The 144179-nt window shown below is 48.7% G+C and overlaps 2 long non-coding RNA genes across 5 annotated transcripts; both read left to right on the top strand.

Moving 5' to 3' along the window:
* The first annotated feature begins 12548 nt into the window (after window positions 1–12548).
* LOC308516382 lies at window positions 12549–35156 on the top strand. Of its 2 annotated transcripts, none has more exons than XR_013995739.1 (7): window positions 12549–12906; window positions 17210–17292; window positions 18198–18790; window positions 18894–18964; window positions 20388–20492; window positions 34557–34641; window positions 34724–35156. It is a non-coding gene; the product is annotated as an uncharacterized lncRNA (long non-coding RNA). The 2 variants fall into 2 exon arrangements; XR_013995740.1 differs by having other exon boundaries at window positions 12596–12906; window positions 18198–18238; window positions 34724–35155.
* Window positions 35157–75899: 40743 nt separating this feature from the next.
* On the top strand, window positions 75900–99176 carry LOC308517109. Of its 3 annotated transcripts, none has more exons than XR_013995800.1 (7): window positions 75923–76232; window positions 80531–80613; window positions 81522–82113; window positions 82217–82287; window positions 83723–83827; window positions 98001–98085; window positions 98168–99176. It is a non-coding gene; the product is annotated as an uncharacterized lncRNA (long non-coding RNA). The 3 variants fall into 3 exon arrangements; XR_013995802.1 differs by having other exon boundaries at window positions 81522–81562; window positions 98168–98599; XR_013995801.1 differs by lacking the exon at window positions 82217–82287 and having other exon boundaries at window positions 75900–76232; window positions 81522–81562; window positions 98168–99007.
* The last annotated feature ends 45003 nt before the right edge of the window (window positions 99177–144179 follow it).

The following is a 144179-nucleotide window of genomic DNA, read 5'->3' as shown; positions in this document are numbered from 1 at the left end:
ATGGGCCTCTGGGTGTCAGGCACATGCTGTGTGTGGGACGCCAAGGCTGGTCCCTCACAGGCCCCCTCACGGGAGGAGTCCGCGGGGCCTATTCCGGTCCCAGGGCCCAGCACACACGGGGAGCCAGTCCGCTCTTTCCCCTCATCTCTGCTCCCGCCCAGGAGCCCTCCCAGAACCACTGGGCTGAGTCTCCCCCGAGCGCCTTCACAGTTTGGAAACACGCATGCACCCGACGTGTCCCTTGCTCTCGGTGGCAGTTTCCCAACGCTGGCCCCACACATGGTTCTAACAACTGGGAGTGGGCGGTAGCTCCTGCTTTTCCATCTCATGTTCACTTCCCCACACCGACCAGATCCCAAGGTTCTTGGTGGAAGGGAAGCCGTGGACCTGCCGCCAGTGGACACGGATCTGGTGGAAGCCTGGCAGCAGGGAGGGTTTGCTCACAGACTCCGGAGTCACCTGGACACCGTCTCTCTGCCCATCCCCGGCCCTGGGCCAGGTGCCCTCTGTCCTTGCACATTCACTCCTCACAAGAGCCCTGAGGGGGAGGCAGGGACAGTCCCTTCTCACACAGGAAGAGGCTCTGCACTCACCGACTCTACGACCACCGACTCTTCTCACTCCAACTCTTCACACCGACTCTTCAAACACTGACAGTTCACACCGACTCCGCACCACCAACTCCGCACCACCAACTCCGCACCCACCGACTCCACGCCCAACGACTCTGCACCCACCAACTCCACACCCAACATTCCACTGCTTCCATGGCACCCCATCCAAACAGCTCTAGGCCCCGCATTCTAAACGGCTCTGCCATAGGCTCATGCCCCATGCTAACTGCTTTGGAATACACAAAAATTAGCACACTCTCCCCATGAAGATTAAGATCAGGCTGGCACATAAAATGTAAAGACACATAAAGGTCATATTTATAGATCCTATACCATTATAAATGGAAATTTACCACTTCATTCTGATATGTCTGTTTATGTTTCAAAAAATTATTTTTTCCCATCAGCCACATTATAGAAATTTGATCTGTTCCTTTCAGGGAACAACACATTCATTTTATTTTGTGAAGTCTTACCTACAGAGCCCAGCTCAGGAATTCTCCCCATCGACTGTCAATAGTTCATACATTAGAACCCCTGATGTTCACCAGTCAATTGCCTAAACACAATTTGACAGACCACTCATTAATGTGTAATTTATAAGAAACATGAACAAAATAAAGCTGTAATTTGAAAATAATTTATATATGTTTTTAAAATACATCCTTATTGTGTTCCAAGGGAAAAGGAGAGGGAGGAAGAGGAAAAACATCAAAGATGAGAGAGAAGCATTGATCAACTGCCTCCTGCATGCCCATAATGGGGATCAAGCCCCAACCCAGGCATGTGCCCTGACTAGGTATTGAACGTGACCTCCTGGTTCATAGTGTTACACTCAGTCACTGAGCCATGCCGGCCGGACTGGAGAATATCTTAACAAAAGGACTTTGTACATAGCTTTCTGGGCAAGGAGTACTAAATTAGCACATGCAAGAAAGACATTTAGAGAACAAATATACAGTTACCCTCAGAACAGAATTTAAACACTTAGGCTGTCAATCAATTATTTCTAAACTAGTAATGGTTTTGCTTGGGTTAATTAAAAAACTCGTTCTTAATTTAAGATAAATTTAAATTGTTTAAAGTAGATGAAATGTTTGGATTTAGATGGGGGGGGGGGAGTACTGATTAGCATTTAGATTAATTATCCAGCTCCAATGACTGTTATAAAATTACTGAAAGTGAAACTGGACAAGCAATGGGTCCGGGCTGGTGGTCACTCCTTGAGCCAATGAAGCAGGGACAGGGTTGAGATCATTTATTCCATGAATGCAGCAGAAGGGGAGACAAGCAGGTCATCCACAAATGTCTGCTCTACCTCCTGTCCCCACCTCCCATAAGCCAGCTGCTTATCTTGGGTAGAAGGATAAAGATCCCACGGGAAAGTAGAAATTTCAGGCCCGGGAAAGTAGGAAGGTATAGTGGTTACAGGTTACAGGCAACTCGGGCTGGGGGTTGGCAGAGGCCGGGTGGCTCCGGGACCAGATTTCAGGCAACGAGGTTGCTGATCTAGGCCTTTCTCAGAAAGGAGGGTGGCCTGCATTCCCTTGTTAGCTCCCATGTCCCAGGGCGGACAACTCTCCACCACAATAGAACGTGCTTTCCCTCATTAGAACAGAACAATCATGGTTAACAGAGCACCATTCATATTCCTTGTAATCATAGCGAGTCCCCAGCAGTCTATTCCTGCCCCGAACAAGGGAACAAAAATGACAAAAAATCCCACCTAAAGTGGTTACTTTTTCACAACTATCTCAAACAATTCCTCATAGAGAATCTATTCCATAAATCTAACCACCTTCATTTGTGGGAAGCATGATGAGATTTCAATTAATGTCCAACGAAATGTGATCTAACCCGGAAACAAATTTATGGATGCAGTGACCTGAAGTGAGAACACAGCAAATAACATATACTTTAAGGAATCTTGAGATAATGAAAATTATTTCTTTATCATTATGCAAATCAAGATTTCAAGAACAGTTGAATTGATGAGCTTATGCCAATGAGATATAAACTGGATGATAACATTTGAAACTCTCTGCTCCCAATTTTTAGGGCCAACATTTTAGAGAAACGATGCAAAATTTATGAACCTAGCGCTATTTTAAGGAAAATACATAAGAATGACACAGAAAACAGGTTGAGGCCGACTGCAACCACAAAGAGTGAGCACAAGCCTGGCACAGTGATGAGCACATTGCACACATTGCATCTCATTCAATCAACTCAAAGTCATCAAGGTGTTCCATGAACTCCCATGGACTGAGATGTATTTTGGACCACGGATATGCACAAAGGTTAGGAGTAACATAAAGTTTTCTTTCCTAAAAATTGGTTCCACGACATGGCCGGTGTGGATCAGTTTGTTGGAGCATCATTCTCTACACGGAAAGGCTGTGGGTTCAAATCCCGGTCAGGGCACATACCTAGGTTGGGCGTTCAGTCTCCAGTGGGAGTGTGTATGAGAGGCAACCAATTGATGCTTTTCTCTCACATCAATGATTCTCTCTCTCAAATCAGTAAGCACATCCTTGGCATAGGGTTGAAAGAAAAAATGGGTTCCATTAGGCAGTAGAAAGTTGTGGACGAAAGGGGCCACACGCTGACCTGACAAGCTCAGGGAAGGCCTGCGTGGCAGCCTAGCAGACTCAGAGACCTAAAATAACCACAAAGGATGGTCTGAAATTAAACTTTGACTAAAAGCAGTGATGGTGGGCAGTTATGTCCTAGGCCGGTATCTTCACTGACAAGATCAACTTTGATCCTTACTGAGCCCATTTGCCTTTTTGCCTCTAAGATAACATTCCTTTGAAGTGTCTGGGTAACTTGTAACTTCCCTTTTTCTGGAACCCCTGGGGCACAACCAAATGTTCTGGGCTCCAGGGCAGATGCTACAAATTCCTTCATTATCATGTTGATTGATCCTGCACCCACCTAAGTATCTGTCCATCATTTTACTTTTTATCCTATCACAGAGGTTCCCCCCCCCCACCCCGCTTTGCTTAATCCCACCTCCTTAAATCTGTCACCAATGAATTTCATGTATAAATACAGATGTAACCCTGCCATTCTCCAGAGCACTATCTCAATTCATTGAGGTTCTGCTTCCCAACATATGTCGACAGTTTGGCTCAAATAAACTCACAAAAATTCTTTACAGGTTTCAATGGTTTTTTATGTTAACAAAGTCATTCTCAAATTTTCAGTTATAAATTCTTAGCATCCTCCCCAATAGTTTCAAAGAATACATTGAAGCTAACTAAACCAGCACTACCATTCCTTTCTTTATACAAGCAGTGTTACTGGCACCCAAGCCTGGTCGGCCTGGTTCAGTGGTTGAGTGTCAACCTATGAACCAGAACCAGGCAGTTATGGTTGGCTTCCAGGTTGGGGCCCATGTCCCAGTTGTGGCCTCCATCCCCAATTCGGGGTGTCCAGGAGACAGCCAATCAATGATTCTCATCATTGGTCTTTCTCTTTCGCGCTCCGTCTCCAGTTTTCTGTGAAGTCAATAAAAGTATATATAAAATAAGAATTCTCCTCAAAAAAATGAATAAATAAGTAAGGGTAGAGGACGCCCTGAGTTGAGATGGCAGTGGGTCTCTGCTGTGGCCCACGTAAAAATACCTGGGGAGGTTACATAGACAAGCCCCTCTCCTGCTGGGCTAACGCCTCCGGTCCTGGTGGGCCCTCTTCCACAGTGATCAGAAGGTCTCTGGTGATTCTGCTGCACAGCCAAGTCCAGCACCACCGGCTAAGTGGGGGCGATGCTGATCTCACTGGGACTCACTGCACACAGGCCCCTCACAGGGTCTCACCGCAGAAACACAGCTGCCATTGGATCCCTCGCAACTCTTGCTGACCAGGCCGGGCACCCGACTCGCGGCTCCAACTACCTCCCACCCATCCTCGGTGGGTCCACGTCCACAGGGAACTCGCTTCCACTCTTAACAATTTCCTCAGTTTCTCCACAGGATCAGGCTCACAGCCCGGAATCCTCTGCATGTCACTGTCCTTCAGAACCAACATCATTTCCAGCACACAGCGAACCTTAAAAACATGAAGAAAAGAAAGAGAGAGCCATCCATTTCAAATGGTCATCACTTCAACTTGGGAAGAAACAAACCAACTCTGCACGTGGCCACCACTGCTGATAAACCCGATGGTCACAGGCAGACCATCCCCACACCAGCCTCTGCAGCCTTTTAACATGACCCGGCACCGGACCCCCACCAGACCTCCACCGGGGCCTGGACCACTACCCACAGAGCTCCCGTTCCCTCTCCTGCTCATGGATTCTCCCCCCCTTCCCTGCACTCCTCCCTCCTGGCCCTGTGCTCTGAGCCACCCCTCCTCTCCAGGACATTGGCCATTCCTTCCCCACTCCTGGCCTGTACACTCTTTAACTTTTCAACTGGAAAGAATGTCACACTGAGAGAAAAGTTGCAAGAACAATTCAGAGACCTCCCAGATACCCCTGTCTGAGATTTCTCCAAGTACTCACTTTTCAGTGATAGAATTCACACAGCATCACTGCGTATGTTAAGGGCTGTGCGTCCTCAGAGGGCTCAGACTACAGCACATCCCAGTGAGCATTTCGGGTTTTAGGATGGTCCTGTCCTCCCTTTTGAGCCCGTGTCTCCTGCATGTAGTGCTGTCCACTAAAGGCCCAGCTGAGAACATGGGCTGACCCTGCCTTCCCTCCCACCCATTCCCCGCCTGGTCAGTTCCAACTCCCACACCCATATCCACTACCACAGAGCTAATCCTCCCACCACTGTCTCTGACCCCTGAAGGGGGTCTTCCTGCCTGACCACCTCCGTCTTCTACGTTGTAGCCACCGTGACCGTTCGCACGAACCCTTCCCAGGGCATCTTCCCACTCAGAACCCTCCAGGTGCCTCCAGGATCAAAGCCCAAGTCCTTGCAACGGCCTCTGCCCTGCTCCCCTGTGGGCCCCACACGCACCCTCTCCCTGCTCCTCACACATCCCGAGGGGCTCCCCGCCCTCCCCTATCTCTGATCTGCACAAAAGGAAAAGAGGCAGGAGCTCTGCTCAGCCCTGTGTTCTACAAGGGGAAACTGAGGCTTGGAAGACTCAGGTCACATTGCTGTCCAGGGCGGAGCCAGAAGTCCAGGTCGGCTGACACCTGAGCCCCAAGCCACACGGCCTTCCTCAGTGAACATTTGTTGAACAAATGAGTGTGAATTAAATCGATTCTTAAACTCACAAAACACCCGCGTTTTAGTAAAGGAATAAGGTTTGCTCACACACTCACGATAAAAACATCTTCATCCCTGGAGCAGACGATAACAGATGGCTGGGGCATGACACACAGCATTTACCCACTTATTTCACCTGCTGCTCAGCATCTGAGCACTTAGGAGGCAGGTCGAGGGACCCATCGTCCCTGATCTGGTCCTGGAAGGTGCTGCCTGCCCCGCTGGCTTTGCCCTGGTCTCTCTGATCATTGCCAGGGACACAGCATCGTGTTTTCTCAGTGAAAATCCCCATTTCTCACCCTGAACAGGATCAGTTCCTTATCTTTCTCTGTGAAAGTTCTAGTCAGTTTTTCCAAAATGTGGAAGATGCGGAGAGACTGTAGCAGGTGGAAATCATACAAAAGGGCAAGGATGGCAAGCCGGCTGCCACCCTCTGTGCCCTGCTTCCCTTTCTATAGACGTCATCGAACTTCCTCAGCACAGCCTCCAGAGAGGGAGCTCCGACCTGCAGGAGTGAAACAGACCCAGCGTCATAGCACACACCTGACCATCATGGCAGCGCGCCCCTCTCAGGGACCCTTCTTTTCAGCCAGCTGAGGCGTTTATGCTGAAAGAGTCAGTCCTTTTAAAACCAGCGCATCAACACACACCTGGTAGGATACTCACGCCCACGGGGCATACCCTTTAAGACCCGGTCTGAGTGTGCAGGATTGGCACAGGGCCACACGGACTGCTGGCTGCAGCCCAGAGCACCTGCCAGAGCACTGGGCCCTGCCTGTGAGCCACCCTCTGGCCTTCTCAGTCCAGGGGGGCCGCCTCGGCCAGCTGCTGTCTAACTCCTTGGAAACAGAGCACTGCACATCTGTCTGCAGCGCTGCACATCCCACAGCCCTCATTCTGAAGCACAGCTGAGCCAGGGGAGGGGGCGGGAGCAGCACCAGGTGGGGGCGTGGAGCCCTGTGGAAGGGGCAGCCTGGAAGGGAGACTTGCAGGACGCAGTCCCGCGAGACCTGGGAAGGAAGACTGGAGACCCAGCCGCTGTGACCAGCCACGCAGCCACTAGATGGAAAAGATGAATCTCTGAGGACCAGGAGCTGGAAGAGGAAACCTGGGGTAGGGAAGAGCAGATTTGGGGGGCAGCTTCAATTGTGGGTGCAGGTGAGCTCGGCCCGCCAGGTTGGGGTGTCATGAATACCTGTCACTGCTGAAGGCAAACACTAACTGCTAGAAGCCTCCAGGAGAGGCGCAGATGAGCAGGAGGGAACCATGACTTCACAGAGGCCAGCGCCCATAGACAGGGGCTATTCCAAACTTAATAAATAATAAATGTAACCTGTAAACTCCCTATTGGAGCCTTTTCACTAATCAACCTGGAGAGCAAACCATGACCACGACATTATGTTCAAATAGAACTTAAAAAAGAGAAATTAGTTAAGCTGGCATGACTCAGGGGTGGAGCGTCGACCTAGGAAGCAGGATGTCACAGTTCAATTCCTGGTCAGGGCACATGCCCAGTTCAATCGCCAATGTGGGGCGTGTAGGAGGCAGGTGGTCAATGATTCTCTCTCATCATTTATGTTTCTATCTCACCCTCTCCCTTCTTCTCCTAAATCAACAGAAATAGATTTTCTAAAAGAGAAATTAGAATTCTACAGATATAAAAATTATGTATAAAACTGAACGTTTGAATGGTTGAATGTTTTCAACACACTAATGGAATTACTTAACTACATCAAATTTTCTCAAACTTTGAATTTATTTGAAGTCTTTAAAATAAAGTACAGCAATACCTTGACGCATACAGCTCCTAGGGCAATGGAAACTAAGGAGAAAAGAAACAAATGGGACTACATCAAAAGAAAAAGCATCAACCAAAAGAACAAGAAAGCCCACAGCATGGGGGAACACATTCGCCAATGTTATGTCCAATAAGGGTTTATTCTCCAAAAATTACAGAGAACTCCTACAGCTTAACAAAACCAAGGTAAATAATCCAATCAAAAAATGGGCAAAGGACCTAAATAGATATTTTTCGAAAGAGGACACACAGAAGGCCAAGAGACATATGAAAACATAGTCAAAGTCACTAATCATCCAACACATGGCTTCACAGGGGAGTTTTACCGAACATTCAAAGAAGAACTAGCACCTACTAGTATACTCCTCAGACTGTTTCAGAAAATCCACCAATAATGAACTCACACAGATAATAGTATGATCTTTTCCCTTTGTTTCTTTGTGTGTTTTTTTCTTTTTATATAGGTATGTATATGTATGCACAGTATAAAGTTGCCAAATTTGGAATTATATATTCAAATGTGTATGCACATATATTTATAAAAATATATGTACATATACTTATTGCTTCCTCTTGTTCTTAAAATTATACCATAAACCTTCCCACACATTCTAAGAGAGTACTATTTTAATGGCTTTGTAATATTCCAGCATAGGTTTAAATCACAATTCAGATAACCAAAATTCTATCACTGGACGTTTAAGTTTTTCCCACTTGCTCAGTGTTATGAATAATAAAAAGAATCAGCACTTTCTAAAACTTTTCCTGTTTTTTAAATTAAAGAAAACTAATGTTAAAATCACTAGAAAATCTTTTGAGAATAGAAATGTTTTTTTTTTTCACTTTTCAGTAGAATAGCCAGTAGCCGCATATGGCTATTGAGCTCTCCATAGGTGGTTAGTGCCACTTAGGAGTGTGATTTCTCCTTTTACTTCATTTTAAATTAGCCTCATGTGGGTAATGACTACCTTATTGGTCAAAGCAGAACTTGAGAGCGCCGAATCCTAAGCACTAGACCTCCAGGGACTGTGGTACATATAATGAACAACATAAACTGATGAACAAAAACAGATCCAGAGACAGAGAAACATCTATCAGACCATCAAACCCCAATGGGAAGGTAGGGGAGGGTGGGGGTAAGAGGGAGAGATCAACCAAAGGACTTATTTGCATGCATATAGGCCAGACAACAGGGGGGTAAGGGCATGAGTGGGGAGGGTGGGGAGGGTAATGTGGGGATAAGGACACATAGGCAATAGCTTAATGAATAAAGAAATTTGAGAAAAACAAACAAACAAACAAACCAACAAAGCAGAACTTGACACTTGGGAGCTCAGTGCACTGCTTTGAGAATTTGCTTGTATGCAGGAATACCCCCATCTTGTGGTCTTTTAGAATATTGCTTCTGAAATATTGGGAACTAAGGTGTATTAGCAAGTATGAGCAAGTATTTTTTCTTATAACTTCAGAATGTTCATAAAGCATCAGTGTCATCTGGTAGATTATATAAATTATCTGGAAGTTTAAAAACTGGCGTGGCTAAAAGACAGCACACAGGGCAAATGAATTGCAGGGGACAGTAAATATTTAGAAAAACACTAAGAATAGAGTCACTCTTTTGATTGGGACACAGGGAGGACTTTAAACAGAGGAACCTTGTTATCTTCCAAGTCCAACAATATTACTATTTGCAGATAAGGCTTCGTATGGTTATTCCTAGAATTAGTACAGTTGGGAAATGATCACATTCAGGCATCAAGGATATCTTTTTCCAAGAATGGCGAAATGTGAAGAGATCCTAGAAGTTGGTTCATCCTTGAAATAGCCTTGAAACATATTTTATTGGAGATTTATCCCTAAAGCACACCCCTTTGGGGAATGTTAACCAAATATCCAGGATGTTACTTTAGTCTTTAGGGCTCATTCTAAGCTTAGCAGAAGAAATGGGGAAAGGGCAATGAAATGAGGTCCAATGTGCTTTGTGAAACAAGGCAGAATGGCCAAACCTCAAATTTCCTGAAACAAATAAGGTAAATTATCAAGCACTGGAAAGCTAATCCCATAGCTAGTTACTGGAATTTATTTAGCCATATGTAAGTAATGAGCAGCAACTATCTTGTCATCTGTAATTATTGGGAACAATAAAGTTTTTATAAGGAAGCTCTGTTCTTGTTTGGTTTCAATGTCTCACATTGGCCTTGGAACATTTCCCTGTTGCATTAGAAGAACTAACACATCTATTGTGTTTCAATAAAAGCTATTAGCTGTTATTTATTTTTCTTTTAGGGTAAGTTAGTCATAAATGACTATTGTGGGCTCGCTGGGGCTGTGGTCTCTTCTCCACATCCCGCACGGAGGGGGAGACTTGAACCGGTTTGAGCAAGTTAGGAGGCTCTTTCGGGTTTAAAGAATAATGAAAGACAGACATAAAGTAAATTAAAAGCTTGGGCTGGGTGTGGTGTCTGCCCTCTGATTCCAGGGACAGACAGAGAGAGTCTGCCCTCTGGAGGGACAGACACAGAGAGAGCCAGCTCTGAAAGCTGATTATTATATACTCAAATTACAGGAGGTTACATCACATCTGGGTGGGCCTGAGACATCATGAGATCCATCCCCTTAACACTGGGTGGAGAGTCAGACTGAGTGACATCCAATCTTTTGACTGGTACTGCCCTCAGGTCATGGCTCTGACCTTGCCCTGAGTCCCAGCTGATGTCAATTAATCCAAGTGTATTCTAAGGGTCCTTAACTAATTAGTGATTCTCTGAGAAGTCATCAGAACCCAATGGTTAACATCAATTTTATTTATTTTTTTGGTGGTATGTGCAGATTTGATCTGCATTTACACCATTCACATTGTTCTTGTCAACAAACAAATAAATACTTTCATAGCCATGTTGCCTTCCTTTTTCATGATAAGTTATATTTATGGTACAGAAAACATTTAATAGATGTAGAATAAACAGTGTACAATAAACAGTGATCATATCTTGCCCTCTTTTTTTATATTTTCATTTTTTAAGAAATAAGGAAACACTAGAGATGGGTAGCTCAGTTGGTTGGAGCATCGTCCCATACACCAAAAAGTTTCAGGTTCGATTCCCAGTCAGGGCACATACCTAGGTTGCTGGTTCAATCCCCAGTCATGGTACATACAGAAGGCAGCATTCAATGATTCTCTCTCACATAGATGTTTCTCTCTCTCCCTCTGACCCTTTTTCTCTTTCTCTCACTCTTAAATCAATAAAATTATCATCAGGTGAGGATTAAAAGGAAAAGAAAAAACATAATAAAATAATAAAGAAATAATACAATACAGTAATAGTCTATATCATTTTCAGTCCAATTTCTCTCGTAATATTTACATTATAAATTTTCTAATCATTTTTCTAATTTAGGTCTTTAATCATTTGTTACATATACTAGAGGCCCGATACATGAAATTCATGCACGAGTAGGCCTTCCTTCCCCAAGCTGCCAGCACCAGCTTCCCTCTGGGACCCGGGACCAGGATTCCCCCCTAACCCCCCACCCCACCCCCACCCGACCACCATCAGGAGCCCTGGACCCGGGCATCCCTTGCAGCCCTGGCTTTGTCTGGAAGGTCTTCTGGAAGGATGTTTGCTCTAATTAGCTCTTATTATCATAAATATATATCAATCAACCATATGTAGTATTAGTTCATCTTTCTGGATTAATATACAGGTATATTTTATGTAACATTCTGGAACTTTTGTTTAAATTATCATACATTTTAAAATCTATCTACTTTGAGACAAATAGTTCTTTATTGATTTTTAGCTGCCCTGTAATATTTATTCATATGAGTATTTCAGAACTATGTAGGTATTCCTTTTCTAGTGAATATTTACCATATTTTGTTGATTTTATTTATTATTATTTTTAAAATATATATATATATTTTTACTTCAGAGAGGAAGGCAGATAGACAGAGAGAAACATCAATAATGAGAGAGAATCATTAATTGACTGCCTCCTGCACACCTCACACTGGGGATTGAGCCTGCAACCCAGGCATATGACTAGGTTTCAGAGCAGACCGTGACATCCTAGTTCATTGGTTGATGCTCAACCCCTGAGCAACACTAGCTAGGCATGTGTTGTTGATTTTAAAATGTGCAGTAGGCCACATTTAAAATCATTTGAAATCCAAATACTGTGCAAATAATAATGCACATGGCCTTCATCTACTCTGTGTAGGACAAGGGTCCGCAAACTTCCTGTGTCAAGGGTTTGGTAGTAAATGGTTTGGGCTCTGTAGACAATACCATCTTGGTCATAGCTACTCAACTCTGCCATTGTAACATGCAAGTAGCCAAAGACGATGTGTAAATGAATGTACATGTTTGCCTTCCAGTGAAACAGTAATTATGGACACCAAACAGTAATTATGGACACCAAAATGTTAATTTCATATTATGTTTATGTATCAAAAATATTCTTTTCATTGTTTTCTAACTTTTAAAACGTGAATAAAAATGATTCTTATCTCATGGGACATATATAAACAGGCAATAGTCCAGATTTCACCCACTGAGTATAACATCCTGACACCTGGTATGCAGATAATATAATGACATACCCTCCTTTATAACATCTATAAAAATTATTTCCTTCTTTAATATAAAACATTTAATAAAATAAGTCAAAAATTAAAAGCTCAGATATTCTACATGATGATGAGCAAACCAGTGACCTAATGAAAAATTCTGGCCCTCGACAGTGACTTGGTCAGAATGCAGAAGTGTCCTGTGTTGAAGTTACTCTGCAGGGACAGACTGTCAGTAGGCAATGCTGGGTGGAGGAACTAACCCAGACTCCTGAGCACAGGAGGATGGCAGGAAGGAGCCCAGGGTGGCCTCCTGGTACTGCTCAGAGGCGCCACCAGGTGGGGTAGCAGCAGCAAACGCGCCTGGCAGATGTGGCCAAAGGCTCTCACGTGGGTGAGGGGAACAAGCCTGGGGACCGCGAGTCACAGGACCCGCTGGGCTTCCTGGCTCGCGCTGCGGCCTCATCCGGGTCCGCCAGGGTCCCGCGGGCGGAGGAGCCGTTGGAGGCCGAGCCCAGCTGGTGTGGAGCCGCCCCCGCTGCCAGACCAAGCGCATCTGCCTGGAGTCCAGGCCACCATCCTGCAGGCGCTCCTCTGCCGCATGTGGGCAAGATCCACTTGCTCATCTGAGGGAGGAGCTGGAGCGGAAGCTGGTGAGGGGCAGCAATGGGCCAGACCACCTTCCTCAATGTCACCAAGGTGAGTGCCCTCCTGCTCACCTGCCCAGCGACTTCGCCTAAAAGCCTAGTCGACCCCCCCCTCCCACCCTCCACCCCCCACCCCCCACCCCCTCACCCCCGCCTCCACGCAACTGTGTGCGGGTTACAGCCGATCTGGCACCTCCCAGGTGCTGGGACTTGGAGTGTCCCATGTGGTAGTGGCTGTTGTGGGTGGGAAGGGCTCATTCCAAGGGTGAACTTGGGTTTGTCAGGTATTTAAAACGCTTGGAGGATTGGGGTTTCCCTGGGCCTTGCTCTGTGGGGGCAGCCAAGGAGTCACTTTCCCGAAGGGTGGGACTTGGAGAGCCCCAGGGTCCTGGGAGAAAGCAGGAGAGTGGAGAGGCTCCATCAGGTCGCCACCTGGGACCAAGAGCCCCAGTGAGAGACCAAGAGCCCCCGTGTGGGCTCCTTCCCTGAGCTGGGCTGGTCCCCTGTCATTCTGGGGCAGGTTGCATGTGCTCCCTGGACCTGGAGGAGGGGTGGCTGCTGAGCTGATGGGACGCACCTGGGGACACAGTTCCAGCCAGACCCCAGCAGGGCCCCCTGTCTACTAAGCCAGGCAGTGAGGGGTCCTGCTTCTCCAGGGCTTGTGACTCAAGCCAGGGGAAAAGACAGATCTGTAGTCTCCAGAAAATTAAGTACCTGGTCAAATATGGTGTGTGTGTGTGTGTGTTTGTGTGTGTATGTGTGTGTGTATGTGTGTGTGTGGTGGTGGGGGTGGGGGGTTGTGAGCGGGAGAGGGTGGAGAGGCGAGCTGAGGGAAGGGAATGGGAAGGGGCAGAGCTTATTCCAGGCCTGGGGATATGTGTCTTGGAGGGAAGTCAACACGTGAGCCCATTAACAACTTGGTGTTTATTCAGCAGTGGCTTCAGTGCAAGGATGATAATTACATTGTGGTTGGCTGGTTGGCTGGTTGGTTAGTTGGTTGGTGGGGAGGTAGGTTGGTTTGGTCTCAGAAGAAATAAGAGGTAGAGACAATGGTCAGTCTTTCCTTAAAGCCCAGCAGTGGCCTGACTGGGTCTTGGCTGGTAGGGCCTGTCCTTCTCAGGCTGAGTTTGGAAGTGTTCTGAGAGAGATGGCAGCTCTTCTCCCACCTGTGAGCTGAGGCTGGCATCCTTGCTGCCTAGCAGCTGGCTGTCCAAGGGGCTTAGTGGCAGGAATGATTCACACACAGCTCCCTTCCTCACTGGACAGAATAGGTGACATGTGGCTCTCAGTCCGTGCACTAAGCTAATGTCAGGATGGGGCAGACCCTACACGGAAGTATTTCAGCTTCACAAACCATTTGAGTGAGTTAAAGAACAACTCTTATGTTTTTTTAACGTTTAAGGCAGAAGATACAGCCACCTTTTAATTTGATGTTTACAAGAGTTGATTTTTACACCCCAAAAAGTGGCTTCAGCTGAAGTTTTCCATACCTGGGAAGTTACTTGTTGAATTTTAATAAAAGTGACATATAGTACTCAACACATCTGTATTTTCTGAGCCTATTCACACCAATACAAAGAATATGCAATTATGTTTTAAGAAAATAATGCTAAATTTACTAGTTTGGGTTATAGGACAGTTACTAAGAAATGTTTCATAGTATCTACCAAAATGTTATAGGGTAAGTTTTATAGAGATTGTATATTTTTGAAATGAGTAGTAGTATAAAACTGTGTTTACATTTTTGTGAAGTTTTGTACCACAAAGTTTAAACCAAGGAAAAGTTTATAATTGCTGAATTATTTAGGAAGATTGTAGAAATCTGAACCTACAATTATTTTTTGAAGCGTTTGTAGAAAACTTATTTAAGAGGTCTAATTTTACCCTCATCCTATAGATGTAGCTAGGAGACCCAAAAAGGGTAAATGAAATCCCCAAGACCACAAGCTATTACTAGCAGAGATCAAATGAGAACCCAGGGCAAGTGCTCATTCTATTTTTCCTGTCAGCCTCTGTAGACCCAGTTGAGGTTAGCACCATAGAGCTGTGACTTAGGAGATCTGAATCCTTTAAAAATCTTTTCTGTATACATATGTTTCTCTTAGGAGTCTTGATAGTATTATTTAATTACTAGAGTCCTGGTGCATGAATTCATGCACATTGAAAGGAGATTAATTAGAAGAAATAATGTAAGATCACTATTTGCCCTTTCTCAATAATAGAAGTGTATACCAAATTCACAATCAACAATGACAGCTGGAAACACATGCAACTGGTGCCAGTGAGATATATATATATATATATATATATATATATATATATATATATATCAAAACTTTCTGATTTAGCTAAACTTTTTCCAGCCTAGTGAAGTGCCCCAATTTTTTTTTCAGGATATTGACAGCAAAACAGCAGTAAATACCAATATGAAAGCAGATTATTATTATGGATCATGCAGGGATAACAAAGGGAGAAATATTTAACTATAGCACTGTTTGACTCTATTCTGTGCAGTGAGAAAACCTGAAGTCATGTTCAGGTTCTACCATTTCTTGCTTCTTTTCAGTTGGGTCAATTTTTAAAACATTCCAAATCTCCATTTTCTGGCTAATGAAATGAAAACAGGATTCTACCGAGTCTCCTCTCTACCTATTCTAGGACTTTAGTGAGGATCAAATGAGATGAGGCACATGAAAAACACTTCAAAGATATTTGGTGAAAGTGTAAAATGTTTGCACCTGGCTATAAAGCAAGTGGGTGAAGAGACTCCAAGGAGGCTAGTCGCTAGGGAGAGGAAGCCTGTTATTACTATGTGACATCATTACCTGGTGCCCACAGCCACCATTTCTGTGTTGGGCTGGCCTGTGGGCTTTGTGCCATGGGTTTGTGGCGGGGCCTGTGTCCCCCTTGGGAAAAGCGGAGTGTTGCTTGTGGACTCTCGAGCGCAGGGTCCTTCCTCTGTAAATGGCCAGTTCAGGTCACGGCAGCTCCAGTATTGAACGTCTGCCCCTGGTGGTCAGTGCTCTTCATAGTGAGTGGTCAGGTGGTCTAATCCTTAGCACATTCGCCTTTTATATATATAGATTTTGCAATAAGAATGGCAAAAACCGTTTTAAAAAATATTACTGTGGCTCATGTCTGAAATTTATCAAATCTGAAACTTTACTGTAGCTATCAGCCTTCCAATGAGGAATTCTTCAAATACAGCCTGAGCTGTGGACCCTGAGGCATCCTGCCTATGAGCCACTCTTCAGGGTTGCTGACCCGCACCATCCCCTGCCGCGCCTCCACCCCCTGCCCATTATTTTTTCCAAGCAGACCCAGCATCTCCAAAGCCCAGTGTTCTCATTCGGGAGCTGTTGGAGTGCAAGAATGCATTTTAAAGGATATTTCACAACCCAAAGCACTTTTTAAGCTTCTCAAAGATAAGTGGATGGTCACTGAACATGGATGCAAAATGCATTTTACACCAAAAAAAGTTACTTAAATGTTTTTTAGAAGATTTTTTCTCATTATCAAAATAATATAGGATTATTATTACAAACTTCAAAAGAATAGTATAAAGTAAAAGAAATCACTTCTTTCCACTATACAAGGTTAACTACTGTCAACATTTCAAAGTATTTCCTTTTGTCTTCCGTACATTTATATATCCAGATACCTTTTTGAGGTGATACTATTAACTCATTTATATTAATATATGTTGTATTGGCTTCAGACAGGAAAGGAGAGGGAGAGAGAGGTAGTAACATGAATGATGAGAACGAATCATTCATCAGTTGCATCCTACATGCCCCCTACTAAGGATGGAGCCCAAAACCAGGGCATGTACTCTGGCAGGGACTCCATGTATGACCTCCTGGTTCATAGATCAAGGCTCAACCACTGAGCACGCCTCCAGGGCAAGATGATACTATTTGTTATGTGTATATCCTGATTTGTTTTCTCTTAGTTATGGGGTATTCATTCCACTGCATCTATAACCACTTTTTTCCCATTGATTAAGGCACTGTTTATTTTTCCCAGCTTTATTGAGAAATAATCAATATACACCACTGTATACGTTTAAGGCAGAGAGAACGATGGTTTGATTTACCTACATTGTGAAATGATTACCACATTGGGTTCAGCTAACGTCTATTGAAGATGTGACAAACCAAAATTGAAATCTCTAATGTAATTTGAGTTATTTTTTTCTTTCAAGTCAAACCTACAATTGTTACTATTGCAAAAAAGAGCTTGTACTTGGAACTAAAGTGCAGGGTGTGGTGGGTCTGCAGGCTGGGGCTCTACTGCCCTGACCTCTTGCATTTGACCCCTGTGCCTGTTCACATGCAGAACCTTTCTCCTTCCAGACTTCACATGAGACTGGTGATGGATGTGCTGGCCCTGCTGGACGGGGCTCCACAGTCTGTCTTCCCACCATGGAGTGGCAGAGGTGAGAGCCCCCTGTGTAAGGCTGTGGAGCATATGAAGTTCAGAATCACTTGTGTCTCAGCAGCTCAGGGGGTGAACTCAGCGTCAGCATTCGCAGAGCCTATGCTGCCTCCAGGGTGTGCTCTGTGCGGGTCCAGCTCACCCACAGCTCCTCTCTCCCTGGATTTCAGCTGCCTTACTGGTCCTTCTGCTAGATGCTCTGGTTCTCTCTCTCAGAACCTTACACTCCTCTCCACCCATGAGCTGTGTGGAAGCTTCATATAACAGGATGGTTTTCAGGGAAAACTGGCAAGAGAAAAAGAAGAAAAATAATCAGGAGTCGCCCCAATACTTTGGAGTCCAGGGCCCCATTTTCTCAGGTCCTCACCAGAGATGGCTTTTTCCTCAGCATTTGAGGGATTTATACCCAGGCCATGGCGTTAGAGCCCGGCCAGAAGAGAAGGGGGAAGGTTCCAAGGGTCCACTCTGGCTCCCACAGTACCCTGATCCAGTCCTCTCTGAGTCATTCCCGTCCTGCTCACAGAGCAGTGCTAAGACTCACTGTCTTCAAGACAAATCAGCTCACCACCGTGCTGGTCACAGGTCAAGTTCTCAATTCTCTCCCCACTCAGCCCACTGCTGCTCTCTCTGGAGTCCGCAGATAGTATTCTCTCTGAGACCACGGTTGTCATCATTGGGTGGACAGCTGGCCATTGGTCTGCTCCATCTCGGTGGCTCCAGAATGATGTGTTTTCTTCTTTGGAGAAGAAAAAAAAAGAGCAAGAGTATGGGTCTGGACAGCAAGTAGCCTTTCTGTAGAAATGCATGGACAGTGAGTTTTTTTTAACTCTTAGTACTTTGAAGGGCTAGGTGCATTGGCATGCGGTACTTTTATTTTATTATTCTTTCTGGATGTTCTCCCTGAAGGTGACTGAGTTGGCTGGCTGCACAGGTGAAGGAACAAGAGGGTGAGTGAGCTGTCCTATGTGCCAAGTAGCAAGGAGTTTGTGCTGTTCTGCATTTCTGAGCCCCTCACACCATGTGAGTCAGGTCTGGCCTGATGCGAGGACAGCCATGAGTGGCTGCTCCCAGGCCATCCTGACAACACTCCGCTGTCCCACCTCTACACCATGGGGCTGTGCTCATTGTCAGCTGAATCCACAAGCCAGGGCAGCCCTGGAGCCCTCAGTCACTGTGTGGAGAGCTTTGGTGGCTCCCTGGCCCACATCATGAACCAAAAAGAGCAAGATTTTATGGGGTACAGACACTGAAAAGGCCTTCATGACAGCCCTACATTATTACCCTAATGATATAGGTTTGGATGGACAATTACAAACTCCCTACTTGACCACAGAGTAAAGTATGAAACCTTAATGAGTGACATGCCGTCTCTCATCTACGTTTCACCCCTTAAAATAGGGATGTGTTGATTTCATCCACCAGCATTACTTCTTCCACCTTGCATTCAAATTGACAGGAAAATTGGAGCCATCTATGGAAGGAGAGAGCATATGAAGACGGTATTATTTTTACCTTAATTTTGAGCACAACTCTGTTGAGTACAAAGAAAAAAATTATTTTTCTTTCCTGACCTTTAACAGAGCATAGGTATCTTTCCTACAGTTGAGATCTGCAGATGATTAAAAGGCACGTGCTTCCAACGACAATGCTGCCTTCCTTCATCCTTGTCCTTGGTAAGTGTCACCCCTGGGGTGACCCTGGTCCCAACCAAGCCACCGAGAAGTGAATCTGCTCTGTGGAGGAGACCCTGGCCCAGCATTCCTGGAATGGCACAAAAGGCCCAGACTTGTCACTTGGTGGATGTGGTTTAATGAAGCAGAGGGTCACTGTGGGAGGATTGTGCTGCCGGTGTTGTGTTTGGTGAGATTGTTAAAAGGTTTGAAGCTCCTTTAAGAAACCAGGTGGTACAGTGAAGGAGCTGTTCCCCCAAGTGATCGCATTAGAGGTGGCTGAGACACAGCAGCTGTATTAAAAGCTGTGGAAGCTTCATGATGGGATGAGAACTTAGCTGTGTAGGTCACTGGTCTGGATGGTGGCCCTCAATCCCACTGACCACCAGTTCCTGTGGCCAATTCCTTATACTCAGCCCTGACCCCAACGGGAACTGCTGGACCAGATTCTCTGGGGCAAGACAACCAAATCTGGTTGTCGCCCCTTTTATTTTTTAACCTTTTAAAATTATAATTGTAGATTCCCATTATTTATAAGAGATAATGCAGAGGTAGCCCATGTAATCTGACCCGGTTTCCCTCAATAATATCTTATAAAAATCTCACAGCCAGGATATTGACAGTGACCCACCTACCCATGTAGGGCCCATAGAAAACAGCTCTACCCGATTCTCCCACACCCAGGACAGTGCCTTCTATTTTTTTTTTTTTTTGGTATATTATTATCACAGTAATATATACAAAATGAAATTTACCATTTAAACTATTTAATCCAGTGGTCTTAAGTGGTCCTTAACACAACTTAACATTCATATTGTTGTGCTGCCCTCACCACCATCAGCTCTATCACTGTTCTCCTCTTCTCCAACTGAAGCTCTGTCCCCACTAAACAACAACTCTGCATCCATTCCCCCATTACTGGTACCCTCCATCTTACCTCTATGACTCTGAGGCCTCTAGGGACTTCATGTGAGTGGAATCACACACTATTTGTCCTTTTGTGACTGGCTTATTTCATTGAGCATCATGTCTTCAGGGTCCATCCAGGTTGTAGCATGTGCCACAATGGCCTCTTTTTCTAAATTGAATATATTGGGGTGAGATTGGAAATGAAATCAGGTAGCTTTCAGGTATACAGTTCTGTAATACATCATCTGTATGTTGAATTATGTGTCTCACCGCCCTCCCCCCGACCCAAGTCAGGTCTCCTTCAATCACAATTTATCCTTTCTAAACCCTCTTCTACACACACCCCTCTCTCTCTGATAATCACCAAACTGTTGTCTGTGTCTATAGGTCTTTTCTTTGCTTAATCCCTTCACTTTTCCCCTAGTCCCCCAACCTCCTCCCCTCTGACAGTATTCAGTCAGTTTTCTGTATCTATGAGCCTTTTTCTATTTTGATTGTAGTTTATTTTGTTCATTAGATTCCACATGTAAGTGAAACCATAAGGAACCTGTATTTCTCTGACTGGCTTACTTCACTTCACTTAGCATAATACTCACCGGCTCCATCCATGCTGTTGCAAAAGGTAAGATTTTCTTCATTTTCTATTGTGTGTGTGTAGGTGAGTAGTATTCCATTGTGTTAATGTACCATAGCGTTTTCTCCATTTATCTGCTGCTGGGCACTTGGGCTGCTATGAAATCTTCGCGATTGTCAATAATGCTGCCGTGAACATAGCATGGCATATATCCTTTCCGATCAGTGTTTCAGGTTTCTGCAGAGATATTCTCAGAAATGGAAATGTTAGGTTATAAAGCAGTTCCATTTTTAATTTTTGAGGGAACTTCATACTGCTTTCCACAGTGGTTGCACCAATCTGCATTCCCACCAAGAATACACGAGAGTTCTCTTTTCTCCACATATTCACCAGCACTTGATGTTTATTGATTTATTGATGATAGCCATTCTGACAGAGGTGAGGTGATACCTCGCTATGATTTTAATTTCCATTTCTGTAATGATTAGTGATGCTCAGCATCTTTTTATTTGTGTAATAATCATCTGCAGATCCTCGCTGGAGAAGTGTCTGTTTAGGTTCTTTGCTCATTTTTAAATTGGATTGTTTAATTTTCTTATGATGTTGAGTTTCTTAAGTTCTTCATAAATTTTGGATATTAAACCCTTATCAGATGTATCAGTGGCAAATATGTTCTCCCATTCAGTGGGTTGTCTTTTCATTTTGTTGATGGTTTCCTTTGCTGTGCAACAACTTTTTAGATTGATGTAGTCCCATTTGTTGAGTTTTTCTTTTGTTTCTGTTGCCCAAATAGATATATCAGAATAAAAAATATTTCCATGAAAACTTATTGCCTTTATTTTCTTCTAGAATTTTTACGGTTTCAAATCTCACTTTCAAGTCTTAATCCATTCTGCATTTTTTCTTCAATATGGTGTAAGAAGGTAGTCTGCATTCATTTATTTTTCTACTTATGTGTCCAATTTTCCCAATAGCATTTATTGAGTGGACTATCTTTACCACATTGTATAGTCTTGTGTCCTTTGTCAAATATTAATTGACCATAAATGTATGGGTTTATTTCTGGACTTTTTATTCTGTTCCAATGATCTTTATGTGTGTTTTATGCCAGTACCATACTATATTTATTACTATGGCCTCATAGTATAGTTTGTTATCAGGTAGCATGATTCCTCCCAGTTTATTCTTCTTTCTCAAGATTACTCTGGCTATTGGTTTGGTTTTATTTTGTTGTTTTTTTTTTGTGTGTGTGTGTGTGTGTGTGTGTGTGTGTGTGTGTGTTGGGTTTTTTTGTTGTTGTTTTGTGTTTTTTTTTTTGTATTTCCGTATAAATTTTTGTGATATTTGTTGTAGCTCTCTGAAATACGTCACTGGACATTTGAATGTTGTTAATTCTTCCTATCTTTGAACACCATATATGCTTTTATTTATTTGTATCTTCTTCAACTTCTTCCTGTCTTCCGTTCCTTTCTTTCACTTTCTTCTTTCTTTTTCTTTCTTTTTTTCTTTCTTTCTTCTTCATAATCTTTATTATGTTCAGGTGAATTCCCTCTATTCACATTTCGCTGAGAGTTGTTACAATGAATAGGTGTTGTGTTTTGATGCTCTTTCTGCATCTATTGTTATAACCATGTGATTTTCATTTATTTTGTTTACGATGTATCATGTTTTTTATGTGTAGATACTGTACAAAGCTTGCATCCCTGGAATAAATCCCACTTCATTATGGTGTGTAATCTTTTTAATGTATTACTGGATCCAGTTTGCCAATATTTTGTTGAGGATTTTAGCATCTATATTCATCAGGGCTATTGGCCTATAATTTTTTTCTTTGTAAAGTCTTATTCTGGTTTGGGATTAGGAGAATGCTGAACTCATAAAATGAGCTTGGGAGTCTTCCCTTGTCTTGAGTGTTTTGGATGAGTTTGAGGAGAACAGGTGCTAGTTCTTCTCTGAGTGTTTGATGAAATGCACTGTGAAACCATCCAGTCCAGCACCTGCATTTGTTTTTTGCTGCTTTGTTTATTTCTGCTCTGATCTTTATTATTTTCTTTATTCTTCTCACTTAATGGTGTCTTTGTTTTTCTTTTGCACTAGTTCCTCTAAGTGTCAAGTTAGATGATGTATTTCAGATTTTTCTTGTTTCTTGAGGTAGACCTGTGATGTTAGGAATTTCCTCTTAGGACTGCTTATGCTGTGCTCCATAGAGTGAGGATTGTTGTGCTCTCATTTCCATGTGTTTCAAGGTATTATTTCATTATTTCCTTGATCTCATTGTTATCTATTCATTGTTCAGTAACATGTTAATTAGCCTCCAAGACTTTCTGTGTTTTACAGGTTTTTCTTTTTCTTTTTCTGTTTTCTTTTTAATCCTATAATTACTAATTTTTATTGTGGTAAAATAAATATAAGATTTAGAGTTTTAACCACATTTAAGTATACATCAAGTATATTGACATGCAATTCTCACCACCATGTATCCCCAAATTTTTATTTATTTATTTATTTATTTTTGCTTGTCATTGTTTTTATTTCTCTGTTAATAAATTTATTGGGGCAGGGTGGTTTTAGGTGTGTACAATTCAGTAATAGATCACTTGTATATCAGTTTTTTCTCATTGACTTCTAGTTTTATACAGTTATGACCAGAAAAGATTCTTGATATGATTTCAATCTTCTTAAATTTACAGAGACTGTTTTTGTGCCCTAACATGTGGTCTATCCAGATAATGTTGAATGTCCACTTAAAAAGAAAGTATATTCTACTGCTTCAGGGTGAAATGCTCTGAAGATACCAATTAAATCCATTTGATCTATTGTGTTATTTCAGGCCACTCATCTTTTTTTTTTATTTAAAGACTAGGTATGAGGCCGCCCTGCGCAAGGGTGAGAAGGTGCCCAAGTCTCCCCCCCACCTCTCCCTCCCCCCCCCCAGCCCCGACCCCTCTCCCTCCCCCCCCAGCCTCCGCCCCTCTCCCTCAGCCCCCACCCACAGGGGCCCCAACCCAGGAGGTGGTCAGGGCCCAAGTCTCCCCCCCACCTCTCCCTCCCCCCCCAGCCCCCACCCGTCTCCCTCCCCCCCCAGCCCCCGCCCGTCTCCCTCCACCCCCACCCGCAGGGGCCCCAGCCCAGGGGAGTCAGGGGAGCCTAGGGGAGCCAGGAGAGCATGTCCCACGCTAGGGGGAAGGGAACACTTCACTGATTTCAGTGTCACCCTTGCGCAGGGGCCAGCCTAATCTCATCTGTATCATTCCAGCTTTAGTGTATGTGCTCCTGCTGCTGCTGCAGAGTCCAGCACCAGGCCACTCTTTGCTTCTTGATTTTCTGTGCGGAAGATCCAGCCATTGATTCCAATGGGATGTTAAAATCCCCTACTACGTCTGTATTATTGTTGAAGTCTCCATTTATGTACATCAGGATTTGATTTACACATTTACTTGCTCTTATGTTGAGGAAATACATGTTTGCAAGGGTTATATCCTCTTGTTGGATTGCTCTCTTTATCATTCTGTGGTGTCCATTCTTATTGCTCAATATAGCCTTTGTTTTAAAGTCTGTTTTGTCAGCTATATAGGTTTACCTCCCGGGCTTATTTTTCATTTGTATTTGCATGAAATGCCTTTTGCCATCCCCTTGCTTTTTGTCTGTATATCTTTCATTCTGAGATAGGTCTCTTGTTGACTGCATATATATGGTTCTTGATTTCTTATCAATTCAGCTACCATGTCTTTTAATTGCAGCAGTCAAGCCACTTACATTTAAAGTGATTATTCGTAGATATGTTTTATTCTTTTAACTCTGTTTCCCTTTTATTCCTTCTTGATAGTTCTTATACTAATGGTTTGGTGGTAACACACTTATTTTACTGTTTCGTGTCTAGGAAGCTCTTTATTTCTCCATCAATTTTAAATGAGAGCCTTGCTTGGTAAAGTAGTCTTGGTTTAAGGTCCTAGCTTGTCATTATTTTGAATAGTTTGTGCCAATCCCTACTGGCCTGGTATGTTTCTGTAGAGAAATAAGCTGACAATCTTACGGGAGCTCCTTTGTAGGTAACTGACCGTCTTTCTTTTGTTGCTTTTAAGATGTCCTGTCTTTAATCTTTGTCATTTTAATGATGATGTGTCCTGGTGTCAAGCCTTTTTGAGTTCATCTTGTTTGGGACTCTGTGCTTCCTTGACTTGTGTGTCTCTTCCTTCACCAGGTTAGGGAACTGTTCGGTCATTATTTCTTTTAATATGGTGTAGTCCCTTAATCTTTCTTTTCTCCTTGTACTCCTATAATGTGGACGTTGTTAATGTTTCATGTTGTCCCAAAAGTCCCCTAAACAGTCCTCATTTTTAAATGTTCTTTTTTCTTTTTGCTGTTTTGTCTTCTGTGACCTTGTCTTCCAAATCACTAATTTGATTCTCTCCTTAATCAAATTATTTATTTTCTCTAGTGTATTCTTCATTTCAAAGATTTTACTCTTTATTTCTGACTGGATCTTTTATATGGCTTAAATATACATTTTCATGCCTACTATCAGTTTTCAAGTTCCTACTGATTTCATCCATTCTTCACCTAACTTCAATTAACATCCGTACAACCATTTTATGTATATATATATGCAGCATCTGGAATATTGCTTGCCTCACTTTGTTTAGCATTTTTTCTGGATGTGTCCCCTGTTCTTAAATTTGGGGCATGTTTCCTAGCATTTTGGCTGCCTCTGTGTGTTTGTTTCTTTGTATTAAAATCCAGGTCTTGGTAGTGTGGCTTCGTGTAGTAGGAGTCCTGTGGAACCCAGTGGCAATTTCTTCTTGATCATCTGAGTTGAGTGCTCCAGGGATGTCCCGTGTGTGTTATGTGAACCTTCCTGTGGCAGTTGATTCTTGATGGCTGTTGGCCCATGCATGTACTAAGTCGATGCTCAGGCTAGTTGGCTGCGACCACAGTGTACCCTGCCTATAGTATAGTGTATAAGCTGCTGACAGGTGTTGACCACGTGGAGTGCAATTCATCTCAGCAGGGTCTGGTGCCTGCCTAGATCTCTCTTTGGATCTGCCACTTCTGAGGCTAATTGTATCCTTCTCTGATGTGCTCTGAAGCTGGCCACTGGGCTTGTAGGTCCCGTGGCTTCCTGGGAGCAACTCTGGTGCTGAACAATGTCAGATGCTTGATGTGACTGGCCCAGGGCAATCTATTTGCATCTACAAAGCAATTCACAATTTGTGACAGGCTCTCCTGAGGCCCAGTAAGCACAGGAAGGCCCAAGCAGGGCACCAAAGCTGGTTTTTACTAGCACTGATCCCGGGGACAGGTCAGCAAAAGTCCCAGAGCACACCATGTTCTGCCTCCCTGTCTGCCTCCATCTGCCGAGTGCCTGTTATTCTCCGCTAATGAAAGAGTCTCTGGAAGCACTCAAGTTGCATGAGGTGGGTTCTCAGGGAGTCCCCAGGTAGAGAGGTGAGTGGTGTTCACCAGATGGATGCAGGTTCAAGCTCAGTGTCAGTGTTGGGTCTGAGGCCACTCAGCAAATGTCCCAGGGGATATCAGGTCCAGCTGCCACCCGCTGGGTCCTCACACATCTTTGAGCAGTGTACAGAAGACAAAGACCTGGCATTGTTTGTAGGAGGAGAATGAAAAAGTCAAAAGAGGCTGCTTCCCAGGATTGAAGATGTCTGGAATCTGTAGTCTGAGATCAGCCGTGTGAGCTTAAGGGCTTTGCAGAGGGTCTGTGGATTCTCAAAGGCCAGAGAGCTGCTTTCTGTTGTAGATGATCCATGGGTCCCCTGGGATGCCACAGGGGAGCAAGAGCATGGTGGGATCATGCAGGTGTAATGCAGTCATCATGTAGTGAAAAGTTGAGTCCCCTTATGGGTGGCTGATTTCAGCAGATTCATCCCTCCATTTCTGTCCTAAGGGAACTGGAGCTCTCTCCAGACTTCTGACCCCATGCATGCTCACTGGCCTCCTGGGCAGCACCGTCCCTGCCTTCTTTCCTCAAGGCTGGGTGAGCCAGGCTGGCTGGAGTGTAGGGAAGGGAGGATAGAGGTCCATTTGGTGGGTTGAAATGCTGTGAGAACCTTTAAGGCTTAAATTTATTTTTTCCGTGTTGGCTCCCACACAACAAGCAAGCAGCCAAAGTGATGCTTAGCTCACTCTCAAGGAAGCACAGTTCTGCCCTGCACCAGTGCCACCCATCACCAGAGCCATGAAGGGAGCTCCTGGAGGAAGAAAACAGGGCATTCCTCTCCCAGGAGTGTAACACCCTCACAGGCATGATGCTGTCTGGAGAGCTGACCACTGTTGGAGCGCTTAAGGCTTTTAGGCACAGAGTGTAATTATCTGACTTACATTTTTTAAAGATCACTCTGATTCGCATTTTCATTTTTATTCAAAATTGTTTTACTACTTTAATTTATTTTCAATTAGGGATGACATTCAATATTAGTTTCAAGTGTACAAAATAGTGGTTAGACATTTATATAACATATAAAGTCATCTCCTGATAAGTCTAGCATGGGATATCTTTGAAAAGGGTATTAATCGTATTCATGAGGGCTCCACCCTCATAACCTAATCAACCTCAAAAGACCCACCTTTCATTTACTTTTAATCAACCGTATTTGGGTGACATTCATTAATGAAATTGCATAGGTCAGGTGTGCAATTCTATATTGCATCATCAGTAGATTGCATTGTGTGTTCACTGCCTTCAAGTCAAGTCTCCTTCCATCACCATTTATCCCCCCTATTCCCTCTTCTCCCTCCCCCACCTGTCACCCACCAACCCTACCCCCTACTCCCCACAGGCCACCACCACCTGCCACCCGACAACCACACCCAGCCCCCACCGGACTCACCACACCCCCAACCCACAGCCCCCTCCTGCGACCCCATACCACCCACCTGCCAGCTCCCATCCCCCACCACTACCGCTCACCCCCACCTCACACTCTTACCCACACCCCTACCCACACCCCACAACCCACACCTCACACCCCACACCACCCCCCTGATTCTTGACCCCCCATTCCCCAGTCCACACCCCCTAGCCCCCACTCCCCTCCCCCCACCCCCACCTCCCATCCCCCACCCCCCAACTCCCCATCCCCAACCCCCCACTCCCATCCCCCACTTCCCACCCCTAACCTCCCACCCCCACCCCCCTTCCCCTGTTTGTGATTTGACATTTGAAATGATATTTGAGATGTGTCTTGAGAGCACAGGTAGGATTTAGACAGATGAAGAAGGTGAGAATGTACTTCAGGTACAGAGAGTGGACACTCAGCCTAAAGGCAGGAGAGATGAACACTGGAGAGGCCAGAGCATATGCCCCTCAGATGCCTGTGAGTGAGGGGTCAGGGCAGGGAAACAGAAGACCCTGGCATGGAAGGAAAAGGCAGAGGGATAAGGTGACCAACCACAGAGTGGTCAGAGCAGGGGAGACAGCAGCCCCTCCATGGGAAGGCAGGGCAGTGGGGGCAGGGGACCAGGGGAGGGACCAATGGACAGGGAGGACAGGGAATGCTGTGAAGGGGCAGGGCTGGGGAACAAGGGCCCCACCATGGGGGAACAGGGGACTCTCCATGGAGGGGTGTGTTTCCCCTGTTACCTGTCTCTACTCCCCTGTCCTCCCTTCCCTGGCCCCTCCATGGATGGTGCCCTAACCTCACTATCCTGCTCAGACTATGTGGGGTCCTTTGTCCTCCCTGCCCTGCTACCTCCCGGGAGGATGTCCTCTCTCCCCTGCCCTGCCATCTATTTAAGGACCTGTGCTGAAATCCTTGCTGTCTCAAAGTAGGGTTCTCTATCCCCCCAGCCTCTCCCCTCCATGGAGAGTTGCCTGTTCCCTCTCCTGCATGACCTGTCCCTCTATGTAGGATTCTGTCTCCTCCCTGCCCTTCTCCCTCAAACTGGGGTTCCCTTTCCCCACTGCTTGCCCCCTCAAAGTGAGGTTCTCTGTCACCCTGCCCTGCCCCTTCCATGAAGGAAACCTTATCCTCCCTGCCCATCCTCCTCAAAGTGAGGTTCTCTACACCCCTGCCATGCCCCATCCATGGAGGGTTCCCTGCCTCACCTGTCCTGAAGCCTCCATGGAGGTTTCCCTGTCCCCACTGCCCTGCCCTCTCCCTGGAGTGTCCCCTCTCCTCCCTGCCCAGTCAACTCCATGGAGGATCCCCACTTTCCCTGCCCTCCCCCCTCCATGGAGATTCCCCTCTACTCTCTGACTGGCCAATCATACAGGGTCCCGTGTTCCCAGTCCCCACTGCCCTGCCCTATCAATGGAGAGTTCCCTGTTCCCTATACCCCCTTCACTTCCCCCTCCACATAGAGTTCCCATTCCCACTATCCTTCCCTTCCATGGAGGGTCCTCTCCTTCCTGCCCTGTTACCTCCATGGTAGGTCTCCTCTCCTCTTTACTTGAAACCTCCATGCATTGTCCCCTCTACTCTTTATTCTCTCCCTCCATGGAGGTTCCCTTCTCCTCCCTGTCGTCTCCCCTCCATGGAGGGTCCCTTCTCCTCCCTGCCCAGCCCACTCCATGGAGGGTCACCTCTCCTCTCTGTCTTCTTCCCTCAATGGAGTGTCCCCTCTCCTCCCTGCCCTACCCCTCCATGGAGGGTCCCCTGCCCCACCTGTCCTGTAGCCTCAATGGAGGGTTCCCTGCCCACTGCCCTGTCTCCTCCACGGAGGGTCCCCACTTCCTCTGCCCTCCTTCCTTCATGCAGTGTCCCCTCTCCTCCCTGCCCAGCCCATTGTTTGGGGTTCCCTGTTTCCCTTCCCCACTGCCCTGCCCCCTCCATGGAGGGTCCCCTCTCCTCCTCTCCCTTCCCACTCCATGGAGGTTCCCTTGTCCTTCCCGCAGAGCCACTAAAATTGAGGGTCCCCTCTTCTCCCTTCCCTGTCCCCTACACTCCCCCCTCCATGGAGGATACCTTCTCCTTCTTGACCCATCGCCTCCATGGAGGTTCCCATCTCTTCCCTGCCCTTCCTCTCCCTGGAAGTATCCTTCTCCTCCCTGATCTGTCCCGTTTATTGAGGGTCCCCTCTCCTCCCTGTCTAGCCCATCCCTGTAGGGTTCTCTGTCCCCATCCCTGCCCTCTCCTCCCTGGCCTGTACCCTCCACGGAGGGATCCTTCTCCTCCCTGAACTGTGGCCTCCGTGGAGGGTCCTGACTCCTCCTTACCTGTCCCCTCCATGGAGGGTTCCAATAACCCTACACTCCCCCCTCCATGGAGGGTACCTTCTCCTCCGTGACCCGTCTCCTCCATGGATGTTCCCATCTCCTCCCTGCCTTGTCCACTCCAGGAAGGGTCCCATCTCCTCCCTGCCCTTCCCATGCATGGAGGGTCCCCTCTGCTCCCTACCCTGCCCCCTCCTTGGAGGGTCCCATCTCCTCCCTGCCCTTTCCTCCCATGAAGGATCCCACCTCCTCCCTGCCCTTCCCCTCCATGGGGGGTCCCATCTGCTCCCTACACTGCTCCCTCCATGGAGGGTCCCCTCTCCTCCCTGCCCTTCCCCTCCACTCAGGGTCCCCTCTGCTCCCTACCCTGCCCCCTCCATGGAGGGAACAATCTCCTCTCTGTCCTGCCCCTCCATGGAGGGTCCACTCTCCTCCCTGCCCTTCCCCTCCATGGAGGGTCCCCTCTGCTCCCTACCCTACCCCCTCCATGGAGGGTACAATCTCCTCCCTGTCCTGCCCCTCCATGGAGGGTCCCATCTGCTCCCTTCCCTGCCCCCTCCATAAAGGTTCCTCCCTCCTCCCTGCCCTTCCGCTCCATGGAGGGTCCCCTTTCCTCCCTGCCCTTCCCCTCCATAAAGGGTCCCATCTACTCCATAACTGTCCCTTCCATGGAGGGTTCCCTGTAACCACTGCCCTGCACCCTCCATGGAGGGTCCCCTTTTGTCCCTGCCTTGTACCCTCCATGGAGAGTCCCTTCTCCTCCCGGCCCACCCCTCCATGGAGGGTCCCACTCCTCCCTGGCTGTCCCCCCCATGGAGGGTCCCCTCTCCTCCCTGCCTTCTCCCCTCCATGGAGGGTCCCCTCTCCTCCCTTCCCTTCCTCTCCATGGAGGGTCCCATCTGCTCCCTACCCTGCCCCCTCCATGGAGGGTCCCATCTCTTCCCTGCCGTTCCCCTCCATGGAGGGTCCCCTCTCCTCCCTGCCCTTCTCCTCCATGGAGGGTGCCATCTCCTCCATAACTGTCCCTTCCATGGAGGGTTCCCTGTCACCATTGCCCTGCACCCTCCATGGAGGGTCCCCTTTTGTCCTTGCCCTGTACCCTCCATGGAGAGTCCCTTCTCCTCCAGGCCCACCCCTCCATGGAGGGTCCCTTTCCTCCCTGCATGTTCCCTCAAAGGAGGGTGCCCTGTCCCCACTACCCTGCACCCTTCATGGAGGGTCACCTTTTTTCCCTGCCCTCTACCCTCCATGGAGAGTCCCTTCTCCTCCCGGCCCACCCCTCCATGGAGGGTCCCACTCCTCCCTGCCTGTCCCCTCCATGGAGGGTCCCCTCTCCTCCCTGCCTTCTCCCCTCCATGGAGTGTCTGCTCTCCTCCCTGCCTTCTCCCCTCCATGGAGTGTCTGCTCTCCTCCCTGCCTTCTCCCCTCCATGGAGGGTCCCCTCTCCTCCCTGCCGGTCCCCTCAATGGAGGGTCCCTTTCCTCCCTGCATGTTCCCTCAAAGGAGGGTGCCCTGTCCCCACTGCCCTGCACCCTTCATGGAGGGTGCCCTTTTTTCCCTGACCTGTACCCTCCATGGAGAGTCCCCTCTCCTCCCTGCCCGCTCTCCTCCATGGAGGGTCCCCTCTCCTCCCTCCCCTCTCCCCTCCATGGAGGGTCCCCTGTCCTCCCTGCCCTGCCCCCTCCATGGAGGTTTACTGCCTCCCCTACCCTGTCCTCTCCATGGAAGGACCCCTTCCCCCTGCCCTGCCCCCTCCATGCAGGGTCTTCTGCTTCCCTGCCCTGTCCCATCACTCACAGGCTCTGAGAGGCATGTGCTCTGGTCCCCAGTGTTCATCTGTCCTGCCTCCAGGCCGTGTCCACTTTCTGTACCTGAAGCACATCTCACCGTCTTCATCTGCCCAAATCCTCCCGGGCTCTCAGGACACATGTCAAATATCATTTCAAATGTCAAATCACCGAGTGATCTTTAAAAAATATAAATCAGATCCCCCTATTCTCGTGCCTAAAAGCCTTCCTGCTGTGACAGCATTTTCAACCCACACTAGGGCCCTCTATGTCCCCCCCTCTGCCCCCCGCTCTCTGCTGTTCCCATCCAGCCTGGCTGTCCTTGCCCTGGGGCACTGCCTCTCCTTTTGGGGTGGCTTCCCAGGTCTCCATGGGGCCAGCTCTGTCTCAACAGCCATGTCTCAGTTTAAATATGTTGGGGAGCCCTTTCCTGAGCCTGCTGGGGAGTCACTCTGCTCGGGAGCCCCCATCTAGCCCTATGGTATATCACCTGGCAGTAGGTCACAATACTAACAGAGGTCAGAATGGTAAGACAGGTCATAGAGGTAACCTAGCCACCATGCCAGGTCAGCCATGTGGGCCAACCTCTCAAGTTTTCTGGTGGTGGTGTTGTTAAAAATCAGTGAATAAACAATTATTGACACCAACACACCCCAGGTCCTCTACAGAAAGCACAGGAGGTGTGTCTCCCCCCGAGGTCCTGGCCCTCAGTAACCAGGTGTTCTTCAAAGTGAAAACTGGCTGGGAAGGAGGGGCAGGAAGCCAGGGAGGGACCCCATTTGAGTTGCTGGCTTTGAGGCTGGAGGAAGGGATCAAAGGCCAAGATTTTTGGGAGCCCCAGGAAGCTGGGAGTGGCTTTGGCAGGGAACAGAAGGGAACTGTGCCATAAGGAATGGAATCTGCCACGTCCCCATGAGCAGGCCCCCCGAGGCCTCCTGGGAGGAGGGCAACCCGATGAACCACCTCAGGTTTTGACCCACAGCACCTGGGACCCCGCACTTTGTCCTGTGAACCTCTGCGTTTAAAGTCATAGGTCAGGGCACCAATAGAAATCCTTTGTGTCCCTGTGGCTCCCTAGTCATATAAGCTAAGTCTGTTTTCTTCATGGCTCTTGCTGTCTTCTGAAATAAAGTGTGGCCTTGGTTCTTGTTCACCTGTCTGTCTCTCAGGCCCTCTCAGCACCTGAAAGGTGACCTGTGAAGGCCCCGCCCCGAGATCCAGGTAGACATCACACACTTGCTGAATGAATTCCTGAGCAAAGAGCTCTTTTTTGATTTCCTTTATTTTATATTTGTAATAAACCTGATTCATTAACATGTACATACATATGATATCTTAATCCTCTTTAGGACATCCCACATAGATTCATGAATTTTCAAAATATCTTAATTTTTTGGTCAAAACCCGTGTCTCAATTTCTTGTTCAGAAATGCAGTAGCTGCTTTATGACCTGCCTTGGGGAGGAGAGGGCTCTGACTGCAGACCAGGTTCACGCCAGGATGTGGCTCCTGTGCCTGGTCCTTCGCAGGCCAGCCCTTTGGCCTCTGGTGACCAGTTTACCCATGATGCACCTTTACACCTCATCTTCTGCTCACCAGCCTGGTGTTGCTTCCTGAGTTGGGCACAAGGTGCAATATACAGATCCTGTCACATAGAACCCACACCTAAAACCTGTATGTTCTTGTTGACCAATGTCACACTAGTGGATTTAATAGATAAAAATATTCTTTACAAAATCACATATTAGTTATTTTGCAGATTGAAACTGGTTCAGGGAGGTGAAGTGACTGGTCTGAGGTTCCCCAATATTCCCACTGCTCATGATTCTGAATGCCCAGCACTTTCTTCTCTTTCTCCCATTAGAGTTCAAAGGCCCTGCCTTTTAGAAATCCAAAGAAGCTGAAAAAACAGTAGGAAGCTTCAAACCTCCTTTAGAAAGCAAACTTTAAGTCGGCAGAGGGGAACATCTTCTCTGTCAGTGTTTCTTTGCTTCTTTCTTCATTCATTTGCCAAATGTATGTTTTACAGACATTTCTAGAACTGACCTTTTCAGTACTGGATCTCCCTCTCAGAAGGTGCCTAGGCCTGTGCTAGGACCAAAGAGTCCCCAGTGCTGAGTGGGAATTCAGCAATGACTTTTGAAGGTTTCTGTTTAAGAAATACATGCAAATTCTGATTTTACTTTAATCACTAGATACAGTGGGGCCTTGACTTACGAGTTTAATTCATTCTGAGACCAAGCTCGTTAAGGAGCTCGTTAAGGCGCTCCTTAACTCAAATTACTCTGTCAACTCAATGCAAAAAATCAGCCAAGAGACAGCTGGAATCTCAAAAAACTCGTTAGTCGGGACACTTGTAAGTCAAGGCCCCAGTGTACTAGGAAGGGCTCTCTCCTCACAAGAGCCTTTATGCTATTTTCACAAGACACTTGCTCAGTGTCTGGTGAAAGGAAGCTCAGCTTATTTCACAGAAACACAACAGCTAAAACCACAGCACTATTTTTATAATAAGAAATTTCCTTTGCACATTGTAGTGAGGAAGAAACACCTTTAAGAAGAAATGTCAGATATAGTTACAGTTTTGCATGAATAAAGATAAGTACGGCTCAAAGTTGCAAATATATTCAGTATGTTTAATGTGCAGAAGAAATATAGCTTATTTACTTGTTTCTAAATGGATTTGCTCTTGAGTCCCCCACCAAAGGATCGAGAGGAGAGGAGCAAAAGAAAATATTTCGCCCAGTTTAATATCTGAGTTCAGCCTCATGAAGGGAATCCTGTCTTTAAATGAACCCAGTGCCTTTCCCATTGGTGTATATGGGGTGGGAGGCGGAGCTATTTTGTTCTTATGGCAACAGGGGCGGAGTCTTTGTACCTCCTATTGTCTCTCAGGGAGTAGCTAGCCTGGGTCCCTGCCTGGGGTCCTACTCCAGGCTTCCCTCTGGAGTTCTACTCACCCAGAGAGTGAGGACATGCAGCATCCCTCCTGGGGGCTCCCAGTCTGCCCCGATAATCCCAGGGGAGCAGTCCTCAGCCCTCCAATTCGAACCCCAGTGTCTGTGTGTCCCCCTCTCCCCTCTGAGAGTCCTGGCTGCAGAGGAGGGGACAGGAGGCATCTGCAGTTCCCTGTCCTCAATCTCCTCATTTGTTCCCACAGTTACCAGAGCTCAGAAGGCTTTGCTTCTCCTTCCTATTCATACAGACCTTCCCTGATGGAAAATTTGAGAACATTGGAAATCAGGGTAGGTAAATGCTTTTCAAGAGTACGTAAGTGTTTACAAAGTATTTGAGAAAATTAATTTTGAAATTCCACATTTCTTTTAGGTGCTCTTTTCAAATTTGGTCTGCCTGAGGAGTCATCTGTGATTATTTTTTTTCCATCTCACCTTTCACAGTCTCTTCTCTCATTTTAGTAAAGAAAACCATGCCTTCCCCACCTCCTCCCAGAAATCTTACCATTGCCCCTGGGTGGGACACACTCCAGCCCTCTGAACTATGAGTGCATGCCAAGTAATCGCACTGCATGAAGCAAACCCTATCTGAGAAGGAATTCTTAGGGTGATCTGAAGGCCACAGGAAAAACAAAAGCAGAGACTTCAGAGGTAGTTGGAGCCTCGGTCACCTCCAGCTACACAAATGTTAAACACAGCCTGACACCTGGCCAGACAGTGTAAAATCTCACAGTGCTCAAAATGGTTGATAAAAGGGAAAAATGGATTATTTTTTTGTTAAATAAACATCTGCATAATAAGAACTAAAAAAACCTAGTTTTCTTCCATAATTCAGGCACTTTACATGTATTGTTCTAATCCCACAATGGTCCCCATGTGCCTCCCATTTTAGAAAGCAGAGAACTGAAGTCAGAGGACTGAAGACAGGAGGCCAGAATTGGTGGGGCTCCAAATCCAGCCAAGTCAGCTCCCCCAGAACAAGCTGCCTCCTGTGTCCAAGGTTTCCTCATCCTCCCTGATGGAGAGTCTGAGCTTCCGTCCATAACACACATGCTGGTGTCTTCATGAATTTCAACCAATTTCCAAAAGAACCAGTGGGAAAAGAATTTTTACGGTTAAGGACTAGCAATAGGGACACAGAAGAGACCCTCATTCAGAACCATTGGAGCATAGAAAATGTTTACAGATCTGCTTCCGAATAAATGAATGAATGTCACCCTGGGCTCAATGTTTAGACAGGTGCAGCTACAGAGAGAATCCAGAGACCACTCAGCTGCTCTGTAGACATGGGAGAATGCTATGAATGACACTTGCCTTGACAACTGCCTTGGTGACAAGAATTATGCAGACGGCTTGAGCGGATATAAAAAACATTTTATACATCGAAAAAATCTTTAGTTGTGTTTTTTTTTTTTAAATATATTTTATTGAGTTTTTACAGACAGGAAAGGAGAGAGATAGAGAGCTAGAAACATCGATGAGAGAGAAACATTGACCAGCTGCCTTCTGCACACTCCCCACTGGGGATGTGCCCGCAACCAAGGTACATGCCCTTGACCAGAATCGAACCTGGGACCCTTCAGTCCGCAGGCCAACGCTCTATCCACTGAGCCAAACCGTTTTCGGCTAGTTGTGTTTTTTTTAAGTGAATTACTGAATCTTCTGAAACTTATTTTGGCTTTTGCAAAAGTTCCAAAAATTCCACATTCTTTTTATAGTTTCTTTTTTTATTCATTTTTCCCCTGATATTGGAAAAAGATAAAAAATAAAGCTATGTTCAAAGAACATAAAATCCGCCATAATTTCACATCCCACAGTTAACAGATAGTTAACAGATAATAGTATGATCTTTTTCCTTTGTTTCTTTTACATATATATATATATCTCTTATAAAATTGCAAAATTTGGAATTATATATTCTAATGTGTATATACATATATATATGAAAATATAAGTACACATACTTTTTGCTTCCTCTTGTTCTTAAAATTATGCCATAAACCTTCCTGCACATTCTAAGAAAAGACTATTTTAATGGCTTTGTAATATTCCAGCATATGTTTAAATCACAATTCAGAGAACCAAAATTCTATCGCTGGAAATTTAAGTTTTTTCCACTTGTTCAGCATTATGAATAATAGGAAGAATCAGCACTTTCTAAAACTTTCTCCATTTTTTAAATGAAAGGAAATTAATTTTAAAATCACTAGAAAATCTGTGAGAATAGAAATGTTTTTATTTTGCACTGCTCAGCAGTGTAGCCAGCAGCCACATAGGGCTATTGAGCTCTCAATAGGTGGTTAGTGCCACTTAGGAGTGTGATTTCTCCTTTACTTCATTTTAAATTAGCCTCATGTGGGTAATGACTACCTTATTGGTCAAAGCAGAACTTGAGAGCGCCGAATCCTAAGCACTAGACCACCAGAGACTGTGGTACATATAATGAACAACATAAACTGATGAAAAAAACAGATCCAGAGACAGAGAAACATCTATCAGACCATCAAACCCCAATGGGAAGGTAGGGGAGGGTGGGGGTAAGAGGGAGAGATCAACCAAAGGACTTATTTGCATGCATATAGGCCTAACCAATGGACACAGACAACAGGGAGGTGAGGGCATGAGTGGGAAGGATGGGTAGGGTAATGTGGGGATAAGAACACATTTGTAATAACTTAATCAATAAATAAATCTTAGAAAAACAAACAAACAAACAAACAGAAACCAACAAAGCAGAACTTGACACTTGGGAGCTCAATGCACTGCTTTGAGAATTTGCTTGTATGCAGGAATACCCCCATCTTGTGGTCTTTTAGAATATTGCTTCTGAAATATTGGGAACTTAGGTGTATTAGCAAGTATGAGCAAGTATTTTTTCTTATAACTTCAGAATGTTCATAAACCATAAGAGTCATCTGGTAGATTATGTAAAGTATCTGGAAGTTTAAAGACTGGCGTGACTAAAAGACAGTGAGTACACAGGGCAAATGAATTGCAGAGGACAGTAAATATTTAGAAAAACACTAAGAATAGAGTCACTCTTTTGATTGGGACACAGGGAGGATTTTAAACAGAGGGACCTTGTTATCTTCCAAGTCCAACAATATTACTATTTGCAGATAAGGCTTCATATGGTTATTCCTAGAATTAGTATAATTGGGAAATGATCACATTTAGGCATCAAGGATATCTTTTTCCAAGAATGGCGAAATGTGAAGAGTTCCTGGAAGTTGGTTCATCCTTGAAATAGCCTTGAAACAGATTTCATTGGAGATTTATCACTAAAGCACACCCCTTTGGGGCATGTTACCAAATATCCAGGATGCTACTTTAATATCCAGGTTTCAGAGCAGACTGTGACTTCCTAGTTCATTGGTTGATGCTCAATCACTGAGCAAGACTAGCTAGGCATATTTTGTTGATTTTAAAATGTGCAATATGCGACATTTAAAATCATTTGAAATCCAAATACAGTGCTAATAATAACGCACACGGCCTTCATCTACTCTGTGTAGGACAAGGGTCCGCAAACTTCCTGTGTCAAGGGTTTGGTAGTAAATGGTTTGGGCTCTGTAGACAATACCATGCTGGTCATAACTACTCAACTCTGCCATTGTAACTTGCAAGTAGCCAAAGACGATGTGTAAATGATTGTACATGACTGCTCCCAGTGAAACGGTAATTATGGACACCAAACAGTAATTATGGACACCAAAATGTTAATTTCATATTATGTTTATGTATCAAAAATATTCTTTTCATTGTTTTCTAACATTTAAAAAGTGAATAAAAATGATTCTTATCTCATGGGACATATATAAACAGGCAATAGTCCAGATTTCACCCGCTGACTATAACTTCCTGACACCTGGTACACAGACAATATAATGACATACCCTCCTTTATAACATCTACAAAAAAATTATTTCCTTCTTTAATATAAAACATTTAATAAAATAAGTCAAAAATTAAAAGCTCAGATATTGTACATGATGATGAGCAAACCAGTGACCTAATGGAAAATTCTGGCTCTCGACACTGACTTGGTCAGAATGCAGAAGTGTCCTGTGTTGAAGTTATTCTGCAGGGACAGACTGTCAGTAAGCAATGCTGGGTGGAGGAACTAACCCAGACTCCTGAGCACAGGAGGATGGCAGCAAGGAGCCCAGGGTGGCCTCCTGGTACTGCCCAGAGGCGCCACCAGGTGGCGCTGCAGCGGCAAACCATCCTGGCATGCCAGCCTGGCAGATGTGGCCACAGGTGCCCACATCGGTGAGGAGGACAAGCCTGGGGACCGCGAGTCACAGGAACCGCTGGGCTTCCTGGCTCCTGCTACTGCCTCGTCCAGGTCCTCCAGGGTCCCGCGGGCGGAGGAGCCGTTGGAGGCCGAGCCCAGCTGGTGTGGATGCCGCCCCCGCTGCCAGACCAAGTGCATCTGCCTGGAATCCAGGCCACCATCCTGCAGGCGCTCCTCTCCCACATGTGGGCAAGATCCACTTGCTCATCTGAGGGAGGAGCTGGAGCGGAAGCTGGTGAGGGGCAGCAATGGGCCAGACCACCTTCCTCAATGTCACCAAGGTGAGAGCCCTCCTGCGCCCTGCCCAGCGACTCCCACCTAAAAGCCTAGTCGACCCCCCGTACCCACTTCACGCAACTGTGTGCGGGTTCCAACCTATCTGGCAGCTCCCAGGTGCTGGGACTTGGAGTGTCCCACGTGGTGGTGGCTGTTGTGGGTGGGAAGGGCTCATTCCAAGGGTGAACTTGGGTTTGTCAGGTATTTAAAACGCTTGGAGGATTGGGGCTTCCCTGGGCCTTGCTCTGTGGGGGCAGCCAAGGAGTCACTTTCCCGAAGGGTGGGACTCGGAGAGCCCCAGGGTCCTGGGAGAAAGCAGGAGAGTGGAGAGGCTCCATCAGGTCGCCACCTGGGACCAAGAGCCCCAGTGAGAGACCAAGAGCCCCCTTGTGGGCTCCTTCCCTGAGCTGGGCTGGTCCCCTGTCATTCTGGGGCAGGTTGCATGTGCTCCCTGGACCTGGAGGAGTGGTGGCTGCTGAGCTGATGGGAGGCAGCTGGGGACAGAGTTCCAGCCAGACCCCAGCAGGGCCCCTTATCTATTAAGCCAGGCAGTGAGGGGTCCTGCTTCTCCAGGGCTTGTGTCTCAAGCCAGGGGACAAGACGGACCTGTAGTCCCCAGAAAATTAACTACCTGGTCAAATAGGGTTTGTGTGTGTGTGTGTGTGTGTGGTGGTGGGGGGGGGGGGGTTGCGGGGGGCGGTGAGAAGCAGAGGAGCCAGCGTCTCCTTTGGGGAAGCCAGTGAGAAGCGCCTCCAGTCCAGTGGTTGGCACTGGGGACCCAGGCTGTGAAGGAGCTGGGGCAGATGGCGTGGCTGGCTGTTTCTCTGACTGCCCCTCCCCCCCCCCCCCACCGAGTCCTCAGAACCCCTGCCTTCAGGTGACTCCTGTTTGCTGGCCTGTGGCCTGTGGGTCCCAAGCAGCTGGGCTGAGGCCACGATGGCTGCTGTGTTCATGGACGTGCACCAGAAGGCAGCTGTGCGGGAGGGGGTAGGGGGGGCGGTATTCGGTGGCCTGGCTCTGCCCAGAGACAGGCTCTGGGGAGGCAGGGCTGCCTCAGGGCACACTAGGTGGGCCTCGGGCTCAGCATGTCTCTAGTTGGGCTTAGCATACCACCCCGCCTTCAGCAGCTTCCCCCGCAGGGGCTGACAGAGCTGGAGGGCATCCTCCTTTTGCTCCTGGCGGGTGTAGCTGGTGTGGAGGCTGAGGGAGGGAGGTTCACAAAGGTAGGTCAGCGGGGTGGATGCCAGAGGTGCCAGGGGGCTGAGAAGTTGTGGGAGGCAGGCAGACCAGTTGGCCAGGCCCTGCCAAGACCCAGGGACAGGGGTGTCAGGGGGACCTGGGATGAGAACAGTCAGCTAAGAGGGGTGGGCACATTCCAGATCCATTCCAGACCCAGGTTCAGGGGAGCGATCACCTGTGGGAAGTGGAGAGAGAGGAGGGGTTCAGCTGGCATCCCAGGTTTTGGCTTCTGTGATTGACAGTTGGTAGCCTTGGATAAGCAGGGAGCCCAGAGGAGTCAGGGACAGTGGAGAAGCCTGCAGCCCGGGCAGGGGGTCTAAGGCAGCGACCTCAGGCCTGAAGCTCAGGAGCGGTCAGTGCTGGGGAGCAGGTGGCTCAGCCCTGCAGAGGGGCAGGGAGGGGGCTGCCTCCACGGTGGAACCCGGGAGCGAGCACACAGGGAGCTCCAATGAGTGTTTGTGGGAAGGATGAGGGGGGACGCAGGGACCGGCCAGTGTGAGCCCTGAAGAGCTGTCCCAGAGGGGAGAGAATCAGGGGACAGAGGCTGAGAGCTCCCAGGGGTGACCCTTCAGGTTCAGACCCTGCAACAGCCAATGGCGGAGGGGAGGCGGCCTGCAGGGGTCCACATGCTCTGTCTGGCTCCCAGCTTTGGGGAGGGCAGCTCGCAGAGGGGGCGGCTCCCCCAGGGGCAGGGCCTTGGAAAGAAGAGGAAAGGAGGCCACAGGAAGCACCTTACAGAAGAGGCTGGTGAGGGAGGAGGGACACGCAGGCGGCAGCTGGACGGGCCGCCATGAGGTCAGGTCAGGGGGGATCTTCACCTGCCGCCCTCCTCCCTCCTCGGCCTCTTCCTAGTTGAGTGGCCTTGGAAAACCTAAGGATCATTTTAAGCTGAGCTCCTGCTGTGATAGAAATCCCAAATCAAAATGGGATTCCACTTAGAGGGACTTAAAACACACCAAGGCCTGGGAAGAGCGGCTGCCTGGGAAACAGGAAACCTGGCTTCCCCTTCTCTGGCCTCCTGGCCGAGGGAGGTCTGCATTCCAGGGGCCCAGGACCCGGGGGCAGACGCGGGGAGCCCGGAGCCCGGGCATCACTGCCAGTGACGAGCGGTGAGGAAATCCAGGACTCAATTCTACTCCAACTCATTTTATTACAAACCCATCCTTGTGTTCCAGAATCAATGGCTAATCAGTACAGGTCACAGCACTCGGAGACAGAACACATTTGCACACCCAGTTCTTTGTCAGCACATTAAAGCCAAAGGAAAACCTCTTTATAGAGCCCCGGTCCCCAGGCCAAGCCCATCCCAGGAGAGCACCTTAGGAAACCGGAAACCATGTGTCAGGAAACCGGCCATATACACACTAGAGGTGTGACTCCCAAAGAGAAAGATTGATGCCAACTGATGTCAATATAGGCTGTCCCTCAAAAAGGTAAAGAGAGGTAGGGCTGCTGATGGAAAATGAGTCCTGATTGGATATAAATATGGGCTGTCCCCCAAAAAGGTAAAGAGAGGTAGGGCTGCTGATGGACAATGTGTCCCCATTGGATGTAAATATGGGCTGTCCCCCCAAAAGGTAAAGAGAGGTAGGGCTGCTGATGGACAATGAGTCCCCATTGGATGGAAATATGGGCTGTCCCCCAAAAAGATAAAGAGAGGTAGGGCTGCAGATGGAAAATGAGTCCCCATTGGATGTAAATATGGGCTGTCCCCAAAAAAGGTAAAGAGAGGTAGGGCTGCCGATGGAAAATGAGTCCCCATTGGATGTAAATATGGGCTGTCCCCCAAAAAGGTAAAGAGAGCTCGGGCTGCTGATGGACAATGAGTCCCCATTGGATGGAAATATGGGCTGTCCCCCAAAAAGGTAAAGAGAGGTCGGTTTGCTGATGGACAATGAGTCCCCATTGGATGTAAATATAGGCTATCCCCCAAAAAGGTAAAGAGACGTAGGGCTGCCGATGGAAAATGAGTCCCCATTGGATGTAAATATGGGCTGTCCCCCAAAAAGGTAAAGAGAGGTCGGGTTGCTGATGGACAATGAGTCCCCATTGGATGTAAATATGGGCTGTCCCCCAAAACAGGTACAAAGAGGTCAGACAACTGATGGAAAAGTCTCTCCATTGAATGTACATGTAGTATCCCCCCAAAATGTAGACACATTAACAGCTGATAACGCACTTAATTTTCACTTCTTTTCAGTTTGAACAGATTTGAACAAATCAGTGAAGACGGTAAGATCTGAACGAAGACCATGTCTCCACAGGACTTTTTATGGGGACACAGAAAAGATAAAGTTGAGGGGACCCAACACCCAGCAGTCGAGGAATCGAGGGCAGCTGTTGAGAGAGATGCGAACAAACACCGAGCCGAAGGAACGATTCTTGATGTGTGCGGCTCCGTGGCTGCGTCAGTTCTGGTCCAGGCGCTGCTGCTGCTGAAGCAATGGAACCGCAAACACCGAGAATCGCTGCGTTCGGTGTTTCTGCGCATCCTCTGTCCACAGCGCCCTGGATGCCTGGACTGGGGCCCGTTCGGGACCAGACACTTCATCCTGGATGTGTCCCCATCACAAAGTCCAGAGGATACATCTTCTTGGTTCCAAGCTGAGTCTGGCTTCACCCATGACGTCAAATCCGCTCACCCTGAAAGGAGGGCAAACTGAGTTCTCAGCTGTTAAAGTGCGTGTACATTTGGTGGCCAGCCAGCCTGTGGTACATCCATTTGGGGGACACCTCAAAACACATATATTTCATGATGCCTGCACGGGTATGGAATGTAGTAAATTGGGTTTCTATCCCGGGGAGTGACTCAGAAACAAAGACTCAAAGTGTCATCCTCGATGGTGGACACCGGGGGCTACAGCCGCGTTACCGACCAGGCTCCACCCGCCTCTGGCACACGCTCCCCTCTGCACACTGTGGCCTCTGCTGGGAGGGGGCGGGCAGGGCTTCTCTGCACCAGGCGGGGCAGAGCCCATGATGGTAGAAAAGTGAACCCGGGGGCAGGTCCGGGGCCCAGGAGCCAGCTGGAGAGAGGCACAGCCTGAGGCCACCTGCCTGGACGGCCCCGGGCTCAGGAGAGTGGGGCCCAGGCCTGGCTCGGCAACGCCCTGGGGTAACAGTGAGCCCGACTCCAAGGTCCAACCAGGGCTGCGAGGTCTTGGTCGTCTGGCCGGTCTGGGCTTCCCCGTTCCAAAGTCTCTCCCGGCCCCTCAGGCCGATGGGAGAGGGGGCCCTGGTGGTCAGAAGGGGCGTCAGGAGTTTGAAGGCTCAGGGGCTGCGGGTCCAAAAGACGAGTCGCCCACGGCCACGCTCATCATCTGAGCTCCACCTGCTGGTCCCACGCAGCTGTGGCGACGCCCGCCTGCTCTCTAAGTTGTTCCCATGACTGATGTTCTCAGGGGCCCGTTGGCGTGGGAGCCACGTCGGGTGACTTGCGTGGGCTCTTGGCAGGGAGCCCCTCTCTGTGGTCCTGCCCTGGACCCGTCGGGCTCTGAGAAGCTGACACTGCCAGGACAGGGGCCACGGTGGCCACTTGCCCTGAACATCCGGGGCTGAGGCCGAGTCCTGGCAGCCGGGGCTGCAGTCACTGCGCGGTGCTGGGGCTGGAGCTGCTGCGGCCGCCACCTCCCGTGGCCATGGCGGGGCCGTGGCGGAGGCTGCAGGGGAGCCAGCCTCTCCTCCTTTGGGGGTTCCAGTGAGAAGCGCCTCCTGTCCAGTGGTTGGCACTGGGGACCCTGGAGGTGAAGGAGCTGCGGCAGAGGGTGTGGCTGGCTGTTTCTGCCCCTCGAGTCCTCAGAACCCCCGCCTTCAGGTGACTCCTGTTTGCCGGCCTGTGGCCTGCGGGTCCCAAGCAGCTGGGCTGAGGCTAGGCTGACGGCCCTCTTTAGGGACAGGCAACAGCAGGCAGCTGTGTGGGAGGTGGGAGGGCAAGGGAGGAATGGGGTGGCCTGGCTCTGCCCAGAGAAAGGCTCTGGGGAGGCAGGGCTGGCTCAGGGCGCACTGGGTGGGCCTCGGGCTCAGCAGGTCTCAAGTTGGGCTTCACATACCACCCCGCCTTCAGCAGCTTCCCCCACAGGGGCTGACAGTCCTCCTGCGGGCACAGAGCTGGAGGGCATCCTCCCTTTGCTCCTGGCAGGTGCGCCTGCCTGGCCCCCGGTGGTCAGGAGATAAAGGTGTTTCTGAGCAGGTACCTTGGCAGGTCATCGGGCACCTGGGAGTGTCCTACAGAGAAGAGAGGAAGGATGGAGAGGACGGAGTGAGGGCAGGAGGGTTCTCGGAGAGCCCTCCCCTCCCAGGGCCGCCCCTCAAAGGCCACATGGCCAGGACCAAAGTTTCCGCTCCTGCTCGGCCTGTTCACAGCCTAGCATCCCCCCAGCTCCCTCAGCGCCCTTGGTCAGGACGCCAGGCCTGGGTGCTGGGTCAGCAGAGGCATCTGAGTGGTCAAGGCTGCCTCCCTGGAGGGCCCCTCCCTTCAGTATCGGGTCCCCAGGGCCTGGGGCAGAGAAGGACAGTGAGACATGGGGCTGCAGCACCCCATGCCAAGGGGGGGCGACCACACCGAGGCCTAGCAGCAGAGGCAGCGGGGCCCACGGAGCCCAGGGACAGAGGTGGGGCTGGGCCTCACGGGCTGTGGTCTGAGTGGGAGGCCCTGGCCGCAGGCCTGAGCGCAGGCCTCCACTCTACCCATCGCTCACAGGGCGGGCTCTGAGCAGCTGGGAGAACTTGGGGGACCAACTGACGAGGCTGCACCAAATGTTGGCACAAGGCCAACACATAACTCCTGGGCACACCTGCTGTGAGACACTGTGTCCTCAGATCCCTGATGTCAAAGCACCCTGACCCGAGTCTGCCTAGGACCACTCCACACCTGTGGTCCGGGCCCTCACGGTCCAGGAGGGCACCCTTAGGATTTGAGAACCAAGTCGGTTGCCACCCTAACAACCGTCCGTTTAAGAAGTCCTCCTCTCCGCATGGTGACTTTGACTGCACCATGAGTTTACCTGGTATTTTGTGCTTTCTGCAATCTCTGAATTTTCTACCATGAACGTACACTCTTGTCAAAGCTAAACAGAATCCTAATTTAAAAAAGCATGAGGGCAAAACCCCTAAAAGACCTGCAACTACCTCATCGTGGGACAGGCGATGGGCTCTCCAATCCCAGTGGCACAGGCGTGCGGTGGAGCTCCGGGAGCACGAGGACAGGCTGTTTGCACAGCATCGGGCTCCAGGCAGCCCCGGGGCTGTGGGCCCGGAGCCACACCCACTGTGGGGATTGCGGGCCCCTCCTCACTCTCCCAGGACCTGCCCCCCTGCCCCTCAGCCACTCAATGTCACACCCACCATGAAGTCTGAAGCACCCAAATCTTACCGCTTGACATCAGGCCTCCACTGCGTGGCGTCACCTGGAGGAGCAGAGCGGCGGACACAGCCAAGCCAGAGAGACCTCGGGTTTCCAACTGCGCCCACGGGAGACAGGCCGAGGGAAGACCAGGCCGTGGCAGCCCAGGAGTTACAGCCGGTGCAAGAGTCCAAGTAGGGGACACATCAAGCGACTAAGTCAGGGCGATGGTGACTCCTGCTTTGGCGTGGCCTTGTTGTCATGGCAACTGAGGTTTCCATTAGGTTCAGGATTTTTCTTTTTCCAAGCGAACTGGTTTTCTTGGGCTTTTGTTGTTGTTGTTGTTGTTTTGTTCTTTTGAAAGAAATTTAAAAAATTTTCAGAAATAAAGGGTATCCGAAGCTCTATCCTCTGAGCCAAACCGGCCAGGGCTGATAAAGGACTTTTTGAAAGCTCTTTTGTACCTTGCTGGTTTTGATGGAAATGAGATGACTGTTTCCTCCCTTTTTCCTTTGTAAGCTTTCCCCCCATCAACCATGGTTAGTCCAGGTTTCCTCTATTTCAGTCTCATTCCTATCTGATGAAATTGAAGAGACTAGCATGATTTAAAAATTGAGTTTCAGTTATGTTTGTAAATGTACAAACATAATCTTTCAATAGTCAACAAGCTGTGAACAAGATGTGATCAGTCAGCTGGGGAATAATGGCTGTTTCTGTTTCTGTATGATAATAAGCTCCGACTGAGGTCTGAATCCTACGTGGTAAGCAGTGTATATGAGAGTGTTGCCAGGGGAGTCGGATAGGAGATATCCTTGCCCAGCTTGTGTTAAGTGCATTTCTTCTGGCAGCCATTTGTTCCAGAATAGCACTAGCTAGAAACAGCTTTTAAGAGAATGCTTCTCAGAGCTAGTGTGGCGAATGGAAATGATTGATTCTGGCACCGCTGGTGGTACTGCTTATCAGCTCCAGAATGATGTGCTTTGTGTCAGGGCAAGAAAACCCTTTATCAGATTTTTACCTTTTTGTTCTTCAATGGATGCTAAACTCTGCTTTGTTTGTTTCATTTATTCTTAACTTGCTTTTTAAATAAACATCTATAGGTATTATAGGTATAGAGTAAATGATTTTGAAAGTTAAATATTTTTTTAAAGATTTCTCTGTGAATAGTTGGCATGTTTTGAATATATTAAAGGTGATCTTGTTCTCATTCACATTCTTGATTTGAAGAGATTGTTCCAGGCCAAGTGGGTAACTGGAAGAATTATAATTATGTAGAGACTAGTGATAATCCTTTCTGTTGTTGGGGGGCCCGCAGTATTTGACACTTGGATCAAACAGTGAAGAGCCTGCCAATGTGAGCATCTCAGTGAGATCCCAAACAATGAAAAGCTTTCAAAGCAAGACCTTTTTTTCATTTGTGGTCACCAGATTCGGGTAATTTCTGTCCATTTGGATTAAATACCTGCATCAAATACTATGAATCTAGGAAGTGTCCCTAGTGGTTTTCAAAGTTGCTGAGAGGTAAACTAATTCTGGTGTTCTTAGAAAATCCTCTGAGGAGAAAGACTTTATTATATAGCGCAGCCTTTTTCCTTTACCTTTATTCTTGAGCTATAGTGCCACCAAGTTTCAGAAATGTGAGTTTACTAGTAAGAGCCAAGGGCCTATATCTGTTATAAACTTTAAAAACTTTATTGTGCTATATTTCTATATCATTAGTTGTGCCAAATTTCTCTTGGTGTGAATTATGAGGCAGTAAAGTGAGGATCTTGGAGATGTAAAGAAGAATAGGAAGAATCGGTAGCCAATGTTATGACGGTCACAAAGTTTACTGAGTCTGATTATAGGAAATTGATTTAGAAACAAAGATATGGGAGCTTCCATTGAAGGAGAAAATTGTGATGTTCTAGGAATGAAGTGGAAATACTTCATTTCACTAATGAAATCACTAAATTTCACTAATTTATTAACGGCTTCATGTATTTTAACTTCTCTTTGTACACTAGAGGGCAGAATCCCCCCTGGAAAGACAGTTGTCTTTGGCAAGATCCCAGGAACTTGAAGCGTTCCCAAGGTTTGGTCTAAGAGTGTGTCACATTTTTCTTTGGCGAATTAGGTTAGTCTCTTGATATTAGAGTTCTATGTGCTATATAGTTTCTACATTTTTCTTTTATTAGAATTTGTTTCAAATTCTACCATTGTGTTTAGAAAGTGAAGATGATTTTTCTTTTCTCATTTATTTCCTTGAGATGCAAAGCTTTTATTGTTGTTGTTTTTTGTTACAAATAAGAAAGTAAAAATGACCCATAATCCCACCACTTAAATTTTTTCAGAAAGCATTCCCAGTCTAAGAGGCTAATTGTTGTAAACTATTTATTAGTTTTGTGCTTATTCTTCCATATGCTTTGCTAATATATTGTAATTATATATACATTAAAACAAAAATGGACTCACTCAAAAAAAAAAAAAAGAAATAAAGGTTATATGATCAAGACAGGGATAAAGGGAAAGGATTATAAATCTTCGTGGTCGGAAAACAGGGAGAGGCTAGTTAGGGAGGAGAGGGTGGGTGCATTAAATGCAGCATTTCATGACGTTAGACCAAGCAGAGCTGGCCACTGGAGGCTTGTCTTTGACCTCGACATGCTTCTTTCTGCTCCAAAAGGCATTCTTTTGTTGTTCTGTCGCTAAATTGTCATCCCGGATAACCAAGGGAGGAAGGATAAAAACACAGAAAACAGCAAGTAAGTGAATTGAATAATGGACAAATGACGCTACATTCGCCAAATGTACTTGGGAAGTCAGAATCCAGTCCAGCCCGGGAGAGACGGCCACATTCCCCCCAGCACAACCAGCATCAGGGCCCGGTGGACCCTTTCTGCTCAGACTCCAGTCAAGTGTTGGAGTGGCAGCTGGAGCCAGGGCTCCACGTAGCACGAGGGGAGCATTCTGTACTGCTCAAGGAGTCGACGCCTTAGACTGCTTTTCCATTTCCATGGGTTACATTATTAAGCAAGGGTGTTTATTGATGTAGGGGGCAGCTTTCCTTACTCATCCGCCTTTTTGTCCAATGTGTTTTCATTGATTTTCAGAGAGGGGGAGGGAGAGGGAGATAGAAACATCCATGATGAGAAAGATTGATCAGCTGTCTTCTGCATGCCCATACTAGTGTGCCCTGACCGGGAATCAGAAGGTGATCTCCTGGTTCATGGGACGATGCTCACCCAACTGAGCCACACCAGCTGCGTGTACTCATCCATTTTAATGACAGGCTCCCTGACATCCTGTCTCACACACAACTAACTCCTGCTCCCCTCCAAACACTTAGTGGCATGCTTCTGGCCTGCTGCATGCAGTGAAACAGTCCACCTGGACTCCTCAGTCATAATACTTCTTTTTAAAAAGTCCTCACGGGAGGATTTTTTTCCATTGGTCTTTAGAGAGAGAGTGGATGGGAGGACGTAGGTGAAGGGAGGGAGAGAGCAAGAGAGGGAAACATCAATGGGAGAGAGATACATCCACTGGTTGCCTCTCTCACAAACCCCAACCGCGGCCAGGATCAACCCTGCAACCGAGGTATGTGCGCTTGACTGGAAATCTAAGTTGCGCCACTTCGGTCCTTTGATGCTCTAACCACTGAGACAAACGGGCAGGCTCACTAAGAATTCTGGTACCTCTCACAGCCTCTGATGGCAGGATGACTTTGCACATAATGAAAATACCTACCTCTATCTGATACCAAAACACCCTCAAACTCAAGCATTATTCCAGTGTAGATCGCGCCGCATCCTCTCCTCTTGGTTTAGCCCTCACAGCCTTTAAGTTCTAGTCTTATGAGAGCAGACAATTGGTCTAGTGACTTCCTCAACACGTCAATCCATGAACAGAAGGGATTTCTCCAGTTCTGATGGAGGATTCAAGTGCACAGCTGCACCTCTGCTATTTCTTCCCCCGCAGCGCCACCTGCTGACACAGCTCACACCACAGAGAAGGGACCCACTCCTCAGTGCTGGGGCCCCAAGTTGGTTGAGCACCTTCAGGGACCAAAGCAGCTTGAAGGGCAGGCAGTGCTCACAGCGGTTAAGAGTTCGGGCCCCGGAACCTGTCAGACGCGGGTTCGGGTCCCAGCTCCAACACTGATTCTCTGGGCCCGTGCTGGCCCTGGTCAAGCATTCCTGAGCTCCCCTCCCAGCTCTGAACGGGGGACAGGAATGGAGCCGACCTCCAGGGCAGCTAGAACTCAAGGAGACGGACAAAGTGGGTCAACTACCGAAAGGCTGCTGAGCCCAGAAAGCCCCCTCGCACCGCTGCCGTTACTAACTGCAGCCCCTGACCTGCTCACTCAGGGATCCAAACCAGAGCGGGGATCTGTCAAGCAGTTTTTTCTCAGAAGGTTTTGCTGACTCAATTGGGCTGATTATAGCTCATTCATCAACTTAGCCAATCACACAAGTGGACGTGATACATGTCCAAAAGTGTGAGGAGCCAGTGGGAAAACCCGAGGCCACAGAACCCTCTGGAGAAAACCCATGCTAACAAGGCAGTAAGCTTCATGATCATTTACCTGCACGTGAGCGTTTCCCCTACTTCACCTCCTGTGAGACAGGGAACGCAAGCAGCAGCCCCCAGACAGTGTGTCCGCATGCGCACACTTCATTTCTGCATCTTGAGTGACACAGCAGGACTTGCAGTGGCGACTGCCACCCGGAACGGCTGCTGCACCCGTCACAGCCACAGGGCGCCTTGTCACGGCCCCGGGTCCTGTCGGGTCCTGTCACCCCAGCCCCTGGGAGCCCAGGAGTCTCGGGCCTGGCCCCGTCTTCAGAAAGTCCTAGTGTGCTTCATCAAATTGTTAACTTCCTCAGGGGGCATGTTTGGCAGGTTTATAGGCAAATAATCAATAAAATGATATTTCAAAGTGAATGTGAAAACTAAACCACCTTTCAGTCGATGGCTTTGTTTAATTGGTTCTAAGAGGAACCCCCCCACCCCCACCCCCAACCTTCCATCTCTGAAATCAGGGTGCAGCTTGGAGCATCCCTCCCAGTCACTGTCGGCTGGTGGCGATTCTGACAAAACCCTCACTGCCACCACCCGATCACTTTCTTTCTATGAGCACAAAATCGGGCAGCTGACAGCTGACAGCCTCTTAGATCCCAGGAAACACAGGCAGCACATGCAGCTACAAATCCACTGTGGAGCCAATGGCTCACTCCCATCACAGCCCTCAGTGAGCAGGTCCAGCGCCCCCTGGTGGGAGGACTCAGGGCCAGGTCAGGTGGGAGAAGAGAACCACACCTGCTTTTCAGAGCAACAGCAAGAGCAGAGCCCGAGCCTGGCTGAAGGCCTGGCAGATGTCCACGACGGGTTACATGGGGGCTCCCCCGACAGAAATGGCTAATCCGAGGCCTGGCAGAGACAAGGAGCCCCAAACACATCCTCTCCTGAGCGTGTCTCCGCGGTAACTGTCTGGAGATCCGCTCTGGATATCCGAGGACCCACTACAGTGTACGTGATGGGGAGGCTCCTCATGCTGAAGGAACTAAATGGTTCTGGATGAAACTGCCGCCACAGTGACGTGGGCTTACATGTTCTACCTGGGTGTTCACACACCTGAGGGGGCAGACGGGGGCGTGCGGAGCCCCCTTCAGGCTCCAAGCACACGTGTGCGCACCCAGCTCGCATCTCGTTGGTTCTGCCCTGACCTCGAGGAAGGCCTGAGATCCTCCCCTTCACTGCCCTCCTGCAGCCAGGCCAGCCCCTCCTACCTTTTGGTGGGGGCCCACTGCGGGCGTCTCCCTTCTCCTCCCAGTATGAGCACGATGGGGTGGCCTCCAGGGGCCCAGGACGGCCATCTGCAGGTGACTTGGCTTGTCCTCGAGAGCGGTCTCTCTGGCGTTGGAACAATTTGAGGAAGGCTCTGGCTCGACTCCAGCGCTTTTTCCTATTAGGAGTAGAGGGTTAGGACACTGCCAACCCCCACTGCCCCTCCAGCTGGGTAAGCGGCCCTTCCCTTGGGGTTCAGCACCAGGTTCCCCACGAATCTGCATTGCCAGCACCAGGATCATCGCATGTGGCCTCAGGGCGTGGGGCACCATTGGCAGTTCATTCACACAGACCCAGGGACAGGGGAAGCGTCCTTTTGGCAGAAACCTGCACTAGCCTCTCGGGAAACAGAACCTCACATGCAGCCTCCACTCTGCGTCACCGGGAGGCACCGGGAGAGGTGCTGTGCTCATCTAGGTGTGCTGGCAATTGTGCATCCCAGGGCCATGTCAGGGAGAGTCAGGGCCTCCTCATTTCCCGCTGGAGCTCCCAATAGGTGAGACAGGCGGGCAGACTTAGCCCCTTCCTGAGGACACTGGGGAATCTGGGTGAGGGGGGAACAGGGTGGGCCCAGTGGGCCATGTGGATGAAAAAGAGTGGACACTGGCTGGTGTTCCCCAGGGGTTAGAGCAGTGGCCCAAGCACTGAAGGGTCAAGGGTTTGATTCTGGGTGAGGGGTATGTACCTGGGTTGCAGTTTTATCCCTGGGCCTACTGGGGGTGTGTGCTGGATGGCAACCGATCAATGTGTCTCTCATATTGATGTCTCTCTCATTGATGTCTCTCTCTCTTCCCCCCAACCCTTTGTTCCCCTCTACTCTCTCCAAAAATCAATGAAAAAAAATCCTCAGGTGAGGATTGAGCAAAATTAAAATAGCCCTAGCCGGTTGGGCTCAGTGGGTAGAGCATCACTCTATGGACTGAAGGGTTCTGGGCTCCATTCTGGTCAAGGGCACATACCCGGGTTACAGACTCAATTCCCGGTGGGGGGTGTGCTGGAAGCAGCCAATTAATGATTCTCTTTCATCACTGATGTTTCTCTCTCTCACCCTCAGCCTTCTTCTCTGAATTCAGTTAAAATATACTAATATATATACATATACATATATATATATACATATATATATGTATATGTATATATATATAGTAAAATAAAAAAGGATCAATGAAAACAGTGAACTTAAAGGGTCATACAGTGCAGCTAAACGGAAATGGAGGCATTCTAATGTCACAAGAAGAACCGCAGCTGGTTCTAATCCTGGCTCTGCCACAGAGCGACACTGTGCTGACTCAACTCGAGTACTTTCCTCATCGAGGCCTCAATGTCCCTGCCAACACAAGGGACAGGAGGAGGGTGGGAAATTATGTGGTTTTGTGATGTCAACAGAGAGCCCTTGCAGGATTCATGGTGATTTGCCCTCAAGGCTGGGCTGGGGCAGGACAATCTGAAGGCCCAGCTCCTGGGGCTTCGGCCCGGACGCAGGGGAAGGCCTGCTGGACGGAAGCCCTCAGCCTCAGGGACCGAGCCGCCCACCACCGGGGCTGCTGCTCTGCAGAAGGGAATGTGTTTAAGAACCACCCTGGCGTCCAGAGACTCCAGAGGAATGTAGGGAAGACCAAGAGGTTCCTGTGACTGAAGACCATGGGTGCTGGCCCAGGTGTCCGGCCCATGCTTCCTTCCCAAAACAGAAACATGGCTTTCTAGGTCCTGAAACCTGGAGATACAGCCTGATAGTCCTGCTTCAGTGGCTCTAATCCAGACTCTCTGCCCCTTCAACCGGACACGGCAGCTGGCATTCGCCATCCCTCAGAGGATACCCCCGAGGAAGGCCGGAAAGAAACTCTCAATTCTTTCAGAGCTGGGAGGGAGGTGCGCACAGGGGACCTGCCAGAGAGGGGAAGGTGCGGGCCCCACACACTGGTCACCGCTCCACATGGCTTTCCCCACTCGTGAAAGAGCAGCTTCCTGTTCTGAGTTGAAGTTCCTGCTGCTGAAATCAACTCACTTCCTAGGAGCAGGGCACTGAGCCTCCTTTGGAGCCCCAATTCTGTCCTCTTCCGCCTCTCCTGTAGGCATAGTCTGCCGGGTGTCGCTGGAAACAGAGGAGAAAGAAAGAACAGTCTGGTTTTATATAAAACGTGTCAATGGACTCATCGGCCCTGGCTGGGACCTGGCCCAGAAGGGCCGGCATTTTCCGGGGACTCGGACATCACGGTGCTCATGACCGTCAAGCTCGCCGAGGGGGGAAGATGGGGAGGGGAGCTTGTGGCATGGGTCCGGGAACCCTAACACGTGAGGAGACCTGCTGTAGCACCAAGGAGCAGGCTGGACCACATCTCAGGAGAGCAAGCCCCGAACCATGTGCAACTCAGGATGGCAAACCCGTGGGCCTTGACGGCAGAGACCCTGGTTTCCTTGCTTGAACATGAGTCCCCTGGATCGAGGCAGCAGCTCAGGCTCCTTTGGCCATGAGGCTGCCGAGGTCCCACCTAAGACGCGGGCTTTTCTGAGACTTCACCGTGAAGTGAGCAGCTGTGAAAAGCGATGACTCGCAAACCGCTGGGCCCAGGACCACCGACCCTGACCTGCTCCCAGCGGCCTTGGCTCCGCATCTGTTCTTCTAGTCTGTGTTCCTCTCTTCCCTCAGCCATGCTGCTGGGCCTTATGCTAGAGCGCTTTCCTGTCTGGCTCTGACCGACCCCCACCACTAGGCGCACAAATTCACACAAGACAGGCCCCCAACCCGCCCCGGGCTGGGAAGACTCCACTCTGCGCAGCTCAGGAAGCCTGCCCACTCCCTGGCCTCCTGCACACACTGTCTAATACAAAACCTTCATCAGATCATCCCCCTGGGTACCAGGCCCCGATGCTTCTAGTTGGCACCTACCCAACCTCTGCTGGTCATTGGGACCCGCTGCGCTGTAGAGAGCCAGCTCAGGCCACGGTCATTCCACCCCAAACTACAGTGTGCCATTCCCTGTAAACCATCCTGGGGAGGTGGCGATCCAGCTGTAGACGAGCAGAAGAACCCGGGAGAAAAGTGAAGCAGCACCGTGACCCCGCGGGGCTGGGTCAGTGCCCCTGTGGCCACTGTGACCATGTCCCTCTGTCCCTCATGGCCAGCCACTCCCCATCACAAGGAAGGACAGTCCCACAGCTCAGCACCGAGGGGTGAAGAGCACCCTGGGCCCACCAGATGCATCTCGGGTCACTTGACTTCCAACCCCAAGGTTTCCAGCACCAAGCCTCTTCCTCCTGCCTCCTCTCTGGCAGCTCCCTCGGCCCTTAGACCAGCCTCCCATAAACACTCACTCCCAGGGAATCCGACTCCTTAGCAAGGCATGGAGGCCTTCCCCATCTGAGTGCCCCCTGCTCCAGCCTTCCCTCCTGCCACTGCCTGCACCTTCCCTGCACCCCGACCACCCGTGCTCCACCTTCACGTCCCCCCAACTCCCGCCCCCCCGGCTAGCCCTGTCCCCATCCGGGTCAGCTGCAGAACCCCAACTCCCACACCACGCTTCCTTCTCCGCCTCCTTGGAGTTCCTCAACATCTGTCTGCTGGGCACACAGCTCTGCTCACATCGCATCACCCCTGCTGGTTCAAAGCCACCAGGTCACTGGTTCTGTGCACCTCGAAGGGCCTCCGCCACAGCCAGGTCCGTGTCCTGTCAGCAGAGGGAGGACAACCGCGGCACACCCACAACCCTCTCTCCAGCCCCTCTAGCGGAAATCAGACAGAGAACGGGCTCAACCCGCAACCTGGATGGCTTCCCTAGGTACCTCTCTTTACCTCTGTCATCATTTTTAAACTGAGCTTAATTCCAAAAGCAGATTAAGAAGCGGCTGGCAGTGGGCCATGTCGTTGAAGCCAGCAAAATCCAACCACCCCTCCTTGCAGAAATCTAAAGTCATTCCAGGGAAAGGAGAGCAGGGTGGGCTGGGAAGATGGTCTGTTCCCTTGCCCTGGGGACACCAGTTCGCCGGCAGGCTCTCTGCCCAGAATGTGGAGGCCTGGGCGTGGAGCTGGAAGCCCGCAGCCCTGTGAGGACAGGTGTCGGTCACCCCTGCTCCTTACACGTTCTCAGTGCAGTGCTGGTCCCATGCGTCCAGGAGGCTCTGGTTCAGCTCTTTCAAGGTGTCTATCTCCCTCCTCAGGCGACGTTTCTCCTCTTGCCAGTCCTTCTTCGCACGGGTGAGCGACTGAAACACAGATCAACAATGTCCTCAACACCACGGGCCCCTGTGACTCCACTGCTGGGAAACTGCTCCCAAAAGGAGAAAAGGGCCACGTGCATGAACATGGCCATTTCCGCATGAGCTTCACCAGTCGCAAGGACCAACACAGCCAATGACATGGGGATGGCCGAGTGCACCGGCCAGTCACGCAGCCCTGCCCACGTGTGGCCACTGAGCACTGAAAACATAGCCAGTCTGAGCTGAGAGGCGCCATCAGTGCAAAATGTACAAGAGGCTCTGAGGACTTGACAGCCATTTTTAAAAACAATGTAAAGTATCTCATTACGATGCAGCCCAAAGGGTGTGGCTCAGGTGGTGGAGTGGCCCCCCATGCACCAGGAGTTCACAAAAGAGATGCCTGGTCAAGGAACACGCCCAGGATGAGGGCTTGATCCCCAGTAGGGGGCGTGCAGGAGGCAGCCCATCAGAGGTTCTCTCTCCTCATTGAAGCTCCCATGGTTCTCTCCCTCTCACTTCCTCTCTCTGACAACAGCCAAATAAATGCCGGGCTGGATGGGAATTCGGGACTGAGGTTGGTCAACTCCTGACCCAGAACATCATAGGGTTTGATTGATGGGAAAGCCTAAGCTTTGGCTTCAAACAAACTGAGTTCAGACCCAACCTCAGAGGATGAGGATGGGCCCCAGCTCACAAAAGCATTGTGAGAATTCAGTGAGATGACACGGGGAGCACAGAGCAAAGAGCTCAGCCGCGAGGACAGAATGGAAACAGCACTTCGCTGCTTCCATGCACCGCCCCGACCCTGCAAAAAGCAAAAGTCCGGCCCTAACCAGTTTTGCACAGTGCACAGAGCATCGAACTGCGAACTAAAGGGCCTCGGGTTTGATCCCAGTCAAGGGCATAGGCCAGGTTGCAGGCTGGAACCGCTGGGGTGGTGCAGGAGGCAGCCGAACCATGATTCTCTGTCCTCTTTGATGTTTCAGTCTCTCCCTCTCCCTTGTTCTCTCAAATGAGGAAAAATAGATTTAAAAAATACAAAAGCAAAGGTTGGTGAGAGGTCTTTTCTAACACATCCCCACCAGACAAGGTGCTTGTCCCGTTAAATGCCTCTGGCTTCCTCCCGGCCTCGGGGTGACATTCCCACACAGTCTTTGGGCACAGACACCAATGAGGACCCACTCGGACCTGGCTGAGCCCCAGGCTGTCAGCCCCGGGCTCAGGCCCGGTGTCCCGAGGCCCACCAGCCCCCGGCCTCACCTCACACTGCATGCTCAGCTTGGTGAGCAAGATTTCCTTGGGCAGTTGCTCCGCCTTCAGGTCTCGGAACTCAGCCTGCCAGATGCGCATCTTCAGCTCCACCTCCTCTATGGAGGCCTGCAGCTCCTGGCTGTGGGAGCATAGCTCCTCCTGCTCCGCCTGAAGCAGCTCAGTCCAGGAAGTGAGCCTGCGGGTGGAGAGCCACATGGCCCAGGGCTCAGGAGCACTCCCAGCCGCTGTCCCATGTACACCTCAATCACACCCACATCCTCCTTGGGCCTCAGGTTTTCCCCTGTGGAAATGAGGGCTGAGCACAATCAGAGGTTCTTAAACTGTGTCCGTTGGGGTTCTGTGCGGCCACCCCAGCTGCCACACTCTGGCCTGCGACACAGGACAGGCAAGCTCGGACACACTTCAACAGAGCAGCCTGTGAAAACCCTTCCCATGGAAGGCTTTGCATGTCTGCCTCCTTGCAAAAACGGTTCTTCGACTGAAACACTTTTGAAAAACATGGAATCAGAACATCTTTGCTCTGAAACTCTGCCTTTGCCCAGCTCTTCTCCCCAATTCCAAGTCCCTTTCTGATCCCAACTCCTGAGACAAATAAAATATGAGATTCAGAAGCATTATGTAATGCCACTGACATCATCATCATCATCATTATCATCATTATCATCGTCATAATTACCCGACTGGCTTTCCAGGGGTAAGGATTCTACCTGAAACCTCAATGACCAGAGGCTCATGGACTCCATGTGAACACAGATGGGCTTTGTTTGGCCCACACAGTCTCTGTGATTTAATTTAAATAAATTACTTATTCAATATTTCTAAAAATGTTCCATTTCACATCAACATTCAGCTACGGAGATTCTGGGTGGGTGGGGAGAAAGCATCAAGCACAGGCCCTGGCTGGGGCGGCTCAGCAGTGACAGCGTCAGCCTGTGTCCGGAAGGGTCACGGGTTGGATTCCCAGTCAAGGGCATGTCCCTGGGCTGTGGGATTGCTCCCTGGCATAGAGGGGTGTGTGCTGTAGGCATCCAATAGATGTGGCTCTCGCATCGCTGTTTCTCTCTCTACCCTTCCCTCCCTCCCTCCCTCCCTCCCTTCCTCTCACTCTCTCAGAAGGGCAATGGAAAAAGTATCCTGGGGTGAGGATTAAATAATAATAATAATAATAATAATAATAATAATAATAAATAATAATAATAATAAGTAGAAACAAAAGGATGTCCTGGCAGCCCTGGCCTGCCTCCCCGCTGACTGCCTTCAGAGGGTGTGTATTCTCCACGAGGGCCTGCCCTGCCGCTGACACTCCCTGCCCACCTGCTGGACCTGCCTGGCCCCCGCAGGCACCTGACTTTGAAGCCCCAAACATATTAAAACAAGGCTGTGCCATGGAAGGCTTCAAGTGGTCAGGCCTCTGGGCCGAGACAAGACCTGGATTTGAGTCCTGACTGGGCCACTACACTCAGGACTGAACCGAACAAGTTACTGAATCTCTCTGAGCCTCTTTCCTCATCTGTTTGAAAAGAAGGATAAAAACGCAGTCAATTCTCAGGATTCGCGGTATAATGTCCTATGGAGCCCCCGCGAGCACTGAGCAGTGTAGACTGCAACTGTCCCCACCAGTTCCTGTGAGTCTCTGGCCACATTTCTGTCAACCAATCAAGATATAAGGACGCTTTGTGTCATATGCTCACTGGGACAGCCAACAGCACCAGACCTCGGGCCTGAAAGACCCTCCTGTGCCACTCGGATATTTTCCCTGAGGCCCAGCGCGGCGTGCACTTGGGACAATAGACAGCACTGCAGCACTCCATCTGGGGGCCGTTTCAAACAGCGAAATCGCCACCAAAAAGCAAGAGAAGAGGACTCCATGGCACTCCATGGACCACAGAAGGGACGCTCGTGTGCAGTGTGAGAGCTGAAACAGGCAGGAGCCAGAGGCCTTGTTCAACCGCAGCTGCAAATGTGCACATCAGGCGATTCCAGGATCTCGCCCTATGGACAGGCCCCTGAAAGGCCATGGGGACCGATAGGGGGTGACAAGTGCATCTCAGCGAGGAGGTGAGTTCGCCAACAGGGAACGCGGGAATGATGTGGAGCGAACATCTGTCCTTCCGGGATGGCTGGTGAGAGAGGATGAAGGTACCCGTGCCCGACAGTCATCACCATCATCCATGTGGGAGGGGCGGTCATCCACACCCGGACAATGCTCCATCCCAGCCACCAGCTGGAGGCCCTTCCCTCGTGACCATCAGCTGTGACCGTGACAGTGTGAGTGAAACGGCACCATTACCAGGGGACTCACTTGAGCTGAGCTCAGCGGGAGCTGAGGGAGTTGGTGTGAATGAAACGTGGCAGATGCCGCTGCAGGGGCGGGCAGTTACCTTTCATTCTCCTGCTGCAGCCTCTCGTTATCTCGGGCAAGAAGGGCCTTGGCCTCCTGCTCCTGCTTCAGGGCCCCCTGGATTTCAGGCAACTGCTTCTCTTGCTCCCTCAGCTCCTCCAGCTCCCTCTCCTCGGCCCCCTGCTGGTTTTCGGGGCCCAGATTGAAAGGTTCCTCCTGCCCAGAGGGAAAAGGTGAGGATGCCTCACTGGGTGCAGGCCCCGGGGAGCAACAGACCCCGCATCCCTGCACCCCCACACGCAGTAAGGGGCCAAGAGCAGGGCAAGTGCAGACCCCAAAATGGCAGGGACCCTCGGGACAGGCAGCACCAGCAGTGCTGAGCGCGGTTCTCCCAGCACTGAAGGAACTGCGGTGGTCGGGCCCACGGCATGAACGGACCATCACATGGTGCTACAGGAGCCCTGTGCCCTCTCCCCACACGGGACCTTTAGGGGCACATGATGCCCGCTCTCTGGATCAGCTCCTTGGCTGCCCTCTGTGACCACATGTAAAAGCCTATTTTTTAAAATGTACATAGAGATCAACCAAAGGACTTATATGCAAGCAGAAGGGCCTAACCAATGGACAAGGACAACAGGGGGGTGAGGGCATGAGTTACCCCCGCGCAACAGGGGGTAATGTGGGGATAAGGACACATATGTAACAACATAATTAATAAAAAAAGTTTAAAAAAATAAAAGAAAAATAAAAAGTACATAGAACATCATTCAGGATACAGAATATCTGAACAACACTAGCAGCCAACTCTCCGGGATATTTACGGAACAACCATCCACTGGGCACAGCCAGCAGCACCTCCCTTCTCCTTCCCTCAGTCCTGTCAACAAACGCCAAGATGGCCAGTGTCCCTGGGAGGCAACACCTGCCCCCGTGGCCCGGCAGCGGCTGAGAATAGCTGGTCTGAGCTACAGCTGAGCGAGGGAACTGGTCACCCAGGAATCACTGATCAATGACCAGGACATGGCTCTGATCCAGGAGGCTCCCTCGGGCAGACGGGGGCGCCAGGGGGGCTTGCGCTCTGGAGGGCCTACCTGCGTGGCCCTGGAGGGCCTCACGGTGTTGGCGATGTTAGACTGGAGTTCTCCCTCCAGCTCTTCCTTTTGGCTGTTGGCCTTGTCCTGGGTGAGTTGGGTCTCCAACTCTTCCACCTGCAGAGCCAAAGACCCAGCCCGTGCCACAGTCAGGTCACAGAGTGTACTTGGCTTGAAAGGAAACCCCAAACCTGTCACCCCACGGGATACCTGGCCACCGGCTTGCCCGTCTATTCCAGACACCGCCCACTGTTACCTTCTGCCGGAGCTGCTGGTTCTCCTCCTGCAGCGCCTTTATTTGGCCCTGGAGGGTTTGGTTATTCTCTTCAAAATTGGTTATCTGCATTAAGGCTGAAGAGCAAAGTGCAGTCAGAGCCCAGATTCCAGGGCCTCCACTTCCCCTCTCTGACTCTGGCCCTGAGGCGGCCATCCCCCCGAGTTGGCCACCCCCAACCCCGAGGCCAAGGTGTGAAGGCCAGGGATTGTCAGCTGGGTGTTGTTCACAAGGTGCTGTCGCTGTTGGTTGTGGCCCCTGTGCTGGCTCAGCTGGGGGCCGGTAGGGGAGCCATCCAGAGCTTAAGAAGAAGGCAGGTGACCGTGGAGAGGCCAGAGCAGAAGTTCAATAGGGTGGAACTGCTGGAACCACTTTATACCAAGTTCTAACCTGACTGTCAAGTCAAGGATTTCAGAGACTCACAGAGATGGCAGAGACATGGCATAGTCCGGGCCACCAGCCGTCAGAGTGGCGGGGGGGGGGGGGGGGCGTCTGGGTGGCTAAGCTGTGGGAGTGGGGGGCACGATAATTGAGCAGTATGTCTGCAGGGGCTAGAGGATCTGGGCCTCGTGTGCCCAGTACTTGCCAGCCGTGGGTGAGGTCCTTCGGGAGGAGAGGTCACTGAGCAGCCCCTGCCCAGGGAGACAGAGAGCAGACTGCACCCATCTGCCCGAGGAGGACATGAACGGAGGAAATCAGCCCAGGCCTCTGTTACAATGCAGGTTAGTGAGCACTGGGAAGCTCCTGCCATCCAGAGCTTTCAATCCCCCAGGGACACATCTAAGACTGCCTCTGGGGTCAGCATAGTCACGTGGAAGCTCCCGGGACTGTCCGCACAGGCGCTGAGAAATCTGGCAACATTTACTGTAGTTCATGTCCTAACTTGACATGAGAGGCTGCCACACCCCTCATGCTCCTCTTGGGTGAATGGCAATGAAACGGTCCCAAATGGCCCCTGAATCACACCCTATTGACTTGGGCTGAGGGTGGGCTGACCCAGGAGATTCAGAACCAAGGGCTTAGCTCCCTGGGTGAGGGAGAAGCCACAGCCAGGCTGGCTCCCCGGTGCCAGGGGCTGCTGCCTACCATCGACCAGCAGATCCAGCTGCCAGCTCTGTTGGGTACGCTGGGTCCTCCTCTGGCCCTGTTCACCCTCGAGGGCCATGATGTCCCCCAGTAGCTCCTCAAGGAACTGCTGGGGGATGTGTCCACGATCCTAGAAAGAAGGGTGAGGTGAAGATGCACACCAGGGCACCCTCTGGGCAACCCCGCCCCCTCCCCCCCACCTCCCGTGCAGCTACCCTCATTTCCCCAGGATGAAGGGCCTCCATGAACCTGCTCACTTCCTAAAGCACAGCTGCACAGAAGGGACTCTAACACAGGGTCCCACTGGGAGACCTACAGCCACTAAAAAACATGCTGATCCAGTGGTAGGTAATGAAGACACCTGAGGTCAGTGATGTCTGAGCAAAGTGATGCACAGCACAGGGCTGTTAAGCAGGTGATAGGAGGACGGGCGGCTCTCAGGCCCCTTAGCTGGTTTACCATGTCTTGGAAAGGCCGTAGGGACTCCCAAATCACAGCTCAGCCCACATCCAAGTTGCCAGCAGAGACCCTTATTGCCAGTCACCCACCTACATCCATCCTTACAGAAAGCAACACAGCAGTCAGGCCCTATCAGTTTGTTTGTTTAACATCCTATAGAATAAAAGCCTAATAGATTAAGTGTCTGGTCATCCATTCAACCAATCAAAGCATAATATACTAATGATATGCTAAGGCCGCTCAATAGCTTGCTATGATATGCACTGACCACTTTGGGGCAGACGCTGCAGCTGGCAGGTAGGCTTGCTGCTGGGGTCTGGCCTATCAGGACTGATGAAGACAGGCCTGACATGCCCTGGGGCCCTCCCGTGTCCCTTCCCACTACCAACCTCCTGAATCCTTCCGTGCCCTGATCATGCACCAATGGGGTCCCACTGCCTCGGCTATGCCCTCGCACAAACTGGGACCCATCAGGGGCTGTCAGAGAGCCAGTTTCAGTCCAGTTCTCACAGGCCAGGCCATGGGACCCCACTTGTGCACGAATTGGTGCACTGGTCCTCTAGTGTGTGTGTGTGTGTGTGTGTGTGTGTGTGTGTGTGTGTGCGTTTCTTTTAAATATACTTTTATTGATCTCAGAGAGCAAAGGAGAGGGAGAGATAGACACATCAATGATGAGAGAGAATCATTGATCGCCTGCCTCCCACAGGCCACTCCTGGGCATGGAGTATGAGACCTGGGCATTGGCCCGGCCAGGCAGGCCCTGTCTGTTTTGAGGGCCTTAAGTGTTGCCCATTTAATCAGCTGAGCTTGCAAATGACCCTTCCCTGTCAGCAGGTCACTGTGTCGGCAACAGCCCCAGCCCAGTGGCAGAAAATCAAAGAAGGGCAACACATAAACCTAAAGCTGCCCCCATCTGTTATACACATGATGCAAGAGTGTCTGACATGTACAGCCTCGTCTGGTTGGACAAGTGCACCTGCTGATTGGTGTGGGACTTCGCTGAGCCCATTTCCCTAAGAAGGAAGGGGTGGGGCTAAGATCTAGCCCAGGTGTGAGAGCTGAGCCTTGGCCTATCATTTCCACAGTCACTCCACTGATCAGGGAGCTGGAAATAAATGGTTGTTCAGGTGAGTTTTTGTTCAACACCCAGTTCCTATGTGAACAGTTCACACACAGCCTCTTGGAAAACCAACACCTCTGGGCAGTTTCCCGGACATGAGAGCAAAGGCACAGCAAACAGTACTATGGGCCTCTGGGTGTCAGGCACATGCTGTGTGTGGGACGCCAAGGCTGGTCCCTCACAGGCCCCCTCACGGGAGGAGTCCGCGGGGCCTATTCCGGTCCCAGGGCCCAGCACACACGGGGAGCCAGTCCGCTCTTTCCCCTCATCTCTGCTCCCGCCCAGGAGCCCTCCCAGAACCACTGGGCTGAGTCTCCCCCGAGCGCCTTCACAGTTTGGAAACACGCATGCATCCGACGTGTCCCTTGCTCTCGGTGGCAGTTTCCCAACGCTGGCCCCACACATGGTTCTAACAACTGGGAGTGGGCGGTAGCTCCTGCTTTTCCATCTCATGTTCACTTCCCCACACCGACCAGATCCCAAGGTTCTTGGTGGAAGGGAAGCCGTGGACCTGCCGCCAGTGGACACGGATCTGGTGGAAGCCTGGCAGCAGGGAGGGTTTGCTCACAGACTCCGGAGTCACCTGGACACCGTCTCTCTGCCCATCCCCGGCCCTGCGCCAGGTGCCCTCTGTCCTTGCACATTCACTCCTCACAAGAGCCCTGAGGGGGAGGCAGGGACAGTCCCTTCTCACACAGGAAGAGGCTCTGCACTCACCGACTCTACGACCACCGACTCTTCTCACTCCAACTCTTCACACCGACTCTTCAAACACTGACAGTTCACACCGACTCCGCACCACCAACTCCGCACCACCAACTCCGCACCCACCGACACCGCACCCTCCAACTCCACGCCCACCGACTCCACGCCCAACGACTCTGCACCCACCAACTCCACACCCAACATTCCACTGCTTCCATGGCACCCCATCCAAACAGCTCTAGGCCCCGCATTCTAAACGGCTCTGCCATAGGCTCATGCCCCATGCTAACTGCTTTGGAATACACAAAAATTAGCACACTCTCCCCATGAAGATTAAGATCAGGCTGGCACATAAAATGTAAAGACACATAAAGGTCATATTTATAGATCCTATACCATTATAAATGGAAATTTACCACTTCATTCTGATATGTCTGTTTATGTTTCAAAAAATTATTTTTTCCCATCAGCCACATTATAGAAATTTGATCTGTTCCTTTCAGGGAACAACACATTCATTTTATTTTGTGAAGTCTTACCTACAGAGCCCAGCTCAGGAATTCTCCCCATCGACTGTCAATAGTTCATACATTAGAACCCCTGATGTTCACCAGTCAATTGCCTAAACACAATTTGACAGACCACTCATTAATGTGTAATTTATAAGAAACATGAACAAAATAAAGCTGTAATTTGAAAATAATTTATATATGTTTTTAAAATACATCCTTATTGTGTTCCAAGGGAAAAGGAGAGGGAGGAAGAGGAAAAACATCAAAGATGAGAGAGAAGCATTGATCAACTGCCTCCTGCATGCCCATAATGGGGATCAAGCCCCAACCCAGGCATGTGCCCTGACTGGGTATTGAACGTGACCTCCTGGTTCATAGTGTTACACTCAGTCACTGAGCCATGCCGGCCGGACTGGAGAATATCTTAACAAAAGGACTTTGTACATAGCTTTCTGGGCAAGGAGTACTAAATTAGCACATGCAAGAAAGACATTTAGAGAACAAATATACAGTTACCCTCAGAACAGAATTTAAACACTTAGGCTGTCAATCAATTATTTCTAAACTAGTAATGGTTTTGCTTGGGTTAATTAAAAAACTCGTTCTTAATTTAAGATAAATTTAAATTGTTTAAAGTAGATGAAATGTTTGGATTTAGATGGGGGGGGGGGGGAGTACTGATTAGCATTTAGATTAATTATCCAGCTCCAATGACTGTTATAAAATTACTGAAAGTGAAACTGGACAAGCAATGGGTCCGGGCTGGTGGTCACTCCTTGAGCCAATGAAGCAGGGACAGGGTTGAGATCATTTATTCCATGAATGCAGCAGAAGGGGAGACAAGCAGGTCATCCACAAATGTCTGCTCTACCTCCTGTCCCCACCTCCCATAAGCCAGCTGCTTGTCTTGGGTAGAAGGATAAAGATCCCACGGGAAAGTAGAAATTTCAGGCCCGGGAAAGTAGGAAGGTATAGTGGTTACAGGTTACAGGCAACTCGGGCTGGGGGTTGGCAGAGGCCGGGTGGCTCCGGGACCAGATTTCAGGCAACGAGGTTGCTGATCTAGGCCTTTCTCAGAAAGGACGGTGGCCTGCATTCCCTTGTTAGCTCCCATGTCCCAGGGCGGACAACTCTCCACCACAATAGTACGTGCTTTCCCTCATTAGAACAGAACAATCATGGTTAACAGAGCACCATTAATATTCCTTGTAATCATAGCGAGTCCCCAGCAGTCTATTCCTGCCCCGAACAAGGGAACAAAAATGACAAAAAATCCCACCTAAAGTGGTTACTTTTTCACAACTATCTCAAACAATTCCTCATAGAGAATCTATTCCATAAATCTAACCACCTTCATTTGTGGGCAGCATGATGAGATTTCAATTAATGTCCAACGAAATGTGATCTAACCCGGAAACAAATTTATGGATGCAGTGACCTGAAGTGAGAACACAGCAAATAACATATACTTTAAGGAATCTTGAGATAATGAAAATTATTTCTTTATCATTATGCAAATCAAGATTTCAAGAACAGTTGAATTGATGAGCTTATGCCAATGAGATATAAACTGGATGATAACATTTGAAACTCTCTGCTCCCAATTTTTAGGGCCAACATTTTAGAGAAACGATGCAAAATTTATGAACCTAGCGCTATTTTAAGGAAAATACATAAGAATGACACAGAAAACAGGTTGAGGCCGACTGCAACCACAAAGAGTGAGCACAAGCCTGGCACAGTGATGAGCACATTGCACACATTGCATCTCATTCAATCAACTCAAAGTCATCAAGGTGTTCCATGAACTCCCATGGACTGAGATGTATTTTGGACCACGGATATGCACAAAGGTTAGGAGTAACATAAAGTTTTCTTTCCTAAAAATTGGTTCCACGACATGGCCGGTGTGGATCAGTTTGTTGGAGCATCATTCTCTACACGGAAAGGCTGTGGGTTCAAATCCCGGCCAGGGCACATACCTAGGTTGGGCGTTCAGTCTCCAGTGGGAGTGTGTATGAGAGGCAACCAATTGATGCTTTTCTCTCACATCAATGATTCTCTCTCTCAAATCAGTAAGCACATCCTTGGCATAGGGTTGAAAGAAAAAATGGGTTCCATTAGGCAGTAGAAAGTTGTGGACGAAAGGGGCCACACGCTGACCTGACAAGCTCAGGGAAGGCCTGCGTGGCAGCCTAGCAGACTCAGAGACCTAAAATAACCACAAAGGATGGTCTGAAATTAAACTTTGACTAAAAGCAGTGATGGTGGGCAGTTATGTCCTAGGCCGGTATCTTCACTGACAAGATCAACTTTGATCCTTACTGAGCCCATTTGCCTTTTTGCCTCTAAGATAACATTCCTTTGAAGTGTCTGGGTAACTTGTAACTTCCCTTTTTCTGGAACCCCTGGGGCACAACCAAATGTTCTGGGCTCCAGGGCAGATGCTACAAATTCCTTCATTATCATGTTGATTGATCCTGCACCCACCTAAGTATGTGTCCATCATTTTACTTTTTATCCTATCACAGAGGTTCCCCCCCCACCCCCCACCCCGCTTTGCTTAATCCCACCTCCTTAAATCTGTCACCAATGAATTTCATGTATAAATACAGATGTAACCCTGCCATTCTCCAGAGCACTATCTCAATTCATTGAGGTTCTGCTTCCCAACATATGTCGACAGTTTGGCTCAAATAAACTCACAAAAATTCTTTACAGGTTTCAATGGTTTTTTATGTTAACAAAGTCAATCTCAAATTTTCAGTTATAAATTCTTAGCATCCTCCCCAATAGTTTCAAAGAATACATTGAAGCTAACTAAACCAGCACTACCATTCCTTTCTTTATACAAGCAGTGTTACTGGCACCCAAGCCTGGTCGGCCTGGTTCAGTGGTTGAGTGTCAACCTATGAACCAGAACCAGGCAGTTATGGTTGGCTTCCAGGTTGGGGCCCATGTCCCAGTTGTGGCCTCCATCCCCAATTCGGGGTGTCCAGGAGACAGCCAATCAATGATTCTCATCATTGGTCTTTCTCTTTCGCGCTCCGTCTCCAGTTTTCTGTGAAGTCAATAAAAGTATATATAAAATAAGAATTCTCCTCAAAAAAATGAATAAATAAGTAAGGGTAGAGGACGCCCTGAGTGGAGATGGCAGTGGGTCTCTGCTGTGGCCCACGTAAAAATACCTGGGGAGGTTACATAGACAAGCCCCTCTCCTGCTGGGCTAACGCCTCCGGTCCTGGTGGGCCCTCTTCCACAGTGATCAGAAGGTCTCTGGTGATTCTGCTGCACAGCCAAGTCCAGCACCACCGGCTAAGTGGGGGCGATGCTGATCTCACTGGGACTCACTGCACACAGGCCCCTCACAGGGTCTCACCGCAGAAACACAGCTGCCATTGGATCCCTCGCAACTCTTGCTGACCAGGCCGGGCACCCGACTCGCGGCTCCAACTACCTCCCACCCATCCTCGGTGGGTCCACGTCCACAGGGAACTCGCTTCCACTCTTAACAATTTCCTCAGTTTCTCCACAGGATCAGGCTCACAGCCCAGAATCCTCTGCATGTCACTGTCCTTCAGAACCAACATCATTTCCAGCACACAGCGAACCTTAAAAACATGAAGAAAAGAAAGAGAGAGCCATCCATTTCAAATGGTCATCACTTCAACTTGGGAAGAAACAAACCAACTCTGCACGTGGCCACCACTGCTGATAAACCCGATGGTCACAGGCAGACCATCCCCACACCAGCCTCTGCAGCCTTTTAACATGACCCGGCACCGGACCCCCACCAGACCTCCACCGGGGCCTGGACCACTACCCACAGAGCTCCCGTTCCCTCTCCTGCTCATGGATTCTCCCCCCCTTCCCTGCACTCCTCCCTCCTGGCCCTGTGCTCTGAGCCACCCCTCCTCTCCAGGACATTGGCCATTCCTTCCCCACTCCTGGCCTGTACACTCTATAACTTTTCAACTGGAAAGAATGTCACACTGAGAGAAAAGTTCCAAGAACAATTCAGAGACCTCCCAGATACCCCTGTCTGAGATTTCTCCAAGTACTCACTTTTCAGTGATAGAATTCACACAGCATCACTGCGTATGTTAAGGGCTGTGCGTCCTCAGAGGGCTCAGACTACAGCACCTCCCAGTGAGCATTTCGGGTTTTAGGATGGTCCCGTCCTCCCTTTTGAGCCCGTGTCTCCTGCATGTACTGCTGTCCACTAAAGGCCCAGCTGAGAACATGGGCTGACCCTGCCTTCCCTCCCACCCATTCCCCGCCTGGTCAGTTCCAACTCCCACACCCATATCCACTACCACAGAGCTAATCCTCCCACCACTGTCTCTGACCCCTGAAGGGGGTCTTCCTGCCTGACCACCTCCGTCTTCTACGTTGTAGCCACCGTGACCGTTCGCACGAACCCTTCCCAGGGCATCTTCCCACTCAGAACCCTCCAGGTGCCTCCAGGATCAAAGCCCAAGTCCTTGCAACGGCCTCTGCCCTGCTCCCCTGTGGGCCCCACACGCACCCTCTCCCTGCTCCTCACACATCCTGAGGGGCTCCCCGCCCTCCCCTATCTCTGATCTGCACAAAAGGAAAAGAGGCAGGAGCTCTGCTCAGCCCTGTGTTCTACAAGGGGAAACTGAGGCTTGGAAGACTCAGGTCACATTGCTGTCCAGGGCGGAGCCAGAAGTCCAGGTCGGCTGACACCTGAGCCCCAAGCCACATGGCCTTCCTCAGTGAACATTTGTTGAACAAATGAGTGTGAATTAAATCGATTCTTAAACTCACAAAACACCCGCGTTTTAGTAAAGGAATAAGGTTTGCTCACACACTCACGATAAAAACATCTTCATCCCTGGAGCAGACGATAACAGATGGCTGGGGCATGACACACAGCATTTACCCACTTATTTCACCTGCTGCTCAGCATCTGAGCACTTAGGAGGCAGGTCGAGGGACCCATCGTCCCTGATCTGGTCCTGGAAGGTGCTGCCTGCCCCGCTGGCTTTGCCCTGGTCTCTCTGATCATTGCCAGGGACACAGCATCGTGTTTTCTCAGTGAAAATCCCCATTTCTCACCCTGAACAGGATCAGTTCCTTATCTTTCTCTGTGAAAGTTCTAGTCAGTTTTTCCAAAATGTGGAAGATGCGGAGAGACTGTAGCAGGTGGAAATCATACAAAAGGGCAAGGATGGCAAGCCGGCTGCCACCCTCTGTGCCCTGCTTCCCTTTCTATAGACGTCATCGAACTTCCTCAGCACAGCCTCCAGAGAGGGAGCTCCGACCTGCAGGAGTGAAACAGACCCAGCGTCATAGCACACACCTGACCATCATGGCAGCGCGCCCCTCTCAGGGACCCTTCTTTTCAGCCAGCTGAGGCGTTTATGCTGAAAGAGTCAGTCCTTTTAAAACCAGCGCATCAACACACACCTGGTAGGATACTCACGCCCACGGGGCATACCCTTTAAGACCCGGTCTGAGTGTGCAGGATTGGCACAGGGCCACACGGACTGCTGGCTGCAGCCCAGAGCACCTGCCAGAGCACTGGGCCCTGCCTGTGAGCCACCCTCTGGCCTTCTCAGTCCAGGGGGGCCGCCTCGGCCAGCTGCTGTCTAACTCCTTGGAAACAGAGCACTGCACATCTGTCTGCAGCGCTGCACATCCCACAGCCCTCATTCTGAAGCACAGCTGAGCCAGGGGAGGGGGCGGGAGCAGCACCAGGTGGGGGCGTGGAGCCCTGTGGAAGGGGCAGCCTGGAAGGGAGACTTGCAGGACGCAGTCCCGCGAGACCTGGGAAGGAAGACTGGAGACCCAGCCGCTGTGACCAGCCACGCAGCCACTAGATGGAAAAGATGAATCTCTGAGGACCAGGAGCTGGAAGAGGAAACCTGGGGTAGGGAAGAGCAGATTTGGGGGGCAGCTTCAATTGTGGGTGCAGGTGAGCTCGGCCCGCCAGGTCGGGGTGTCATGAATACATGTCACTGCTGAAGGCAAACACTAACTGCTAGAAGCCTCCAGGAGAGGCGCAGATGAGCAGGAGGGAACCATGACTTCACAGAGGCCAGCGCCCATAGACAGGGGCTATTCCAAACTTAATAAATAATAAATGTAACCTGTAAACTCCCTATTGGAGCCTTTTCACTAATCAACCTGGAGAGCAAACCATGACCACGACATTATGTTCAAATAGAACTTAAAAAAGAGAAATTAGTTAAGCTGGCATGACTCAGGGGTGGAGCGTCGACCTAGGAAGCAGGATGTCACAGTTCAATTCCTGGTCAGGGCACATGCCCAGTTCAATCGCCAATGTGGGGCGTGTAGGAGGCAGGTGGTCAATGATTCTCTCTCATCATTTATGTTTCTATCTCACCCTCTCCCTTCTTCTCCTAAATCAACAGAAATAGATTTTCTAAAAGAGAAATTAGAATTCTACAGATATAAAAATTATGTATAAAACTGAACGTTTGAATGGTTGAATGTTTTCAACACACTAATGGAATTACTTAACTACATCAAATTTTCTCAAACTTTGAATTTATTTGAAGTCTTTAAAATAAAGTACAGCAATACCTTGACGCATACAGCTCCTAGGGCAATGGAAACTAAGGAGAAAAGAAACAAATGGGACTACATCAAAATAAAAAGCATCAACCAAAAGAACAAGAAAGCCCACTGCATGGGGGAACACATTCGCCAATGTTATGTCCAATAAGGGTTTATTCTCCAAAAATTACAGAGAACTCCTACAGCTTAACAAAACCAAGGTAAATAACCCAATCAAAAAATGGGCAAAGGACCTAAATAGATATTTTTCAAAAGAGGACACACAGAAGGCCAAGAGACATATGAAAACATAGTCAAAGTCACTAATCATCCAACACATGGCTTCACAGGGGAGTTTTACCGAACATTCAAAGAAGAACTAGCACCTACTAGTATACTCCTCAGACTGTTTCAGAAAATCCACCAATAATGAACTCACACAGATAATAGTATGATCTTTTCCCTTTGTTTCTTTGTGTGTTTTTTTCTTTTTATATAGGTATGTATATGTATGCACAGTATAAAGTTGCCAAATTTGGAATTATATATTCAAATGTGTATGCACATATATTTATAAAAATATATGTACATATACTTATTGCTTCCTCTTGTTCTTAAAATTATACCATAAACCTTCCCACACATTCTAAGAGAGTACTATTTTAATGGCTTTGTAATATTCCAGCATAGGTTTAAATCACAATTCAGATAACCAAAATTCTATCACTGGACGTTTAAGTTTTTCCCACTTGCTCAGTGTTATGAATAATAAAAAGAATCAGCACTTTCTAAAACTTTTCCTGTTTTTTAAATTAAAGAAAACTAATGTTAAAATCACTAGAAAATCTTTTGAGAATAGAAATGTTTTTTTTTTCACTTTTCAGTAGAATAGCCAGTAGCCGCATATGGCTATTGAGCTCTCCATAGGTGGTTAGTGCCACTTAGGAGTGTGATTTCTCCTTTTACTTCATTTTAAATTAGCCTCATGTGGGTAATGACTACCTTATTGGTCAAAGCAGAACTTGAGAGCGCCGAATCCTAAGCACTAGACCTCCAGGGACTGTGGTACATATAATGAACAACATAAACTGATGAACAAAAACAGATCCAGAGACAGAGAAACATCTATCAGACCATCAAACCCCAATGGGAAGGTAGGGGAGGGTGGGGGTAAGAGGGAGAGATCAACCAAAGGACTTATTTGCATGCATATAGGCCAGACAACAGGGGGGTAAGGGCATGAGTGGGGAGGGTGGGGAGGGTAATGTGGGGATAAGGACACATAGGCAATAGCTTAATGAATAAAGAAATTTGAGAAAAACAAACAAACAAAAAAACCAACAAAGCAGAACTTGACACTTGGGAGCTCAGTGCACTGCTTTGAGAATTTGCTTGTATGCAGGAATACCCCCATCTTGTGGTCTTTTAGAATATTGCTTCTGAAATATTGGGAACTAAGGTGTATTAGCAAGTATGAGCAAGTATTTTTTCTTATAACTTCAGAATGTTCATAAAGCATCAGTGTCATCTGGTAGATTATATAAATTATCTGGAAGTTTAAAAACTGGCGTGGCTAAAAGACAGCACACAGGGCAAATGAATTGCAGGGGACAGTAAATATTTAGAAAAACACTAAGAATAGAGTCACTCTTTTGATTGGGACACAGGGAGGACTTTAAACAGAGGAACCTTGTTATCTTCCAAGTCCAACAATATTACTATTTGCAGATAAGGCTTCGTATGGTTATTCCTAGAATTAGTACAGTTGGGAAATGATCACATTCAGGCATCAAGGATATCTTTTTCCAAGAATGGCGAAATGTGAAGAGATCCTAGAAGTTGGTTCATCCTTGAAATAGCCTTGAAACATATTTTATTGGAGATTTATCCCTAAAGCACACCCCTTTGGGGAATGTTAACCAAATATCCAGGATGTTACTTTAGTCTTTAGGGCTCATTCTAAGCTTAGCAGAAGAAATGGGGAAAGGGCAATGAAATGAGGTCCAATGTGCTTTGTGAAACAAGGCAGAATGGCCAAACCTCAAATTTCCTGAAACAAATAAGGTAAATTATCAAGCACTGGAAAGCTAATCCCATAGCTAGTTACTGGAATTTATTTAGCCATATGTAAGTAATGAGCAGCAACTATCTTGTCATCTGTAATTATTGGGAACAATAAAGTTTTTATAAGGAAGCTCTGTTCTTGTTTGGTTTCAATGTCTCACATTGGCCTTGGAACATTTCCCTGTTGCATTAGAAGAACTAACATATCTATTGTGTTTCAATAAAAGCTATTAGCTGTTATTTATTTTTCTTTTAGGGTAAGTTAGTCATAAATGACTATTGTGGGCTCGCTGGGGCTGTGGTCTCTTCTCCACATCCCGCACGGAGGGGGAGACTTGAACCGGTTTGAGCAAGTTAGGAGGCTCTTTCGGGTTTAAAGAATAATGAAAGACAGACATAAAGTAAATTAAAAGCTTGGGCTGGGTGTGGTGTCTGCCCTCTGATTCCAGGGACAGACAGAGAGAGTCTGCCCTCTGGAGGGACAGACACAGAGAGAGCCAGCTCTGAAAGCTGATTATTATATACTCAAATTACAGGAGGTTACATCACATCTGGGTGGGCCTGAGACATCATGAGATCCATCCCCTTAACACTGGGTGGAGAGTCAGACTGAGTGACATCCAATCTTTTGACTGGTACTGCCCTCAGGTCATGGCTCTGACCTTGCCCTGAGTCCCAGCTGATGTCAATTAATCCAAGTGTATTCTAAGGGTCCTTAACTAATTAGTGATTCTCTGATAAGTCATCAAAACCCAATGGTTAACATCAATTTTATTTATTTTTTTGGTGGTATGTGCAGATTTGATCTGCATTTACACCATTCACATTGTTCTTGTCAACAAATAAAAATAAATACTTTCATAGCCATGTTGCCTTCCTTTTTCATGATAAGTTATATTTATGGTACAGAAAACATTTAATAGATGTAGAATAAACAGTGTACAATAAACAGTGATCATATCTTGCCCTCTTTTTTTATATTTTCATTTTTTAAGAAATAAGGAAACACTAGAGATGGGTAGCTCAGTTGGTTGGAGCATCGTCCCGTACACCAAAAAGTTTCAGGTTCGATTCCCAGTCAGGGCACATACCTAGGTTGCTGGTTCAATCCCCAGTCATGGTACATACAGAAGGCAGCATTCAATGATTCTCTCTCACATAGATGTTTCTCTCTCTCCCTCTGACCCTTTTTCTCTTTCTCTCACTCTTAAATCAATAAAATTATCATCAGGTGAGGATTAAAAGGAAAAGAAAAAACATAATAAAATAATAAAGAAATAATACAATACAGTAATAGTCTATATCATTTTCAGTCCAATTTCTCTCGTAATATTTACATTATAAATTTTCTAATCATTTTTCTAATTTAGGTCTTTAATCATTTGTTACATATACTAGAGGCCCGATACATGAAATTCATGCATGAGTAGGCCTTCCTTCCCCCAGCTGCCAGCACCAGCTTCCCTCTGGGACCCGGGACCAGGATTCCCCCCTAACCCCCCACCCCACCCCCACCCGACCACCATCAGGAGCCCTGGACCCGGGCATCCCTTGCAGCCCTGGCTTTGTCTGGAAGGTCTTCTGGAAGGATGTTTGCTCTAATTAGCTCTTATTATCATAAATATATATCAATCAACCATATGTAGTATTAGTTCATCTTTCTGGATTAATATACAGGTATATTTTATGTAACATTCTGGAACTTTTGTTATATTATCATACATTTTAAAATCGATCTACTTTGAGACAAATAGTTCTTTATTGATTTTTAGCTGCCCTGTAATATTTATTCATATGAGTATTTCAGAACTATGTATGTATTCCTTTTCTAGTGAATATTTACCATATTTTGTTGATTTTATTTATTATTATTTTTAAAATATATATATATATTTTTACTTCAGAGAGGAAGGCAGATAGACAGAGAGAAACATCAATAATGAGAGAGAATCATTAATTGACTGCCTCCTGAACACCTCACACTGGGGATTGAGCGTGCAACCCAGGCATATGACTAGGTTTCAGAGCAGACCGTGACATCCTAGTTCATTGGTTGATGCTCAATCCCTGAGCAACACTAGCTAGGCATGTGTTGTTGATTTTAAAATGTGCAGTAGGCCACATTTAAAATCATTTGAAATCCAAATACTGTGCAAATAATAATGCACATGGCCTTCATCTACTCTGTGTAGGACAAGGGTCCGCAAACTTCCTGTGTCAAGGGTTTGGTAGTAAATGGTTTGGGCTCTGTAGACAATACCATCTTGGTCATAGCTACTGAACTCTGCCATTGTAACATGCAAGTAGCCAAAGACGATGTGTAAATGAATGTACATGTCTGCCTTCCAGTGAAACAGTAATTATGGACACCAAACAGTAATTATGGACACCAAAATGTTAATTTCATATTATGTTTATGTATCAAAAATATTCTTTTCATTGTTTTCTAACTTTTAAAACGTGAATAAAAATGATTCTTATCTCATGGGACATATATAAACAGGCAATAGTCCAGATTTCACCCACTGAGTATAACATCCTGACACCTGGTATGCAGATAATATAATGACATACCCTCCTTTATAACATCTATAAAAATTATTTCCTTCTTTAATATAAAACATTTAATAAAATAAGTCAAAAATTAAAAGCTCAGATATTCTACATGATGATGAGCAAACCAGTGACCTAATGAAAAATTCTGGCCCTAGACAGTGACTTGGTCAGAATGCAGAAGTGTCCTGTGTTGAAGTTACTCTGCAGGGACAGACTGTCAGTAAGCAATGCTGGGTGGAGGAACTAACCCAGACTCCTGAGCACAGGAGGATGGCAGCAAGGAGCCCAGGGTGGCCTCCTGGTACTGCCCAGAGGCGCCACCAGGTGGCGTAGCAGCAGCAAACGCGCCTGGCAGATGTGGCCAAAGGCTCTCACGTGGGTGAGGGGAACAAGCCTGGGCACCGCGAGTCACAGGACCCGCTGGGCTTCCTGGCTCGCGCTGCTGCCTCATCCGGGTCCGCCAGGGTCCCGCGGGCGGAGGAGCCGTTGGAGGCCGAGCCCAGCTGGTGTGGAGCCGCCCCCGCTGCCAGACCAAGCGCATCTGCCTGGAGTCCAGGCCACCATCCTGCAGGCGCTCCTCTGCCGCATGTGGGCAAGATCCACTTGCTCATCTGAGGGAGGAGCTGGAGCGGAAGCTGGTGAGGGGCACCCTGGGCCAGACCACCTTCCTCAATGTCACCAAGGTGAGTGCCCTCCTGCTCACCTGCCCAGCGACTTCGCCTAAAAGCCTAGTCGACCCCCCCCTCCCACCCCCCTCCACCCCCTACCCCCCACCCCCTCACCCCCGCCTCCACGCAACTGTGTGCGGGTTCCAGCCCATCTGGCACCTCCCAGGTGCTGGGACTTGGAGTGTCCCACGTGGTGGTGGCTGTTGTGGGTGGGAAGGGCTCATTCCAAGGGTGAACTTGAGTTTGTCAGGTATTTAAAACGCTTGGAGGATTGGGGCTTCCCTGGGCCTTGCTCTGTGGGAGCAGCCAAGGTGTCACTTTCCCGAAGGGTGGGACTTGGAGAGCCCCAGGGTCCTGGGAGAAAGCAGGAGAGTGGAGAGGCTCCATCAGGTCGCCACCTGGGACCAAGAGCCCCAGTGAGAGACCAAGAGCCCTCGTGTGGGCTCCTTCCCTGAGCTGGGCTGGTCCCCTGTCATTCTGGGGCAGGTTGCATGTGCTCCCTGGACCTGGAGGAGTGGTGGCTGCTGAGCTGATGGGACGCACCTGGGGACACAGTTCCAGCCAGACCCCAGCAGGGCCCCCTGTCTATTAAGCCAGGCAGTGAGGGGTCCTGCTTCTCCAGGGCTTGTGACTCAAGCCAGGGGAAAAGACAGATCTGTAGTCTCCAGAAAATTAAGTACCTGGTCAAATATGGGGTGTGTGTGTGTGTGTGTGTGTGTGTGTGTGTGTGTGTGTGGTGGTGGGGGTGGGGGGTTTGTGAGCGGTAGAGGGTGGAGAGGCGAGCTGAGGGAAGGGAATGGGAAGGGGCAGAGCTTATTCCAGGCCTGGGGATATGTGTCTTGGAGGGAAGTCAACACGTGAGCCCATTAACAACTTGGTGTTTATTCAGCAGTGGCTTCAGTGCAAGGATGATAATTACATTGTGGTTGGCTGGTTGGCTGGTTGGTTGGTTGGTTGGTGGGGAGGTAGGTTGGTTTGGTCTCAGAAGAAATAAGAGGCAGAGACAATCGTCAGTCTTTACTTAAAGCCCAGCAGTGGCCTGACTGGGTCTTGGCTGGTAGGGCCTGTCCTTCTCAGGCTGAGTTTGGAAGTGTTCTGAGAGAGATGGCAGCTCTTCTCCCACCTGTGAGCTGAGGCTGGCATCCTTGCTGCCTAGCAGCTGGCTGTCCAAGGGGCTTAGTGGCAGGAATGATTCACACACAGCTCCCTTCCTCACTGGACAGAATAGGTGACATGTGGCTCTCAGTCCGTGCACTAAGCTAATGTCAGGATGGGGCAGACCCTACACAGAAGTATTTCAGCTTCACAAACCATTTGAGTGAGTTAAAGAACAACTCTTATGTTTTTTTAACGTTTAAGGCAGAAGATACAGCCACCTTTTAATTTGATGTTTACAAGAGTTGATTTTTACACCCCAAAAAGTGGCTTCAGCTGAAGTTTTCCATACCTGGGAAGTTACTTGTTGAATTTTAATAAAAGTGACATATAGTACTCAGCACATCTGTATTTTCTGAGCCTATTCACACCAATACAAAGAATATGCAATTATGTTTTAAGAAAATAATGCTAAATTTACTAGTTTGGGTTATAGGACAGTTACTAAGAAATGTTTCATAGTATCTACCAAAATGTTATAGGGTAAGTTTTATAGAGATTGTATATTTTTGAAATGAGTAGTAGTATAAAACTGTGTTTACATTTTTGTGAAGTTTTGTACCACAAAGTTTAAACCAAGGAAAAGTTTATAATTGCTGAATTATTTAGGAAGATTGTAGAAATCTGAACCTACAATTATTTTTTGAAGCGTTTGTAGAAAACTTATTTAAGAGGTCTAATTTTACCCTCATCCTATAGATGTAGCTAGGAGACCCAAAAAGGGTAAATGAAATCCCCAAGACCACAAGCTATTACTAGCAGAGATCAAATGAGAACCCAGGGCAAGTGCTCATTCTATTTTTCCTGTCAGCCTCTGTAGACCCAGTTGAGGTTAGCACCATAGAGCTGTGACTTAGGAGATCTGAATCCTTTAAAAATCTTTTCTGTATACATATGTTTCTCTTAGGAGTCTTGATAGTATTATTTAATTACTAGAGTCCTGGTGCATGAATTCATGCACATTGAAAGGAGATTAATTAGAAGAAATATTGTAAGATCACTATTTGCCCTTTCTCAATAATAGAAGTGTATACCAAATTCACAATCAACAATGACAGCTGGAAACACATGCAACTGGTGCCAGTGAGATATATATATATATATATATATATATATATATATATATATAATCTCAAAACTTTCTGATTTAGCTAAACTTTTTCCAGCCTAGTGAAGTGCCCCAATTTTTTTTTCAGGATATTGACAGCAAAACAGCAGTAAATACCAATATGAAAGCAGATTATTATTGTGGATCATGCAGGGATAACAAAGGGAGAAATATTTAACTATAGCACTGTTTGACTCTATTCTGTGCAGTGAGAAAACCTGAAGTCATGTTCAGGTTCTACCATTTCTTGCTTCTTTTCAGTTGGGTCAATTTTTAAAACATTCCAAATCTCCATTTTCTGGCTAATGAAATGAAAACAGGATTCTACCGAGTCTCCTCTCTACCTATTCTAGGACTTTAGTGAGGATCAAATGAGATGAGGCACATGAAAAACACTTCAAAGATATTTGGTGAAAGTGTAAAATGTTTGCACCTGGCTATAAAGCAAGTGGGTGAAGAGACTCCAAGGAGGCTAGTCGCTAGGGAGAGGAAGCCTGTTATTACTATGTGACATCATTACCTGGTGCCCACAGCCACCATTTCTGTGTTGGGCTGGCCTGTGGGCTTTGTGCCATGGGTTTGTGGCGGGGCCTGTGTCCCCCTTGGGAAAAGCGGAGTGTTGCTTGTGGACTCTCGAGCGCAGGGTCCTTCCTCTGTAAATGGCCAGTTCAGGTCACGGCAGCTCCAGTATTGAACGTCTGCCCCTGGTGGTCAGTGCTCTTCATAGTGAGTGGTCAGGTGGTCTAATCCTTAGCACATTCGCCTTTTATATATATAGATTTTGCAATAAGAATGGCAAAAACCGTTTTAAAAAATATTACTGTGGCTCATGTCTGAAATTTATCAAATCTGAAACTTTACTGTAGCTATCAGCCTTCCAATGAGGAATTCTTCAAATACAGCCTGAGCTGTGGACCCTGAGGCATCCTGCCTATGAGCCACTCTTCAGGGTTGCTGACCCGCACCATCCCCTGCCGCGCGTCCACCCCCTGCCCATTATTTTTTCCAAGCAGACCCAGCATCTCCAAAGCCCAGTGTTCTCATTCTGGAGCTGTTGGAGTGCAAGAATGCATTTTAAAGGATATTTCACAACCCAAAGCACTTTTTAAGCTTCTCAAAGCTAAGTGGATGGTCACTGAACATGGATGCAAAATGCATTTTACACCAAAAAAAGTTACTTAAATGTTTTTTAGAAGATTTTTTCTCATTATCAAAATAATATAGGATTATTAGTACAAACTTAAAAAGAATAGTATAAAGTAAAAGAAATCACTTCTTTCCACTATACAAGGTTAACTACTGTCAACATTTCAAAGTATTTCCTTTTGTCTTCCGTACATTTATATATCCAGATACCTTTTTGAGGTGATACTATTAATTCATTTATATTAATATATGTTGTATTGGCTTCAGACAGGAAAGGAGAGGGAGAGAGAGGTAGTAACATGAATGATGAGAACGAATCATTCATCAGTTGCATCCTACATGCCCCCTACTAAGGATGGAGCCCAAAACCAGGGCATGTACTCTGGCAGGGACTCCATGTATGACCTCCTGGTTCATAGATCAAGGCTCAACCACTGAGCACGCCTCCAGGGCAAGATGATACTATTTGTTATGTGTATATCCTGATTTGTTTTCTCTTAGTTATGGGGTATTCATTCCACTGCATCTATAACCACTTTTTTCCCATTGATTAAGGCACTGTTTATTTTTCCCAGCTTTATTGAGAAATAATCAATATACACCACTGTATACGTTTAAGGCAGAGAGAACGATGGTTTGATTTACCTACATTGTGAAATGATTACCACATTGGGTTCAGCTAACGTCTATTGAAGATGTGACAAACCAAAATTGAAATCTCTAATGTAATTTGAGTTATTTTTTTCTTTCAAGTCAAACCTACAATTGTTACTATTGCAAAAAAGAGCTTGTACTTGGAACTAAAGTGCAGGGTGTGGTGGGTCTGCAGGCTGGGGCTCTACTGCCCTGACCTCTTGCATTTGACCCCTGTGCCTGTTCACATGCAGAACCTTTCTCCTTCCAGACTTCACATGAGACTGGTGATGGATGTGCTGGCCCTGCTGGACGGGGCTCCACAGTCTGTCTTCCCACCACGGAGTGGCAGAGGTGAGAGCCCCCTGTGTAAGGCTGTGGAGCATATGAAGTTCAGAATCACTTGTGTCTCAGCAGCTCAGGGGGTGAACTCAGGGTCAGCATTCGCAGAGCCTATGCTGCCTCCAGGGTGTGCTCTGTGCGGGTCCAGCTCACCCACAGCTCCTCTCTCCCTGGATTTCAGCTGCCTTACTGGTCCTTCTGCTAGATGCTCTGGTTCTCTCTCTCAGAACCTTACACTCCTCTCCACCCATGAGCTGTGTGGAAGCTTCATAGAACAGGATGGTTTGCAGGGAAAACTGGCAAGAGAAAAAGAAGAAAAATAATCAGGGGTCGCCCCAATACTTTGGAGTCCAGGGCCCCATTTTCTCAGGTCCTCACCAGAGATGGCTTTTTCCTCAGCATTTGAGGGATTTATGCCCAGGCCATGGCATTAGAGCCCGGCCAGAAGAGAAGGGGGAAGGTTCCAAGGGTCCACTCTGGCTCCCACAGTCCCCTGATCCAGTCCTCTCTGAGTCATTCCCGTCCTGCTCACAGAGCAGTGCTAAGACTCACTGTCTTCAAGACCAATCAGCTCACCACCGTGCTGGTCACAGGTCAAGTTCTCAATTCTCTCCCCACTCAGCCCACTGCTGCTCTCTCTGGAGTCCGCAGATAGTATTCTCTCTGAGACCACGGTTGTCATCATTGGGTGGACAGCTGGCCATTGGTCTGCTCCATCTCGGTGGCTCCAGAATGATGTGTTTTCTTCTTTGGAGAAGAAAAAAAAAGAGCAAGAGTATGGGTCTGGACAGCAAGTAGCCTTTCTGTAGAAATGCATTGACAGTGAGTTTTTTTACTCTTAGTACTTTGAAGTGCTAGGTGCATTGCATTGGCATGCGGTACTTTTATTTTATTATTCTTTCTGGATGTTCTCCCTGAAGGTGACTGAGTTGGCTGGCTGCACAGGTGAAGGAACAAGAGGGTGAGTGAGCTGTCCTATGTGCCAAGTAGCAAGGAGTTTGTGCTGTTCTGCATTTCTGAGCCTCTCTCACCATGTGAGTCAGGTCTGGCCTGATGCGAGGACAGCCATGAGCGCTGCTCCCAGGCCATCCTGACAACACTCCTCTGTCCCACCTCTACACCATGGGGCTGTGCTCATTGTCAGCTGAATCCACAAGCCAGGGCAGCCCTGGAGCCCTCAGTCACTGTGTGGAGAGCTTTGGTGGCTCCCTGGCCCACATCGTGAACCAAAAAGAGCAAGATTTTATGGGGTACAGACACTGAAAAGGCCTTCATGACAGCCCTACATTATTACCCTAATGATACAGGTTTGGATGGACAATTAAAAACTCCCTACTTGACCACAGAGTAAAGTATGAAACCTTAATGAGTGACACTCCGTCTCTCATCTTCGTTTAACCCCTTAAAATAGGGATGTGTTGATTTCATCCACCAGCATTACTTCTTCCACCTTGCATTCAAATTGACAGGAAAATTGGAGCCATCTATGGAAGGAGAGAGCATATGAAGATGGTATTATTTTTACCTTAATTTTGAGCACTACTCTGTTGAGTACAAAGAAAAAAATTATTTTTCTTTCCTGACCTTTAACAGAGCATAGGTATCTTTCCTACAGTTGAGATCTGCAGATGATTAAAAGGCACGTGCTTCCAAGGACAATGCTGCCTTCCTTCATCCTTGTCCTTGGTAAGTGTCACCCCTGGGCCCTGTACTCTGGTCCCAACCAAGCCACCGAGAAGTGAATCTGCTCTGTGGAGGAGACCCTGGCCCAGCGTTCCTGGAATGGCACAAAAGGCCCAGACTTGTCACTTGGTGGATGTGGTTTAATGAAGCAGAGGGTCACTGTGGGAGGATTGTGCTGCCGGTGTTGTGTTTGGTGAGATTGTTAAAAGGTTTGAAGCTCCTTTAAGAAACCAGGTGGTACAGTGAAGGAGCTGTTCCACCGAGTGATCGCATTAGAGGTGGCTGAGACACAGCAGCTGTATTAAAAGCTGTGGAAGCTTCATGATGGGATGAGAACTTAGCTCTGTAGGTCACTGGTCTGGATGGTGGCCCTCAATCCCACTGACCACCAGTTCCTGTGGGCAATTCCTTATACTCAGCCCTGACCCCAACGGGACCTGCTGGACCAGATTCTCTGGGGCAAGACAACCAAATCTGGTTGTCGCCCCTTTTATTTTTTAACCTTTTAAAATTATAATTGTAGATTCCCATTATTTATAAGAGATAACGCAGAGGTAGCCCATGTAATCTGACCCGGTTTCCCTCAATAATATCTTATAAAAATCTCACAGCCAGGATATTGACAGTGACCCAACCACCCATGTAGGGCCCCTAGAAAACAGCTCTACCCGATTCTCCCACACCCAGGACAGTGCCTTCTATTTTTTTTTTTTTTGGTATATTATTATCACAGTAATATATACAAAATGAAATTTACCATTTAAACTATTTTTCAGGGCACAATCCAGTGGTCTTAAGTGGTCCTTAACACAACTTAACATTCATATTGTTGTGCTGCCCTCACCACCATCAGCTCCATCACTGTTCTCATCTTCTCCAACTGAAGCTCTGTCCCCACTAAACAGCAACTCTGCATCCACTCCCCCATTACTGGTACCCTCCATCTTACCTCTATGACTCTGAGGCCTCTAGGGACCTCATGTGAGTGGGATCGCACACTATTTGTCCTTTTGTGACTGGCTTATTTCATTGAGCATCATGTCTTCAGGGTCCATCCAGGTTGTAGCATGTGCCACAATGGCCTCTTTTTCTAAATTGAATATATTGGGGTGAGATTGGAAATGAAATCAGGTAGCTTTCAGGTATACAGTTCTGTAATACATCATCTGTATGTTGAATTATGTGTCTCACCGCCCTCCCCCCGACCCAAGTCAGGTCTCCTTCAATCACAATTTATCCTTTCTAAACCCTCTTCTACACACACCCCTCTCTCTCTGATAATCACCAAACTGTTGTCTGTGTCTATAGGTCTTTTCTTTGCTTAATCCCTTCACTTTTCCCCTAGTCCCCCAACCTCCTCCCCTCTGACAGTATTCAGTCAGTTTTCTGTATCTATGAGCCTTTTTCTATTTTGATTGTAGTTTATTTTGTTCATTAGAGTCCACATATAAGTGAAACCATAAGGAACCTGTATTTCTCTGACTGGCTTACTTCACTTCACTTAGCATAATACTCACCGGCTCCATCCATGCTGTTGCAAAAGGTAAGATTTTCTTCATTTTCTATTGTGTGTGTGTAGGTGAGTAGTATTCCATTGTGTTAATGTACCATAGCATTTTCTCCATTTATCTGCTGCTGGGCACTTGGGCTGCTATGAAATCTTCGGGATTGTCAATAATGCTGCCGTGAACATAGCATTGCATATATCCTTTCCGATCAGTGTTTCAGGTTTCTGCAGAGATATTCTCAGAAATGGAAATGTTAGGTTATAAAGCAGTTCTATTTTTAATTTTTGAGGAAACTTCATACTGCTTTCCACAGTGGTTGCACCAATCTGCATTCCCACCAAGAATACACGAGAGTTCTCTTTTCTCCACATATTCACCAGCACTTGATGTTTATTGATTTATTGATGATAGCCATTCTGACAGAGGTGAGGTGATACCTCGCTATGATTTTAATTTCCATTTCTGTAATGATTAGTGATGCTCAGCATCTTTTTATTTGTGTAATAATCATCTGCAGATCCTCGCTGGAGAAGTGTCTGTTTAGGTTCTTTGCTCATTTTTAAATTGGATTGTTTAATTTTCTTATGATGTTGAGTTTCTTAAGTTCTTCATAAATTTTGGATATTAAACCCTTATCAGATGTATCAGTGGCAAATATGTTCTCCCATTCAGTGGGTTGTCTTTTCATTTTGTTGATGATTTCCTTTGCTGTGCAACAACTTTTTAGATTGATGTAGTCCCATTTGTTTAGTTTTTCTTTTGTTTCTGTTGCCCAAATAGATATATCAGAATAAAAAATATTTCTATGAAAACTTATTGCCTTTATTTTCTTCTAGAATTTTTACGGTTTCAAATCTCACTTTCAAGTCTTAATCCATTCTGCATTTTTTCTTCAATATGGTGTAAGAAGGTAGTCTGCATTCATTTATTTTTCTACTTATGTGTCCAATTTTCCCAATAGCATTTATTGAGTGGACTATCTTTACCACATTGTATAGTCTTGTGTCCTTTGTCAAATATTAATTGACCATAAATGTATGGGTTTATTTCTGGACTTTTTATTCTGTTCCAATGATCTTTATGTGTGTTTTATGCCAGTACCATACTATATTTATTACTATGGCCTCGTAGTATAGTTTGTTATCAGGTAGCATGATTCCTCCCACTTTATTCTTCTTTCTCAAGATTACTCTGGCTATTGGTTTGGTTTTATTTTGTTTGTTTTTTTTGTTTGTGTGTGTGTGTGTGTTGGGTTTTTTTGTTGTTGTTGTTGTTGTTTTTTTGTATTTCCATATAAATTTTTGTGATATTTGTTGTAGCTCTCTGAAATACGTCACTGGACATTTGAATGTTGTTAATTCTTCCTATCTTTGAACACCATATATGCTTTTATTTATTTGTATCTTCTTCAACTTCTTCCTGTCTTCCTTCCTTTCTTTCACTTTCTTCTTTCTTTTTCTTTCTTTTTTTCTTTCTTTCTTCTTCATAATCTTTATTATGTTCAGGTGAATTCCCTCTATTCACATTTCGCTGAGAGTTGTTATAATGAATAGGTGTTGTGTTTTGATGCTCTTTCTGCATCTATTGTTATAACCATGTGATTTTTATTTATTTTGTTTATGATGTATCATGTTTTTTATGTGTAGATACTGTACAAAGCTTGCATCCCTGGAATAAATCCCACTTCATTATGGTGTGTAATCTTTTGAATGTATTACTGGATCCAGTTTGCCAATATTTTGTTGAGGATTTTAGCATCTATATTCATCAGGGCTATTGGCCTATAATTTTTTTCTTTGTAAAGTCTTATTCTGGTTTGGGATTAGGAGAATGCTGAACTCATAAAATGAGCTTGGGAGTCTTCCCTTGTCTTGAGTGTTTTGGATGAGTTTGAGGAGAACAGGTGCTAGTTCTTCTCTGACTGTTTGATGAAATGCACTGTGAAACCATCCAGTCCAGCACCTGCATTTGTTTTTTGCTGCTTTGTTTATTTCTGCTCTGATCTTTATTATTTTCTTTATTCTTCTCACTTTATGGTGTCTTTGTTTTTCTTTTGCACTAGTTCCTCTAAGTGTCAAGTTAGATGATATATTTCAGATTTTTCTTGTTTCTTGAGGTAGACCTGTAATGTTAGGAATTTCCCTCTTAGGACTGCTTATGCTGTGCTCCATAGAGTGAGGATTGTTGTGCTCTCATTTCCATGTGTTTCAAGGTATTATTTCATTATTTCCTTGATCTCATTGTTATCTATTCATTGTTCAGTAACATGTTAATTAGCCTCCAAGACTTTCTGTGTTTTACAGGTTTTTCTTTTTCTTTTTCTGTTTTCTTTTTAATCCTATAATTACTAATTTTTATTGTGGTAAAATAAATATAAGATTTAGAGTTTTAACCACATTTAAGTATACATCAAGTATATTGACATGCAATTCTCACCACCATGTATCCCCAAATTTTTATTTATTTATTTATTTATTTTTGCTTGTCATTGTTTTTATTTCTCTGTTAATAAATTTATTGGGGCAGGGTGGTTTTAGGTGTGTACAATTCAGTAATAGATCACTTGTATATCAGTTTTTTCTCATTGACTTCTAGTTTTATCCAGTTATGACCAGAAAAGATTCTTGATATGATTTCAATCTTCTTAAATTTACTGAGACTGTTTTTGTGCCCTAACATGTGGTCTATCCAGATAATGTTGCACGTCCACTTAAAAAGAATGTATATTCTACTGCTTCAGGGTGAAATGCTCTGAAGATACCAATTAAATCCATTTGATCTATTGTGTTATTTCAGGCCACTCATCTTTTTTTTTTATTTAAAGACTAGGTGTGAGGCCGCCCTGCGCAAGGGTGAGAAGGTGCCCAAGTCTCCCCCCCACCTCTCCCTCCCCCCCCAGCCCCCACCATCTCCCTCCCCCCCCCTACCTCCGCCCCTCTCCCTCCGCCCCCACCAGCAGGGGCCCCAACCCAGGAGGCGGTCAGGGCCCAAGTCTCCCCCGCACCTCTCCCTCCCCCCCCAGCCCCCACCCGTCTCCCTCTCCCCCCAGCCCCCGTCCGTCTCCCTCCACCCCCACCCGCAGGGGCCCCAGCCCAGGGGAGTCAGGGGAGCCTAGGGGAGCCAGGAGAGCATGTCCCACGCTAGGGTGAAGGGAACACTTCACTGATTTCAGTGTCACCCTTGCGCAGGGGCCAGCCTAATCTCATCTGTATCATTCCAGCTTTAGTGTATGTGCTCCTGCTGCTGCTGCAGAGTCCAGCACCAGGCCACTCTTTGCTTCTTGATTTTCTGTGCGGAAGATCCAGCCATTGATTCCAATGGGATGTTAAAATCCCCTACTACGTCTGTATTATTGTTGAACTCTCCATTTATGTACATCAGGATTTGATTTACACATTTACTTGTTCTTATGTTGAGGAAATACGTGTTTGCAAGGGTTATATCCTCTTGTTGGATTGCTCTCTTTATCATTCTGTGGTGTCCATTCTTATTGCTCAATATAGCCTTTGTTTTAAAGTCTGTTTTGTCAGCTATATAAGTTTACCTCCCCGGCTTATTTTTCATTTGTATTTGCATGAAATACCTTTTGCCATCCCCTTTCTTTTTGTCTGTATATCTTTCATTCTGAGATAGGTCTCTTGTTGACTGCATATATATGGTTCTTGATTTCTTATCAATTCAGCTACCATGTCTTTTAATTGCAGCAGTCAAGCCACTTACATTTAAAGTGATTATTCGTAGATATGTTTTATTCTTTTAACTCTGTTTCCCTTTTATTCCTTCTTGATAGTTCTTATACTAATGGTTTGGTGGTAACACACTTGTTTTGCTGTTTCTTGTCTAGGAAGCTCTTTATTTCTCCATCAATTTTAAATGAGAGCCTTGCTGGGTAAAGTAGTCTTGGTTGAAGGTCCTAGCTTGTCATTATTTTGAATAGTTTGTGGCAATCCCTACTGGCCTGGTATGTTTCTGTAGAGAAATAAGCTGACAATCTTATGGGAGCTCCCTTGTAGGTAACTGACCATCTTTCTTTTGTTGCTTTTAAGATGTCCTGTCTTTAATCTTTGTCATTTTAATGATGATGTGTCCTGGTGTCAAGCCTTTCTGAGTTCATCTTGTTTGGGACTCTGTGCTTCCTTGACTTGTGTGTCTCTTCCTTCACCAGGTTAGGGAACTGTTCGGTCATTATTTCTTTTAATATGGTGTAGTCCCTTAATCTTTCTTTTCTTCTTGTACTCCTATAATGTGGACGTTGTTAATGTTTCATGTTGTCCCAAAAGTCCCCTAAACAGTCCTCATTTTTAAAAGTTCTTTTTTCTTTTTGCTGTTTTGTCTTCTGTGACCTTGTCTTCCAAATCACTAATTTGATTCTCTCCTTAATCAAATTATTTATTTTCTCTAGTGTATTCTTCATTTCAAAGATTTTACTCTTTATTTCTGACTGGATCTTTTATATGGCTTAAATATATATTTTCAAGCCTACTATCAGTTTTCAAGTTCCTACTGATTTCATCCATTCTTCACCTAACTTCAATTGCCATCCTTACAACCATTTTATGTATATATATATGCAGCATCTGGAATATTGCTTGCCTCACTTTGTTTAGCATTTTTTCTGGATGTGTCCCCTGTTCTTAAATTTGGGGCATGTTTCCTAGCATTTTGGCTTCCTCTGTGTGTTTGTTTCTTTGTATTAAAATCCAGGTCTTGGTAGTGTGGCTTCGTGTAGTAGGAGTCCTGTGGAACCCAGTGGCAATTTCTTCTTGATCATCTGAGTTGAGTGCTCCAGGGATGTCCCGTGTGTGTTACGTGAACCTTCCTGTGGCAGTTGATTCTTGATGGCTGTTGGCCCATGCATGTACTAAGTCGATGCTCAGGCTAGTTGGCTGCGACCACAGTGCACCCTGCCTATAGTATAGTGTATAAGCTGCTGACAGGTGTTGACCACGTGGAGTGCAATTCATCTCAGCGGGGTCTGGTGCCTGCCTAGATCTCTCTTTGGATCTGCCACTTCCGAGGCTAATTGTATCCTTCTCTCATGTGCTCTGAAGCTGGCCACTGGGCTTGTTGGTCCTGGGGCTTCCTGGGAGCAACTCTGGTGCTGAACAATGTCAGATGCTTGATGTGACTGGCCCAGGGCAATCTATTTGCATCTACAAAGCAATTCACAATTTGTGACAGGCTCTCCTGAGGCCCAGTAAGCACAGGAAGGCCCAAGCAGGGCACCAAAGCTGGTTTTTACTAGCACTGAGCCAGGGGACAGGTCAGCAAAAGTCCCAGAGCACACCATGTTCTGCCTCCCTGTCTGCCTCCATCTGCCGAGTGCCTGTTATTCTCCGCTAATGAAAGAGTCTCTGGAAGCACTCAAGTTGCATGAGGTAGGTTCTCATGGAGTCCCCAGGTAGAGAGGTGAGTGGTGTTCACCAGATGGATGCAGGTTCAAGCTCAGTGTCAGTGTTGGGTCTGAGGCCACTCAGCAAATGTCCCAGGGGATATCAGGTCCAGCTGCCACCCGCTGGGTCCTCACACATCTTTGAGCAGTGTACAGAAGACAAAGACCTGGCATTGTTTGTAGGAGGAGAATGAAAAAGTCAAAAGAGGCTGCTTCCCAGGATTGAAGATGTCTGGAATCTGTAGTCTGAGATCAGCCGTGTGAGCTTAAGGGCTTTGCAGAGGGTCTGTGGATTCTCAAAGGCCAGAGAGCTGCTTTCTGTTGTAGATGATCCATGGGTCCCCTGGGATGCCACAGGGGAGCGAGAGCATGGTGGGATCATGCAGGTGTCATCCAGTCATCATGTAGTGAAAAGTTGAGTCCCCTTCTGGGTGGCTGATTTCAGCAGATTCATCCCTCCATTTCTGTCCTAAGAGAACTGGAGCTCTCTCCAGACTTCTGACCACATGCATGCTCACTGGCTTCCCGGGCAGCACTGTCCCTGCCTTCTTTCCTCAAGGCTGGGTGAGCCAGGCTGGCTGGAGTGTAGGGAAGGGAGGATAGAGGTCCATTTGGTGGGTTGAAATGCTGTGAGAACCTTTAAGGCTTAAATTTATTTTTTCCATGTTGGCTCCCACACTACAAGCAAGCAGCCAAAGTGATGCTTAGCTCACTCTCAAGGAAGCACAGTTCTGCCCTGCACCAGTGCCACACATCACCAGAGCCATGAAGGGAGCTACTGGAGGAAGAAAACAGGGCATTCCTCTCCCAGGAGTGTAACACCCTCACAGGCATGATGCTGTCTGGAGAGCTGACCACTGTTGGAGCGCTTAAGGCTTTTAGGCACAGAGTGTAATTATCTGATTTACATTTTTTAAAGATCACTCTGATTCGCATTTTCATTTTTATTCAAAATTGTTTTACTACTTTAATTTATTTTCAATTAGGGATGACATTCAATATTAGTTTCAAGTGTACAAAATAGTGGTTAGACATTTATATAACATATAAAGTCATCTCCTGATAAGTCTAGCATGGGATATCTTTGAAAATGGTATTAATCATATTCATGAGGGCTCCACCCTCATAACCTAATCAACCTCAAAAGACCCACCTTTCATTTACTTTTAATCAACCGTATTTGGGTGACATTCATTAATGAAATTGCATAGGTCAGGTGTGCAATTCTATATTGCATCATCAGTAGATTGCATTGTGTGTTCACTGCCTTCAAGTCAAGTCTCCTTCCATCACCATTTATCCCCCCTATTCCCTCTTCTCCCTGCCCCACCTGTCACCCACCAACCCTACCCCCTACTCCCCACAGGCCACCACCACCTGCCACCCGACAACCACACCCAGCCCCCACTGGACTCACCACACCCCCAACCCACAGCCCCCTCCTGAGACCCCATACCACCCACCTGCCAGCTCCCATCCCCCACCACTACCGCTCACCCCCACCTCACACTCTTACCCACACCCCTACCCACACCCCACAACCCACACCTCACACCCCACACCACCCCCCTGATTCTTGACCCCCCATTCCCCAGTCCACACCCCCTAGCCCCACTCCCCTCCCCCCACCCCCACCTCCCATCCCCCACCCCCCAACTCCCCACCCCCAACCCCCCACTCCCATCCCCCACTTCCCACCCCTAACCTCCCACCCCCACCCCCCTTCCCCTGTTTGTGATTTGACATTTGAAATGATATTTGAGATGTGTCTTGAGAGCACAGATAGGATTTAGACAGATGAAGAAGGTGAGAATGTACTTCAGGTACAGAGAGTGGACACTCAGCCTAAAGGCAGGAGAGATGAACACTGGAGAGGCCAGAGCATATGCCCCTCAGATGCCTGTGAGTGAGGGGTCAGGGCAGGGAAACAGAAGACCCTGGCATGGAAGGAAAAGGCAGAGGGATAAGGTGACCAACCACAGAGTGGTCAGAGCAGGGGAGACAGCAGCCCCTCCATGGGAAGGCAGGGCAGTGGGGGCAGGGGACCAGGGGAGGGACCAATGGACAGGGAGGACAGGGAATGCTGTGAAGGGGCAGGGCTGGGGAACAAGGGCCCCACCATGGGGGAACAGGGGACTCTCCATGGAGGGGTGTGTTTCCCCTGTTACCTATCTCTACTCCCCTGTCCTCCCTTCCCTGGCCCCTCCATGGATGGTGCCCTAACCTCACTATCCTGCTCAGACTATGTGGGGTCCTTTGTCCTCCCTGCCCTGCTACCTCCCGGGAGGATGTCCTCTCTCCCCTGCCCTGCCATCTATTTAAGGACCTGTGCTGAAATCCTTGCTGTCTCAAAGTAGGGTTCTCTATCCCCCCAGCCTCTCCCCTCCATGGAGAGTTCCCTGTTCCCTCTCCTGCATGACCTGTCCCTCTGTGTAGGATTCTGTCTCCTCCCTGCCCTTCTCCCTCAAACTGGGGTTCCCTTTCCCCACTGCTTGCCCCCTCAAAGTGAGGTTCTCTGTCCCCCTGCCCTTCCCCTTCCATGAAGGAAACCTTATCCTCCCTGCCCATCCTCCTCAAAGTGAGGTTCTCTACACCCCTGCCATGCCCCATCCATGGAGGGTTCCCTGCCTCACCTGTCCTGAAGCCTCCATGGAGGTTTCCCTGTCCCCACTGCCCTGCCCTCTCCCTGGAGTGTCCCCTCTCCTCCCTGCCCAGTCAACTCCATGGAGGATCCCCACTTTCCCTGCCCTCCCCCCTCCATGGAGATTCCCCTCTACTCTCTGACTGGCCAATCATACAGGGTCCCGTGTTCCCAGTCCGCACTGCCCTGCCCTATCAATGGAGAGTTCCCTGTTCCCTATACCCCCTTCACTTCCCCCTCCACATAGAGTTCCCATTCCCACTATCCTTCCCTTCCATGGAGGGTCCTCTCCTTCCTGCCCTGTTACCTCCATGGTAGGTCTCCTCTCCTCTTTACCTGAAACCTCCATGCATTGTCCCCTCTACTCTTTATTCTCTCCCTCCATGGAGGGTCCCTTCTCCTCCCTGTCGTCTCCCCTCCATGGAGGGTCCCTTCTCCTCCCTGCCCAGCCCACTCCATGGAGGGTCACCTCTCCTCTCTGTCTTCTTCCCTCAATGGAGTGTCCCCTCTCCTCCCTGCCCTACCCCTCCATGAAGGGTCCCCTGCCCCACCTGTCCTGTAGCCTCAATGGAGGGTTCCCTGCCCACTGCCCTGTCTCCTCCACGGAGGGTCCCCACTTCCTCTGCCCTCCTTCCTTCATGCAGTGTCCCCTCTCCTCCCTGCCCAGCCCATTGTTTGGGGTTCCCTGTTTCCCTTCCCCACTGCCCTGCCCCCTCCATGGAGGGTCCCCTCTCCTCCTCTCCCTTCCCACTCCATGGAGGTTCCCTTGTCCTTCCCGCAGAGCCACTAAAATTGAGGGTCCCCTATTCTCCCTTCCCTGTCCCCTACACTCCCCCCTCCATGGAGGATACCTTCTCCTTCTTGACCCATCGCCTCCATGGAGGTTCCCATCTCTTCCCTGCCCTTCCTCTCCCTGGAAGTATCCTTCTCCTCCCTGATCTGTCCCGTTTATTGAGGGTCCCCTCTCCTCCCTGTCTAGCCCATCCCTGTAGGGTTCTCTGTCCCCATCCCTGCCCTCTCCTCCCTGGCCTGTACTCTCCACGGAGGGATCCTTCTCCTCCCTGAACTGTGGCCTCCGTGGAGGGTCCTGAGTCCTCCTTACCTGTCCCCTCCATGGAGGGTTCCAATAACCCTACACTCCCCCCTCCATGGAGGGTACCTTCTCCTCCGTGACCCGTCTCCTCCATGGATGTTCCCATCTCCTCCCTGTCTTGTCCCCTCCAGGAAGGGTCCCATCTCCTCCCTGCCCTTACCTCCATGAAGGGTCCCCTCCATGAAGGGTTCCCACCTCCTCCCTGCCCTTCCCATGCATGGAGGGTCCCCTCTGCTCCCTACCCTGCCCCCTCCTTGGAGGGTCCCATCTCCTCCCTGCCCTTTCCTCCCATGAAGTATCCCACCTCCTCCCTGCCCTTCCCCTCCATGGGGGGTCCCATCTGCTCCCTACACTGCTCCCTCCATGGAGGGTCCCCTCTCCTCCCTGCCCTTCCCCTCCACTCAGCGTCCCCTCTGCTCCCTACCATGCCCCCTCCATGGAGGGTACAATCTCCTCTCTGTCCTGCCCCTCCATGGAGGGTCCACTCTCCTCCCTGCCCTTCCCCTCCATGGAGAGTCCCCTCTGCTCCCTACCCTACCCCCTCCATGGAGGGTACAATCTCCTCCCTGTCCTGCCCCTCCATGGAGGGTCCCCTCTCCTCCCTTCCCTTCCCCTCCATGGAGGGTCCCATCTGCTCCCTACCCTGCCCCCTCCATAAAGGTTCCTCCCTCCTCCCTGCCCTTCCGCTCCATGGAGGGTCCCCTTTCCTCCCTGCCCTTCCCCTCCATGAAGGGTCCCATCTCCTCCATAACTGTCCCTTCCATGGAGGGTTCCCTGTAACCACTGCCCTGCACCCTCCATGGAGGGTCCCCTTTTGTCCCTGCCCTGTACCCTCCATGGAGAGTCCCTTCTCCTCCCGGCCCACCCCTCCATGGAGGGTCCCACTCCTCCCTGGCTGTCCCCCCCCCCCCATGGAGGGTCCCCTCTCCTCCCTGCCTTCTCCCCTCCATGGAGGGTCCCCTCTCCTCCCTTCCCTTCCTCTCCATGGAGGGTCCCATCTGCTCCCTACTCTGCCCCCTCCATGGAGGGTCCCATCTCTTCCCTGCCGTTCCCCTCCATGGAGGGTCCCCCTCCTCCCTGCCTTTCTCCTCCATGGAGGGTCCCATCTCCTCCATAACTGTCCCTTCCATGGAGGGTTCCCTGTCACCATTGCCCTGCACCCTCCATGGAGGGTCCCCTTTTGTCCTTGCCCTTTTCCCCTCCATGGAGAGTCCCTTCTCCACCCGGCCCTCCCCTCCATGGAGGGTCCCTTTCCTCCCTGCATGTTCCCTCAAAGGAGGGTGCCCGGTCCCCACTACCCTGCACCCTTCATGGAGGGTCACCTGTTTTCCCTGCCCTGTACCCTCCATGGAGAGTCCCTTCTCCTCCCGGCCCACCCCTCCATGGAGGGTCCCACTCCTCCCTGCCTGTCCCCTCCATGGAGGGTCCCCTCTCCTCCCTGCCTTCTCCCCTCCATGGAGTGTCTGCTCTCCTCCCTGCCTTTTCCCCTCCATGGAGGGTCCTATCTCCTCCTTGCCTGTCCCCTCCATTGAGGGTCCGCTCTCCTCCCTGACTGTCCCCCCATGGGGGGTCCCCTCTCCTCCCTGCCTTCTCCCCTCCATGGAGGGTCCCCTCTCCTCCCTGCCTGTCCCCTCAATGGAGGGTCCCTTTCCTCCCTGCATGTTCCCTCAAAGGAGGGTGCCCTGTCCCCACTGCCCTGCACCCTTCATGGAGGGTGCCCTTTTTTCCCTGACCTGTACCCTCCATGGAGAGTCCCCTCTCCTCCCTCCCCTCTCCCCTCCATGGAGGCTCCCCTGTCCTCCCTGCCCTGCCCTCTCCATGGAGGTTTACTGCCTCCCCTACCCTGTCCTCTCCATGGAAGGACCCCTTCCCCCTGCCCTGCCCCCTCCATGCAGGGTCTTCTGGTTCCCTGCCCTGTCCCATCACTCACAGGCTCTGAGAGGCATGTGCTCTGGTCCCCAGTGTTCATCTGTCCTGCCTCCAGGCCGTGTCCACTTTCTGTACCTGAAGCACATCTCACCGTCTTCATCTGCCCAAATCCTCCCGGGCTCTCAGGACACATGTCAAATATCATTTCAAATGTCAAATCACCGAGTGATCTTTAAAAAATATAAATCAGATCCCCCTATTCTCGTGCCTAAAAGCCTTCCTGCTGTGACAGCATTTTCAACCCACACTAGGGCCCTCTATGTCCCCTCCTCTGCCCCCCGCTCTCTGCTGTTCCCATCCAGCCTGGCTGTCCTTGCCCTGGGGCACTGCCTCTCCTTTTGGGGTGGCTTCCCCAGGTCTCCATGGGGCCAGCTCTGTCTCAACAGCCATGTCTCAGTTTAAATATGTTGGGGAGCCCTTTCCTGAGCCTGCTGGGGAGTCACTCTGCTCGGGAGCCCCCATCTAGCCCTATGGTATATCACCTGGCAGTAGGTCACAATACTAACAGAGGTCAGAATGGTAAGACAGGTCATAGAGGTAACCTAGCCACCATGCCAGGTCACCCATGTGGGCCAACCTCTCAAGTTTTCTGGTGGTGGTGTTGTTAAAAATCAGTGAATAAACAATTATTGACACCAACACACCCCAGGTCCTCTACAGAAAGCACAGGAGGTGTGTCTCCCCCCGAGGTCCTGGCCCTCAGTAACCAGGTGTTCTTCAAAGTGAAAACTGGCTGGGAAGGAGGGGCAGGAAGCCAGGGAGGGACCCCATTTGAGTTGCTGGCTTTGAGGCTGGAGGAAGGGATCAAAGGCCAAGATTTTTGGGAGCCCCAGGAAGCTGGGAGTGGCTTTGGCAGGGAACAGAAGGGAACTGTGCCATAAGGAATGGAATCTGCCACGTCCTCATGAGCAGGCCCCCTGAGGCCTCCTGGGAGGAGGGTAACCCAATGAACCACCTCAGGTTTCTGACCCACAGCACCTGGGACCCCACACTTTGTCCTGTGAACCTCTGCGTTTAAAGTCATAGGTCAGGGCACCAATAGAAATCCTTTGTGTCCCTGTGGCTCCCTAGTCATATAAGCTAAGTCTGTTTTCTTCATGGCTCTTGCTGTCTTCTGAAATAAAGTGTGGCCTTGGTTCTTGTTCACCTGTCTGTCTCTCAGGCCCTCTCAGCACCTGAAAGGTGACCTGTGAAGGCCCCGCCCCGAGATCCAGGTAGACATCACACACTTGCTGAATGAATTCCTGAGCAAAGAGCTCTTTTTTGATTTCCTTTATTTTATATTTGTAATAAACCTGATTCATTAACATGTACATACATATGATATCTTAATCCTCTTTAGGACATCCCACATAGATTCATGAATTTTCAAAATATCTTAATTTTTTGGTCAAAACCCGTGTCTCAATTTCTTGTTCAGAAATGCAGTAGCTGCTTTATGACCTGCCTTGGGGAGGAGAGGGCTCTGACTGCAGACCAGGTTCACGCCAGGATGTGGCTCCTGTGCCTGGTCCTTCGCAGGCCAGCCCTTTGGCCTCTGGTGACCAGTTTACCCATGATGCACCTTTACACCTCATCTTCTGCTCACCAGCCTGGTGTTGCTTCCTGAGTTGGGCACAAGGTGCAATATACAGATCCTGTCACATAGAACCCACACCTAAAACCTGTATGTTCTTGTTGACCAATGTCACACTAGTGGATTTAATAGATAAAAATATTCTTTAAAAAATCACATATTAGTTATTTTGCAGATTGAAACTGGTTCAGGGAGATGAAGTGACTGGTCTGAGGTTCCCCAATATTCCCACTGCTCATGATTCTGAATGCCCAGCACTTTCTTCTCTTTCTCCCATTAGAGTTCAAAGGCCCTGCCTTTTAGAAATCCAAAGAAGCTGAAAAAACAGTAGGAAGCTTCAAACCTCCTTTAGAAAGCAAACTTTAAGTCGGCAGAGGGGAACATCTTCTCTGTCAGTGTTTCTTTGCTTCTTTCTTCATTCATTTGCCAAATGTATGTTTTACAGACATTTCTAGAACTGACCTTTTCAGTACTGGATCTCCCTCTCAGAAGGTGCCTAGGCCTGTGCTAGGACCAAAGAGTCCCCAGTGCTGAGTGGGAATTCAGCAATGACTTTTGAAGGTTTCTGTTTAAGAAATACATGCAAATTCTGATTTTACTTTAATCACTAGATACAGTGGGGCCTTGACTTACGAGTTTAATTCATTCTGAGACCAAGCTCGTTAAGGAGCTCGATAAGGCGCTCCTTAACTCAAATTACTCTGTCAACTCAATGCAAAAAATCAGCCAAGAGACAGCTGGTATCTCAAAAAACTCGTTAGTCGGGACACTTGTAAGTCAAGGCCCCAGTGTACTAGGAAGGGCTCTCTCCTCACAAGAGCCTTTATGCTATTTTCACAAGACACTTGCTCAGTGTCTGGTGAAAGGAAGCTCAGCTTATTTCACAGAAGCACAACAGCTAAAACCACAGCACTATTTTTATAATAAGAAATTTCCTTTGCACATTGTAGCGAGGAAGAAACACCTTTAAGAAGAAATGTCAGATATAGTTACAGTTTTGCATGAATAAAGATAAGTACGGCTCAAAGTTGCAAATATATTCAGTATGTTAAATGTGCAGAAGAAATATAGCTTATTTACTTGTTTCTAAATGAATTTGCTCTTGAGTCCCCCACCAAAGGATCGAGAGGAGAGGAGCAAAAGAAAATATTTCGCCCATTTTAATATCTGAGTTCAGCCTCATGAAGGGAATCCTGTCTTTAAATGAACCCAGTGCCTTTCCCATTGGTGTATATGGGGTGGGAGGCGGAGCTATTTTGTTCTTATGGCAACAGGGGCAGAGTCTTTGTACCTCCTATTGTCTCTCAGGGAGTAGCTAGCCTGGGTCCCTGCCTGGGGTCCTACTCCAGGCTTCCCTCTGGAGTTCTACTCACCCAGAGAGTGAGGACATGCAGCATCCATCCCTCCTGGGGGCTCCCAGTCTGCCCCGATAATCCCAGGGGAGCAGTCCTCAGCCCTCCAATTCTAACCCCAGTGTCTGTGTGTCCCCCTCTCCCCTCTGAGAGTCCTGGCTCCAGAGGAGGGGACAGGAGGCATCTGCAGTTCCCTGTCCTCAATCTCCTCATTTGTTCCCACAGTTACCAGAGCTCAGAAGGCTTTGCTTCTCCTTCCTATTCATACAAACCTTCCCTGATGGAAAATTTGAGAACATTGGAAATCAGGGTAGGTAAATGCTTTTCAAGAGTACGTAAGTGTTTACAAAGTATTTGAGAAAATTAATTTTGAAATTCCACATTTCTTTTAGGTGCTCTTTTGAAATTTGCTCTGCCTGAGGAGTCATCTGTGATTATTTTTTTTGCATCTCACCTTTCACAGTCTCTTCTCTCATTTTAGTAAAGAAAACCATGCCTTCCCCACCTCCTCCCAGAAATCTTACCATTGCCCCTGGGCGGGACACACTCCAGCCCTCTGAACTATGAGTGCATGCCAAGTAATCGCACTGCATGAAGCAAACCCTATCTGAGAAGGAATTCTTAGGGTGATCTGAAGGCCGCAGGAAAAACAAAAGCAGAGACTTCAGAGGTAGTTGGAGCCTCGGTCACCTCCAGCTACACAAATGTTAAACACAGCCTGACACCTGGCCAGACAGTGTAAAATCTCACAGTGCTCAAAATGGTTGATAAAAGGGAAAAATGGATTTTTTTTTGTTAAATAAACATCTGCATAATAAGAACTAAAAAAACCTAGTTTTCTTCATAATTCAGGCACTTTACATGTATTGTTCTAATCCCACAATGGTCCCCTTGTGCCTCCCATTTTAGAAAGCAGAGAACTGAAGTCAGAGGACTGAAGACAGGAGGCCAGAATTGGTGGGGCTCCAAATCCAGCCAAGTCGGCTCCCCCAGAACAAGCTGCCTCCTTTGTCCAAGGTTTCCTCATCCTCCCTGATGGAGAGTCTGAGCTTCCGTCCATAACACACATGCTGGTGTCTTCATGAATTTCAACCAATTTCCAAAAGAACCAGTGGGAAAAGTATTTTTACGGTTAAGGACTAGCAATAGGGACACAGAAGAGACCCTCATTCAGAACCATTGGAGCATAGAAAATGTTTACAGATCTGCTTCCGAATAAATGAATGAATGTCACCCTGGGCTCAATGTTTAGACAGGTGCAGCTACAGAGGGAATCCAGAGACCACTCAGCTGCTCTGTAGACATGGGAGAATGCTATGAATGACACTTGCCGTGACAACTGCCTTGGTGACAAGAATTATGCAGACGGCTTGAGCGGATATACAAAACATTTTATACATCGAAAAAATCTTTAGTTGTGTTTTCTTTTTTTAAATATATTTAATTGAGTTTTTACAGAGAGGAAAGGAGAGAGATAGAGAGCTAGAAACATCGATGAGAGAGAAACATTGACCAGCTGCCTCCTGCACACTCCCCACTGGGGATGTGCCCGCAACCAAGGTACATGCCCTTGACCAGAATCCAACCAGGGACCCTTCAGTCCGCAGGCCGACGCTCTATCCACTGAGCCAAACCGGTTTCGGCTAGTTGTGTTTTTTTTTAAGTGAATTACTGAATCTTCTGAAACTTATTTTGGCTTTTGCAAAAGTTCCAAAAATTCCACATTCTTTTTATAGTTTCTTTTTTTATTCATTTTTCCCCTGATATTGGAAAAAGATAAAAAATAAAGCTATGTTCAAAGAACATAAAATCCGCCATAATTTCACATCCCACAGTTAACAGATAGTTAACAGATAATAGTATGATCTTTTTCCTTTGTTTCTTTTACATATATATATCTCTTATAAAATTGCAAAATTTGGAATTATATATTCTAATGTGTATATACATATATTTATGAAAATATAAGTACACATACTTTTTGCTTCCTCTTGTTCTTAAAATTATGCCATAAACCTTCCTGCACATTCTAAGAAAAGACTATTTTAATGGCTTTGTAATATTCCAGCATATGTTTAAATCACAATTCAGAGAACCAAAATTCTATCGCTGGAAATTTAAGTTTTTTCCACTTGTTCAGCATTATGAATAATAGGAAGAATCAGCACTTTCTAAAACTTTCTCCATTTTTTAAATGAAAGGAAATTAATTTTAAAATCACTAGAAAATCTGTGAGAATAGAAATGTTTTATTTTGCACTGCTCAGCAGTGTAGCCAGCAGCCACATATGGCTATTGAGCTCTCGATAGGTGGTTAGTGCCACTTAGGAGTGTGATTTCTCCTTTACTTCATTTTAAATTAGCCTCATGTGGGTAATGACTACCTTATTGGTCAAAGCAGAACTTGAGAGCGCCGAATCCTAAGCACTAGACCACCAGAGACTGTGGTACATATAATGAACAACATAAACTGATGAACAAAAACAGATCCAGAGACAGAGAAACATCTATCAGACCATCAACCCCAATGGGAAGGTAGGGGAGGGTGGGGGTAAGAGGGAGAGATCAACCAAAGGACTTATTTGCATGCATATAGGCCTAACCAATGGACACAGACAACAGGGAGGTGAGGGCATGAGTGGGAAGGATGGGTAGGGTAATGTGGGGATAAGAACACATTTGTAATAACTTAATCAAAAAATAAATCTTAGAAAAACAAACAAACAAACAGAAACCAACAAAGCAGAACTTGACACTTGGGAGCTCAATGCACTGCTTTGAGAATTTGCTTGTATGCAGGAATACCCCCATCTTGTGGTCTTTTAGAATATGGCTTTTGAAATATTGGGAACTTAGGTGTATTAGCAAGTATGAGCAAGTATTTTTTCTTATAACTTCAGAATGTTCATAAATCATAAGAGTCATCTGGTAGATTATGTAAAGTATCTGGAAGTTTAAAGACTGGCGTGACTAAAAGACAGTGAGTACACAGGGCAAATGAATTGCAGAGGACAGTAAATATTTAGAAAAACACTAAGAATAGAGTCACTCTTTTGATTGGGACACAGGGAGGATTTTAAACAGAGGGACCTTGTTATCTTCCAAGTCCAACAATATTACTATTTGCAGATAAGGCTTCGTATGGTTATTCCTAGAATTAGTATAATTGGGAAATGATCACATTTAGGCATCAAGGATATCTTTTTCCAAGAATGGCGAAATGTGAAGAGTTCCTGGAAGTTGGTTCATCCTTGAAATAGCCTTGAAACAGATTTCATTGGAGATTTATCACTAAAGCACACCCCTTTGGGGCATGTTACCAAATATCCAGGTTGCTACTTTAATATCCAGGTTTCAGAGCAGACTGTGACTTCCTAGTTCATTGGTTGATGCTCAATCACTGAGGAAGACTAGCTAGGCATATTTTGTTGATTTTAAAATGTGCAATATGCGACATTTAAAATCATTTGAAATCCAAATACAGTGCTAATAATAACGCACATGGCCTTCATCTACTCTGTGTAGGACAAGGGTCTGCAAACTTCCTGTGTCAAGGGTTTGGTAGTAAATGGTTTGGGCTCTGTAGACAATACCATGCTGGTCATAACTACTCAACTCTACCATTGTAACATGCAAGTAGCCAAAGACAATGTGTAAGTGATTGTACATGACTGCTCCCAGTGAAACGGTAATTATGGACACCAAACAGTAATTATGGACACCAAAATGTTAATTTCATATTATGTTTATGTATCAAAAATATTCTTTTCATTGTTTTCTAACATTTAAAAAGTGAATAAAAATGATTCTTATCTCATGGGACATATATAAACAGGCAATAGTCCAGATTTCACCCGCTGACTATAACTTCCTGACACCTGGTACACAGACAATATAATGACATAGCCTCCTTTATAACATCTACAAAAAAATTATTTCCTTCTTTAATATAAAACATTTAATAAAATAAGTCAAAAATTAAAAGCTCAGATATTGTACATGATGATGAGCAAACCAGTGACCTAATGGAAAATTCTGGCTCTCGACAGTGACTTGGTCAGAATGCAGAAGTGTCCTGTGTTGAAGTTATTCTGCAGGGACAGACTGTCAGTAGGCAATGCTGGGTGGAGGAACTAACCCAGACTCCTGAGCACAGGAGGATGGCAGCAAGGAGTCCAGGGTGGCCTCTTGGTACTGCCCAGAGGGGCCACCAGGTGGCGCTGCAGCGGCAAACCATCCTGGCATGCCAGCCTGGCAGATGTAGCCACAGGTGCCCACATGGGTGAGGAGGACAAGCCTGGGGTACCGCGAGTCACAGGAACCGCTGGGCTTCCTGGTTCCTGCTACTGCCTCGTCCGGGTCCTCCAGGGTGCCGCGGGTGGAGTAGCCATTGGAGGCCGAGCCCAGCTGGTGTGGATGCCGCCCCCGCTGCCAGACCAAGTGCATCTGCCTGGAATCCAGGCCACCATCCTGCAGGCGCTCCTCTCCCGCAAGTGGGCAAGATCCACTTGCTCATCTGAGGGAGGAGCTGGAGCGGAAGCTGGTGAGGGGCAGCAATGGGCCAGACCACCTTCCTCAATGTCACCAAGGTGAGTGCCCTCCTGCTCACCTGCCCAGCGACTCCCGCCTAAAAGCCTAGTCGACCCCCCCCTCGCACCCCCCTCCACCCCCTACCCCCCACCCGCTCACCCCCACCTCCACGCAACTGTGTGCGGGTTACATCCGATCTGGCACCTCCCAGGTGCTGGGACTTGGAGTGTCCCACGTGGTGGTGGCTGTTGTGGGTGGGAAGGGCTCATTCCAAGGGTGAACTTGGGTTTGTCAGGTATTTAAAACGCTTGGAGGATTGGGGTTTCCCTGGGCCTTGCTCTGTGGGGGCAGCCAAGGTGTCACTTTCCCGAAGGGTGGGACTCGGAGAGCCCCAGGGTCCTGGGAGAAAGGAGGAGAGTGGAGAGGCTCCATCAGGTCGCCACCTGGGACCAAGAGCCCCAGTGCAAGACCAAGAGCCCCCTGTGGGCTCCTTCCCTGGGCTGGGCTGGTCCCCTGTCATTCTGGGGCAGGTTGCATGTGCTCCCTGGACCTGGAGGAGTGGTGGCTGCTGAGCTGATGGGACGCAGCTGGGGACACAGTTCCAGCCAGACCCCAGCAGGGCCCCCTGTCTATTAAGCCAGGCAGTGAGGGGTCCTGCTTCTCCAGGTCTTGTGTCTCAAGCCAGGGGACAAGATGGATCTGTAGTCCCCAGAATGTTAACTACCTGGTCAAATAGGGTTTGTGTGTGTGTGTGTGTGTGTGTGTGGTGGTGGTGGGGGAGGGGGGCGGTGAGAAGCAGAGGAGCCAGCGTCTCCTTTGGGGGAGCCAGTGAGAAGCGCCTCCAGTCCAGTGGTTGGCACTGGGGACCCAGGCCGTGAAGGAGCTGGGGCAGATGGCGTGGCTGGCTGTTTCTCTGACTGCCCCTCCCCCCCTCCCCCACCGAGTCCTCAGAACCCCCGCCTTCAGGTGACTCCTGTTTGCTGGCCTGTGGCCTGTGGGTCCCAAGCAGCTGGGCTGAGGCCACGATGGCTGCGGTGTTCACGGACGTGCACCAGAAGGCAGCTGTGTGTGGGGGGGGTGGGGGGGGCGGTATTCGGTGGCCTGGCTCTGCCCAGAGACAGGCTCTGGGGAGGCAGGGCTGCCTCAGGGGGCACTGGGTGGGCCTCGGGCTCAGCATGTCTCAAGTTGGGCTTCGCATAAAGGCCCAGCCTTCAGCAGCTTCCCCCACAGGGGCTGACAGAGCTGGAGGGCATCCTCTCTTTGCTCCTGGCGGGTGTAGCTGGTGTGGAGGCTGAGGGAGGGAGGTTCACAAAGGTAGGTCAGCGATGTGGATGCCAGAGGTGCCAGGGGGCTGAGAAGTTGTGGGAGGCAGGCAGACCAGTTGGCCAGGCCCTGCCAAGACCCAGGGACAGGGGTGTCGGGGGGACCTGGGATGAGAACAGTCAGCTAAGAGAGGTGGGCACATTCCAGATCCATTTCAGACCCAGGTTCAGGGGAGCGATCACCTGTGGGAAGTGGAGAGAGAGGAGGGGTCCAGCCCGCACCCCAGGTTTTGGCTTCTGTGATTGACAGCTGGTAGCCTTGGATAAGCAGGGAGCCCAGAGGAGTCAGGGACAGTGGAGAAGCCTGCAGCCCGGGCAGGGGGTCTAAGGCAGCGAGCTCAGGCCTGAAGCTCAGGAGCGGTCAGTGCTGGGGAGCAGGTGGCTCAGCCCTGCAGAGGGGCAGGGAGGGGGCTGCCTCCACGGTGGAACCCAGGAGCGAGCACACAGGGAGCTCCAATGAGTGTTTGTGGGAAGGATGAGGGGGGACGCAGCGACCGGCCAGTGTGCACCCTGAAGAGCTGTCCCAGAGGGGAGAGAATCAGGGGACAGAGGCTGAGAGCTCCCAGGGGTGACCGGTCAGGTTCAGACCCTGCAACAGCCAATGGCGGAGGGGAGGCAGCCTGCAGGGGTCCACATGCTCAGTTTGGCTCCCATCTTTGGGGAGGGCAGCTCGCAGAGGGGGCGGCTCCCCCAGGGGCAGGGCCTTGGAAAGAAGAGGAAAGGAGGCCACAGGAAGCACCTTACAGAAGAGGCTGGTGAGGGAGGAGGGACACGCAGGCGGCAGCTGGAGGGGCCGCCATGAGGTCAGGTCTGGGGGGATCTTCACCTGCCGCCCTCCGCCCTCCTCGGCCTCTTTCTAGCTGAGTGGCCTTGGAAAACCTAAGGATCATTTTAAGCTGAGCTCCTGCTGTGATAGAAATCCCAAATCAAAATGGGATTCCACTTAGAGGGACTTAAAACACACCAAGGCCTGGGAAGAGCGGCTGCCTGGGAAACAGGAAACCTGGCTTCCCCTTCTATGGCCTCCTGGCCAAGGGAGGTCTGCATTCCAGGGGCCCAGGTCCCGGGGGCGGACGCGGGGAGCCCGGAGCCCGGGCATCACTGCCAGTGACAAGCGGTGAGGAAATCCAGGACTCAATTCTACTCCAACTCATTTTATTACAAACCCATCCTTGTGTTCCAGAATCAATGGCTAATCAGTACAGGTCACAGCACTCGGAGACAGAACACATTTGCACACCCAGTTCTTTGTCAGCACATTAAGGCCAAAGGAAAACCTCCATATAGAGCCCCGGTCCCCAGGCCAAGCCCATCCCAGGAGAGCACCTTAGGAAACCGGAAACCATGTGTCAGGAAACCGGCCATATACACACTAGATGTCTGACTCCCAAAGAGAAAGATTGATTCCAAATGATGTCAATATAGGCTGTCCCTCAAAAAGGTAAAGAGAGGTAGGGCTGCTGATGGAAAATGAGTCCCCATTGGATGTAAATATGGGCTGTCCCTCAAAAAGGTAAAGAGAGGTAGGGCTGCCGATGGAAAATGAGTCCCCATTGGATGTAAATATGGGCTGTCCCCCAAAAAGGTAAAGAGAGGTCGGGTTGCTGATGGACAATGAGTCCCCATTGGATGTAAATATGGGCTGTCCCCCAAAAAGGTAAAGAGAGGTCGGGTTGCTGATGGACAATGAGTCCCCATTGGATGTAAATATGGGCTGTCCCCCAAAACAGGTACAAAGAGGTCAGACAACTGATGGAAAATTCTCTCCATTGAATGTACATGTAGTATCCCCCCAAAATGTAGACACATTAACAGCTGATAACGCACTTAATTTTCACTTCTTTTCAGTTTGAACAGATTTGAAGAAATCAGTGAAGATGGTAAGATCTGAACGAAGACCATGTCTCCACAGGACTTTTTATGGGGACACAGAAAAGATAAATTTGAGGGGACCCAACACCCAGCAGTCGAGGAATCAAGGGCAGCTATTGAGAGAGATGCGAACAAACACCGAACCGAAGGAACGATTCTTGATGTGTGCGGCTCCGTGGCTGCGTCAGTTCTGGTCCAGGCGCTGCTGCTGCTGAAGCAACGGAACCGCAAACACCGAGAATCGCTGCGTTCGGTGTTTCTGCGCATCCTCTGTCCACAGGGCCCTGGATGCCTGGACTGGGGCCCGTTCGGGACCAGACACTTCATCCTGGATGTGTCCCCATCACAAAGTCCAGAGGATACATGTTCTTGGTTCCAAGCTGAGTCTGGCTTCACCCATGACGTCAAATCCGCTCACCCTGAAAGGAGGGCAAACTGAGTTCTCAGCTGTTAAAGTGCGTGTACATTTGGTGGCCAGCCAGCCTGTGGTACATCCATTTGGGGGACACCTCAAAACACATATATTTCATGATACCTGCACGGGTATGGAATGTAGTAAATTGGGTTTCTATCCCAGAAACAAAGATTCAAAGTGTCATCCTCGATGGTGGACACCGGGGGCTACAGCCGCGTTACCGACCAGGCTGCACCCGCCTCTGGCACACGCTCCCCTCTGCACACTGTGGCCTCTGCTGGGAGGGGGCGGGCAGGGCATCTCTGCGCCAGGCGGGGCAGAGCCCATGATGGTAGAAAAGTGAACCCGGGGGCAGGTCCGGGGCCCAGGAGCCAGCTGGAGAGAGGCCCAGCCTGAGGCCACCTGCCTGGACGGCCCCGGGCTCAGGAGAGTGGGGCCCAGGCCTGGCTCGGCAACGCCCTGGGGTAACAGTGAGCCCGACTCCAAGGTCCACCCAGGGCTGCGAGGTCTTGGTCGTCTGGCAGGTCTGGGCTTCCCCGTTCCAAAGTCGCTCCCGGCCCCTCAGGCCGATGGGAGAGGGGGCCCTGGTGGTCAGAAGGGGCGTCAGGAGTTTGAAGGCTCAGGGGCTGCGGGTCCAAAAGACCAGTCGCCCACGGCCACGCTCATCGTCTGAGCTCCACCTGCTGGTCCCACGCAGCTGTGGCGACGCCCGCCTGCTCTCTAAGTTGTTCCCATGACTGATGTTCTCAGGGGCCCGTTGGCGTGGGAGCCACGTCGGGTGACTTGCGTGGGCTCTTGGCAGGGAGCCCCTCTCTGTGGTCCTGCCCTGGACCCGTCGGGCTCTGAGAAGCTGACACTGCCAGGACAGGGGCCACGGTGGCCACTTGCCCTGAACATCCGGGGCTGAGGCCGAGTCCTGGCAGCCGGGGCTGCAGTCACTGCGCGGTGCTGGGGCTGGAGCTGCTGCGGCCGCCACCTCCCGTGGCCATGGCGGGGCGTGGCGGAGGCTGCAGGGGAGCCAGCCTCTCCTCCTTTGCGGGAGCCAGTGAGAAGCGCCTCCTGTCCAGTGGTTGGCACTGGGGACCCAGGCAGTGAAGGAGCTGGGGCAGAGGGTGTGGCTGGCTGTTTCTGCCCCTCGAGTCCTCAGAACCCCCGCCTTCAGGTGACTCCTGTTTGCCGGCCTGTGGCCTGCGGGTCCCAAGCAGCTGGGCTGAGGCTAGGCTGACGGCCCTATTTAGGGACAGGCACCAGCGGGCAGCTGTGTGGGAGGTGGGAGGGCAAGGGGGCAATGGGGTGGCCTGGCTCTGCCCAGAGAAAGGCTCTGGGGAGGCAGGGCTGGCTCAGGGCACACTGGGTGGGCCTCGGGCTCAGCAGGTCTCAAGATGGGCTTCACATACCGCCCCGCCTTCAGCAGCTTCCCCCGCAGGGGCTGACAGTCCTCCTGCGGGCACAGAGCTGGAGGGCATCCTCCCTTTGCTCCTGGCAGGTGCGCCTGCCTGGCCCCCGGTGGTCAGGAGATAAAGGTGTTTCTGAGCAGGTACCTTGGCAGGTCATCGGGCACCTGGGAGTGTCCTACAGAGAAGAGAGGAAGGATGGAGAGGACGGAGTGAGGGCAGGAGGGTTCTCGGAGAGCCCTCCCCTCCCAGGGCCGCCCCGCACAGGCCACATGGCCAGGACCAAAGTTTCTGCTCCTGCTCGGCCTGTTCACAGCCTAGCATCCCCCCAGCTCCCTCAGCGCCCTTGGTCAGGACGCCAGGCCTGGGTGCTGGGTCAGCAGAGGCATCTGAGTGGTCAAGGCTGCCTCCCTGGAGGGCCCCTCCCTTCAGTATCGGGTCCCCAGGGCCTGGGGCAGAGAAGGACAGTGAGACATGGGGCTGCAGCACCCCATGCCAAGGGGGGGCGACCACACCGAGGCCTAGCAGCAGAGGCAGCGGGGCCCACGGAGCCCAGGGACAGAGGTGGGGCTGCGCCTCACGGGCTGTGGTCTGAGTGGGAGGCTCTGGCCGCAGGCCTGAGCGCAGGCCTCCACTCTACCCATCGCTCACAGGGTGGGCTCTGAGCAGCTGGGAGAACTTGAGGGACCAACTGACGAGGCTGCACCAAATGTTGGCACAAGGCCAACACATAACTCCTGGGCACACCTGCTGTGAGACACTGTGTCCTCAGATCCCTGATGTCAAAGCACCCTGACCCGAGTCTGCCTAGGACCACTCCACACCTGTGGTCCGGGCCCTCACGGTCCAGGAGGGCACCCTTAGGATTTGAGAACCAAGTCGGTTGCCACCCTAACAACCGTCTGTTTAAGAAGTCCTCCTCTCCGCATGGTGACTTTGACTGCACCATGAGTTTACCTGGTATTTTGTGCTTTCTGCAATCTCTGAATTTTCTACCATGAACGTACACTCTTGTCAAAGCTAAACAGAATCCTAATTTAAAAAAGCATGAGGGCAAAACCCCTAAAAGACCTGCAACTACCTCATCGTGGGACAGGCGATGGGCTCTCCAATCCCAGTGGCACAGGTGTGCGGTGGAGCTCCGGGAGCAGGAGGACAGGCTGTTTGCACAGCATCGGGCTCCAGGCAGCCCTGGGGCTGTGGGACCGGAGCCACACCCACTGTGGGGATTGCGGGCCCCTCCTCACTCTCCCAGGACCTGCCCCCCTGCCCCTCAGCCACTCAATGTCACACCCACCATGAAGTCTGAAGCACCCAAATCTTACCGCTTGACATCAGGCCTCCACTGCGTGGCGTCACCTGGAGGAGCAGAGCGGCGGACACAGCCAAGCCAGAGAGACCTCGGGTTTCCAACTGCGCCCACGGGAGACAGGCCGAGGGAAGACCAGGCCGTGGCAGCCCAGGAGTTACAGCCGGTGCAAGAGTCCAAGTAGGGGACACATCAAGCGACTAAGTCAGGGCGATGGTGACTCCTGCTTTGGCGTGGCCTTGTTGTCATGGCAACTGAGGTTTCCATTAGGTTCAGGATTTTTCTTTTTCCAAGCGAACTGGTTTTCTTGGGCTTTTGTTGTTGTTGTTGTTGTTTTGTTCTTTTGAAAGAAATTTAAAAATTTTTCAGAAATAAAGGGTATCCGAAGCTCTATCCTCTGAGCCAAACCGGCCAGGGCTGATAAAGGACTTTTTGAAAGCTCTTTTGTACCTTGCTGGTTTTGATGGAAATGAGATGACTGTTTCCTCCCTTTTTCCTTTGTAAGCTTTCCCCCCATCAACCATGGTTAGTCCAGGTTTCCTCTATTTCAGTCTCATTCCTATCTGATGAAATTGAAGAGACTAGCATGATTTAAAAATTGAGTTTCAGTTATGTTTGTAAATGTACAAACATAATCTTTCAATAGTCAACAAGCTGTGAACAAGATGTGATCAGTCAGCTGGGGAATAATGGCTGTTTCTGTTTCTGTATGGTAATAAGCTCCGACTGAGGTCTGAATCCTACGTGGTAAGCAGTGTATATGAGAGTGTTGCCAGGGGAGTCGGATAGGAGATATCCTTGCCCAGCTTGTGTTAAGTGCATTTCTTCTGGCAGCCATTTGTTCCAGAATAGCACTAGCTAGAAACAGCTTTTAAGAGAATGCTTCTCAGAGCTAGTGTGGCGAATGGAAATGATTGATTCTGGCACCGCTGGTGGTACTGCTTATCAGCTCCAGAATGATGTGCTTTGTGTCAGGGCAAGAAAACCCTTTATCAGATTTTTACCTTTTTGTTCTTCAATGGATGCTAAACTCTGCTTTGTTTGTTTCATTTATTCTTAACTTGCTTTTTAAATAAACATCTATAGGTATTATAGGTATAGAGTAAATGAATTTGAAAGTTAAATATTTTTTTAAAGATTTCTCTGTGAATAGTTGGCATGTTTGGAATATATTAAAGGTGATCTTGTTCTCATTCACATTCTTGATTTGAAGAGATTGTTCCAGGCCAAGTGGGTAACTGGAAGAATTATAATTATGTAGAGACTAGTGATAATCCTTTCTGTTGTTGGGGGGCCCGCAGTATTTGACACTTGGATCAAACAGTGAAGAGCCTGCCAATGTGAGCATCTCAGTGAGATCCCAAACAATGAAAAGCTTTCAAAGCAAGACCTTTTTTTCATTTGTGGTCACCAGATTCGGGTAATTTCTGTCCATTTGGATTAAATACCTGCATCAAATACTATGAATCTAGGAAGTGTCCCTAGTGGTTTTCAAAGTTGCTGAGAGGTAAACTAATTCTGGTGTTCTTAGAAAATCCTCTGAGGAGAAAGACTTTATTATATAGCGCAGCCTTTTTCCTTTACCTTTATTCTTGAGCTATAGTGCCACCAAGTTTCAGAAATGTGAGTTTACTAGTAAGAGCCAAGGGCCTATATCTGTTATAAACTTTAAAAACTTTATTGTGCTATATTTCTATATCATTAGTTGTGCCAAATTTCTCTTGGTGTGAATTATGAGGCAGTAAAGTGAGGATCTTGGAGATGTAAAGAAGAATAGGAAGAATCGGTAGCCAATGTTATGACGGTCACAAAGTTTACTGAGTCTGATTATAGGAAATTGATTTAGAAACAAGGATATGGGAGCTTCCATTGAAGGAGAAAATTGTGATGTTCTAGGAATGAAGTGGAAATACTTCATTTCACTAATGAAATCACTTAATTTCACTAATTTATTAACGGCTTCATGTATTTTAACTTCTCTTTGTACACTAGAGGGCAGAATCCCCCCTGGAAAGACAGTTAGTTGTCTTTGGCAAGATCCCAGGAACTTGAAGCGTTCCCAAGGTTTGGTCTAAGAGTGTGTCACATTTTTCTTTGGCTAATTAGGTTAGTCTCTTGATATTAGAGTTCTATGTGCTATATAGTTTCTACATTTTTCTTTTATTAGAATTTGTTTCAAATTCGACCATTGTGTTTAGAAAGTGAAGATGATTTTTCTTTTCTCATTTATTTCCTTGAGATGCAAAGCTTTTATTGTTGTTGTTTTTTGTTACAAATAAGAAAGTAAAAATGACCCATAATCCCACCACTTAAATTTTTTCAGAAAGCATTCCCAGTCTAAGAGGCTAATTGTTGTAAACTATTTATTAGTTTTGTGCTTATTCTTCCATATGCTTTGCTAATATATTGTAATTATATATACATTAAAACAAAAATGGACTCACTCAAAAAAAAAAAAGAAATAAAGGTTATATGATCAAGACAGGGATAAAGGGAAAGGATTATAAATCTTCGTGGTCGGAAAAAAGGGAGAGGCTAGTTAGGGAGGAGAGGGAGGGTGCATTAAATGCAGCATTTCATGACGTTAGACCAAGCAGAGCTGGCCACTGGAGGCTTGTCTTTGACCTCGACATGCTTCTTTCTGCTCCAAAAGGCATTCTTTTGTTGTTCTGTCGCTAAATTGTCATCCCGGATAACCAAGGGAGGAAGGATAAAAACACAGAAAACAGCAAGTAAGTGAATTGAATAATGGACAAATGATGCTACATTCGCCAAATGTACTTGGGAAGTCAGAATCCAGTCCAGCCCGGGAGAGACGGCCACATTCCCCCCAGCACAACCAGCATCAGGGCCCGGTGGACCCTTTCTGCTCAGACTCCAGTCAAGTGTTGGAGTGGCAGCTGGAGCCAGGGCTCCACGTAGCACGAGGGGAGCATTCTGTACTGCTCAAGGAGTCGACGCCTTAGACTGCTTTTCCATTTCCATGGGTTACATTATTAAGCAAGGGTGTTTATTGATGTAGGGGGCAGCTTTCCTTACTCATCCGCCTTTTTGTCCAATGTGTTTTCATTGATTTTCAGAGAGGGGGAGGGAGAGGGAGATAGAAACATCCATGATGAGAAAGATTGATCAGCTGTCTTCTGCATGCCCATACTAGTGTGCCCTGACCGGGAATCAGAAGGTGATCTCCTGGTTCATGGGACGATGCTCACCCAACTGAGCCACACCAGCTGCGTGTACTCATCCATTTTAATGACAGGCTCCCTGACATCCTGTCTCACACACAACTAACTCCTGCTCCCCTCCAAACACTTAGTGGCATGCTTCTGGCCTGCTGCATGCAGTGAAACAGTCCACCTGGACTCCTCAGTCATAATACTTCTTTTTAAAAAGTCCTCACGGGAGGATTTTTTTCCATTGGTCTTTAGAGAGAGAGTGGATGGGAGGACGTAGGTGAAGGGAGGGAGAGAGCAAGAGAGGGAAACATCAATGGGAGAGAGATACATCCACTGGTTGCCTCTCTCACAAACCCCAACCGCGGCCAGGATCAACCCTGCAACCGAGGTATGTGCGCTTGACTGGAAATCTAAGTTGCGCCACTTCGGTCCTTTGATGCTCTAACCACTGAGACAAACGGGCAGGCTCACTAAGAATTCTGGTACCTCTCACAGCCTCTGATGGCAGGATGACTTTGCACATAATGAAAATACCTACCTCTATCTGATACCAAAACACCCTCAAACTCAAGCATTATTCCAGTGTAGATCGCGCCGCATCCTCTCCTCTTGGTTTAGCCCTCACAGCCTTTAAGTTCTAGTCTTATGAGAGCAGACAATTGGTCTAGTGACTTCCTCAACACGTCAATCCATGAACAGAAGGGATTTCTCCAGTTCTGATGGAGGATTCAAGTGCACAGCTGCACCTCTGCTATTTCTTCCCCCGCAGCGCCACCTGCTGACACAGCTCACACCACAGAGAAGGGACCCACTCCTCAGTGCTGGGGCCCCAAGTTGGTTGAGCACCTTCAGGGACAAAAGCAGCTTGAAGGGCAGGCAGTGCTCACAGCGGTTAAGAGTTCGGGCCCCGGAACCTGTCAGACGCGGGTTCGGGTCCCAGCTCCAACACTGATTCTCTGGGCCCGTGCTGACCCTGGTCAAGCATTCCTGAGCTCCCCTCCCAGCTCTGAACGGGGGACAGGAATGGAGCCGACCTCCTACGGCAGCTAGAACTCAAGGAGACGGACAAAGTGGGTCAACTACCGAAAGGCTGCTGAGCCCAGAAAGCCCCCTCGCACGGCTGCCGTTACTAACTGCAGCCCCTGACCTGCTCACTCACGGATCCATACCACAGTGGGGATCTGTCAAGCAGTTTTTTCTCAGAAGGTTTTGCTGACTCAATTGGGCTGATTATAGCTCATTCATCAACTTAGCCAATCACACAAGTGGACGTGATACATGTCCAAAAGTGTGAGGAGCCAGTATGAAAACCCGAGGCCACAGAACCCTCTGGAGAAAACCCATGCTAACAAGGCAGTAAGCTTCATGATCATTTACCTGCACGTGAGCGTTTCCCCTACTTCACCTCCTGTGAGACCGGGAACGCAAGCAGCAGCCCCCAGACAGTGTGTCTGCGTGCGCACACTTCATTTCTGCATCTCGAGTGACACAGCAGGACTTGCAGTGGCGACTGCCACCCGGAACGGCTGGTGCACCCGTCACAGCCACAGGGCGCCTTGTCACGGCCCCGGGTCCTGTCGGGTCCTGTCACCCCAGCCCCTGGGAGCCCAGGAGTCTCGGGCCTGGCCCCGTCTTCAGAAAGTCCTAGTGTGCTTCATCAAATTGTTAACTTCCTCAGGGGGCATGTTTGGCAGGTTTATAGGCAAATAATCAATAAAATGATATTTCAAAGCGAATGTGAAAACTAAACCACCTTTCAGTCGATGGCTTTGTTTAATTGGTTCTAAGAGGAACACCCCCACCCCCACCCCCAACCTTCCATCTCTGAAATCAGGGTGCAGCTTGGAGCATCCCTCCCAGTCACTGTCGGCTGGTGGCGATTCTGACAAAACCCTCACTGCCACCACCCGATCACTTTCTTTCTATGAGCACAAAATCGGGCAGCTGACAGCTGACAGCCTCTTAGATCCCAGGAAACACAGGCAGCACATGCAGCTACAAATCCACTGTGGAGCCAATGGCTCACTCCCATCACAGCCCTCAGTGAGCAGGTCCAGCGCCCCCTGGTGGGAGGACTTAGGGCCAGGTCAGGTGGGAGAAGAGAACCACACCTGCTTTTCAGAGCAACAGCAAGAGCAGAGCCCGAGCCTGGCTGAAGGCCTGGCAGATGTCCACGACGGGTTACATGGGGGCTCCCCCGACAGAAATGGCTAATCCGAGGCCTGGCAGAGACAAGGAGCCCCAAACACATCCTCTCCTGAGCGTGTCTCCGCGGTAACTGTCTGGAGATCCGCTCTGGATATCCGAGGACCCACTACAGTGTACGTGATGGGGAGGCTCCTCATGCTGAAGGAACTAAATGGTTCTGGATGAAACTGCCGCCACAGTGACGTGGGCTTACATGTTCTACCTGGGTGTTCACACACCTGAGGGGGCAGACGGGGGCTTGCGGAGCCCCCTTCAGGCTCCAAGCACACGTGTGCGCACCCAGCTCGCATCTCGTTGGTTCTGCCCTGACCTCGAGGAAGGCCTGAGATCCTCCCCTTCACTGCCCTCCTGCAGCCAGGCCAGCCCCTCCTACCTTTTGGTGGGGGCCCACTGCGGGCGTCTCCCTTCTCCTCCCAGTATGAGCACGATGGGGTGGCCTCCAGGGGCCCAGGACGGCCATCTGCAGGTGACTTGGCTTGTCCTCGAGAGCGGTCTCTCTGGCGTTGGAACAATTTGAGGAAGGCTCTGGCTCGACTCCAGCGCTTTTTCCTATTAGGAGTAGAGGGTTAGGACACTGCCAACCCCCACTGCCCCTCCAGCCGGGGAAGCGGCCCTTCCCTTGGGGTTCAGCACCAGGTTCCCCACGAATCTGCATCGCCAGCACCAGGATCATCGCATGTGGCCTCAGGGCGTGGGGCACCATTGGCAGTTCATTCACACAGACCCAGGGACAGGGGAAGCGTTCCTTTTGGCAGAAACCTGCACTAGCCTCTCGGGAAACAGAACCTCACATGCAGCCTCCACTCTGCGTCACCGGGAGGCACCGGGAGAGGTGCTGTGCTCATCTAGGTGTGCTGGCAATTGTGCATCCCAGGGCCATGTCAGGGAGAGTCAGGGCCTCCTCATTTCCCGCTGGAGCTCCCAATAGGTGAGACAGGCGGGCAGACTTAGCCCCTTCCTGAGGACACTGAGGAATCTGGGTGAGGGGGGAACAGGGTGGGCCCAGTGGGCCATGTGGATGAAAAAGAGTGGACACTGGCTGGTGTTCCCCGGGTGTTAGAGCAGTGGCCCAAGCACTGAAGGGTCAAGGGTTTGATTCTGGGTGAGGGGTATGTACCTGGGTTGCAGTTTTATCCCTGGGCCCACTGGGGGTGTGTGCTGGATGGCAACCGATCAATGTGTCTCTCATATTGATGTCTCTCTCATTGATGTCTCTCTCTCTTCCCCCCAACCCTTTGTTCCCCTCTACTCTCTCCAAAAATCAATGAAAAAAAATCCTCAGGTGAGGATTGAGCAAAATTAAAATAGCCCTAGCCGGTTGGGCTCAGTGGGTAGAGCATCACTCTATGGACTGAAGGGTTCTGGGCTCCATTCTGGTCAAGGGCACATACCCGGGTTACAGACTCAATTCCCGGTGGGGGGTGTGCTGGAAGCAGCCAATTAATGATTCTCTTTCATCACTGATGTTTCTCTCTCTCACCCTCAGCCTTCTTCTCTGAATTCAGTTAAAATATACTAATATATATACATATACATATATATATACATATATTTATGTATATGTATATATATATATAGTAAAATAAAAAAGGATCAATGAAAACAGTGAACTTAAAGGGTCATACAGTGCAGCTAAACGGAAATGGAGGCATTCTAATGTCACAAGAAGAACCGCAGCTGGTTCTAATCCTGGCTCTGCCACAGAGCGACACTGTGCTGACTCAACTCGAGTACTTTCCTCATCGAGGCCTCAATGTCCCTGCCAACACAAGGGACAGGAGGAGGGTGGGAAATTATGTGGTTTTGTGATGTCAACAGAGAGCCCTTGCAGGATTCATGGTGATTTGCCCTCAAGGCTGGGCTGGGGCAGGACAATCTGAAGGCCCAGCTCCCGGGGCTTCAGCCCGGACGCAGGGGAAGGCCTGCTGGACGGAAGCCCGCAGCCTCAGGGACCGAGCCGCCCACCACCGGGGCTGCTGCTCTGCAGAAGGGAACGTGTTTAAGAACCACCCTGGCGTCCAGAGACTCCAGAGGAATGTAGGGAAGACCAAGAGGTTCCTGTGACTGAAGACCATGGGTGCTGGCCCAGGTGTCCGGCCCACGCTTCCTTCCCAAAACAGAAACATGGCTTTCTAGGTCCTGAAACCTGGAGATACTGCCTGATAGTCCTGCTTCAGTGGCTCTAATCCAGACTCTCTGCCCCTTCAACCGGACACGGCAGCTGGCATTCGCCATCCCTCAGAGGATACCCCCGAGGAAGGCCGGAAAGAAACTCTCAATTCTTTCAGAGCTGGGAGGGAGGTGCGCACAGGGGACCTGCCAGAGAGGGGAAGGTGCGGGCCCCACACACTGGTCACCGCTCCACATGGCTTTCCCCACTCGTGAAAGAGCAGCTTCCTGTTCTGAGTTGAAGTTCCTGCTGCTGAAATCAACTCACTTCCTAGGAGCAGGACACTGAGCCTCCTTTGGAGCCCCAATTCTGTCCTCTTCCGCCTCTCCTGTAGGCATAGTCTGCCGGGTGTCGCTGGAAACAGAGGAGAAAGAAAGAACAGTCTGGTTTTATATAAAACGTGTCAATGGACTCATCGGCCCTGGCTGGGACCTGGCCCAGAAGGGCCGGCATTTTCCGGGGACTCGGACATCACGGTGCTCATGACCGTCAAGCTCGCCGAGGGGGGAAGATGGGGAGGGGAGCTTGTGGCGTGGGTCCGGGAACCCTAACACGTGAGGAGACCTGCTGTAGCACCAAGGAGCAGGCTGGACCACATCTCAGGAGAGCAAGCCCCGAACCATGTGCAACTCAGGATGGCAAACCCGTGGGCCTTGACGGCAGAGACCCTGGTTTCCTTGCTTGAACATGAGTCCCCTGGATCGAGGCAGCAGCTCAGGCTCCTTTGGCCATGAGGCTGCCGAGGTCCCACCTAAGACGCGGGCTTTTCTGAGACTTCACCGTGAAGTGAGCAGCTGTGAAAAGCGATGACTCGCAAACCGCTGGGCCCAGGACCACCGACCCTGACCTGCTCCCAGCGGCCTTGGCTCGGCATCTGTTCTTCTAGTCTGTGTTCCTCTCTTCCCTCAGCCGTGCTGCTGGGCCTTATGCTAGAGCGCTTTCCTGTCTGGCTCTGACCGACCCCCACCACTAGGCGCACAAATTCACACAAGACAGGCCCCCAACCCGCCCCGGGCTGGGAAGACTCCACTCTGCGCAGCTCAGGAAGCCTGCCCACTCCCTGGCCTCCTGCACACACTGTCTAATGCAAAACCTTCATCAGATCATCCCCCTGGGTACCAGGCCCCGATGCTTCTAGTTGGCACCTACCCAACCTCTGCTGGTCATTGGGACCCGCTGCACTGTAGAGAGCCAGCTCAGGCCACGGTCATTTCCACCCCAAACTACAGTGTGCCTTTCCCTGTAAACCATCCTGGGGAGGTGGCGAGCCAGCTGTAGACGAGCAGAAGAACCCGGGAGAAAAGTGAAGCAGCACCGTGACCCCGCGGGGCTGGGTCAGTGCCCCTGTGGCCACTGTGACCATGTCTCTCTGTCCCTCATGGCCAGCCACTCCCCATCACAAGGAAGGACAGTCCCACAGCTCAGCACCGAGGGGTGAAGAGCACCCTGGGCCCACCAGATGCATCTCGGGTCACTTGACTTCCAACCCCAAGGTTTCCAGCACCAAGCCTCTTCCTCCTGCCTCCTCTCTGGCAGCTCCCTCGGCCCTTAGACCAGCCTCCCATAAACACTCACTCCCAGGGAATCCGACTCCTTAGCAAGGCATGGAGGCCTTCCCCATCTGAGTGCCCCCTGCTCCAGCCTTCCCTCCTGCCACTGCCTGCACCTTCCCTGCACCCCGACCACCCGTGCTCCACCTTCACGTCCCCCCAACTCCCGCCCCCCCGGCTAGCCCTGTCCCCATCCGGGTCAGCTGCAGAACCCCAACTCCCACACCACGCTTCCTTCTCCGCCTCCTTGGAGCTCCTCAACATCTGTCTGCTGGGCACACAGCTCTGCTCACATCGCATCACCCCTGCTGGTTCAAAGCCACCAGGTCACTGGTTCTGTGCACCTCGCAGGGCCTCCGCCACAGCCAGGTCCGTGTCCTGTCAGCAGAGGGAGGATAACCGCGGCGCACCCACAACCCTCTCTCCAGCCCCTCTAGCGGAAATCAGACAGAGAACGGGCTCAACCCGCAACCTGGATGGCTTCCCTAGGTACCTCTCTTTACCTCTGTCATCATTTTTAAACTGAGCTTAATTCCAAAAGCAGATTAAGAAGCGGCTGGCAGTGGGCCATGTCGTTGAAGCCAGCAAAATCCAACCACCCCTCCTTGCAGAAATCTAAAGTCATTCCAGGGAAAGGAGAGCAGGGTGGGCTGGGAAGATGGTCTGTTCCCTTGCCCTGGGGACACCAGTTCGCCGGAAGGCTCTCTGCCCAGAATGTGGAGGCCTGGGCGTGGAGCTGGAAGCCCGCAGCCCTGTGAGGACAGGTGTCGGTCACCCCTGCTCCTTACACGTTCTCAGTGCAGTGCTGGTCACATGCGTCCAGGAGGCTCTGGTTCAGCTCTTTCAAGGTGTCTATCTCCCTCCTCAGGTGACGTTTCTCCTCTTGCCAGTCCTTCTTCGCACGGGTGAGCGACTGAAACACACATCAACAATGTCCTCAACACCACGGGCCCCTGTGACTCCACTGCTGGGAAACTGCTCCCAAAAGGAGAAAAGGGCCACGTGCATGAACATGGCCATTTCCGCATGAGCTTCACCAGTCGCAAGGATCAACACAGCCAATGACATGGGGATGGCCGAGTGCACCGGCCAGTCGCGCAGCCCTGCCCACGTGTGGCCACTGAGCACTGAAAACATAGCCAGTCTGAGCTGAGAGGCGCCATCAGTGCAAAATGTACAAGAGGCTCTGAGGACTTGACAGCCATTTTTAAAAACAATGTAAAGTATCTCATTACGATGCAGCCCAAAGGGTGTGGCTCAGGTGGTGGAGTGGCCCCCCATGCACCAGGAGTTCACAAAAGAGATGCCTGGTCAAGGAACACGCCCAGGATGAGGGCTTGATCCCCAGTAGGGGGCGTGCAGGAGGCAGCCCATCAGAGGTTCTCTCTCCTCATTGAAGCTCCCATGGTTCTCTCCCTCTCACTTCCTCTCTCTGACAACAGCCAAATAAATGCCGGGCTGGATAGGAATTCGGGACTGAGGTTGGTCAACTCCTGACCCAGAACATCATAGGGTTTGATTGATGGGAAAGCCTAAGCTTTGGCTTCAAACAAACTGAGTTCAGACCCAACCTCAGAGGATGAGGATGGGCCCCAGCTCACAGAAGCATTGTGAGAATTCAGTGAGATGACACGGGGAGCACAGAGCAAAGAGCTCAGCCGCGAGGACAGAATGGAAACAGCACTTCGCTGCTTCCATGCACCGCCCCGACCCTGCAAAAAGCAAAAGTCCGGCCCTAACCAGTTTTGCACAGTGGACAGAGCATCGAAGTGCGAACTAAAGGGCCTCGGGTTTGATCCCAGTCAAGGGCATAGCCAGGTTGCAGGCTGGAACCGCTGGGGTGGTGCAGGAGGCAGCCGAACCATGATTCTCTGTCCTCTTTGATGTTTCAGTCTCTCCCTCTCCCTTGTTCTCTCAAATCAGGAAAAATAGATTTAAAAAATACAAAAGCAAAGGTTGGTGAGAGGTCTTTTCTAACACATCCCCTCCAGACAAGGTGCTTGTCCCCGTTAAATGCCTCTGGCTTCCTCCCGGCCTCGGGGTGACATTCCCACACAGTCTTTGGGCACAGACACCAATGAGGACCCACTCGGACCTGGCTGAGCCCCAGGCTGTCAGCCCCGGGCTCAGGCCCGGTGTCCCGAGGCCCACCAGCCCCCGGCCTCACCTCACACTGCATGCTCAGCTTGGTGAGCAAGATTTCCTTGGGCAGTTGCTCCGCCTTCAGGTCTCGGAACTCAGCCTGCCAGATCCGCATCTTCAGCTCCACCTCCTCTATGGAGGCCTGCAGCTCCTGCCTGTGGGAGCATAGCTCCTCCTGCTCCGCCTGAAGCAGCTCAGTCCAGGAAGTGAGCCTGAGGGTGGAGAGCCACATGGCCCAGGGCTCAGGAGCACTCCCAGCCGCTGTCCCATGTACACCTCAATCACACCCCCATCCTCCTTGGGCCTCAGGTTTTCCCCTGTGGAAATGAGGGCTGAGCACAATCAGAGGTTCTTAAACTGTGTCCGTTGGGGTTCTGTGCGGCCACCCCAGCTGCCACACTCTGGCCTGCGACACAGGACAGGCAAGCTCGGACACACTTCAACAGAGCAGCCTGTGAAAACCCTTCCCATGGAAGGCTTTGCATGTCTGCCTCCTTGCAAAAACGGTTCTTCGACTGAAACACTTTTGAAAAACATGGAATCAGAACATCTTTGCTCTGAAACTCTGCCTTTGCCCAGCTCTTCTCCCCAATTCCAAGTCCCTTTCTGATCCCAACTCCTGAGACAAATAAATATGAGATTCAGAAGCATTATGTAATGCCACTGACATCATCATCATCATCATTATCATCATTATCATCGTCATAATTACCCGACTGGCTTTCCAGGGGTAAGGATTCTACCTGAAACCTCAATGACCAGAGGCTCATGGACTCCATGTGAACACAGATGGGCTTTGTTTGGCCCACACAGTCTCTGTGATTTAATTTAAATAAATTACTTATTCAATATTTCTAAAAATGTTCCATTTCACATCAACATTCAGCTACGGAGATTCTGGGTGGGTGGGGAGAAAGCATCAAGCACAGGCCCTGGCTGGGGCGGCTCAGCAGTGACAGCGTCAGCCTGTGTCCGGAAGGGTCACGGGTTGGATTCCCAGTCAAGGGCATGTCCCTGGGCTGTGGGATTGCTCCCCGGCATAGAGGGGTGTGTGCTGTAGGCATCCAATAGATGTGTCTCTCCCATCGCTGTTTCTCTCTCTACCCCTCCCTCCCTCCCTGCCTCCCTCCCTCCCTCCCTCCCTCCCTCCCTCTCTCTCAGAAGGGCAATGGAAAAAGTATCCTGGGGTGAGGATTAAATAATAATAATAATAATAATAATAATAATAATAATAAATAATAATAATAATAAGTAGAAACAAAAGGATGTCCTGGCAGCCCTGGCCTGCCTCCCCGCTGACTGCCTTCAGAGGGTGTGTATTCTCCACGAGGGCCTGCCCTGCCGCTGACACTCCCTGCCCACCTGCTGGACCTGCCTGGCCCCCGCAGGCACCTGACTTTGAAGCCCCAAACATATTAAAACAAGGCTGTGCCATGGAAGGCTTCAAGTGGTCAGGCCTCTGGGCTGAGACAAGACCTGGATTTGTATTCTGACTGGGCCACTACACTCAGGACTGAACCGAACAAGTTACTGAATCTCTCTGAGCCTCTTTCCTCATCTGTTTGAAAAGAAGGATAAAAACGCAGTCAATTCTCAGGATTCGCGGTATAATGTCCTATGGAGCCCCCGCGAGCACTGAGCAGTGTAGACTGCAACTGTCCCCACCAGTTCCTGTGAGTCTCTGGCCACATTTCTGTCAACCAATCAAGATATAAGGATGCTTTGTGCCATATGCTCACTGGGACAGCCAACAACACCAGACCTCGGGCCTGAACGACCCTCCTGTGCCACTCGGATATTTTCCCTGAGGCCCAGCGCGGCGTGCACTTGGGACACTAGACAGCACTGCAGCACTCCATCTGGGGGCCGTTTCAAACAGCGAAATCGCCACCAAAAAGCAAGAGAAGAGGACTCCATGGCACTCCATGGACCACAGAAGGGACGCTCGTGTGCAGTGTGAGAGCTGAAACAGGCAGGAGCCAGAGGCCTTGTTCAACCGCAGCTGCAAATGTGCACATCAGGCGATTCCAGGATCTCGCCCTATGGACAGGCCCCTGAAAGGCCATGGGGACCGATAGGGGGTGACAAGTGCATCTCAGCGAGGAGGTGAGTTCGCCAACAGGGAACGCGGGAATGATGTGGAGCGAACATCTGTCCTTCCGGGATGGCTGGTGAGAGAGGATGAAGGTACCCGTGCCCGACAGTCATCACCATCATCCATGTGGGAGGGGCGGTCACCCACACCTGGACAATGCTCCATCCCAGCCACCAGCTGGAGGCCCTTCCCTCGTGACCATCAGCTGTGACCGTGACAGTGTGAGTGAAACGGCACCATTACCAGGGGACTCACTTGAGCTGAGCTCAGCGGGAGCTGAGGGAGTTGGTGTGAATGAAACGTGGCAGATGCTGCTGCAGGGGCGGGCGGTTACCTTTCAGTCTCCTGCTGCAGCCTCTCGTTATCTCGGGCAAGAAGGGCCTTGGCCTCCTGCTCCTGCTTCAGGGCCCCCAGGATTTCAGGCAACTGCTTCTCTTGCTCCCTCAGCTCCTCCAGCTCCCTCTCCTCGGCCCCCTGCTGGTTTTGGGGGCCCAGATTGAAAGGTTCCTCCTGCCCAGAGGGAAAAGGTGAGGATGCCTCACTGGGTGCAGGCCCCGGGGAGCAACAGACCCCGCATCCCTGCACCCCCACACGCAGTAAGGGGCCAAGAGCAGGGCAAGTGCAGACCCCAAAATGGCAGGGACCCTCGGGACAGGCAGCACCAGCAGTGCTGAGAGCGGTTCTCCCAGCACTGAAGGAACTGCGGTGGTCGGGCCCATGGCATGAACGAACCATCACATGGTGCTACAGGAGCCCTGTGCCCTCTCCCCACACGGGACCTTTAGGGGCACATGATGCCCGCTCTCTGGATCAGCTCCTTGGCTGCCCTCTGTGACCACATGTAAAAGCCTATTTTTTAAAATGTACATAGAGATCAACCAAAGGACTTATATGCAAGCAGAAGGGCCTAACCAATGGACAAGGACAACAGGGGGGTGAGGGCATGAGTTACCCCCCCGCAACAGGGGGTAATGTGGGGATAAGGACACATATGTAACAACATAATTAATAAAAAAACTTTAAAAAAATAAAAGAAAAATAAAAAGTACATAGAACATCAGTCAGGATACAGAATATCTGAACAACACTAGCAGCCAACTCTCCCGGATATTTACGGAACAACCATCCACTGGGCACAGCCAGCAGCACCTCCCTCCTCCTTCCCTCAGTCCTGTCAACAAACACCAAGATGGCCAGTGTCCCTGGGAGGCAACACCTGCCCCCGTGGCCCGGCAGCGGCTGAGAATAGCTGGTCTGAGCTACAGCTGAGCGAGGGAACTGGTCACCCAGGAATCACTGATCAATGACCAGGACATGGCTCTGATCCAGGAGGCTCCCTCGGGCAGACGGGGGCGCCAGGGGGGCTTGCGCTCTGGAGGGCCTACCTGCGTGGCCCTGGAGGGCCTCACGGTGTTGGCGATGTTAGACTGGAGTTCTCCCTCCAGCTCTTCCTTTTGGCTGTTGGCCTTGTCCTGGGTGAGTTGGTTCTCCAACTCTTCCACCTGCAGAGCCAAAGACCCAGCCCGTGCCACAGTCAGGTCACAGAGTGTACTTGGCTTGAAAGGAAACCCCAAACCTGTCACCCCACGGGACACCTGGCCACCGGCTTGCCCGTCTATTCCAGACACCGCCCACTGTTACCTTCTGCCGGAGCTGCTGGTTCTCCTCCTGCAGCGCCTTTACTTGGCCCTGGAGGGTTTGGTTATTCTCCTCAAAATTGGTTATCCGCATTAAGGCTGAAGAGCAAAGTGCAGTCAGAGCCCAGATTCCAGGGCCTCCACTTCCCCTCTCTGACTCTGGCCCCGAGGCGGCCATCCCCCCGAGTTGGCCACCCCCAACCCCGAGGCCAAGGTGTGAAGGCCAGGGATTGTCAGCTGGGTGTTGTTCACAAGGTGCTGTCGCTGTTGGTTGTGGCCCCTGTGCTGGCTCAGCTGGGGGCCGGTAGGGGTGCCATCAGAGATTAAGAAGAAGGCAGGTGACCGTGGAGAGGCCAGAGCAGAAGTTCAATAGGGTGGAACTGCTGGAACCACTTTATACCAAGTTCTAACCTGACTGTCAAGTCAAGGATTTCAGAGACTCACAGAGATGGCAGAGACATGGCATAGTCCGGGCCACCCGCCGTCAGAGTGGCAGGGGGGCGGGGGGGGGGGCGTCTGGGTGGCTAAGCTGTGGGAGTGGGGGGCCCGATAATTGAGCAGTATGTCTGCAGGGGCTAGAGGATCTGGGCCTCGTGTGCCCAGTACTTGCCAGCCGTGGGTGAGGTCCTTCGGGAGGAGAGGTCACTGAGCAGCCCCTGCCCAGGGAGACAGAGAGCAGACTGCACCCATCTGCCCGAGGAGGACATGAACGGAGGAAATCAGCCCAGGCCTCTGTTACAATGCAGGTTAGTGAGCACTGGGAAGCTCCTGCCATCCAGAGCTTTCAATCCCCCAGGGACACATCTAAGACTGCCTCTGGGGTCAGCATAGTCACGTGGAAGCTCCCGGGACTGTCCGCACAGGCGCTGAGAAATCTGGCAACATTTACTGTAGTTCACGTCCTAACTTGACATGAGAGGCTGCCACACCCCTCATGCTCCTCTTGGGGTGAATGGCAATGAAACGGTCCCAAATGGCCCCTGAATCACACCCTATTGACTTGGGCTGAGGGTGGGCTGACCCAGGAGATTCAGAACCAAGGGCTTAGCTCCCTGGGTGAGGGAGAAGCCACAGCCAGGCTGGCTCCCCGGTGCCAGGGGCTGCTGCCTACCATCGACCAGCAGATCCAGCTGCCAGCTCTGTTGGGTACGCTGGGTCCTCCTCTGGCCCTGTTCACCCTCGAGGGCCATGATGTCCCCCAGTAGCTCCTCAAGGAACTGCTGGGGGATGTGTCCACGATCCTAGAAAGAAGGGTGAGGTGAAGATGCACACCAGGGCACCCTCTGGGCAGCCCTGCCCCCTCCCCCACACCTCCGGTGCAGCTACCCTCATTTCCCCACGATGAAGGGCCTCCATGCACCTGCTCACTTCCTAAAGCACAGCTGCACAGAAGGGACTCTAACACAGGGTCCCACTGGAAGACCTACAGCCACTAAAAAACATGCTGATCCAGTGGTAGGTAATGAAGACACCTGAGGTCAGTGATGTCTGAGCAAAGTGATGCACAGCACAGGGCTGTTAAGCAGGTGATAGGAGGACGGGCGGCTCTCAGGCCCCTTAGCTGGTTTACCATGTCTTGGAAAGGCCGTAGGGACTCCCAAATCACAGCTCAGCCCACATCCAAGTTGCCAGCAGAGACCCTTATTGCCAGTCACCTACATCCATCCTTACAGAAAGCAACACAGCAGTCAGGCCCTATCAGTTTGTTTGTTTAACATCCTATAGAATAAAAGCCTAATAGATTAAGTGTCTGGTCATCCATTCAACCAATCAAAGCATAATATACTAATGATATGCTAAGGCCGCTCAATAGCTTGCTATGATATGCACTGACCACTTTGGGGCAGACGCTGCAACTGGCAGGTAGGCTTGCTGCTGGGGTCTGGCCTATCAGGACTGATGAAGACAGGCCTGACATGCCCTGGGGCCCTCCCGTGTCCCTTCCCACTACCAACCTCCTGAATCCTTCCGTGCCCTGATCATGCACCAATGGGGTCCCACTGCCTCGGCTATGCCCTCGCACAAACTGGGACCCATCAGGGGCTGTCAGAGAGCCAGTTTCAGTCCAGTTCTCACAGGCCAGGCCATGGGACCCCACTTGTGTACGAATTGGTGCACTGGTCCTCTAGAGTGTGTGTGTGTGTGTGTGTGTGTGTGTGTGTGTGTGTGCGTTTCTTTTAAATATACTTTTATTGATCTCAGAGAGCAAAGGAGAGGGAGAGATAGACACATCAATGATGAGAGAGAATCATTGATCGCCTGCCTCCCACAGGCCACTCCTGGGCATGGAGTATGAGACCTGGGCATTGGCCCGGCCAGGCAGGCCCTGTCTGTTTTGAGGGCCTTAAGTGTTGCCCATTTAATCAGCTGAGCTTGCAAATGACCCTTCCCTGTCAGCAGGTCACTGTGTCGGCAACAGCCCCAGCCCAGTGGCAGAAAATCAAAGAAGGGCAACACATAAACCTAAAGCTGCCCCCATCTGTTATACACATGATGCAAGAGTGTCTGACATGTACAGCCTCGTCTGGTTGGACAAGTGCACCTGCTGATTGGTGTGGGACTTCGCTGAGCCCATTTCCCTAAGAAGGAAGGGGTGGGGCTAAGATCTAGCCCAGGTGTGAGAGCTGAGCCTTGGCCTATCATTTCCACAGTCACTCCACTGATCAGGGAGCTGGAAATAAATGGTTGTTCAGGTGAGTTTTTGTTCAACACCCAGTTCCTATGTGAACAGTTCACACACAGCCTCTTGGAAAACCAACATCTCTGGGAAGTTTCCCGGACATGAGAGCAAAGGCACAGCAAACAGTACTATGGGCCTCTGGGTGTCAGGCACATGCTGTGTGTGGGACGCCAAGGCTGGTCCCTCACAGGCCCCCTCACGGGAGGAGTCCGCGGGGCCTATTCCGGTCCCAGGGCCCAGCACACACGGGGAGCCAGTCCGCTCTTTCCCCTCATCTCTGCTCCCGCCCAGGAGCCCTCCCAGAACCACTGGACTGAGTCTCCCCCGAGCGCCTTCACAGTTTGGAAACACGCATGCACCCGACGTGTCCCTTGCTCTCGGTGGCAGTTTCCCAAGGCTGGCCCCACACATGGTTCTAACAACTGGGAGTGGGCGGTAGCTCCTGCTTTTCCATCTCATGTTCACTTCCCCACACCGACCAGATCCCAAGGTTCTTGGTGGAAGGGAAGCCGTGGACCTGCCGCCAGTGGACACGGATCTGGTGGAAGCCTGGCAGCAGGGAGGGTTTGCTCACAGACTCCGGAGTCACCTGGACACCGTCTCTCTGCCCATCCCCGGCCCTGCGCCAGGTGCCCTCTGTCCTTGCACATTCACTCCTCACAAGAGCCCTGAGGAGGAGGCAGGGACAGTCCCTTCTCACACAGGAAGAGGCTCTGCACTCACCGACTCTACGACCACCGACTCTTCTCACTCCAACACTTCACACCGACTCTTCAAACACTGACAGTTCACACCGACTCCGCACCACCAACTCCGCACCACCAACTCCGCACCCACCGACACCGCACCCTCCAACTCCACGCCCACCGACTCCACGCCCACCGACTCTGCACCCACCAACTCCACACCCAACATTCCACTGCTTCCATGGCACCCCATCCAAACAGCTCTAGGCCCCGCATTCTAAACGGCTCTGCCATAGGCTCATGCCCCATGCTAACTGCTTTGGAATACACAAAAATTAGCACACTCTCCCCATGAAGATTAAGATCAGGCTGGCACATAAAATGTAAAGACACATAAAGGTCATATTTATAGATCCTATACCATTATAAATGGAAATTTACCACTTCATTCTGATATGTCTGTTTATGTTTCAAAAAATTATTTTTTCCCATCAGCCACATTATAGAAATTTGATCTGTTCCTTTCAGGGAACAACACATTCATTTTATTTTGTGAAGTCTTACCTACAGAGCCCAGCTCAGGAATTCTCCCCATCGACTGTCAATAGTTCATACATTAGAACCCCTGATGTTCACCAGTCAATTGCCTAAACACAATTTGACAGACCACTCATTAATGTGTAATTTATAAGAAACATGAACAAAATAAAGCTGTAATTTGAAAATAATTTATATATGTTTTTAAAATACATCCTTATTGTGTTCCAAGGGAAAAGGAGAGGGAGGAAGAGGAAAAACATCAAAGATGAGAGAGAAGCATTGATCAACTGCCTCCTGCATGCCCATAATGGGGATCAAGCCCCAACCCAGGCATGTGCCCTGACTGGGTATTGAACGTGACCTCCTGGTTCATAGTGTTACACTCAGTCACTGAGCCATGCCGGCTGGACTGGAGAATATCTTAACAAAAGGACTTTGTACATAGCTTTCTGGGCAAGGAGTACTAAATTAGCACATGCAAGAAAGACATTTAGAGAACAAATATACAGTTACCCTCAGAACAGAATTTAAACATTTAGGCTGTCAATCAAGTATTTCTAAACTAGTAATGGTTTTGCTTGGGTTAATTAAAAAACTCGTTCTTAATTTAAGATAAATTTAAATTGTTTAAAGTAGATGAAATCTTTGGATTTAGATGGGGGGGGGGGAGTACTGATTAGCATTTAGATTAATTATCCAGCTCCAATGACTGTTATAAAATTACTGAAAGTGAAACTGGACAAGCAATGGGTCCGGGCTGGTGGTCACTCCTTGAGCCAATGAAGCAGGGACAGGGTTGAGATCATTTATTTCATGAATGCAGCAGAAGGGGAGACAAGCAGGTCATCCACAAATGTCTGCTCTACCTCCTGTCCCCACCTCCCATAAGCCAGCTGCTTGTCTTGGGTAGAAGGATAAAGATCCCACGGGAAAGTAGAAATTTCAGGCCCGGGAAAGTAGGAAGGTATAGTGGTTACAGGTTACAGGCAACTCGGGCTGGGGGTTGGCAGAGGCCGGGTGGCTCCGGGACCAGATTTCAGGCAACGAGGTTGCTGATCTAGGCCTTTCTCAGAAAGGACGGTGGCCTGCATTCCCTTGTTAGCTCCCATGTCCCAGGGCGGACAACTCTCCACCACAATAGAACGTGCTTTCCCTCATTAGAACAGAACAATCATGGTTAACAGAGCACCATTAATATTCCTTGTAATCATAGCGAGTCCCCAGCAGTCTATTCCTGCCCCGAACAAAGGAACAAAAATGACAAAAAATCGCACCTAAAGTGGTTACTTTTTCACAACTATCTCAAACAATTCCTCATAGAGAATCTATTCCATAAATCTAACCACCTTCATTTGTGGGCAGCATGATGAGATTTCAATTAATGTCCAACGAAATGTGATAAAACCCGGAAACAAATTTATGGATGCAGTGACCTGAAGTGAGAACACAGCAAATAACATATACTTTAAGGAATCTTGAGATAATGAAAATTATTTCTTTATCATTATGCAAATCAAGATTTCAAGAACAGTTGAATTGATGAGCTTATGCCAATGAGATATAAACTGGATGATAACATTTGAAACTCTCTGCTCCCAATTTTTAGGGCCAACATTTTAGAGAAACGATGCAAAATTTATGAACCTAGCGCTATTTTAAGGAAAATACATAAGAATGACACAGAAAACAGGTTGAGGCCGACTGCAACCACAAAGAGTGAGCACAAGCCTGGCACAGTGATGAGCACATTGCACACATTGCATCTCATTCAATCAACTCAAAGTCATCAAGGTGTTCCATGAACTCCCATGGGCTGAGATGTATTTTGGACCACGGATATGCACAAAGGTTAGGAGTAACATTAAGTTTTCTTTCCTAAAAATTGGTTCCACGACATGGCCGGTGTGGATCAGTTTGTTGGAGCATCATTCTCTACACGGAAAGGCTGTGGGTTCAAATCCCGGTCAGGGCACATACCTAGGTTGGGCGTTCAGTCTCCAGTGGGAGTGTGTATGAGAGGCAACCAATTGATGCTTTTCTCTCACATCAATGATTCTCTCTCTCAGTAAGCACATCCTTGGCATAGGGTTGAAAGAAAAAATGGGTTCCATTAGGCAGTAGAAAGTTGTGGACGAAAGGGGCCACACGCTGACCTGACAAGCTCAGGGAAGGCCTGCGTGGCAGCCTAGCAGATTCAGAGACCTAAAATAAGCACAAAGGATGGTCTGAAATTAAACTTTGACTAAAAGCAGTGATGGTGGGCAGTTATGTCCTAGGCCGGTATCTTCACTGACAAGATCAACTTAGATCCTTACTGAGCCCATTTGCCTTTTTGCCTCTAAGATAACATTCCTTTGAAGTGTCTGGGTAACTTGTAACTTCCCTTTTTCTGGAACCCCTGGGGCACAACCAAATGTTCTGGGCTCCAGGGCAGATACTACAAATTCCTTCATTATCATGTTGATTGATCCTGCACCCACCTAAGTATGTGTCCATCATTTTACTTTTTATCCTATCACAGAGGTTCCCCCCCCCCCCCCCCGCTTTGCTTAATCCCACCTCCTTAAATCTGTCACCAATGAATTTCATGTATAAATACAGATGTAACCCTGCCATTCTCCAGAGCACTATCTCAATTCATTGAGGTTCTGCTTCCCAACATATGTCGACAGTTTGGCTCCAATAAACTCACAAAAATTCTTTACAGGTTTCAATGGTTTTTTACGTTAACAAAGTCATTCTCAAATTTTCAGTTATAAATTCTTAGCATCCTCCCCAATAGTTTCAAAGAATACATTGAAGCTAACTAAACCAGCACTACCATTCCTTTCTTTATACAAGCAGTGTTACTGGCACCCGAGCCTGGTCGGCCTGGTTCAGTGGTTGAGTGTCAACCTATGAACCAGAACCAGGCAGTTATGGTTGGCTTCCAGGTTGGGGCCCATGTCCCAGTTGTGGCCTCCATCCCCAATGCGGGGTGTCCAGGAGACAGCCAATCAATGATTCTCATCATTGGTCTTTCTCTTTCGCGCTCCGTCTCCAGTTTTCTGTGAAGTCAATAAAAGTATATATAAAATAAGAATTCTCCTCAAAAAAATGAATAAATAAGTAAGGGTAGAGGACGCCCTGAGTGGAGATGGCAGTGGGTCTCTGCTGTGGCCCACGTAAAAATACCTGGGGAGGTTACATAGACAAGCCCCTCTCCTGCTGGGCTAACGCCTCCGGTCCAGGTGGGCCCTCTTCCACAATGATCAGAAGGTCTCTGGTGATTCTGCTGCACAGCCAAGTCCAGCACCACCGGCTAAGTGGGGGCGATGCTGATCTCACAGGGACTCACTGCACACAGGCCCCTCACAGGCTCTCACCGCAGAAACACAGCTGCCATTGGATCCCTCGCAACTCTTGCTGACCAGGCCGGGCACCCGACTCGCGGCTCCAACTACCTCCCACCCATCCTCGGTGGGTCCACGTCCACAGGGAACTCGCTTCCACTCTTAGCAATTTCCTCAGTTTCTCCACAGGATCAGGCTCACAGCCCGGAATCCTCTGCATGTCACTGTCCTTCAGAACCAACATCGTTTCCAGCACACAGCGAACCTTAAAAACATGAAGAAAAGAAAGAGAGAGCCATCCATTTCAAATGGTCATCACTTCAACTTGGGAAGAAACAAACCAGCTCTGCACGTGGCCACCACTGCTGATAAACCCGATGGTCACAGACAGACCATCCCCACACCAGCCTCTGCAGCCTTTTAACATGACCCGGCACCGGACCCCCACCAGACCTCCACCGGGGCCTGGACCACTACCCACAGAGCTCCCGTTCCCTCTCCTGCTCATGGATTCTCCCCCCCTTCCCTGCACTCCTCCCTCCTGGCCCTGTGCTCTGAGCCACCCCTCCTCTCCAGGACATTGGCCATTCCTTCCCCACCCCTGGCTTGTACACTCTTTAACTTTTCAACTGGAAAGAATGTCACACTGAGAGAAAAGTTGCAAGAACAATTCAGAGACCTCCCAGATACTCCTGTCTGAGATTTCTCCAAGTACTCACTTTTCAGTGATAGAATTCACACAGCATCACTGCGTATGTTAAGGGCTGTGCGTCTTCAGAGGGCTCAGACCACAGCACCTCCCGGTGAGCATTTCAGGTTTCAGGATGATCCCGTCCTCCCTTTTGAGCCCGTGTCTCCTGCATGTAGTGCTGTCCACTAAAGGCCCAGCTGAGAACATGGGCTGACCCCGCCTTCCCTCCCACCCATTCCCCGCCTGGTCAGTTCCAACTCCCACACCCATATCCACTACCACAGAGCTAATCCTCCCACCACTGTCTCTGACCCCTGAAGGGGGTCTTCCTGCCTGACCACCTCCGTCTTCTACGTTGTAGCCAAGGTGACCGTTAGCACGAACCCTTCCCAGGACATCTTCCCACTCAGAACCCTCCAGGGGCCTCCAGGATCAAAGCCCAAGTCCTTGCAACAGCCTCTGCCCTGCTCCCCTGTGGGCCCCTCATGCACCCTCTCCCTGCTCCTCACACATCGAGGGGCTCCCCGCCCTCCCCTATCTCTGATCTGCACAAAAGGAAAAGAGGCAGGAGCTCTGCTCAGCCCTGTGTTCTACAAGGGGAAACTGAGGCTTGGAAGACTCAGGTCACATTGCTGTCCAGGGCGGAGCCAGAAGTCCAGGTCGGCTGACACCTGAGCCCCAAGCCACATGGCCTTCCTCAGTGAACATTTGTTGAACAAATGAGTGTGAATTAAATCGATTCTTAAACTCACAAAACACCCGCGTTTTAGTAAAGGAATAAGGTTTGCTCACACACTCACGATAAAAACATCTTCATCCCTGGAGCAGACGATAACAGATGGCTGGGGCATCACACACAGCATTTACCCACTTATTTCACCTGCTGCTCAGCATCTGAGCACTTAGGAGGCAGGTCGAGGGACCCATCGTCCCTGATCTGGTCCTGGAAGGTGCTGCCTGCCCCACTGGCTTTGGCCCTGGTCTCTCTGATCATTGCCAGGGACACAGCATCGTGTTTTCTCAGTGAAAATCCCCACTTCTCACCCTGAACAGGATCAGTTCCTTATCTTTCTCTGTGAAAGTTCTAGTCAGTTTTTCCAAAATGTGGAAGATGCGGAGAGACTGTAGCAGGTGGAAGTCATACGAAAGGGCAAGGATGGCAAGCCGGTTGCCACCCTCTGTGCCCTGCTTCCCTTTCTATAGAAGTCATTGGACTTCCTCAGCACAGCCTCCAGAGAGGGAGCTCCGACCTGCAGGAGTGAAACAGACCCAGCGTCATCGCACACACCTGACCATCATGGCAGCGCGCCCCTCTCAGGGACCCTTCTTTTCAGCCAGCTGAGGCGTTTATGCTGAAAGAGTCAGTCCTTTTAAAACCAGCGCATCAACACACACCTGGTAGGATACTCACGCCCACGGGGCATACCATTTAAGACCCGCTCTGAGTGTGCAGGATTGGCACAGGGCCACACGGACTGCTGACTGCAGCCTAGAGCACCTGCCAGAGCACTGGGCCCTGCCTGTGAGCCACCCTCTGGCCTTCTCAGTCCAGGGGGGCCGCCTCAGCCAGCTGCCATCTACCTCCTTGGAAACAGAGCACTGCACATCTGTCTGCAGCGCTGCACATCCCACAGCCCTCATTCTGAAGCACGGCTGAGCCAGGGGAGGGGGGCGGAGCAGCACCAGGTGGGGGCGTGGAGCCCTGTGGAAGGGGCAGCCTGGAAGGGAGACTTGCAGGACGCAGTCCCGCGGGACCTGGGAAGGAAGACCTGGAGACCCAGCAGCTGTGACCAGCCACGCAGCCACTAGATGGAAAAGATGAATCTCTGAGGACCAGGAGCTGGAAGAGGAAACCTGGGGTAGGGAAGAGCAGATTTGGGGGGCAGCTTCAATTGTGGGTGCAGGTGAGCTCAGCCCGCCAGGTCAGGGTGTCATGAATACGTGTCACTGCTGAAGGCAAACACTAACTGCTAGAAGCCTCCAGGAGAGGCGCAGATGAGCAGGAGGGAACCATGACTTCACAGAGGCCAGCGCCCATAGACAGGGGCTATTCCAAACTTAATAAATAATAAATTTAACCTGTAAACTCCCTATTGGAGCCTTTTCACTAATCAACCTGGAGAGCAAACCATGACCACGACATTATGTTCAAATAGAACTTAAAAAAGAGAAATTAGTTAAGCTGGCATGACTCAGGGGTGGAGCGTCGACCTAGGAAGCAGGAAGTCGGGGTTCAATTCCTGGTCAGGGCACATGCCCAGTTCAATCGCCAATGTGGTGCGTGCAGGAGGCAGGTGGTCAATGATGCTCTCTCATCATTTATGTTTCTATCTCACCCTCTCCCTTCTTCTCCTAAATCAACAGAAATAGATTTTCTAAAAGAGAAATTAGAATTCTACAGGTATAAAAATTATGTATAAAACTGAACGTTTGAATGGTTGAATGTTTTCAACACACTAATGGAATTACTTAACTACATCAAATTTTCTCAAACTTTGAATTTATTTGAAGTCTTTAAAATAAAGTACAGCAATACCTTGACGCATACAGCTCCTAGGGCAATGGAAACTAAGGAGAAAAGAAACAAATGGGACTACATCAAAAGAAAAAGCATCAAACAAAAGAACAAGAAAGCCCACTGCATGGGAGAACACATTCGCCAATGTTATGTCCAATAAGGGTTTATTCTCCAAAAATTACAGAGAACTCCTACAGCTTAACAAAACCAAGGTAAATAATCCAATCAAAAAATGGGCAAAGGACCTAAATAGATATTTTTCAAAAGAGGACACACAGAAGGCCAAGAGACATATGAAAACATAGTCAAAGTCACTAATCATCCAACACATGGCTTCACAGGGGAGTTTTACCGAACATTCAAAGAAGAACTAGTACCTACTAGTATACTCCTCAGACTGTTTCAGAAAATCCACCAATAATGAACTCACACAGATAATAGTATGATCTTTTCCCTTTGTTTCTTTGTTTTTTTTCTTTTTATATAGGTATGTATATGTATGCACAGTATAAAGTTGCCAAATTTGGAATTATATATTCAAATGTGTATGCACATATATTTATAAAAATATATGTACATATACTTATTGCTTCCTCTTGTTCTTAAAATTATACCATAAACCTTCCTGCACATTCTAAGAGAGTACTATTTTAATGGCTTTGTAATATTCCAGCATAGGTTTAAATCACAATTCAGATAACCAAAATTCTATCACTGGACATTTAAGTTTTTCCACTTGCTCAGTGTTATGAATAATAAAAAGAATCAGCACTTTCTAAAACTTTTCCTGTTTTTTAAATTAAAGAAAACTAATGTTAAAATCACTAGAAAATCTTTTGAGAATAGAAATGTTTTTTTTTTCACTTTTCAGTAGAATAGCCAGTAGCCGCATATGGCTATTGAGCTCTCGATAGGTGGTTAGTGCCACTTAGGAGTGTGATTTCTCCTTTTACTTCATTTTAAATTAGGCTCATGTGGGTAATGACTACCTTATTGGTCAAAGCAGAACTTGAGAGCGCCAAATCCTAAGCACTAGACCTCCAGGGACTGTGGTACATATAATGAACAACATAAACTGATGAACAAAAACAGATCCAGAGACAGAGAAACATCTATCAGACCATCAAACCCCAATGGGAAGGTAGGGGAGGGTGGGGGTAAGAGGGAGAGATCAACCAAAGGACTTATTTGCATGCATATAGGCCAGACAACAGGGGGGTAAGGGCATGAGTGGGGAGGGTGGGGAGGGTAATGTGGGGATAAGGACACATAGGCAATAGCTTAATGAATAAAGAAATTTGAGAAAAACAAACAAACAAACAAACAAAAAAACCAAGAAAGCAGAACTTGACACTTGGGAGCTCAGTGCACTGCTTTGAGAATTTGCTTGTATGCAGGAATACCCCCATCTTGTGGTCTTTTAGAATATTGCTTCTGAAATATTGGGAACTAAGGTGTATTAGCAAGTATGAGCAAGTATTTTTTCTTATAACTTCAGAATGTTCATAAAGCATGAGTGTCATCTGGTAGATTATATAAATTATCTGGAAGTTTAAAAACTGGCGTGGCTAAAAGACAGCACACAGGGCAAATGAATTGCAGGGGACAGTAAATATTTAGAAAAACACTAAGAATAGAGTCACTCTTTTGATTGGGACACAGGGAGGACTTTAAACAGAGGAACCTTGTTATCTTCCAAGTCCAACAATATTACTATTTGCAGATAAGGCTTCGTATGGTTATTCCTAGAATTAGTACAGTTGGGAAATGATCAGTTTCAGGCATCAAGGATATCTTTTTCCAAGAATGGCGAAATGTGAAGAGATCCTAGAAGTTGGTTCATCCTTGAAATAGCCTTGAAACATATTTTATTGGAGATTTATCCCTAAAGCACACCCCTTTGGGGAATGTTAACCAAATATCCAGGATGTTACTTTAGTCTTTAGGGCTCATTCTAAGCTTAGCAGAAGAAATGGGGAAAGGGCAATGAAATGAGGTCCAATGTGCTTTGTGAAACAAGGCAGAATGGACAAACCTCAAATTTCCTGAAACAAATAAGGTAAATTATCAAGCACTGGAAAGCTAATCCCATAGCTACTTACTGGAATTTATTTAGCCATATGTAAGTAATGAGCAGCAACTATCTTGTCATCTGTAATTATTGGGAACAATAAAGTTTTTATAAGGAAGCTCTGTTTTTGTTTGGTTTCAATGTCTCACATTGGCCTTGGAACATTTCCCTGTTGCATTAGAAGAACTAACACATCTATTGTGTTTCAATAAAAGCTATTAGCTGTTATTTATTTTTCTTTTAGGATAAGTTAGTCATAAATGACTATGGTGGGCTCGCTGGGGCTGTGGTCTCTTCTCCACATCCCGCACGGAGGGGGAGACTTGAACCGGTTTGAGCAAGTTAGGAGGCTCTTTCGGGTTTAAAGAATAATGAAAGACAGACATAAAATAAATTAAAAGCTTGGGCTGGGTGTGGTGTCTGCCCTCTGACTCCAGGGACAGACAGAGTCTGCCCTCTGGAGGGACAGACACAGAGAGAGCCAGCTCTGAAAGCTGATTATTATATACTGAAATTACAGGAGGTTACATCACACCTGGGTGGGCCTGAGACATCATGAGATCCATCCCCTTAACACTGGGTGGAGAGTCAGACTGAGTGACATCCAATCTTTTGACTGGTACTGCCCTCAGGTCATGGCTCTGACCTTGCCCTGAGTCCCAGCTGATGTCAGTTAATCCAAGTGTATTCTAAGGGTCCTTAACTAATTAGTGATTCTCTGATAAGTCATCAAAACCCAATGGTTAACATCAATTTTATTTATTTTTTTGGTGGTATGTGCAGATTTGATCTGCATTTACACCATTCACATTGTTCTTGTCAACAAATAAAAATAAATACTTTCATAGCCATGTTGCCTTCCTTTTTCATGATAAGTTATATTTATGGTACAGAAAACATTTAATAGATGTAGAATAAACAGTGTACAATAAACAGTGATCATATCTTGCCCTCTTTTTTTATATTTTCATTTTTTAAGAAATAAGGAAACACTAGAGATGGGTAGCTCAGTTGGTTGGAGCATCGTCCCGTACACCAAAAAGTTTCAGGTTCGATTCCCAGTCAGGGCACATACCTAGGTTGCTGGTTCAATCCCCAGTCACGGTACATACAGAAGGCAGCATTCAATGATTCTCTCTCACATAGATGTTTCTCTCTCTCCCTCTGACCCTTTTTCTCTTTCTCTCACTCTTAAATCAATAAAATTATCATCAGGTGAGGATTAAAAGGAAAAGAAAAAACATAATAAAATAATAAAGAAATAATACAATACAGTAATAGTCTATATCATTTTCAGTCCAATTTCTCTCGTAATATTTACATTATAAATTTTCTAATCGTTTTTCTAATTTAGGTCTTTAATCATTTGTTACATATACTAGAGGCCCGATACATGAAATTCATGCACGAGTAGGCCTTCCTTGCCCCAGCTGCCAGCACCAGCTTCCCTCTGGGACCCGGGACCAGGATTCCCCCCTAACCCCCCACCCCACCCCCACCCGACCACCATCAGGAGCCCTGGACCCGGGCATCCCTTGCAGCCCTGGCTTTGTCTGGAAGGTCTTCTGGAAGGATGTTTGCTCTAATTAACTCTTATTATTATAAATATATATCAATCAACCATATGTAGTATTAGTTCATCTTTCTGGATTAATATACAGGTATATTTTATGTAACATTCTGGAACTTTTGTTTAAATTATCATACATTTTAAAATCTATCTACTTTGAGACAAATAGTTCTTTATTGATTTTTAGCTGCCCTGTAATATTTATTCATATGAGTATTTCAGAACTATGTATGTATTCCTTTTCTAGTGAATATTTACCATATTTTGTTGATTTTATTTATTATTATTTTTAAAATATATATATTTTTTTACTTCAGAGAGGAAGGCAGATAGACAGAGAGAAACATCAATAATGAGAAAGAATCATTAATTGACTGCCTCCTGCACACCTCACACTGGGGATTGAGACTGCAACCCAGGCATATGACTAGGTTTCAGAGCAGACCGTGACTTCCTAGTTCATTGGTTGATGCTCAACCCCTGAGCAACACTAGCTAGGCATGTGTTGTTGATTTTAAAATGTGCAGTAGGCCACATTTAAAATCATTTGAAATCCAAATACTGTGCAAATAATAATGCACATGGCCTTCATCTACTCTGTGTAGGACAAGGGTCCGCAAACTTCCTGTGTCAAGGGTTTGGTAGTAAATGCTTTGGGCTCTGTAGACAATACCATCTTGGTCATAGCTACTCAACTCTGCCATTGTAACATGCAAGTAGCCAAAGACGATGTGTAAATGAATGTACATGTCTGCCTTCCAGTGAAACAGTAATTATGGACACCAAACAGTAATTATGGACACCAAAATGTTAATTTCATATTATGTTTATGTATCAAAAATATTCTTTTCATTGTTTTCTAACTTTTAAAACATGAATAAAAATGATTCTTATCTCATGGGACATATATAAACAGGCAATAGTCCAGATTTCACCCACTGAGTATAACATCCTGACACCTGGTATGCAGATAATATAATGACATACCCTCCTTTATAACATCTATAAAAATTATTTCCTTCTTTAATATAAAACATTTAATAAAATAAGTCAAAAATTAAAAGCTCAGATATTGTACATGATGATGAGCAAACCAGTGACCTAATGAAAAATTCTGGCCCTCGACAGTGACTTGGTCAGAATGCAGAAGTGTCCTGTGTTGAAGTTACTCTGCAGGGACAGACTGTCAGTAAGCAATGCTGGGTGGAGGAACTAACCCAGACTCCTGAGCACAGGAGGATGGCAGCAAGGAGCCCAGGGTGGCCTCCTGGTACTGCCCAGAGGCGCCACCAGGTGGCGGAGCAGCAGCAAACGCGCCTGGCAGATGTGCCCAAAGGCTCTCACGTGGGTGAGGAGGACAAGCCTGGGGACAGCCAGTCACAGGACCCGCTGGGCTTCCTGGCTCGCGCTGCGGCCTCGTCCGGGTCCTCCAGGGTCCCGCGGGCGGAGGAGCCGTTGGAGGCCGAGCCCAGTTGGTGTGAAGCCGCTCCCCGCTGCCAGACCAAGTGCATCTGCCTGGAGTCCAGGCCACCATCCTGCAGGCACTCCTCTCCCGCATGTGGGCAAGATCCACTTGCTCATCTGAGGGAGGAGCTGGAGCGGAAGCTGGTGAGGGGCAGCAATGGGCCAGACCACCTTCCTCAATGTCACCAAGGTGAGTGTGCTCCTGCTCACCTGCCCAGAGAATCCCGCCTAAACCCTAGTCGACCCCCCCCTCCAACCCCCCCACCCCCCACCCCCCTCACCCCCGCCTCCACGCAACTGTGTGCGGGTTCCAGCCTATCTGGCACCTCCCAGGTGCTGGGACTTGGAGTGTCCCACGTGGTGGTGGCTGTTGTGGGTGGGAAGGGCTCATTCCAAGGGTGAACTTGGGCTTGTCAGGTATTTAAAACGCTTGGAGGATTGGGGCTTCCCTGGGCCTTGCTTTTGGGAGCAGCCAAGGTGTCACTTTCCCGAAGGGTGGGACTCGGAGAGCCCCAGGGTCCTGGGAGAAAGCAGGAGAGTGGAGAGGCTCCATCAGGTCGCCACCTGGGACCAAGAGCCCCAGTGAGAGACCAAGAGCCCCCTTGTGGGCTCCTTCCCTGAGCTGGGCTGGTCCCCTGTCATTCTGGGGCAGGTTGCATGTGCTCCCTGGACCTGGAGGAGTGGTGGCTGCTGAGCTGATGGGACGCACCTGGGGACACAGTTCCAGCCAGACCCCAGCAGGGCCCCCTGTCTATTAAGCCAGGCAGTGAGGGGTCCTGCTTCTCCAGGGCTTGTGACTCAAGCCAGGGGAAAAGACAGATCTGTAGTCTCCAGAAAATTAAGTACCTGGTCAAATATGGTGTGTGTGTGTGTGTGTGTGTGTGTGTGTGTGTGTGGTGGGGGGGGGGGGGGGTTGTGAGCGGTAGAGGGTGGAGAGGCGAGCTGAGGGAAGGGAATGGGAAGGGGCAGAGCTTATTCCAGGCCTGGGGATATGTGTCTTGGAGGGAAGTCAACACGTGAGCCCATTAACAACTTGGTGTTTATTCAGCAGTGGCTTCAGTGCAAGGATGATAATTACATTGTGGTTGGCTGGTTGGCTGGTTGGTTGGTTGGTTGGTGGGGAGGTAGGTTGGTTTGGTCTCAGAAGAAATAAGAGGCAGAGACAATCGTCAGTCTTTACTTAAAGTCCAGCAGTGGCCTGACTGGGTCTTGGCTGGTAGGGCCTGTCCTTCTCAGGCTGAGTTTGGAAGTGTTCTGAGAGAGATGGCAGCTCTTCTCCCACCTGTGAGCTGAGGCTGGCATCCTTGCTGCCTAGCAGCTGGCTGTCCAAGGGGCTTAGTGGCAGGAATGATTCACACACAGCTCCCTTCCTCACTGGACAGAATAGGTGACATGTGGCTCTCAGTCCGTGCACTAAGCTAATGTCAGGATGGGGCAGACCCTACACGGAAGTATTTCAGCTTCACAAACCATTTGAGTGAGTTAAAGAACAACTCTTATGTTTTTTTAACGTTTAAGGCAGAAGATACAGCCACCTTTTAATTTGATGTTTACAAGAGTTGATTTTTACACCCCAAAAAGTGGCTTCAGCTGAAGTTTTCCATACCTGGGAAGTTACTTGTTGAATTTTAATAAAAGTGACATATAGTACTCAACACATCTGTATTTTCTGAGCCTATTCACACCAATACAAAGAATATGCAATTATGTTTTAAGAAAATAATGCTAAATTTACTAGTTTGGGTTATAGGACAGTTACTAAGAAATGTTTCATAGTATCTACCAAAATGTTATAGGGTAAGTTTTATAGAGATTGTATATTTTTGAAATGAGTAGTAGTATAAAACTGTGTTTACATTTTTGTGAAGTTTTGTACCACAAAGTTTAAACCAAGGAAAAGTTTATAATTGCTGAATTATTTAGGAAGATTGTAGAAATCTGAACCTACAATTATTTTTTGAAGCGTTTGTAGAAAACTTATTTAAGAGGTCTAATTTTACCCTCATCCTATAGATGTAGCTAGGAGACCCAAAAAGGGTAAATGAAATCCCCAAGACCACAAGCTATTACTAGCAGAGATCAAATGAGAACCCAGGGCAAGTGCTCATTCTATTTTTCCTGTCAGCCTCTGTAGACCCAGTTGAGGTTAGCACCATAGAGCTGTGACTTAGGAGATCTGAATCCTTTAAAAATCTTTTCTGTATACATATGTTTCTCTTAGGAGTCTTGATAGTATTATTTAATTACTAGAGTCCTGGTGCATGAATTCATGCACATTGAAAGGAGATTAATTAGAAGAAATATTGTAAGATCACTATTTGCCCTTTCTCAATAATAGAAGTGTATACCAAATTCACAATCAACAATGACAGCTGGAAACACATGCAACTGGTGCAAGTGAGATATATATATATATATATATATATATATATATATATATATAATCTCAAAACTTTCTGATTTAGCTAAACTTTTTCCAGCCTAGTGAAGTGCCCCAATTTTTTTTTCAGGATATTGACAGCAAAACAGCAGTAAATACCAATATGAAAGCAGATTATTATTGTGGATCATGCAGGGATAACAAAGGGAGAAATATTTAACTATAGCACTGTTTGACTCTATTCTGTGCAGTGAGAAAACCTGAAGTCATGTTCAGGTTCTACCATTTCTTGCTTCTTTTCAGTTGGGTCAATTTTTAAAAGATTCCAAATCTCCATTTTCTGGCTAATGAAATGAAAACAGGATTCTACCGAGTCTCCTCTCTACCTATTCTAGGACTTTAGTGAGGATCAAATGAGATGAGGCACATGAAAAACACTTCAAAGATATTTGGTGAAAGTGTAAAATGTTTGCACCTGGCTATAAAGCAAGTGGGTGAAGAGACTCCAAGGAGGCTAGTCGCTAGGGAGAGGAAGCCTGTTATTACTATGTGACATCATTACCTGGTGCCCACAGCCACCATTTCTGTGTTGGGCTGGCCTGTGGGCTTTGTGCCATGGGTTTGTGGCGGGGCCTGTGTCCCCCTTGGGAAAAGCGGAGTGTTGCTTGTGGACTCTCAAGCGCAGGGTCCTTCCTCTGTAAATGGCCAGTTCAGGTCACGGCAGCTCCAGTATTGAACGTCTGCCCCTGGTGGTCAGTGCTCTTCATAGTGAGTGGTCAGGTGGTCTAATCCTTAGCACATTCGCCTTTTATATATATAGATTTTGCAATAAGAATGGCAAAAACCGTTTTAAAAAATATTACTGTGGCTCATGTCTGAAATTTATCAAATCTGAAACTTTACTGTAGCTATCAGCCTTCCAATGAGGAATTCTTCAAATACAGCCTGAGCTGTGGACCCTGAGGCATCCTGCCTATGAGCCACTCTTCAGGGTTGCTGACCCGCACCATCCCCTGCCGCGCCTCCACCCCCTGCCCATTATTTTTTCCAAGCAGACCCAGCATCTCCAAAGCCCAGTGTTCTCATTCGGGAGCTGTTGGAGTGCAAGAATGCATTTTAAAGGATATTTCACAACCCAAAGCACTTTTTAAGCTTCTCAAAGATAAGTGGATGGTCACTGAACATGGATGCAAAATGCATTTTACACCAAAAAAAGTTACTTAAATGTTTTTTAGAAGATTTTTTCTCATTATCAAAATAATATAGGATTATTAGTACAAACTTAAAAAGAATAGTATAAAGTAAAAGAAATCACTTCTTTCCACTATACAAGGTTAACTACTGTCAACATTTCAAAGTATTTCCTTTTGTCTTCCGTACATTTATATATCCAGATACCTTTTTGAGGTGATACTATTAACTCATTTATATTAATATATGTTGTATTGGCTTCAGACAGGAAAGGAGAGGGAGAGAGAGGTAGTAACATGAATGATGAGAACGAATCATTCATCAGTTGCATCCTACATGCCCCCTACTAAGGATGGAGCCCAAAACCAGGGCATGTACTCTGGCAGGGACTCCATGTATGACCTCCTGGTTCATAGATCAAGGCTCAACCACTGAGCACGCCTCCAGGGCAAGATGATACTATTTGTTATGTGTATATCCTGATTTGTTTTCTCTTAGTTATGGGGTATTCATTCCACTGCATCTATAACCACTTTTTTCCCATTGATTAAGGCACTGTTTATTTTTCCCAGCTTTATTGAGAAATAATCAATATACACCACTGTATACGTTTAAGGCAGAGAGAACGATGGTTTGATTTACCTACATTGTGAAATGATTACCACATTGGGTTCAGCTAACGTCTATTGAAGATGTGACAAACCAAAATTGAAATCTCTAATGTAATTTGACTTATTTTTTTCTTTCAAGTCAAACCTACAATTGTTACTATTGCAAAAAAGAGCTTGTACTTGGAACTAAAGTGCAGGGTGTGGTGGGTCTGCAGGCTGGGGCTCTACTGCCCTGACCTCTTGCATTTGACCCCTGTGCCTGTTCACATGCAGAACCTTTCTCCTTCCAGACTTCACATGAGACTGGTGATGGATGTGCTGGCCCTGCTGGACGGGGCTCCACAGTCTGTCTTCCCACCACGGAGTGGCAGAGGTGAGAGCCCCCTGTGTAAGGCTGTGGAGCATATGAAGTTCAGAATCACTTGTGTCTCAGCAGCTCTGGGGGTGAACTCAGGGTCAGCATTCGCAGAGCCTATGCTGCCTCCAGGGTGTGCTCTGTGCGGGTCCAGCTCACTCACAGCTCCTCTCTCCCTGGATTTCAGCTGCCTTACTGGTCCTTCTGCTAGATGCTCTGGTTCTCTCCCTCAGAACCTTACACTCCTCTCCACCCATGAGCTGTGTGGAAGCTTCATAGAACAGGATGGTTTGCAGGGAAAACTGGCAAGAGAAAAAGAAGAAAAATAATCAGGAGTCGCCCCAATACTTTGGAGTCCAGGGCCCCATTTTCTCAGGTCCTCACCAGAGATGGCTTTTTCCTCAGCATTTGAGGGATTTATGCCCAGGCCATGGCGTTAGAGCCCGGCCAGAAGAGAAGGGGGAAGGGTCCAAGGGTCCACTCTGGCTCCCACAGT

Source organism: Myotis nattereri (genome assembly GCF_964212035.1).
Source record: "Myotis nattereri genome assembly, chromosome: 3".
In the NCBI taxonomy this organism is placed as follows: domain Eukaryota; kingdom Metazoa; phylum Chordata; class Mammalia; order Chiroptera; family Vespertilionidae; genus Myotis; species Myotis nattereri.
Note: the sequence above shows the minus strand (reverse complement) of the source record. Positions and strands in the feature narration are given on the sequence as shown.